This window comes from Dreissena polymorpha, chromosome 15 (assembly GCF_020536995.1).
Source record: "Dreissena polymorpha isolate Duluth1 chromosome 15, UMN_Dpol_1.0, whole genome shotgun sequence".
Taxonomy (NCBI): Eukaryota; Metazoa; Mollusca; class Bivalvia; order Myida; family Dreissenidae; genus Dreissena; species Dreissena polymorpha.
The window spans coordinates 4940789-5062684 of NC_068369.1; the positions used below are offsets into that span (position 1 = coordinate 4940789).

The 121896-nt window shown below is 35.5% G+C and overlaps 6 protein-coding genes across 8 annotated transcripts; 3 read left to right on the top strand and 3 right to left on the bottom strand.

Annotated features, from left to right (window-relative positions):
* The first annotated feature begins 5756 nt into the window (after positions 1-5756).
* On the top strand, positions 5757-21874 carry LOC127861255 (uncharacterized). The gene is made up of 6 exons (XM_052399692.1): positions 5757-6623; positions 9688-9958; positions 13640-13760; positions 14071-14231; positions 14525-14718; positions 19945-21874. The coding sequence occupies exons 1-6, from the start codon at positions 5985-5987 to the stop codon at positions 20179-20181; spliced, it is 1623 nt and encodes a 540-aa protein (XP_052255652.1). The 5' UTR covers positions 5757-5984; the 3' UTR covers positions 20182-21874.
* A 3087-nt stretch (positions 21875-24961) lies between these two features.
* On the top strand, positions 24962-28185 carry LOC127860788 (collagen alpha-3(VI) chain-like). The gene is made up of 4 exons (XM_052399067.1): positions 24962-25018; positions 25419-25493; positions 27281-27416; positions 27577-28185. The coding sequence occupies exons 1-4, from the start codon at positions 24962-24964 to the stop codon at positions 28152-28154; spliced, it is 846 nt and encodes a 281-aa protein (XP_052255027.1). The 3' UTR covers positions 28155-28185.
* An 8189-nt stretch (positions 28186-36374) lies between these two features.
* Positions 36375-43810, bottom strand: LOC127861262 (uncharacterized). Its single transcript, XM_052399698.1, has 6 exons — positions 43654-43810; positions 42626-42781; positions 42239-42318; positions 41655-41729; positions 37165-37300; positions 36375-36987 (listed from the first exon to the last, which is right to left on the bottom strand). The coding sequence occupies exons 1-6, from the start codon at positions 43685-43687 to the stop codon at positions 36407-36409; spliced, it is 1062 nt and encodes a 353-aa protein (XP_052255658.1). The 5' UTR covers positions 43688-43810; the 3' UTR covers positions 36375-36406.
* A 4462-nt stretch (positions 43811-48272) lies between these two features.
* On the bottom strand, positions 48273-65772 carry LOC127861264 (E3 ubiquitin-protein ligase RNF113A-like). The gene is made up of 10 exons (XM_052399700.1): positions 65613-65772; positions 55898-55974; positions 54044-54145; positions 53569-53676; positions 53216-53325; positions 50764-50870; positions 50093-50182; positions 49626-49719; positions 49257-49363; positions 48273-48757 (listed from the first exon to the last, which is right to left on the bottom strand). The coding sequence occupies exons 1-10, from the start codon at positions 65749-65751 to the stop codon at positions 48684-48686; spliced, it is 1008 nt and encodes a 335-aa protein (XP_052255660.1). The 5' UTR covers positions 65752-65772; the 3' UTR covers positions 48273-48683.
* On the top strand, positions 65755-101975 carry LOC127861247 (PHD finger protein 14-like). Of its 3 annotated transcripts, none has more exons than XM_052399667.1 (25): positions 65755-65924; positions 70875-70988; positions 71621-71677; positions 73275-73448; positions 73754-73872; positions 76688-76773; positions 78048-78204; positions 79344-79399; positions 80212-80323; positions 80980-81074; positions 82577-82619; positions 83115-83258; positions 84049-84124; positions 84544-84638; positions 86549-86645; positions 88695-88801; positions 89409-89498; positions 91369-91466; positions 94006-94137; positions 95851-95998; positions 96433-96804; positions 97944-98049; positions 99537-99672; positions 100762-100879; positions 101872-101975. In XM_052399667.1, exons 1-25 carry the CDS (start codon positions 65861-65863, stop codon positions 101890-101892), a joined length of 2817 nt encoding a protein of 938 aa, XP_052255627.1. In that variant the 5' UTR covers positions 65755-65860; the 3' UTR covers positions 101893-101975. The 3 variants fall into 3 exon arrangements, with proteins under 3 accessions (XP_052255627.1, XP_052255625.1, XP_052255626.1); XM_052399665.1 differs by lacking the exon at positions 101872-101975 and adding an exon at positions 101171-101834; XM_052399666.1 differs by lacking the exons at positions 65755-65924; positions 101872-101975 and adding exons at positions 69617-69847; positions 101171-101835.
* Positions 101976-107004: 5029 nt separating this feature from the next.
* Positions 107005-119654, bottom strand: LOC127861272 (uncharacterized). The gene is made up of 3 exons (XM_052399715.1): positions 119361-119654; positions 114361-114510; positions 107005-108508 (listed from the first exon to the last, which is right to left on the bottom strand). The coding sequence occupies exons 1-3, from the start codon at positions 119617-119619 to the stop codon at positions 108342-108344; spliced, it is 576 nt and encodes a 191-aa protein (XP_052255675.1). The 5' UTR covers positions 119620-119654; the 3' UTR covers positions 107005-108341.
* Positions 119655-121896: the final 2242 nt, after the last annotated feature.

Genomic DNA, 121896 nt, shown 5'->3' on the forward strand with positions numbered 1-121896 from the left:
GTGTTCAATGACCCTGCTGCATGAATTATCGCAAATCATCTACGTCAAACTAGTGTTCAATGACCCTGCTGCATGAATTATCGCAAGTCATCTACGTCAAACGCGATGTAAAAGAGATACGCCGAATTTAAGAAACACTTTTTATATGTCTAAATCACTCATCCGGGAATATAGCTATTATTTAACATATATTTATACATTGCAAAGGTATCATGTTATTAAAAGCATTTGAATTAATTAACAGTAGGCAAAAAAGAAAGAAAGACACAGAAAATAAAGTGTTTTTTGCACGTCACAATATTTAGTCTCACATATTGTTATAGACGATTTTATCCTAATCTAATTAGCTGTCTTAAACGTACACTTTGAAATTTTTCTAACGCAACACTTTTCAAACTTGAAAATCTCAGTCATAAGAAAAAAAAATTAAACGCGTACATGTGATCATTTGACTTCATTTGACGAACAGTCGCCTTCCTATGTGGATGGTTCCACTTACAGCATCGTCGTACTTTAAAGTAATAGGCATAAAATCAACCCATTCATAGGGGATTGTACTAGCAGGATTCCATACAAATGTCGGTTGCCTATTCTGGCTTATAGGGACGAAATCTAGAAAGACATAAATTGTTTTTACAAAAACAATAAACTCAACCGTATCCATAATGTTTTGGTTTGATTTAAAGTCTTCAAAGATGCGATCACTTTATATAGAACAAAAGGCGTTATTACGACTTTTTAAAGCGTTTGTACGCCTTTGAAATAGGCGTTATTACGCCTTTTTTAGCGTATGTACGCCTTTTTTCGCGCTACTGCGCCTTTTTTAGCGTTGTACGCCTCTAAGTTTGGCGTTATTACGCCTTTTTAGCGTTCGTTAGCCTTTTAGTTTGCGTTTTAGCACCTGTTTTAGCGTCTGTACGCCTTTAGTTTAGCGTTATAGCACCTGTTTTAAATAGCGTTTGTACGCCTTTTAGTTTGGTGTTTTTACGCCTTTTATAGCGTAATTACGCCTTTTGTAGCGTTATTACACCTTTTAAGCATTTGTACGCCTTTCAGTTTGGCGTTATTACGCCTTTTTTAGCGTTATTACGCGTTTATTAGCGTTATAATGCGTTTATTTGCGTTATTACATGTTTGTTATCGTAGTTACGCCTTTATTTGCGTTAATAAGACTTCGAAATATATTTTTTCAGTGGCACTTATGGGCTTTCGTACTTTTCTGATCTTAGTTCTTTGGACAATATTCTAATTAGGCTAAATTTTCCAGTATGAATGCATATAACTAGTTCCACATTGTTTAGGAAAACGTCCACCTTCAACTTTTGATGCCATGTTTGTGTTAATGTTTAGAAATAATGCATGTATACATTAACTGGATACATATGCACTTTTTCCTGATTAGGAAACTATGTTTCCCAATCAGTAAACCTCTGAAACTGTCAATTCTGATAGTTTCCCGATTAGGAATTTTGGTTTCTAATTCGGGACACCACTGATGTTACCATTTTTTCGTTGATTATTCAATTTGTGCAACCATATTGAAAGAAAACCAGGGCCTTAAAAAAATTTGCACGGTAAAAATTTAGATATGTATTTCCTCTACAGAAAGGTAGTGTTGAAAACAGATTTGTTGTATCTAATAGTTTTCCCCAAGTCCATTTTCTGAACCCACTATAAAATTGCTGTTTTATTTCCCGATCGGGAATAAAATTGCAAATTTTGTCCATGAGTTTCCCGATCAGGAAACCAATATGGGGATTCCCCTAGTTTCCCGAACGGGAAGTTTCTTCCACTAATATTAGTAATAAATTGTATTATATTACACACCACATGTATTAGCAAACTAATTTCACCGAAACCACAAGGTTCGCAGGTTTTATATTTGATATTGTTATTGCATAATGGACCAAATTCTCTACAAAGGTTTGTTTCATAATGCCTCTTTCGTCAAAACTTTCCACGGCCCAAGGGTAACTTTTTTAGCATCCGCTTGAAACATATTACGGTGTGCGGCGTCAGAGGGTATAATTAGTCACTAATTGGTGAAGCTCTGTATTCAAAGTAAAGGAGGGGCAATACCAGTTTTAAAACCATCTATTGTTAAATTAATTGCACACGCACCATATGACACAGAGTTTAATTTGTTTGCTTCATTCAAATCAGTAAATAGTGGTCGAAGTCTGAGATGCAAAATTACCATGAAAAAATTACAGTGCATTATATTGTAATTAAGGCATACTATGCAAATAAACATTCTAAGTTATTAGACCAGAATGGATTGAATCGCACTTGTGCAGACAATTTTTCCAACCGCCCTACGGGCTCGTAAAATACAACGAAACTCAATCAACTCGTGCGATACAACCCATCGAAACACCACAGTCGCATAATATTCCCTTTAACAATTGTCTGAATTCTGTCGTTTTAAATTAACTATTCTTTTAGGCGATAGTGGTGTAACATAATCTTTGACCCTTCTCAATATCCAATGATTTTTTGTCAAACTTTTCCCGACATTTATTTGCTTAATTAAAAATCAAAACTAAAAAGGGTCTTGAACCTTTAACCTGACCTTTTTGGAAGAGGGAGCGATACAAACGCATAAAACATGAAAGTATCAAATGTAAACAGGAAGAAATGTGATTGACTTAATTGGTGTGAGTTCTTTCAATGTTAAATGTAACAGTACTGTATTTCTTCTTTTCTAGCTTAACACTCAATGTTTACTTGTAAACCGGTATGTAAAAAAATCAAACTTGCTGAAAAAATCGTCGTCGTCTTTTTCCTCCTCCGCATAATCAATAGCAAGATCATCGTCATCGTCATTATCACCATAAACACCATCCACAACAATGCCTTATATCGTTTATTACGGGTATAAAGCAACGTGCAGCTTGACATACATGTTACTTACTTCGTCATTGCTCTAGTTTCAACGACTAATGTCGATTGGTTGTTTACATTCGCCCATGCCCACTTTTTTTATGGTAGGAAGGTTCAAATGCATACCTTTTACTCACGTAACTGATGCACTTCCGTTATTTAATCTTCCAGATCATGTGGTATGTTTATTGTAATTGAACGCGTCATAAAGTTGTATTGCGTGTGTTTCGGGAAAGAATTTATTTTATATTTACTTACTGTGTCGCAATTTATAACAAACGCCCTATTTCAATCCCCAATATTGTGTTTGTTCTTTCCTTCACGATATATCAGTCCGCCCGGTCTTTGACTTTTTCATCATCACCTAGGACAATATTTACATATTAACGATATTACGTGATATTGAAAACTGACAAATATATAATCCGGCACGCAATTCGACATGTAATCCACCTCTTTCGAACGCATTTGAATAGCTAGTGTTCACAAACGTATTTAACATTGTGGAGACGGTTTTGTTTGCACTGTATAATAATATTAAGATTGACAACATCTTGATCATTATTATCGGGGAAGCGTAAAACACATAAGACCTTTCTCGTCTATATTCGAACGTTTTTGTTGTTGATTTTTTCGGTGTGTGTGTGGGGGTGGTATTAACTTTGACCCTCATTCAATGCAATGTTGGTAAACTTTTTGTCTCCGTTTTCCAAACGAATGAACTTCAACCAGTTCTTTGATTTCTTAAAATATAAATACCAAACACGGTATTGAACCAAAACTTGACCTATTTGGAAAAGGAATTAATGTTCCACACACATCAGGAAATTATTTCTCAAAATGAATGCAACATTAAGCGCTAATCCTTACTTAGACGTTTTTAGCGTAATATACAATGTGTGTTATGTTACCGGTATGTCAACAGGCTAAACATGCTTAAAACAATGATCACCATCAACAGCAAAATCATCGTCGATGACGATGAGGACGACGGATATGATTTTGATGATGGAACGGACGACATAAGGATGTACTTGGCCCAGCCAATGTGCGTTTTGTTTCACTATACATGTATATTACATATAATATTATATGTTCAACTCCAATTCATTCTGGTTGCTCTTTAATGTTGAAGACCGAAGTTGGGTTTTCCAGATTACTGAAGTACAATACCGCCTGTTTGCACAATAGTGAACAACTGCAGAGCCTTCCGAGCTTTGATTATATTTTCCAGATCATGCGATGTGTCTATTGGTATTGAACGAGTATTGAACGCGACATACATCCTACCTGTTAGTTACTACGTCATTTTGCTGTAGTTTTAACAGGCAATGCCCTTGGGTTGTTAACATTCATCCAAGCCCACTATTTAATGGTAGAGACGCCCCAAATGCGTAAATCAACTCACATTTTCTTACTCACCTCGGTCATTCTATTTTTAGATTGTGTTTATACATCTACATCTACATGGTATTATCAAACTGTCATGGATTGACCTTTCTTTGATGGTGCGCAAGGCAAGAATATATTAAAGTAAAGAGTAAAGCTACAATAGTAAAGGTAGAAAAAAGCTAGATAAAAGTAAGAAAGTATAGAAGTGACCCCAGTTACTTTTCACATCCATCAGGACAAGACCTATTTAGCTTCCGTGACGGTACCAGGGCACAAGGCCCCGCCAACATAGCTCTAGTCCGCCATTTGAATGCTTAATACGTAACTGGGAGGGTGTCCCCTTAGAAGGTAAGGCTGGAAAGCCCACTCTTGAAGGATGCCAGAGAGGGGACTCAGCAACGAATGCTGGTAGATCGTTCCAAAGTGGTATACTACTTGGGAAAAAGCTGTACTTGAAGGTGTCAGATGTAGGAGTGACTGGTAAGAAGCCGGAACCGTGCGGGTGTCTAGGCATCTTCCTTCGTGGTGGCAGGCACTTGTTGGCATCAATGTCAACCAGCTTGTTGACTATGCGGTAGAGCATTGTAAGTTGATGTTTTGTGCGGCGTGTTTCGAGGGTTTCCCAGTTTAGCTCTTCCAGCATACTATCAACACTGCTTGTATTGTGGAATCTGTTTGTAATAAAGCGCGCTGCACGACGTTGTACCATCTCGAGCTGATACTTGTGAGTTCCATGGTGTGGACTCCATACTGTGCAGCAGTACTTTACGCTGGAGCGAACTAGTGCGATGTAGGCATTTGTCTTGGTTTGTTGAGAGGTGTTTCTCAGATTTCGCCGCAGGGAACCGAGCATGTTATTTGCTTTCTTGGTAACTCGGGCATAGTGATGCCTCCGAGACAATTCTGAGTCAAGATCCACACCTAGGTATTTAGTTGTTTTGTCGATCGATAGTTTGATGCCTTTCAGTATGTATTCAGATGGTATGAGGTTGGATGTAGGCCTTGTTACTCGAAGCACACTGCACTTCTGTGGGTGGAAGTCCATACCCCAGGTGGCTTCCCATCTGGCTAGTGCATCCAGGTCCGCTTGGAGAAGCTGACGACCAAGGTCAGTTTTGATCTGGCGGTAAAGAATGCAGTCATCGGCGAAAATGCGAACTCTTGACAGCAGCCCCTCAGGTAGGTCATTGATGAAGATTGGGAACAATAGAGGTCCTAATACCGAACCCTGAGGGACACCACTGACTACTGGGACCTCTTCTGAATGTTGCTCGTTGACCACAACTCTCTGTGTCCTGTCGTGTAAGAAGGACGATATCCAAGCTAAGTTGTTTCCCCTTATACCGTAATGGTTTACTTTCTTGAGAAGACGCTGGTGTGGCACGCGGTCAAACGCCTTGCTAAAGTCAAGTATGATCAGGTCTGTTTGAATCCGCTTGTCAAGTGATTCGCATTGTCAAGTGATTTATTGTTATTTGCATGTCATAAAGACGTAGTTGTACTTCAAGTGTTTAAATAACCATAAAGGATATCACGTGCTATTTGAAACTGAATCATATAAAACCCGACACGCACGACATGTTTGATTTACTTTATTCGAGCGCATAACAGTTTTTCACTGGAAAATCAAATTATAAGTTTGACAACCGCTCGATCTTCGTTATTGGAAAATCATAAAGTAGATATTTATATAAACGTCTTGATTTAACATGTGGAAGCTGGTGTTGTTTTCTTCGTTCCTGGTCGTTGCTGTTGAGGCCGACAAGAACGTAACCATCGGAGGCATAACCACCAAGGTACTGGGCCAGTCGGGCAAGATCAAGGTGTACAAGGCGACGGGAAATGAGTCCGAGGGGGTCACCATCACAATGGACGAAATAAATGAACTAGATAGTGCAAATAATGCGATCTCCAGTCATTCCTTTAACACTTTTGCCACCATGAATTTCATCTTCTCTCAACAAACAGAAACGACGTACAAGGGCACAGACGTCAACGTGACTCAGTTTAGTTTCACGGCAAACATTCCCGTTGGTCAGGGGCAGAAAATTGACGGAACGGCCAAACTGACATCTTACGTCTATATATTTTCGTCGAACGGAAACATAACTGTTGACGGCAAAAACATGACGGTGAGAACGGGAGACATGAAGTTCAACGTGAAGATAGAGTCTTGGCCTTTCTGTGCCGTGGGTAATGTGAGCTGTACGCAGGGTCAGAAATCCTACAAAGGCGAATATCTGGATTTTAACGTCGAGATTAAAGGCAAAGGCAGCATTTCGAATTCTTCTGCAGGCGGAAACAATACCTACGAGCTGGGTGGAGCGAAAGTTATAGTTCCCACCGAGGTTTGTACGATTAATGTAACATATTTGTCAAAGACCATTTGCAGAATATATAAGATTTCACGTTGTTCATGTTTTAGCGCGCAGAAGTTGATTGACATTAATCGTATGCGAAACATGAAAGACATTTTCAGGAAAAGTGTTTTCATATTGTTTTATTTTTTTTTCATGAAAAGTATCAGGTTATCGTTTGCAGTAATATCTCACTGTCGTTAATTGAAAAATCGTTCATAATTATCTGTTAGCTATATTTATTTCATTTTTGGGGAGAAAAAAAGGTTTATAATGGAAAATCACAATTATTATACATTTTTCTATATATTATTTTATGCAGATCGAGGCACTTATGCGATTTTATTTATTTCATTTGAAGGCCAAAATTTGGTTTTAAAAAATCGCTAAAATTGTAGCTGCTGTCATTTAAAGGTGTGGTAGTATTTATAAAATGTTGTCATTTTTAATTTTAAAATATCTGATTATCTTATACACAATTATACCTCTGGATCATGTGCACTTTGACAAAATTATCAACATTATACGAAGACCAAAGTTCTAACAATTAGAAAGCCTTATCGAAAATTGTAGGTACTTTCATAAATGTTTTTGCAAGATTGCATGAAATTTAGTCAATTATTCATGAACTTGTCTGGTTATTTTATTCAAGTATATGCCACCATAAAAAGGCATACTATATACAGATCAAATAAAAAAAGTTTGACACACATAAACAAATTCCTATATAGAGGAAAATGCACGCACAAACTAGCAGCCAACAGGTTGGGAAGACATGTATGATTCATGGCCTCGTACGGCACTAATTATGTCCACCCTCTATTTGTAAACACATTATAGACCCTTCTAAGTCCAGCCAGTTTTTGTTGCACCATAAATTTAGTTTTATGGGCGCTATGCTGATTTTATCTGTGTCGCAGCGTCAGGTAAGATACTTGGCGTTTAGCGGACGAGATTGTCGCTTGTTATACACCTCTATATTATAGATTGAAGATGAATGTATTTCCTAAGAGAGTTGACATTATAGCTGCGTCAGGTAAGACACTTGGCGTATAGCGGACGAAATTGTCGCTTGTTATATACAACTATATTAAAGATTGAAGATGAATATATTTCCAAAGAGAGTTGACATTATAGCTGCGTCAGGTAAGACACTTGGCGTATAGCGGACGAGATTGTCGCTTGTTATATACCTCTATATTATAAATTGAAGATGAATATATTTCCAAAGAGAGTTGACATTATAGCTGCGTCAGGTAAGACACTTGGCGTATAGCGGACGAGATTGTCGCTTGTTATATACAACTGTATTAAAGATTGAAGATGAATATATTTCCAAAGAGAGTTGACATTATAGCTGCGTCAGGTAAGACACTTGGCGTATAGCGGACGAGATTGTCGCTTGTTATATACTTCTATATTATAGATTGAAGATGAATATATTTCCAAAGAGAGTTGACATTATAGCTGCGTCAGGTAAGACACTTGGCGTATAGCGGACGAGATTGTCGCTTGTTATATACAACTATATTAAAGATTGAAGATGAATGTATTTCCAATGAGTTGACATTATAGCAAGTATGTATATACACACAAAGCATCCGTGGAATGGATATAATTCAGTTGAAGCATTGTTATGGCAACTTTGAAATACAACAAAGCAACAAAAACAACAACAAAACATAAAGAAAACTTACGTCACTACCATGCGGAAGACAAATACATGTTCCCTTCTTACATGTATCTTCTACTACGTTACCATGAAATACGATATGAGTTATAAATAGTTTTCGACTAAGGTTTAGTATTCTCAAAAACTGGTAACGCTTGACTATAAAAATGAACCGATCATTATGTTTGTTAAACGCGAGCGTTTTTTCATCGTTTACATGTCTAATGTGTTCAAAATGACATTTGTTTACCAATACTCGTGATTTTAATTGTCATAAAATCTAAAAAGTTAAAAAAAAGTTTACTAAGCTGTAAATATCGCTCATAACATAAATGCAAGGTAAAGCATTGTTAATTATACGCTTTTTTGAAATAGTAACTATTACCACAGTGTGTTCTGTAAAATAAAATAACGTCTCTTCTGCATCACAATGCTAACGCAATGCCCAACCCACCCAACGCCCTGGGTATATTAGCTAGATCGATCTGGTTAATATTGCCCCTATTACAGGACACGCATATTTTTTATAAACAGTGTTCTGGTATAAATAGAGCATTTTATGTCCTCGTTTAATTTGATGTTACATTTGATTAGTTTGTTCCGTTATCGTTGGAGGCTGTCAGAAAACAACAACATGCAACTTGATTTACCATAGCAACAACAAAAAACCCAGACTTTAATATTCAATATTCTTTCTGTATTTAGCAACATAATAACTGTATCCGCACATGACCGACTACTGTATGATTGTTAAATATTTAACGAGATGTTGCTGATTCTCTTAAACTGAAATACTAACTAGTATGTGTTATGTTTGCGAAATGTATTTAAAGCATAAAGAATTATTAAATAATAAATTATTTCCGTATATATAAAAGGCATCTTAGTCATAGGTGCGTCGGCAATTTAATAAACAACGAAGCATTGGCGAAATTAGGAACTTACAACTTGTTGACAGCTTGGAATATTTGCACCCAATATAAATAGAAATTATCAAAAAGTATCCTGCGTTTAATTAAAATGTACTGTACTGAACAAGGATGGTGAAACTTGGCTTGTGGATAATGGACCAATATACATGCCATTCCTTTTTGTTTTCTTCAGACAAAAGTGTGCTTGATTTGGCTACAGAATTGATTAAAAACTCAAATCTGGATTGCGCCATAACTAAAAAGTACCTTAGCTAGGTAAATGAAATCTTCTTCTTCTTCTTCTTCATGGTCATCTTTATAAATATAATAACAGTCATCACCGTCATTATAATAACCATAACCACAACAACCATCAACATTATAAATATCGTCATGGCCATCACCATATACATGATTGGTATAATAACTATGCTAAATCTCCTCAAACTGTTTTCTTCAACGACAATTTTAGGTCATATACACGAGCAGCAGCGATTACAACGAGACCAAGCAGATGCCGGCTGGCTTCCCGAAGGTTGAGATGAAGGGAACCAAGCAGACATTCGTCTTCCGGTTTGAGCCGTTCACAAAGAGCGCCCTCTATGATCCCATTGTGAAGCTGACGGATGAGAATCCCACCACCACGCCCACCTCCGCCCCTTCAATTGACAAGGATATCTCGGATGGCGTGGTGTCCGTGAAGGTGCTAGGGAAGTCCGGGAAAATAGCCTTCACCAATAGCGGTAGGTGTTCGTGTAAATTTATATGAGTCGCTCCATGGGAAAACAGGGTTTAATGCATGTGCATGAAGTGCCATCGCAGATTGGCATGTGCAGTCTGCATATGCTAGTCAGGGACGAAACTTTCCGCCTTTATAATATTTTAGTTTAAAGGTCTGTACTTAGCGAAAATTCAGTTAAGGCAGAAAGTGTCGACCCTGAATAGCCTGTGAGGACTGCAAAGTGTCGTCCTGAATAGCCTGTGCGGACTGCAAAGGCTAATCTAAGAGGGTACTTTACGCACATGCTTTTAGCCCAGTTTCCCCAGAACGAGACTGATATATGTGTTTAATTTCCAATCCGGATATATTTACAAATCATGTTTGTATGGAACAGGTTTCATCATTGATCTTCCACACTTAGATATTGTAATGTGAATTATGCTTTTTACTACGAGTATGACTAGTGTGTGGATGTGAGAATTCGAATCCGTTTTACTAAAGCTGCATATACGACGGGCCTTGTTAATAGATTATCTATTCAACAACAAAAATGTGATATATATCAGTAGTGGTTGCTACATTGGCTTTATTTATTCTGTTTATCCAAGTCACAAATAATTATATACACCATGCATACAACTATACTCCGCGTTCCGAGTCGCATGTATGAATTATTGATTTCGACATGTGTTTGGTCCACCGTCAATATGCTATTCACATATTGGAAACCAGTCAACAGGTGACAGGTGGGTCGATGAGTCATTAAAGGGTGATGGCTTAATATGCGTGATGTTTCGTGTTATTTTCTGTAAATTGTCGTCGTTTTCATCGAACCCAATCACTATTTTTCTCGCTATTGGCGGTACGTCAGAGACAATAGTTAAATGATAATATCATGTACATTCAACATTAAAACATAATTTATGATATTAAATGATGGGCGGCAAGCACTGAAGTAAACCCCACGACTTTTCAATACATAATGCATGATCAAATAAATATTACTACAGTTTAAATGTAAAGTATATAGAAAAATTACATTGTGTTAGAAATGATGTATTTAATGTAAATAGTTGTGGAGGGTTAATTTCACAAAGATTGAACATATAAGTATATACCGGTATTATACTGAAAGCGGTGTATGAAACCGCCTATTTTTACAAACTTTGAACGGTACTTAAAATTATGTTTAGAAGCGTAGTCCAATGTCGATATCTGGTAAAAGCAAAAACCGGATCTGATTTTCAAACAACACTTGATTGTTGACTTTATTGTTTGTGCATTGAGTGGATAAATTGATTCGGGAAACAATAAGGGCAAGCGGAACAGAAAGCTGTGTTGTTTCATGTTGACTTTATTGTTTGTGCATTGAGTGGATACATTGATTCAGGAAACAATTGGGGCAAGCGGAACAGAAAGCTGTGACGTTGTTTCATGTTTCAGTATTTAAAAAAAACATTCTTGACTGAATTAACATTTATGTACATTAAAATTTATAATAAAAAAACGCGTATTTTGGTGCAAACTTAAAATAATCAATGAAATAACATTATTATTTGTATTTTTAACGCGTAAAGTTGAATGCAATTAAAGGATCTGCAACACCTGTACCGCCTTATGTTTTTTTGAAAGCAATCGTTAAATGTCATATTGTTATAATGTTGGTGTATATCTCACCTTCCCAAAGGCAAACTAAATGGTGAAACTGATTAAGGATGAATGAATCCACTCTGAATCCCACTTCATTTTCCGATTCACAACACAATCAAACACACTTTACGACATTCGACAATTTAGAACGATTTTTAGTTGTTCGCGCTAGCTAACTAATGTAGAGTGGGTTTTGCAAGTCAGTATGCTTTTAACTACGCTAGGAACGATAACCACCGCATCTGCCTGTTTATTCTTCACCACTACCAGAACACTGCAGACAGCGAGTGTGTGTATGTAATCAATAGTATTTAACAGCTTGTGCGACGACATTGGCCAGTCTAGTGTTTAACAGCTTGTGCGACGTCATTGGCTAGTTTATCATTGAATTCTGTACATATTGATTGCTTTCAGGAAAAACGGGGCTCAATGCATGTCAAATAAGACTAGCCTGTGCACTCTGATTAGCATGTGCAATGCGAACAAGCTAATCAAGGACGATACTTTCTGATTGTATGGTGTTTTTCGTTTAAAGAGAGTCTCTGATGCTGGGATAACAATTAATTCATATGTATTAAGTACTGTTTTCCCAAAATGAAGCTTAAATAACCTTTTTTATAAATAATTTGAAAAAAAAGATAAAAGTGATAATAACTTCAAAGTAACCTCGCTGACAAGGTAAATACACAAAATCACTTTTAAATCAAATAGACAACCAATGAGTTCTAAATTTTTACATTGTGGCATTTAAGTAAACATCTAAAAGGGACATTTTCACAGTTTGTCATTTAATGCTTAATATCGATAAATGTAAACATTGAGTCATAAAAGCTCCATTAAAAAAAACAAGAATAAAATTAAAGAAACAAAAATAAGTTACCCTCAACTGGGCTCGAACCACTAACCCGTAGAACAAAAGTCTATCGTTTTGACCACTCGGCCATCCTTGCTCATACAATGAGAGATGTATTTTATACTTTATATGTATAAGCAATCATCGTGGTATGAAAAACAACAACAACAGAACTCTCCAAATTAAGTCGTTTATTATTTTTGTCAATTTGCCAAAACGTGAAAAGGTCCCTTTAATGTCGACAGAATGGAAATTGAATGAGTTCAATACAATGTCAGATCTTACATCATGAATAACTTACTGGTTTAGTGGTTGCCTGTAATCTGGGGCCAGTAGATTTAAGCACAGGAAACTCAATTTCAAAAGTTGGTTACGGTAAGGCTAAATAGCAGGGCAACTAGCTTTTTCAAAGCTTTAACAACTTAATCCAATTAAACATAGAATACAAATTGGCGACTGTGGATCAATTAGGCATAGGAAACGATTCAATTTCGGCTGACAGCAAGACATGATGCATTAAAAGTCTGTCATGTCGGCCAAATTGTTGCTCAGTAATTTAAAGCTAATAGATACAGTTTAAGATACGCATAACACAATTATATGATTCTATGCTTGTTTTTCTTTAGCAAGGCAACCAAAATTCTAAAGATGGTTTGTAGTGAAGCAGCCAGTTGCGAAAAAAAGAGACATATTGTTGTTATTTTGTCTAAGTTATCTCTACAACATAAATATGAGGATAAACAGTGCACACACATCTCGACCTGTGCTGTAATACACATTCTTTATACATTTGAATGGGGTGTGTTCATTTTAAACCTGCAATATAAAAGGCTATAACATAATTTTGAAAACATAATTTTGAGTTGCGTCTAAATTTATGCAATAGCGAACAACTTCAGTGCCTTCAGCGCTTTGATTTCTAACATTGTCGTGTGTCGTTGAATTGACATTCAATACGCCACTTATCACATTCCGTAGAATACTTTGCCGATTATAAATCAGCAAACTTTGTTAATATACGGGATTGGAATGAATATTCGAATACTAGAATAAAAATTAATTCGGCAGAATATTCGGATACAAATTTCCGATGCGAAAATTAGAATTTTATTGCAAATAAACGTCACAAAATGTATAGGTGCAAATTTACATGTCAGAATTTTTTGTTTCACTTACTGTCATGTGTCCATGTATATTCAGATGGCAAAAAGACCATGACGGTGGAGTTCGACAATCTCAAGGAGAAGACTTCCGACGGAATTGACATAAAGGATAATAGCCATGGATACAACAACTTCGCAAGCCAGACCTTCACCTTCGGGTAAGCCTTTACATGGTGCTGTAAGACGTGAAAATGTAGCGGATTTCGAAGTGTTGTATTTTTTACGACCGTTTATTATATCATGTTTAGCAAAATTTCCTCCTGTTCCAGCTTTACTCAGATGAAACATTATACAATATTCACAGACAGTATTTCTTTAATAAGATAATAAGATATAAATTAATGTCATAATATGCAAAAAAATGTATAATTTATAAATGATTAAAAGAAATTTCCTGAGTACACCCGAAGTAATATTTTACCTTATACATGATTTACGCTATTTTAAATAAACCATTCTTATCATCAGTGCGCCGATCGACGCCGAGTATCCCGAAACTAATATCTCCACGAAGAAGCTCAACTTTTCGGCGGAAATCAACAATGGGGCCAAGGTCATGGTTGACATGTACATTTTCAAACAGGGCGGCAACATAAGTCTAGATGACGAAGATACTGTTGTAAAGAAAGGTAAAACATCGATACATGATGATACATTTTTAATAATAAAACACGATCGTATAAAATGTGTGTCGAAAGAAAAATGAAAAACACTGCACCCTTTCCAGAATTTAATGTTTCATTTTTTGCACCAACGCCCTAAACTGCTTGTCATATGTTCCCAGGGCTTTTTCATGTGAGATTTATTCAATTTACATACTCCAAAACGCCAGAATATTTCACTGACTTTATACAATTCAATTATTTTGTTGACATCGATTTTGTAACCAGTGCCCCAAACATTTGTAACATCTGGTTCCCAGGCGACCTTAAGTTCAGTGTAACCGTTAGCGGGTGGACGTTCTGCAACGGGACGTGCAAGCCGAACGAGGTTGGGGCGTACCTGGACTTCGACATCGTCATCAAAGGGACTAAGGGTGCCACCAAGTCCACTTCCGTTGGCAAGAAGCCCGACCAGTATGACGTAGGGTCGGGAGTTGTGCTCCTCTCTAAGAAGGTCGGTAGAATAGGAGCGTAGGTTGTGTAAATGTATGCCAGTAGTCGATCACTAAGAAGGTTGGTTTAATAGGAGTGTAGGTTGTGTAAATGTATGCCAGTAGTCGATCACTCTTTATGGTATTTACCTCTGAATAAGTAATGCTCGATTAGTAATTGTCGGATCAGGTACGACTTAAAAGAACCCAGGGTACTCTTAAGTATGCTTTAAAGTACACCGGAGTAAAGCCGGGTACCTGTATGCTTAATTTCCGTACCCGGTATGCTTATTAGTAGTACCTGACCCGAAACATTAAGATTTTTTTTAATTACCAGACAAGTTTTTTTTTTCAACTTACAGGTCATTGTGAGTTTGTGATAATTTTAACATTTTTAGCTCATCTATTTTTTGAAGAAAAAAAAGAGCTATTTTCATCACCTTGGCGTCGGCGTCGGCGTCCGGTTAAGTTTTGCGTTTAGGTACACTTTTCTCATAAAGTATCAATGCTATGGCATTCAAACTTGGTACACTTACTAACTATCATGAGGGGACTGGGTAGGCAAAGTTAGATAATTCTGGCTTGCATTTTGACAGAATTATATGCCCTTTTTATACTTAGAAAATTGAAAATTTTGGTTAAGTTTTGTGTTTAGGTCCATTTTATTCCTTAAGTATCAAAGCTATTGCTTTCATACTTCAACACTTACTAACTATCATAAGGGGACTGTGCAGGCAAAGTTATGTAACTCTGACTGGCATTTTGACCGAATTATGTGCCCATTTTATACTTAGAAAATTGAAAATTTGGTTAAGTTTTGTGTTTAGGTCCACTTTTTCCCTAAATTATCAAAGCCATTGCTTTCATACTTGCAACACTTACTAACTATCGTAAAGGGACTGTGCAGGCAAAGTTATGTAACTCTGACTGGCATTTTGACGGAATTATGGGCCCTTTATACTTGAAAATTTGGTTAAGTTTTCTGTTTTGGTCCACGTTACCCATAAAGTATCATAGATATTGCTTTAATACTTGGAACACTCGCAAACTATCATAAGGGGACAGTAAAGGACAAGTTGCATTACTCTGGTTGTCATTTTTATGGAATTATGGCCCTTTTTTGACTTAGTAACTTTGGATATATGGTTACATTTTGTGTTTAGATCCACTTAACTTCTAAAGTATCAAGGCTATTGCTTTTAAACTTTAAATACTTTCATGCTATCATGAGGGTACTGTACCTGGCAAGTTGAATTTTACCTTGACCTTTGAATTACCTTGACTCTCAAGGTCAAATTATTAAATTTTGCTAAAATTGCCATAACTTCTTTATTTATGATTCGTTTCGATTGATACTGTGACAAAACAACTCTTACCAGACATACCACAATTGACTCCGTCCAAACCATCCCCCACGCCCCCCCCCCCAACCCCCCCCGAATCCCCCCCCCCCTGAACCCCCCCCATTATTTTTTTTAATTAAAGATCATCTTATAAATGACCACCACACACTCACACTATACCCCCCCACCCCAAAAAAATAATGTTTATGCCCCCTGGTAGGGTGGCATATAGCAGTTGAACTGTCCGTCAGTGTCAGTCAGTCTGTCTGTCCGTCCGAAAAAAACTTTAACATTGGCCATAACTTTTTCACTTTTTAAGATAGCAACATGATATTTGGCATGCATGTGTATCTCATAGAGCTGCACATTTTGAGTGGTGAAAGGTCAAGGTCATCCTTCAAGGTCAAATGTCAAATTTATGGTGTCTGCCCGTCCGAAAACTTTAACATTGGCCATAACTTTTTAAATATTGAAGATAGCAACTTAATATTTGGCATGCATGTGTATCTCATGGAGCTGAACATTTTGAGTGGTGAAAGGTGAAGGTGAAGGTCAACTTTCAAGGTCAAATGTCAAATATAGGGCGTCTGTTCGTCCGAAAACTTTAACATTGGCCATTACTTTTTTAATATTGAAGATAGCAACTTGATATTTGGCATGCATGTGTATCTCATAAAGCTGCACATTTTGAGTGTTGGAAGTTCAAGGTCAAGGTCATCCTTCAAGGTCATCCTTCAAGGTAAAAAAAAATCAAAGCGGCGTTCTCATGAGCTGCACATTTTGAGCGGTGGAAGTTCAAGGTCATCCTTCAAGGTCAAGGTCATCCTTCAAGGTCAAAGGTCAAAAAACAAATAAAAAAATTCAAAGCGGCATTATCATGAAGCTGCACATTTTGAGTGGTGGAAGTTCAAGATCAATGTCATTCTTCAAGGTCAAGGTCATCCTTCAAGGTAAAAGGTCCAAAAAAATCAAAGCGGCGTTATCATGAAGCTTCACATTTTGAGTGGTGTAGGTTCAAGGTCATCCTTCAAGGTCAAGGTCATCCTTCGAGGTCAAAGGTCAAACAAAAATTTTAAACAAATTCAAACGGCGTAATCATGAAGCTGCACATTTTGAGTGTTAAGTTCAAGGTCATCCTACAAGGTAAAATAAAAATCAAAGCGGCGTTCTCATGAAGCTGCACATTTTGAGTGGTGGAAATTCACGGTCAAGGTCATCCTTCAAGGTCAAGGTCAGCCTTAAAGGTCAAAGGTCATTTTTTAAATAAAAATTAAAAGCGACGTTCTCATGAAGCTGCACATTTTGAGTGGTGAAAGTTCAAGGTCAAGGTCATTCTTCAAGGTCAAGGTCATCCTTCAAGGTCAAAGGTCCAAAAAAAATCAAAGCGACGTTATCATGAAGCTGCATATTTGAGTGGTGGAAGTTTAAGGTCAAGGTGATCCTTCAAGGTCAAGGTCATCCTTCAAGGTCAAAGGTAAAAAAATCATTGCAAGGCGGCCTTCTCATTAAGCTGCACATTTTGAGTGGTGAAAGTTCAAGGTCAAGGTCATCCTTCAAAATCAAAGGTAAAAAAAAAAACAATAAACATTTTCAAAGCAGCGCAATAGGGGGCATTGTGTTTCTGACAAACACATCTCTTGTTTTTTTTTCAAACATGGTTAAAAAACACAAATATTTTTTTTATTTTTTATTTTATTTTTGAAATACCGTCCAACCATCCCGTCCAAGAATCCCCCCCCCCCCCCAAAATTTTTTTTTTTTTTTTATATATAATTGTTTTTTTTTGCATTTTTGGGGTATTTTTGGAAAATAATGTAATAAATGACCACACTATACACCCCTCTCCACTCCACCCCTCCCTCCTTTGTAATTGAAATTGAGAAAGGTCCCTACATCTTTAAAAAAAAAAAGATGAGCGGTCTGCACCCGCAAGGCGGTGGTTTTGTCTTATCCTTGTGGTCCAAATAATGTTTTGACACCAAACATGTTAAAGGGACCTTTTCACAGATTTTGGCATGTATTAAAGTTTTTCATTAAATGCTTTATATTGATAAATGTAAACATTGGATCTAAAAAGCTATAGTAAAAAACAAGCATACAATTAAAGAAAGAAAAAAAAACTAACCCTTAACTGGACACGAACCACTGACCACTGGACTAAAAGTATAACGCTTAGACCACTCGGCCATCCGTGCTCATGTAAAAAGTGATATATTTTATACTTTATATAAGCAATCCTCGTAGCGTCAAGAACAGAACTCTCCAAATTATTCAATCGTTTCGCGTTGCAACGCGTTATAATTTTCAGTTTTTAAATCGTCAAAAGATGCATATTATGGATATTTGAGAGCATAGTAATTGTTCAGTATTACTGTTTACCTCACAAATATAATAACTACAACGAAAATGTGCAAATCTGAAACTTTTTTTATTTTGTCAATTTACCCACTGACTCTAACGCTCCGGGATTTAAAAAAACGTGAAAAGGTCCCATTAAAAGTGACGAATGAAAAGCGCAGCTGTTGACCTTAATTAAGCGCGGGTGATATTTGCGAATATTTTATCCTCGATTCGATCTAGTGTGTTTGTAAAAAAATATATATTGCCGTACATAGTTAATTTTCATAAAACGTTTAATGTATGGTGCGATAATATGCTGGCCCATTAAACAGTATTATTTATTTCTCCGTTTCAAAACAAAATCTCTAGTTTGTTTAATGAAGAAGCAGCCCTCGTGCTACTTGCGTACTTATTTTTTAGTATTAGTGAAAGTTAGATAATATAAAAAGCGGGAATTCGCATGAATGCTCTCTTGGGCGTTTCCAAATTAAATGGAGTTTTCATGTAATTCAAGCACATATTCATCTTTACGAACATATGGACCACACCGATCATCACTCTATCTGTACCGGACCAATCCTTTTTCAATCATAATATCATCAAACACAGCGTGTAAACTTCTTACATATCAACCGATAAATATTAGAGTGCGTTTTCAGAGTTTTCATAATTTAAAAACGATTTAACCACTGCGAATATGCGGTAAACTCACAAACTTGATGTAGACGGCCGATAATTGCTTTCAAAGTCATAGGCGTTACATTCCTTTGAAAAGAATGTGGTTACAAAATATGTGTTGCACAAAATACATTCGGATTTCACCAAAACCGCGCGATTAGGCAAGGTGTTAAGTCGCTGGCTGTTTGCTTCATTTACCACAAAATGTATTTGTGTCCGCTTTCTGTTAACACCCTCATGTCGCACATATTTCAATGTCAAGTCGACGGCCTTGCTAACGGACTCGCTAAATGTACCGGAAGTACGGGTGTGACGAGAATGAATAGCCTCTTCCGCGGACTGATTTATTATTCACATTATATGGATTTAAATTGCTTGAAGCTGCTATGTAGCAGATGTTTAGGTAAACATAGATATGAAAAAAAAACGTGTTTTTTTTATCTCACATATACATGGCGATCACTCAAGCAGCACTTTAGCTAGGTTGATGAACTTTGGCATCCGGATAAATGGAGAATATACGTTTTTCATTAAAAGAACATTATCATTGCTTTGGTTACAAAATTAGAAAAAAACTAAAATCCGGATCCTGTCCCAACTCAAATAGAATTTAAGCTAGGCTGCTGAAACTCATTATGTGGATAGATGACCATATGAGAGATATTTTCTTTATTTTGGGTTTACCGTCACACCAAAATTATGGTACCTATGGGAAGAAAAATACTTGGAAACTAATATATATAGTTTACTTTTGTTGTTGTGAGATTCACATGTAAGACATGTTCTTACTCCGACAATATTAATCAGACTTTTGTGTTTGGGACTTCTGTATTGTCTATCCGTGTCTAACATCGTGTTAATATAATGTTTTACGGTGGTCATTTACAGTTAAAGAAAGACAACGATAACTACGAAAACATGACGGCTACCTATCCGATGATTATGACCCAGGGATCCAAGCAAATCTTTCGACTCCGGTTTCCCAAATTTACCAAAAAAGTGTTCTACGACCCAACCCTCAGCTTCTTGACCGACTCAGTCACAGTCGGAAGTGCGGGAATGAGCGCCGGAAGTCTCCTTCTGATGGTCGCCTCCCTCCTTGTCATGACCATCAACAGATATTAGATGGCTAAAACTGGTTTAAGACGTTTGCTCAATGGCTCTTACGACGCTCTTACAATCATTTTGAACCATACAAATCCAATTATACGAAACTTTGTGTGAAAGTGTGCTACTGTATAATTTATATGTTTGTTTTTCGCATGAAAACAATATTGTCAGTGTATTTAGTGTCTTGGTCGATCGACATGAATGATTCAGACGGATTCAAAAGGATTCATGTCAATGACACTTTGGGCCAGATACCTGATCTAATCCTTGATTTGAAATCCGTGTACGAGTATATTCTATGAAGCTGAGTACCAAATAAATCAACAAAGCAATTGAAAAAGAAGCAACTACACTTTTATCAAGGTTAAACAGTTCCGTAAAAAATAATCATATATCTACTGTACGCTTGACCGAAGTAACATGAATTGTGTGTGTGCATTGTTATGAATGAGTCATAAATCATAAATCATAGACCTTAATCATAATTAGACGCGGACGTTTTTTTAAAGAAACTCTTTAATCATATTGTATAATTACAGTTACATACATACAAACTTCTTGTAATATTTCTTAAATGTATAAATAAACATTTCTTGACATTTATGTATGACTTAGTAAATATGCATACTGGTCGTGTACGTAATTCCGGCCTGTACGTAAAAAATCGGCCACCTGTGTTTAATCATTTTCATGATCTAAACACACATGTTTTGATTATTTTTAGAACAATCAACTTGAAAACCAACCCTAATCTCAATATTTTGCAAATTAAAGACGCATATCACTGTAAAAGTCTGCATTAAAATGTCTCAAACTTAACACAAGATATTTCTCTCATGGGAAAAGTGACGTCATTATCCATTGCAAAATTATATTCATATAAGAAACAAATATATTTGATAAAATTATTATTATTTCTATCTGATAAACATTAATTAAGGTATTTTTAATTAATTGTATAAAAACATACATTTAAAACAAAAAATCAGGAGCTAAATATAAACTTTTAATATATGAATTACCTCCCTTGATTTGAATATTAATAGTTTACATGTTGTAAAATTAAATATAAGTGATTACTAAAAATCGACACTAAAGTCAACTTTTTAAACAAAATGTTTTTACTTTCTTAGCTATGTTAGTAAAAATTGATTAAAACTATTGAAAATATTTTTTTTTTGAATTTGTATTTCCCCATTAACCGTGCAGGCCTGTTAATATTTATTCAAATGGGTAGGGGGAGTAACTGGTATAATAATGTCGCATATTTTATAAGTTTCAAGTCAAAAATTGTGTTTGTGAAAACCTTTATTAATTCTCTTAAAATGAGGACATTCGTCTAAAGATATTGCTTTGTAATTGTACCTGCATATTAAACTGAAAAGTGGCCGATTTTTTAGGTACAATTGCCGTACGAAAATTGATAGTTTATATGTCATTAATTTCTGTTCATAAAAGTAACATACACTGATCTAATTCTATTGAAATTTTCATGCTAGGTGAGTTTTGAACCCAGGATTATAAATGTGAAGTTTCGTTTAAACCAGTTGCCTAAAACAAAAGATTTTGTTAAAATAGTCCCAAAAGTGGCTGGAATTACGTACACGACCAGTATTATTAATCTTACACATCCATGTATTTGCATTTAATATCTTATCGTTGTTGACAGTTACCTGTATCCGCATTTCCCAATAAATGTTATTGTTGATTTTTTTCATGTTGTTTTCTTCCTGCATACCAGACGATCCAAAAAAAATGCACATGTTGAAAGTCAACGCATTCATGACCATGATTTATTCTTATATAACGACTAACGAGATCAACGAACTAAGGGAGACCACCTAGATCTGTAAACGAGCAATCTCTTGGCAGAGTTGTCGTTTAATTCTCTCGCAAACAATTTGAATTTTGATCCTTTTAGGTTACAGTATACTAAATAATCGTTTCATGTAGTCCGTACTTTCTAAAAAAAAATATCATAGCTGACTCGAAGGCATGTTTTTCACTTTAAACTAATGTTCGGACATTATCTTTTGGAGATAGTGGTAGGGCATTAATAGGTGTTCACTACTGAATCCCTGAAATATGAATGATAAACTTAGAGACTATAGTAAAGCGTTGCACTGAAAAAAGCTACATGCCACTAAAAGATGACCGAAACAAAAAGTTGCGAAAACAGTCGATTTTGATTTATGTCAAGTTTGTTCGTGGTTTGAACATGACATATCTTTGTATGCCCCCGAAGGTGGGCATATAGTGATCGCATTTCCGTCCGTCAGTCTGTCTGTCTGTCAGTCACACTTTGCGTTAAGGCTTCGAAAAATGCTCATACCTTCTATGTCGCTTCAGATGTAACCTTCATATTTGGTATGCATGTGTATATGGAAAAGGCCTTTTCATACGCACACAAATTTTGATCCCTTTGACCTTGACCTTGAACTTAGGGTCCTCGTTTAAGTTTCGAAATTTGCGTTTAGGTTTCGAAAAATACCCATAACTTCTATGTCGCTTCAGATGTAACCTTCATATTTGGTATGCACGTGTATATGGACAAGGCCGTTCCATGCGCACACAAATTTTGACTCTTTTAACATTGACCTTGAACTTAGGGTCCGCGTTTAGGTTTCGAAATCTGCGTTTAGGTTTCGAAAAATGCCCATAACTTCGATGTCGCTTCAGATGTAACATTCATATTTGGTATGCATTGGACAAGACCTTTCCATACGCTCACAAATTTTGACCCCTTTCGCCTAAACCCTTGGGCCTGTGCCTTGGTTTTGAAATATGCGTTTAGGTTTTGAAAAATGCTAATATAACTCTATGTCTCTTAAAGTATAACCTTCACATTTGGTATGCATATGTATATGGAAAAGACTTTTCCAGACACACACAAATCTTGACCCCTGTGGCCATGACCTTGAAGTTAGGGTCGGCATTTAGGTTTCGAAAAATTGTTCTGTTATTCAGCTGTCTTACATAACTATCAAAAGCGTTCTTCGGGGCATATGTCATCCTATGGAGACAGCTCTTGTTTATTGCACAAGTCGATTCCTTTTAGAATTGCATTTAAAAGGGTAGGTTATTGGGGTCTCTATGTGCAAAATGTTGCATTTATTTTCACTTTCAGTTACCGCTTGTACATTGAATTATATAGGGAAACTATTTAGTATATTATGACCTGATATGATGGTTCCAGTAAAATATCTGCGCGGAGGTTGGAGAACGAGTTGTCGGAGTTCACATTTTATATCTACATTTCGCAGTACGTACTTCGAGTCTTGTCAGATAGTATTAGAATCGGCGTTAACTTCGTTTCACATTAATTTTATTTATCCGTCGTAAACTAATACTTTTATTCGAACAACATTGTGTCGTTTTCAATTTAGTGTCGAGTCCTACAAATCAATAAAGTGTAAACATATTGTTGATATCAGGTTATATGAACAAAATTTAAAGAACTATAGGTTATGATTTATTTCTTACATATTTAGTCCACTTGAAAAGTAGAATCGTCCCAATTATATCCGAACCTATTGTTTTGAATGAGATATTTTTGAAAACTAAAAAACCAATATCTTTGAAATCAGTACGTAATACGACAACATTTAATCGACAAAAGTTTTTAAAGTTACAAGCTTAATACCTATTTAAGGTAAGCAGGTAATCTTCCATAGTTATATGTTACTACACGGCTCTGGAGTGCCTTTGACTCGTATTGTCACACCTTCGGCAGATTTAGCCCGATGGCAAATGCCTCAAAAGATGTGCCTAAACGAGCTCTTACACACCATAGCAGTGTTTTTACATATTTGTCAGGGTGGAAAATTTGTGCGGCCATTCCGGGACTCGAACCCAGGACACCTCGCAAACAGAGCGAGTGCTCTTCCGACTGAGCTAACCGGGCAGTCACACAGTTTCTCCCCTAACGTGACCAAGGTCAGACCGTGACGTAAACCCCACTTGAATATGTATTCGTCATCGAAAACAGGGATTCGGGGTGATATATATAATTAACCATGGGCCTCCGTATGAGTATACCCAGGTCACGTCACGGGTGACCCGTTGGGCACCAACTGTTACAGGGTGAGAAAAAATGTGCGGCCAGTCCGAATCACGAATCTGGACCCCTCGCTTACAGGGCGAGTGCTGTCCCGACTAAGCTTACCGGGCCGCCACACAACTTCTCCCCTAACGTAACAAAGTTAAGACCGTGACATATTTATTAATATTTTAAACGCGCAACTTCTCCATAATTTTAACAAGTTATTTTTAAATTCATATTCAGACAAATATCAACGTAACTCTGTCAATATTTATTGGAAGGTAAGTAATAAATGTATGTACAAGTATTGGCAAGAACGAGTTTTATGTGTTTCACCAAACGCCCTTTTTGTGATTAAATAACATCTGGAATGGGTTGTGTTTATTGTTAATGTTCATATTGATTCATTAGTCGTCTTTCTGACTTCAGATGATTTCATCGTAATGATAAAACATATGCGCATGTGCATATATTATTTGTATATGATTAAGAATCGAAATATATTGATCAATCGCATGAACCAGTGCATAAAGTGAATTATAATCTCGCAGTTTGTATTGAAATTACACGAGATTATATTTAAAAAGGATAATGCCATTAATGTCGAGTGAAACTTTTTTCTCTATCTGAATTTATAAGTACTATTCATTCATTTGCTTACATATCGGGAAAGTGTGCATGACGTTTTGCCACTTCGGCAAATTTTCCAACTGTAAACAAACCCCGCCCTATCAATGTAATCACGATGTTATCATGGAAGAAGTGATGTATCGAGCAACATATTTTGAAAGTTTGATCACGTACCTGTTTGTGAGTCCGCCCTGATGAAGATTACATTCAATTGGCGTTAGACTCTCCAACACTGTCATGAACCCAAACACAGTGTAAGCAACATCACGACAGAATCCAAGATTCAACGTTGGTATGAGTGCAAGCAATGACAAGAATTTAAATTCAGTCCGTTTATGTTCAAGTTCGAGACCAACTTAGACAGACAGACAGACACACAGTCGTACACGCATAAATATACGCAGACATACATACGGACAGACGGACAAACAGACAGACAGAAAGACAACGCACAGACTACCACAAGCACAGATAAACACACACAGACAGACGGATTGCAGGCTTGCATGCTCAAGGAACTCAAGTCATGTCTTGTTGCAGGCTTGAATGCTCAAGGAACTCAAGTCATGTCTTGTTGCAGGCTTGCATGCTCAAGGAACTCAGATCGTTCGTTGACGGCCATCACGAGTACGAGATGACGTGCGCTCCATCTGAGGTAACTTGAGTAACTATCGAGGGTAAATATCAAGAGGCACTAGTGCAGCAAGAGAGTTCTTATGTTGCTTTAACCCCAACACTAATAAAAAGACTTGCTGTGAGATTGAGGCATGTGATTGTTAGGGTCGTGGTCATGTTTCTAGATATATTCTTTATTCAAAATGTTGCCTAATTTGTAAACTACACCCGTATCTGTACTTGTTCATATTGAATAATGAAAATGCAAGGTCGCATTTGGTCTTTGTTACAGTCTGGCAAATTTAAGTTTATTCAAATAAGTATGACCATACAACGATAAACATAATATAACGGTCGGAAACCATATGTATATGGAGTCGTTTTAAATAATGTTAAAGTATTTGAACCCAATAGTAAAATGGCAAGCTAAACAAATGTACTCATCCGATATAGTGTAGTGTTAGCTTCAAGCTTAGCCAATAAGAATTATAATGTTAAGACTTATTTTCCGCAAACAAAGGTTCATTGGGTCGACAGGAATAAAATCCGTGCACAGAATTACTATTACATATTGTGTGAATTGTGTGACACAAATTACTCGAGTCTCCAAGACACTGAGAGCTCTTTTTTTCCAACAAAATCAATTTAATTTTGAATATAGTATGCAAACTACAAACAAAACATTAAAAAAAACACATGTTGAACGTTTTATAAAATAATGAGAGTTGCTAGGTCAACAGCAGTTTTTTTCATGAATGCAATGATACATTACACGTATAATGAAATTGCTACGTTTACAACAGTTAGTTTTAATTTTCGCAATTATAAATCGAATTTTAGACTAATAACTGTCAAAACATTATTTTATTTTATTGGCTTATTAAGTTTGAGTAAGTTTATTCAATGTTGTTTGACCATAAAATGAAACGCATAATATTACTGACGGAAACTTATGTATACGTTATCATTTGACAAAAATGAATTGAGTGTATTGAAACCGGAAGTGAAATTGCAAGCTGAACACATTTATTCATCAGAAATATTTTCGCTCTACGTTCAGCAAATTAAAATTTGAATGAAAAGACCACTGACTAATTTTCCGCAAACAAAGGTTCAGTGGTTCCATTAAAAGAGTATCTGTACGCAGAATTACTATTACATATTGCGTGATATATTTGTACTAATTACCCCAAAGGAAAATACTTTTATGGCATCGGACCAGTCAAGATAACTTGATGAATTTACAAACGCATTAGAACTTACAATTAGGAACCTCATGTTCAGTACTTAGCAAATAAATCAATGTAGTCATCTGCATACATTTAATTCACATTAAGTCTCAGAGTCATTTTAAAAGAAATGTAACTTCAATAGTTCGTTCATAAATACAAGCATAATATAAAACCTCAGCCCGTCATACAAAAACATTGTAAGATAAACTTATGTCACGATCCCATCGAACTAAACATCGAACGACAAATGTATGTTGCATAATAGTATATTTGCTAAGCAGCGAAATCTATGATACATGAATCTCACCATTCGTTTCATTTCACTTCAATCGCTCACAAGCCCGTTATTTTATAATATTAAATGTACCTGATTAAATAAGGATTTTTATGAAAAATGTTTTATGTATGAGTGCATTATGGGTAACGTCTAATTGCATAAGAACATTAAACTGATACATAAAAACGATTCACAAATAGTAAATATACGTATCAGTGTACCCGTTTTGACGAACAGTAAACGGCAGTAACATTAAATAAAGTAGACTTCTGTAAGTACAATTGTGAATAGTTGATGTTTTTATGCCAATGCTTCCAGCACTGTGATGGTGGATCCGGATTGTCTATCGCATTTGGGAGACGAGAGTTAGAGTCACGTGATTTATCGGTCTCGTGCTGTACAACCGACAACTGCAATTATCCCGCCGGTGCGGCAACACCTCCAACTGTATCAGGTAACCATGTGGACTATTTAAAACTAACAAAATTAACCGCAAACTGTGTTTGCTAAATTTGTTTATTTCAAACAACACAGTATGTATCTGAATACGTGTAAATGAAAATGAATACAATTTCAAACATATTTTCAGTAATAACTTTGGTAACGTTTTATAGCAGGTACAGTGACCGGCTGCCCCAAGGACATCGTGTTCCTGGTAGACGAAGGTTCCCGTGACCTACATTCACATCACAACGACATCCTGCTGGGGATTGCCACTGTTGTCAGCTCCATACCGGTCGGCGCGAGCCAGAACCATGTAGCTTTGGTTGCGTACAGTAACCAGGTGAGCCCCAAGTTTGACCTGGACGATCACACCAACCAGGCCAGCCTGCTGCAGAGTCTTAAGAGCAGCGACATCCTCGTTGGTAAAAATATGGGGTCCGACGCAACCATGGCCATTGAGTACCTTGTGCACAACACGTTTACCCCATCTCGAGGCGACCGCTCACAGTTTATTAACACCGTTGTTATCATTACCGATTCCGACAGCGCGCCACTTTCCAGGATCATGTTCTTGGACCACGCCGTGTTGGCAAGCAAGAGCAGAGACGTTCTGGTGGTGAGCGTGGGACCTTCAATGGGGTCAAACGCCATCGAGGAGCTCGGGGATTCCGTCGTGCACATCAATAACTCCCCCAACCTCTCATCGGACCTGGCCGCTCAAATCCTCGCCTTCTTGAAACATTGCTGATTTTGTGTTAGCAAATAAAATGCAATGTTGATGTGTTGTTTCAAATTGGCGCTGTCCATTAGACTTTAAGAATAAAATTTGAGCGTTACTTAAAATTATTCAAAGGTGTAAGATTTAAGGTATGTAAATGACTTGAAACGAGTTAAGATAAATTTGACCAGTGTCTAAGGTTGTTCTTTTTTAAAGCTCTGCTAAACTTTATATCGTCAGACTTTGTTTCGAGTTCGAGATAATATCGAGATAATATCAGCTTTATTCTCGCCCTGATACTTGCAAAAATTCGTTTGTACCCCGTCTTATTCGTACCAAAATGAAACCGGTATGAACAGCTTTTGTTAAAAATTTTTTTAACTTTAACGTTATTGGTTATGACAAACTTACGTTGGCAGCTATACAGATAGTATTATATATACACGATCGTTTTCCTTAACACTTTTATAAAGTTCAACTCAATAGTTTGTTAACATTAGAGGCTATACTACCATTGCTTAAATACCATTTTGAACGTTTTTGAACAAATAATCGGAAACATGTGGATACAGAGAGGCCGATTATGGCATTGACGTGGTTATGTTCAGGAAACCAATAGTCGCAGGCTCAACCAGATTATCTTGTTTTTGACCCCGATCGCACCAGACCAATGCATGGCCTTAACATGGAAACAATACAAGATACACATACTGAACTTTTTGTTTTATGTTTACTAAGATTTGACATGGTGACCTAGTTTTTGGACGCAAGTGACACAGATGATAACGTGGCCAAGATTTTGTCAAACAAACATTCTTAGAAAGTTTCATCAAGTAGAGGGTTAACTAAAAATGTTTCTTCAATCAATGCTGAGTAATAAAATATTAACGCACGTGATCAATATCTCTGGTAATGTGTAAGCATGTTAAATATTCGGTCAAAGGTTCATCAAAAATTGAGATATAATTTTGGATTATAGCGTGGAAACATTTGTTTTCTTAGATTTTGCATTAAAGCATCGTCGATATATTGTCATGAAAAACATTCTGATAAGTTTTATCAAGATCGATTGATAAATGTGGTATCCAGTGTTTTTGTTTTTCTAAGAATTTAACTAGCTATCAACCGTAGTTTGTGGATGCACGTGACGCAGTTTTGAATATTTAGATATTAATTATTGATACGGGACGACACTTGTCGTTTTTACGGAATGTTTCGTTTAAATGCAGTTTCTTCTAAAGAAAAATCAAATCAAATCAAATCTAGGCGGAAAGTTTCTTCAATGATGAGACTATGCTAAATGCACATCCTTATATGAGACTATGCTAAATGCACATCCTTATATGAGACTATGCTAAATGCACATCCTAATATGAGACAATACTTTATGCACATCCTTATATGAGACAATACTTTATGCACAGTCTAATATGAGACAATACTTTATACACAGCCTAATATGAGACAATACTTTATACACATCCTAATATGAGACAATACTTTATGCACATCCTAATATGAGACAATACTTTATACACAGCCTAATATGAGACAATACTTTATGCACATCCTAATATGAGACAATACTTTATGCACATCCTAATATGAGACAATACTTTATGCACATCCTAATATGAGACAATACTTTATGCACATCCTAATATGAGACAATACTTTATACACATCCTAATATGAGACAATACTTTATGCACATCCTAATATGAGACAATACTTTATGCACATCCTAATATGAGACAATACTTTATGCACAGCCTAATATGAGACAATACTTTATGCACATCCTAATATGAGACAATACTTTATACACAGCCTAATATGAGACAATACTTTATACACAGCCTAATATGAGACAATACTCTATGCAGAGCCTAATATGAGACAATACTTTATGCACAGCCTAATATGAGACAATACTTTATACACATCCTAATATGAGACAATACTTTATGCACAGCCTAACATGAGACAATACTTTATGCACAGCCTAACATGAGAAAATACTTTATGCACAGCCTTATATGAGACAATACTTTATGCACATCCTAATATGAGACAATACTTTATACACAGCCTAATATGAGACAATACTTTATGCACATCCTAACATGAGACAATACTTTATGCACAGCCTAACATGAGACAATACTTTATGCACAGTCTAATATGAGACAATACTTTATGCACAGCCTTATATGAGACAATACTTTATGCACATCCTTATAAGAGACAATACTTTATGCACATCCTAACATGAGACAATACGTTATGCACAGCCTAATATGATAACAATACTTAAGGCACAGCCTAATATGAGACAATACTTTATGCACAGCCTATTATGAGACAATACTTTATGCACAGCCTAATATGAGACAATACTTTATGCACATCCTAATATGAGACAATACTTTATGCACAGCCTAATATAAGACAATACTTTATGCACATCATAATATGAGACAATACTTTATACACAGACTAATATAAGAGAATACTTTATGCACAGTCTAATATGAGACAATACTTTATGCACAGCCTAATATGAGACAATACTTTATGCACATCCTTATATGAGACAATACTTTATGCACATCCTAATATGACACAAAACTTTATGCACAGCCTAATATGAGCCAATACTTTATACACAGCCTAACATGAGACAATACTTTATGCACATCCTAACATGAGACAATACTTTATGCACAGCCTAATATGAGACAATACTTTATGCACATCTTAACATGAGACAATACTTTATGCACATCCTAACATGAGACAATACTTTATGCACAGTCTAATATGAGACAATACTTTATGCACATCCTAACATGAGACAATACTTTATGCACAGTCTAATATGAGACAATACTTTATGCACAGCCTAACATGAGACAATACTTTATGCACATCCTAACATGAGACAATACTTTATGCACAGTCTAATATGAGACAATACTTTATGCACATCCTAACATGAGACAATACTTTATGCACAGCCTAATATGAGCCAATACTTTATACACAGCCTAACATGAGACAATACTTTATGCACATCCTAATATGAGACAATACTTTATGCACAGCCTAATATGAGACAATACTTTATGCACATCCTAATATGAGACAATACTTTATGCACATCCTAATATGAGACAATACTTTATGCACATCCTAATATGAGACAATACTTTATGCACATCCTAATATGAGACAATACTTTATGCACAGCCTAACATGAGACAATACTTTATGCACAGCCTAATATGAGACAATACTTTATGCGCAGCCTAACATGAGACAATACTTTATGCACAGCCTAATATGAGACAATACTTTATGCACATCCTAATATGAGACAATACTTTATACACATCCTAATATGAGACAATACTTTATACACATCCTAATATGAGACATTACTTTATGCACATCCTAATATGAGACAATACTTTATGCACATCCTAATATGAGACAATACTTTATGCACATCCTAATATGAGACAATACTTTATGCACATCCTAACATGAGACAATACTTTATGCACAGCCTAATATGAGCCAATACTTTATACACAGCCTAACATGAGACAATACTTTATGCACAGCCTAATATGAGACAATACTTTATGCACATCCTAACATGAGACAATACTTTATGCAAATCCTAACATGAGACAATACTTTATGCACAGCCTAACATGAGACAATACTTTATGCACAGCCTAATATGAGACAATACTTTATGCACATCCTAACATGAGACAATACTTTATGCACAGCCTAATATGAGACAATACTTTATGCACAGCCTAATATGAGACAATACTTTAGGCACATCCTAACATGAGACAATACTTCATGCACAGCCTAACATGAGACAATACTTTATGCACATCCTAATATGAGACAATACTTTATGCACAGCCTTATATGAGACAATACTTTATACACAGACTAATATGAGACAATACTTTATGCACAGCCTAATATGAGACAATACTTTATGCACAGCCTTATATGAGACAATACTTTATGCACAGCCTAATATGAGACAATACTTTATGCACAGCCTAACATGAGACAATACTTTATGCACAGCCTTATATGAGACAATACTTTATGCACAGCCTAATATGAGACAATACTTTATGCACATCCTAACATGAGACAATACTTTATGCACATCCTAACATGAGACAATACTTTATGCACAGCCTAACATGAGACAATACTTTATGCACAGCCTTATATGAGACAATACTTTATGCACAGCCTTATATGAGACAATACTTTATACACAGCATAATATGAGACAATACTTTATGCACAGCCTAACATGAGACAATACTTTATGCAGAGCCTAACATGAGACAATACTTTATACACAGACTAATATGAGACAATACTTTATGCACAGCCTAACATGAGACAATACTTTATGCACATCCTAACATGAGACAATACTTTATACACAGCCTAATATGAGACAATACTTTATGCAGAGCCTAACATGAGACAATACTTTATACACAGATTAATATGAGACAATACTTTATGCACAGCCTAACATGAGACAATACTTTATGCACAGCCTAATATGAGACAATACTTTATGCAGAGCCTTATATGAGACAATACTTTATACACAGACTAATATGAGACAATACTTTATGCACAACCTAATATGAGACAATACTCTATGCAGAGCCTTATATGAGAAAATACTTTATGCACAGCCTTATATGAGACAATACTTTATACACAGCCTTATATGAAACAATACTTTATACACAGCCTTATATGAGACAATACTTTATGCACATACATAAAGTGCGGTCTTCTCTTTGCCCGCATAACACAACGATAGTGTGATAATGACTGATACAAGCTGGTTAAGCTTGACGGTCCACTTTGTATATGCAAATAATATTATGTAAAGTGATTGATTACAAATATATTTAATAGCCTATTAAAAAGTATATATCTTTTAAAAAGGAGTTAATTACATCTTAACATTACTTTGTTGAATGATGAGTTAACCATAATTTTTGAAACGCTAATGAAATCTCTCAGTAGTACCACGACTCTTTACTGTCAAATAATAATTAAGAAGTATGTTTACATTTACACTAAACCTATCTAAGCAAAATATTATTATACAAAAGCCGAACTTTTTTACATGCTCGAAATTAAGTACTTAAAGAGTTGTGTCTCTTCATAAAGCGAATTGCTGAAGCTGATGATGTAATATTTGTGAATGCCAATAGAGAACTTACAACGTTCAGATAATGAATTACGATTATCAATTACGGGTTGGTTTATCGTAAAACAATTAACATTTGTTTTAACTGTTTATAGCTTACCTGAGCATGAAGTTCTCAATTTGAGCTATTGTGATCACCCTTCGACCGACGGCGTGCGTCATTATCTTTTAGCTTTTTCCACTTTAGATGCAACATTTTGTATCCAATCTTGATGAAACTTGGCCATAGCGTTTATCTTGACAAACTCAAGCCAGAATTCGAATCTGGTTCTGATTCAGTCTTGATAAAACAAAGTATCTTGACAATATTAAAGCCACACACCTTGAAATGAAAGTAAATTTAAGTATAAAAAAACAACATATTATATCTATGTCAATTAGAATATATCTGGTGGTTACAATGTAGAAATCCGTCTTTGTTCCGCTTTAAAACTAAAAAATAATCGCGTTTGTTGAAATGGACGTATACGTCTAGAAATCCTACTTTCGGTTTTAAAAGCGATACCGTTTGAAAAATAATAAATTACTTGCTAACTAGGCTAAAGATTTAATTTTATCTATACCAATTAGAATATATCTGGTGGTTACAAGGTAGAAATCCGTCTTTTTTTGCGCTTTAAAACTTGAAAATATTCGCGTTTGTCAAAACGGACGTATACGTATAGAAATCCTGCTTTCGGTATTAAAATTTAAAAAAAAATACTTGCTAACTAGGCTATAGATTTAATGACAAGTTTGCACACTTTCAAATTGCATCTTTATGTATTGATTAACATGTATTTCATTTCAAGGTGTGTGGCGTTAAGGCTGAGTACCAATAAGGATCACGCGCGTCGAAAATCTGTATAATCAGGTCAGGTTTAAAAAAAAAAGGTAACAACTCTAGAGGCCACATTTATGCTTCAGTCTTAAAAAAGCTTGATAAAGCTTGGTCATAATATTAGTCGTCACGATACTAATACCGATGTTTGAATCTTTATTTTATTCATCACAACAATTATAGGTAACCAGGGGTTGTAATCCAGATGCATCTTAAGTTAAATTTTATTCTTATCCTTAAATTGGGAAATTTTCTTAAGTGTTTCATTTCCTACTGCAATAGTTTGGCATCAAAAATAACATCAAAATAACATCATTATGTCAATGTTATTTTAAGAATACCAGAATAAACATGTGATTCCTTATCTAGTAAAGAAATACAAAACATTGTAATTTTGAACTTAAGTGAAATTATTTAAGAAATGACTTAAGATGTTTCTGGAATACCACCCATGGTCAGATCTAAGAAAAAACCTTGATACCACCTTAGAGGTCTCGGACTCATCTTGACGGAACTTTTCAACAATCTTTTACTAAACACAATCTAGGTCTAAATTCGAATCTCTGTTAGGTGCGTCCAATAATAAGGTCAATAAATCAAATCTTAGAAAAAACATTATTGCCGCTCTTAATGCAACTTTTTTTACTCGTTGGGGTATAACTTGGTCAGAATGCTTATCTTGAGAATACAAAGGCCGAGTTGGAATCTGGGTCACGTGAAAACAAAACAAGTTCGCCAGTTTTAATCTAAGAAAAAATCTAGATGCCCAATTTATTACTAAATCTTGATGAAATTTGTTCAAAAGTTTTATCTTGATATTATCTAGTCTGAGTTTGAATCTGTGCCATGTGCGTAAAAAAAATAGTTCGCAAGTCAAATATTAGGGAAAACCTCGTAACCAATAAAAAAAAAGTCAGAATTTTAATCATGAATAATTGTAGGCCAAGTTGGAATCTGTGTTTAATGGGTCCAAGACCAAGGTCATCGGTTGTTACTTACACACAAAAATGGTAATCACTGTCAAGGCATCATTAATCACTGAATCTTGATAAAACTTTGTTAGACTGTTAATAATAACGGTATCTAGCTCTAGGTAATGTGCAAATCTGTGTCACATGCATCGAAAACCAAGATAGCTACTTCAAATGTTAGAAAAAATTTGTTCCACTAGATACCACATTTATCACTCAATATTGATGAAACTTGGTTAAACATTTTATCTTGACATACACAGGCTATGTTTGAATCTGGTTCAGGTGGGGAAAAAACAGGTTACATTGTAAAGTATTTGGCTATTGGTATGAGCTCATAGTGAGCTTTTGTGGTCTGTCAAAATAGTATTTTAACATGGAAAACATAACATCAATTGTTTACGAAAGCCGATATTAAACTTCATGATATTGTAAAGTGATACAATCCTGTGTAGATAATACTATCTGTATTGCTGCAAAAATTAGTTTGTGATTAATTTATTTGATACCGTTTAAAGAACTAATTAAAAGAAGCAGTTAAAGTACCTTTTCACAGATTTTGGCTTGTATTGAAGTTTTTCATGCTTTGCTTTATATTGATAAATGTAAACATTGGTTCGAGAAAGCTAAATAAAAGAACACAAATACTGTTAAAGACAGAAAAAAGTAACCCTCAACTGGGCTCGAACCACTGACCCCTGGAGTAAAAACTTTAACGCTTAGACCACTCGGCCATCCGTACTCATTCAATGAGTTATGTATTATTTTTATATAGGCAATCTTTTAAGTGTCACAAAAATTATACAAGCGCTTCGCGTTGTAACGCGTAATAATTTTCAGGTTTTAAAATCGTCAAAAGATGCCTATAATAGATATTTTAGAGCATGGTAAATGTTCAGTATTACTGTTTCCTCGCAAATATCATAACTACAACGAAAATCTGCGAATCTGAAACATTTTTTTGTAATTTTGTCAATTTACCAAAACGTGAAAATGTCCCTTGAAATCCATATTTTCATTTTGGTATGCATAAGAAGAGAAATAGTGTAACCAGACTTATAATAGGATTTTTTAACAAGAAGCAGACCGAGAATAATACAATACAATCTCGAAGAAGCGCGCGAATGTTTATTCTTACCATCGAACGCGCAGCGCCATTTTAAAACAACACAGCCATGTTGAATTTTATTATGAAAGAAACCTATTAACAGCGTTTCAAGAATGCGAGGATTTTAGCGGCCAGGTCCGATGACAAGTTGGTGGAACCACTGATATGCACGACTGTATCTCCGAGCGTCTCGACAGGGTTATTAAGCCCCAGTGGACGCCCTACGCTCACCACCAGAACGTTGTTGCTCTGACTCGCCAACACCGCATGGTCCTGGACGGTGACTCTAGTTCCTTGCCCGCTGTCGGAATCGGTAATGATGACCACGGTGTTGGAAAATTGTGAGCGGTCCCCGTGAGATGGGCTCAGCGCTGTGTGCACAAGGTACTCAATGGCGACACTTGCGTCTGACGCCACAGTTCTGCCAATAAGGATGTTGCTGCTCTGAAGACTCTGCAGCAGGCTGGCCTGGTTGGTGTGATCGTCCAGGTCAAACTTTGGGCTCACCTGGTTACTGTACGCAACCAACGCTACCTGGTTCTGGCTCACGCCGACCGGTATGGAGCTGACCACTGTGGCAAGCCCTAGCAGGATGTCGTTGTGATGTGAATGTAGGTCACGAGAACCTTCGTCTACCAGGAACACGATGTCCTTGGGGCAGCCGGTCACTGTACCTACTATTAAACAAAGTAATTATTGAAAATATGTAAAATTCGCGTTAAGTTTCAAAACTTTTAATAATATTTGTCTTTTTATAAACAAGTATAAAGATGCATAATGTGAAGTTTTGCAAAAAAACAGCAAACACGATATGCGCTAAAATGTGTTTGTTTTCAAATGCTTAACATGTTCACCTGTTACAATGGGTGTTGTTGCCACGCCAGCTGGATAGTTGCAGTGGTCTGTTGAGCAGCATGAGACCGTCAGATCACGTGACTCCAACTCTCGTCTACCGAATGCGATGGACAACCCGGACCCGCCATCACAGTGCTAGAAGAATTGGCAGACAAAACTTCGCTTATTGACAAAGTATACCATAATAGATTAAGGGTACAGAAACGCAATTTATATATAGTTTCACAAACTTGAGCAAACATACTCAAGTAAGTATTGAACAAATTAGTTAACAATGACCAAACTGGTTTCATTAAAGGCAAGGACATGGGGGATAATACGCGATCACTATATCATATTATGAGCTATATTGCATGCAACTAAATAACTGGCCTGATGATGCAAATAGCTTTCGAAAAAGCGTAATATAATGTATCATTTAGTTCTATTACACAAGTGTAAGATTTTAATCTTTGGCCCTTAGTTTAAGAACTGGATGACACTATTTTTAATATTATGGAAAATGTAAACCAGTTGAACGTTTTAGTGTGTCAGACTTCTTTATAAATATTGAGTTATTATAATGTTGTATTCAATGAGATCATATTTCAGCATGCAAGTTTAAACTGCATGCATAAATAATCGAAATTAAAATAAGGACATGTAATCAAATAACCAGAACAAAAATTACAAATAAAGAAGGCAAGATATCAAAATTTGCTATTGATATCTATTTTGAATTAGACGAGTCCGAAGAATCTGTTAATACTGAACTATAACTGTTGCATTCCTATTTACAATATTCAGCCCGGAACGTAAATTTTTGGAGGAAAAACGCATGTTGTCTGTATTGGTTCCAGAAAATTAAGCACGAGACCAATAAAAACAAGGTGGAAACAAGTGTGCGCTGTACCCAATTGAAATTCATAAGTTTGACCTTTTGATGTTGAGATATCTAAAATGATTGAACTAAATCATTATGAAAAAGTAGTTAAATTTGAAATTACCATTGCACATTGGAACATAAGAGATCTAACTTTTTCTGGTAGAATTACTAGTGTTAAGATCTTGCTTCGTTCATTGTGTATTCACCTGTTAATATCTTTGCCACGACCCGGAGAAGCATTTTGTAAGGATTTAAACTTTAAACCATTCAAATGTATGTGAAAAGAACCTTCACAAATTAAAACAAACATCATAACAAAAGATTTTCATGTAGGGGAATTAAATGGCGGACATAAATGCATTCATGAAAAGTGTAAAATTATAATGTATAAGAAAAGCTATTCAGGGCCAGAACAAATTTACATCCTTAGCTAGGAGGAAGATATATTTTAACAAACTATGTTGTGCAGACATTTTTTCGCATATTCAGCTTTGAAAAGAAAAAATCAACAGTTTTTGGATCGATGTTTTAACAATATTTTTCGACTACGTTAAACGTTTTTATATGCCTCCGTTTTTCAACAACTGTTTATTAATCAACAATAAATAGATTTTAATATTGGTATATATTGTTATGATAATGGCATTCAGCATTTTTAAGGTATTGTTAAAGACAGTGGACAGTTTTAGCCACTGCAAGAGCTTCAAATCAAGATGACTAATCCAGTAAACTTTTTACATTGTGAAGGCATACAAAATGTTCTTTCTACATACTTTGCCTATCTGAAAAATGAAAAATTAGAACAGAATAAAGTACATTTTGTACATTCATACCCCATTGTGTCAACCTATATAAAACCCATAATTTTGAAATCATGTAATCAGTTCTTTTACAATATGTTAAAATGGAACTCTGAAATCCCAGCCAAACAAACAAAATGGAATAAAAACTGTATACAAGATTCCATACAATTGAAACAACTACATGGACAAGAGTTTTAAAAAAATCATATATTCAATGGTAACAAGCTAGGATTATCCACAGACTATTGGGAACAAACTCGCTCATTTTTAAAATGGACTTGTCAGATAGTAATATATGCACGTTTGGCAAAATAATCAATTACCGATTTATTCTGGTATTGTAACGCAGTACAAATACTCTTTAAATGTATCTCTGAATACTTACAAATGATTACATACAAGTAGTAATAAACTACACATTAACTCTTTGTGATACAAATGAACCGTTAAATGACAACTGCTTTATTCTTTCCATGGAAGATAAAAAGTACATTTTGGATTTCAAAACGAAGGAAGTTATCCCAAAATGTCAGGGGTTTATTAATAGCCTAAGATGGTCTTTTAATAGTTATGCAAACTTAATAAGTGAATCAAATAAAATAATGTTCTGACAGTTATTAGAATAAAATTCGATTTATAATTGCGAAAATCAAAACTGTTGTTAACTTAGCAATTTAATTAAACGCGTAATGTATCATTGCATTAATGAAAAAACTGCTGTTGACCTAGCAACTCTCATTATTTTATGAAACTTTCAACATGTGTTTTTTTAAGTTTTTTTGGAGTTTGCATATTATATTCAAAATTAAATTAATTTTATTGAAAAAATGAAATCTCAGTGTCAAATCACATTTTGTTCACAATGTCTTTTATCATTGCAACTAGCAACTGCTATAAGGCTTGTATGCAGTTTGTTTAAGTGTAGATGTTTACCTGAAACCCTTTTTGTAAAGAATCACTAAAAATAGTGTTATGCATAAATAAGAATTTATGTGAAGTAAAAAAATGTAAAAAGTATAGCAGCAAATATATAGTAATTCAGTTAATGTAGTGATAGTTATAACACAGTTAAAACACAATTCATATGGTAAAATATGTTCATGCATGCACATCTCTTTGTAAGTGGATTAAGTATAAATATATAACGAAAATAATAAGGTCGTTGAAACAGAGAAAACAATATATTTTAACTAGTTTATTTCACTTACCGAAGTCATTAATATATTTAATATATATACCGTTTAATTTTCGCCAAAACGGGTGCACAAAGCCAATGTCGCGACTTCTCTCTCTCTTTCTCTCGTAAACATTAAGCATAACAAGTTTTGCACGTTTACATTAGACATTTTTCAAAAGTTTCTTGTCTCATGAACTGAAGTTCATGTTTTAAAAGAACGGATTTGCGAACGAGTGAAATTGAATTAAACGAATCAGCAAAATCACTTATCATAAATGTCGATGCTTTGCATATGTACTTTTTCAAAAATGCAACGTTACTTAAATATATCGTTCGATGTTAAGTATGACGGGTCCCGGTTTGATATAATTCATGTGATTATGACCTTTTATTTTATGCTTTCCGGTGGTTTATAGAGAAATATCAGTGAATTAAAACTGATGATTTCACTGTTTCAAACAGTGAAAATTAACAGTGAAAGGATCGATAATTTCCACTGTTTACGGTGAAAAGACGTCATTTTTTTACGAAATGACGTCATTATCCCAGCAAAATTCTTTAGTTGAACTCTTTAACAATGTATATAAAATGTGAAAAAAAGCATAAAATAAAAAGAAAATTTGTTGGATTCGGTGGAATATCGATTTTAATTCACTCGTGATCATAGAAAATATATATTTTCACTCGTGGCTGCGCCACTCGTGAAAATATAATTATCTATGTTCACTCGTGAATTAAAATCGATAATCCACCGAATCCAACAAATATCCTCTATAACATCGCGATTAAACTTATTTATTTTATGCTTTCCGGTGGTTTATAGAGAAATATCAGTGAATTAAAACTGATAATTTCATTGTTTCAAATAGTGAAAATTAACAGTGAAAATTATCGATAATTTTCACTGTTTACTGAGAAATGACGTCATTTTTCGACGAAATGACGCCATTATCCAAGCGAAATTCTTTAGTTAAACTCTTAAAAATGTATATAAACTAGGAAAAAAGCATTAAATAAAAAGAAAATTTGTTGGATTCGATTTGTATTCAGTTTTACGTTCATTTAAGTTATCTTGACTTGTCCGACACCCACGACGTCTTGGACACTCGAGTAATTTGTGTAAATAATTCACACAATATGTAATTCTGTGCACGGATTATATTCCTGTCGACCCAATGAACCTTTATTTGCGGAAAATAAGTCTTAACATTTTAATGCTTCTTGGCTAAACTTGAAGCTACCACTACATTATTTTTATGAGTAATTTGTTTAGCTTGCCATTTCACTGTCGGGTTCAAATACTTTATTTATTTATTTAAAACGACTCCATATACATAAGTTTCCGACCGTTATATTATGTTTATCGTTGTATGGTCATACTTATGTAGATAAACTTAAATTTGTCAGACTGTTACAAAGACCAAATGTGATCCTGCATTGTCATTAATCAATATGAACAAGTAAAGATACGTGTGTAGTGTGTTGAATGAAGAATATATCTAGAAACATGATCACGACCCTAACAACGACATGCCTCAATCTCACAGCACGTCTTGTTATTAGTGTTGGGGGTAGAGCAACATTTGAACTCGCCTGCTGCACTATTGACTCTTGATATTTACTCTCGATAGTTACTCAAGTTACCTCAGAGGGTGCGCACGTCATCTCGTACTCGTGATGGCCGTCAACAAACGACTTGAGTTCCTTGAGCATGCAAGCCTGCAACAAGACATGAGGAGTGTAGGAGTGTTGTTGCATGCAGTTCCACCACTAGGCCTCCCATGTCCGCTAACCTGCTGACTTATATTTAAGTGAATCGCTTCAATGTGAAAACAGATATGCTCAATAGTTTCATATTTTAAGTACCGGTATGTGTTTGTTGCAAATAAGTATGCGAGTATTTCTTAAAATAAACTTCAGTAGCATCATAATTTTTAACAAACACATCTGCGACTGTTTGCATGCGGTGATCTTTTAGCGCGTTTGCAACGTTTGTGTATTTTGATGTCGTGAACTTAGTTTTATGTGTTGCAAAAATACAAAACGAAACATGTATGCACTACTATAAAAATATGAACGCCTTTCGACACTGAAATTTCACAATCTCAAAGTAAATCATTGTGATTCAAAGCATTAATATCCACGTGTTTTATATTAAGGCCGTGTATAGATTAAAGTAATGGCCCCAATCACATACATAACTTAATAAACGAGTCTCGTGTACTGACCTCGCCCGACATGCACTGCTTGGTGGTGTTACACTCGTGAAAATCCAAGACAGTGGCGTTGCAGTGGTAGCATTCCAGCGCTATACGCGTGAACATTCATAGTATAAAAACAAAAATGTACGTAATGTTATTTCGTTGTACGTAATTAAAACGTATATAATAATATTATGTTCAAACAGTCAATCCAATATTAAAACACAATGAATCAAATGTGTTACTAAATTGAAATTATGGCATGGTCTCGACAAACACCGAGCACTGCTTGTCCTAACGACATTGCTTTCTGAACCAATATTTGAATAGATAATGTATTGACACCGTAGTATTCTTATTAAAGTTAATGATATAACATTGTGCCCAGTGTTTTCCTCAATGCGGCATACTCACGGCATAATTTGCAGAACCTCGGACAGGCTGACAGGCTGATGGCCGGGTCCGAACACAGATCCGGACGGCTGGCAGCCATTAGCTGGCACGCGCTCGTGCTGATGTCATTACAAACAGGCTTGGGCGTCTGCGCCAGCACGGACGCACAAGCGCATACTGTTAAAGGGATGTTTTCACGGTTTGGTAAATTGACATAATTGAAAAAAGTTGTTTCAGATTCGCAAATTTTCGTTTTAGTTATGATATTTGTGAGGAAACAGTATTACTGAACATTTACCATAGTCCAATATAGCCATTATATGTATCTTTTCACGATTTGAAAACCTAAAAATTATAAAGCGTTGCAACGCGAAACGATTGAATAATTTGGAGAGTTCTGTTGTTGTTTAAATTTACGAAACTACGAAGATTCCTTATATAATGTATAAAATACTTCAACAGTGTATACCCGGCGGAATAGCCGAGAGGACTAATTCGTTTTTACTTCAGACTAACTCCAGGACTCCGGTGGTCACTGGTTCGAGCCCTGGTACCGGCTACTTTTTTTCCTTTTTTAAATTTTATTCTTTATTTTTTTACTGGAGCTTTTAAGATCCAATGTTTACATTTATCAATATAAAGCATTTTATGACAAACTTCAAAATATGCCAAAATCTGTTAAAAGGCCCCTTTAAGGCGGAGAAGAAATTGATGAGTTAAGTATTAGTATTTATCAATTCAAACATGCAACAAACAACATAATTTATTCGGTATCTAAATATATGTTTATAAAATATTGAATTAGCAGCAACTACATGTTTATTTTAATCAAAAGTACATCACAAACCTACAACAGATAATTAATAAAAACATGTATTAAATCAATATGAAGCTTAATCAAAAGAGCACCATGCACGCAATTAAATTAACCTTAACAACATTGCATACAGTGATTTAAATGAAAATACAATTGAATAATACGCGTTGAATGTTTGTATAAATATAATACAGAAGTGTCGGTGTTTTGATAAAAACACGTATATGTATACCTGCAAAGAAAATAAAAGCTCCCTGCGTGAACATTCTCTTCCACAGTTATAGTTAACCCTAGATTTATTTGTGTCAACGAAGTTTCTCTAAGATAAGGCGACGTATTTGGACATTGTGTCGTGATGACTATATTAAGTATTTCTAATTGTGTGCATAAAACACCAGAGTTCTTCTATAGGGTTGTTTCTTGGTATATAAACGAACAGAAATAATAAAAAAATATTGACGACGATACCGCTGGTTTTGAAAGTTATTGCCTTAAAGGGGCCTTTTCACGTTTTGGTAAATTGACAAAATTGAAAAAAGTTGTTTCATATTCGCAAATTTTCGTTTTAGTTATGATATTTGTGAGGAAACCGTAATACTGAACATTTACCATGCTCTAAAATAGCCATTATATGCATCTTTTGACGATTTTAAAACCTAAAAATTATAAAGCGTTGCAACGCGAAACGATTGAAAAATTTGGAGAGTTCTGCTGTTGTTATATTTTGTGAATCTACGAGGATCGCTTATATCAAGTATAAAATACATCTGTCTGTGTATGAGGAAGGATGGCCGAGAGGTCTAATGCGTAGATTTTTTACTCCAGGACTCCATGGGTCAGTGGTTCGAGTCCTGCTGAGGGTTACCTTTTTTTTTATTCTTGATTTTTTAAGATTTTTTAAAGATCCCTTTAATACAAAAAAGCGAACAGGCAATAATACCTGATGAGGCTCCAATGTTGACAATGCGACAGTAATGGTGTAAGCTATTCCTAGTAAATAGCCGACACCGACCCGTAGACTCGTATATGTGTTGAAGAACCCAAAATTTACAAATTGATCATATGAACAAATATCGAAAAATTGTGTTGATTTACATTAAATCTATTTATTTTAGCTCGATTGCATCGAAAACCTAAGGCTATAAACGCTCTCGAGTCCGTTTCCTGGGCCTAGAACCAGTACTTGGTGTCTATGGGGGAGTCTAAAGAACGCTCCCTCGGTAGGGATCGAAACCGTGACCTCCCGGTCGCTAGGCGGACACCATATCCATTACACCACGGCGACCTACAAACTTGTGTTGATTTCGCAATGGAGTACATTCTTTCCGTTAAACTGCACAGCAAAGATAGTCAACCAGTTTTTCATATTATAATTTAACACTTTTGTTTCAAGTCAACGCAGAACGTTTTCTATTTTGCTTAGTTAAGGTATTCTTAACAAATGCGAAAATTCCTACATGTATTATTCATTCGGGCTTCTTGCGGGAAATGTCTACAATATTTTATATTTTCTTGGCTTTTGATAAGGTCAAAGAATGTGTACACCTGGTTTAGACAGCTACGCCGAAAAATAAAAAGATGAACGCGTGCTAAAGCAGGTTTACGCAATTAAGCGAGAAACCAGAAATAATGTCTTTGTGCCGTTTGTTCGTAAAGAATATGCGTGCGTGCTGGGTTTCTCGGTCTGCTCCAGGCTGTAAAATGAGACTGTGAATTGTGCAGAAAAATATGTTCAATATGTTGAGACAACTGAAACCGTTCTGCTAGGTTGATGTACAGGTTGTTAGCGTGTGGCTATGGTATATTAATTAGTGAAAACATCATTTTGAATGATAAATAATTATAACGAAAAATCAACTTTTCTGAAAAAAAATCACTATCAAATATATATATATATATAACAAGGTATCCAACTCAAAATCTCCCGAAAACAGGGTGCATCGCTTTGAACAGCCATAACTTCATGCAGCGATTTTCACGATCTCGGTCTTATTCAACGCATAAATGATACCTTGTTTTATATATATATATATATATTATTATTTATCATTCAAAATGATGTTTTCACTAATTAATACCATAGCCACACGCTAACCACCTGTGGGTTGATGTGGAAATCTAATCATCGTCATCGTGTGGACTTGACAAGAACGAACTTCTGTATAAGATGCGAGAATATTTGAATACAAGAGGGCCTGATAGGCCCAAAGTCGCTCACCTGAGATAATAAGAAACGACCTGTTCTTTGCAGCCCAAGATATCAATAGAAAAAAATGTTCTAACCAAGTTTCATGAAGAATGAACAACAAATGGCCCCCTGGATGCAATGTTTTTCAACAGACTGGAACCATTTTTGAACTCGTACAAGATATTATTGGGACAAATCTTGTGACAACGTTTCATAAAGATCCAACAATAAATGTGGCCTCTACAGTGTTAACAATGCAAATATTCATGACGCACAACGGAAGACAGACAATTGACAAAAGGTGATCACAAAAGTTCACCATGAGCAAAAAATATTATGCTCATAAAGATTGTCACCATGTGTGAAGATCAGCAAGTGTCATTCAGATTGAACTAAAAATGTGACTAAACGTATTAACAATGTTTCACTATAAACAACTGTGGAAGTGCGGTCTCATTCGCTTACGCAAGTGAACCGGTCACGGGACGGTTACGAGTTATGTTACTTTGTGAGCACTTATGTAATGCGGAAATATTTATCAAATCTAATTAAAGAACGCTTATTTCCGGTCCGGATGACACGACTGACTGGTTTTAATTCCATTAACTAAAGGCGTCCAGTCAGATACGCCTGAATACACTCAAAGAATTAATCTATAAGTGAAAACCAAAGCAGCTTTAATGAAAATAACTGACTTATTCTAAGAACTAGGAAAACGACGAACAATGGCAGGGAATTAAGAACAGGTACAAGCCAAGTCTAAAGAATCTATGCATCGTTAAAAATGAACAAATACAGCAAATACCTTAATAAATGTAACTAGAGCTTTGTCACAGAATACCCCCACATGCCGTATTGACACAGAATATTTTGCAGGTTGTCTTAAAAAAAAACAGCGGACACCATGCTCAATTTTTAAAATGCACTAAGTGACCTCATGACCTAGTTTTTGACCCGGCATCGCCCATGTTCAAACTTGACCTACACATCATCTAGATACAACTTCTGACCAAGTGTGGTGAAGATCGGATTTAAACTACTTGAATTAAAGAACGGACACCATGCGCAATGTTTAAAACGCACTAAGAGACCCCGTGACCTAGTTTTTGACCCAGCATGACCCATATTCGAACTTGGCCTAGACATCATCTAGATACAACTTCTGACAAAGTTTGGTGAAGATCGGTTGAAAACTACTTGCATCAGAGAGCGGACACCATGCTCAATTTTTAAAACGCACTAAGTGACCCTGTGACCTAGTTTTTGACCCGGCATGACCCATATTCAAACTTGAGCTAGACATCATCTAGATACAACATCTGACCAAGTTTGGTGAAGATCGGATGAAAACAACTTGAATTAGAGAGCGGACACCATGCTAATGATTAAAACGCACTAAGTGACCCCATGACCTAGTTTTTGACCCAGCATGACCCATATTCGAACTTGACTTAGACATCATCTAGATACAACATCTGACCAAGTTTGGTGAAGATTGGATGAAAACAACTTGAATTAGAGAGCGGACACTTAATACGGACCGACTGACAGACAGACCGACAGACAAGCTCACTCCTATATACGCCCCTAAACTTCGTTTGTGGGGGTATAATAACGTGTTTTCTTCCTAATGTATGTATTCTAGTTATTTTGTTTTGATTTACGTACGAATTGTTTGTATTATTTTTCTTAAATAGCATACATGAAATATGTAAAGATTGAATAAGGAATATGGAACTGTTCCTTATTCGAATTAGGAACTAGGGAAAAGGAATCAAAGCCTTTTGGTACTGAGCACTGTGGTGTTCATTCATATCAATTGAAATTAGTTCTACCAGTACTGATTATTTGCCAATACTTTGTCACTGGATTCTTCCCATACAAAGCACAAGATGTTACTTTCAGTACTGTTTAATTATTTGTGAAATTACCATTGTTGACCATTTAGGTTTGTGATTTCTCAGTTCATCCATACAAACGTATTGTCAAGATAAGCATTCTTACCAAGTTATATCGACATTGTGACAAATGTGGCTTATAGAGCGGCAACAATTTTTTTTTAAAGATTTTATTAAGTGATCAGACTCACGTAACCTAGATTGAAACTTGGCATAGATTTTGTCAAATGAAACATTCTGACCAAGTTTCGTCAAGATTTAGTCATAAATATGGCCTCTATAGAGTGGTAACAAGCTTTCTCTAAGACCTGGCGTTGTTACCTAGTTTTTGAATGCAATATAGATTCAAATTCGGCCTATGTATGGTCATGAGTTATATCCTAATCAAGCTTCATCAAGATTCTGTCATACATGTGGCCTCTCGAGTTGTAGCAAGGCTTTTTGACGATTTTTCTTGGGACCTGGTTTTTGGACGCACATGATCCATATTCGAACTCAGCCTAAATGCTGCCAATATAAGTATTCGGACCAAGTTTTATCAAGTCTGAGTCGATCTCGATTGTGTATGAACAAAAGTCTTATGGAACTTGATATCTAGAATGTGGACAGGTTCCATTTCTGTTCAATTAAGTATAGCTAAATGACTGCAATAGTGTACATATTGAATAATTCATGCAAACAGACTTTCTCATTATTATTTAGCAACGCCAATTCTTTATCCCTCTGCCTTTGGTGAGGGATTATAAAAGTAACAGCAAAAATAACCATGTTTAAAATATTTATTATAGGCATTTTCCATAATGTTATGAGCCTTGTTCTGGGCTTAATGCATGTGCGTAAAGTGTCATCCCTAATTAGCCTGTGCAGTCCGCACAGGCTTATCAGGGACGACACTTTCTGCCTAAACTTGATTTTCGGTAAGAAGGGACTTCCTTGAAACTCAAAATACCATAAAAGCGGAAAGTGTCGTCCCTGATTAGCCTGTTCAGACTGCACAGGCTAATCTGGGATGACACTTTATGCACATGCAATACGCCAAGTATTCTCAGAACGCGGCTCTTATATACAGTCATCAAGCTTAACCATCTGGAATCAGTCATGATCACGATCACTTTCCTTCATCAGATGAAATAACCCCACCCACGCTCTTAATCTTCACACAATAGGGGTCAGTCGTTATCCATGATCATCATCACTGTCCTCAACTATCTTCCCTTCTTCTGCCCTCTTCTTCAATTTTGCCATCAACTCTAAAACCAACAACTCTTTACAATAAAATGCTGTGCTGACATTTTTAGGTCTTTCTTTTTCTTACCAAGAAATCAAATAAATGTACAATACAAGGATATTTTGTATTCATTATTGTTTTCTTTCAGGTCTGCTTTGTAAGTCTAAGGACAGAGGAAGATCGATATTAAGTCAATACATTTTATTGAAAGTGATACAATAACAACATTTAAATTGTAAAACTTTGTGGAATAAACAAATTTTGCTCGGCATGTTAGGATCAACTTCTATGGTTGTCATCCAGAGGAAGCTTGACCAATATGCAATATTAGCATTAAGTTAACAAGTTAATTAAGGTTTTTATTTGGTATATTAGTGCACATAAGTTGTTTATCATCTGCTACATTTTTTTTCATTTTTAACAATTTGTAAGTAGCTTGAACACGAACAGTAAGAAATATGATTAAATAACTTAAGTTAATTTTGTTAAAAAACTGGGATAAATCCCGGATAGGTTCTAACCTTTTGCAGGGTTGAAGACTCCATTGGTCTGTTCATTGCACACAAAACATCTCTGAGATTTCCTGTATTGTGCCAGAGCACACTTCTCGCAGAAATAGTGTCGACACCTCAAACACATATACAGCATATTAACTGATTTCTGTCTAATATTCTTCTGTTTTTTACAAGTGTTTGTATAACATTACATTTTTACATTCAAAGTATAATTATATATTTTGACTAGATTTGCAATTGCAATAAAAGTTACTTATGGATCTATCAAGCACAGCATCACAAAGCATTTTCTGATTTTGATATGCAACACTGAACATTGAATTCCAATACTAAATTGCATTTTTCAATAATTTATTATTTGGCATAAAAATTTACTTCGTTACTATGGGACTTTCAAATGACTTGCGGCAAATGAAACACTTGAATGGAACATCTTCCTCATCGCTGCTGATTTCGTAATTTGCATCATCTAAAATGAATGTTAAATGAAGCCAGGCATATCATAAACTACATGTAAATGTTACAGAGCATTTAAAACACACAAGGGATTCGCACTTTTCCTGTAAATATTTTTCTTTTTTGAAGAAACACAACAACTGGAACTGAACACTTTTTTTTACAATTTTAAGATCAATTCTTAGGCCATTTTCAAACTTCAATTCCTCAAAATATTTTTTTTTAATCCTATAAAAAAAACTGAAGTCCCATACGACTCCCTATCTTTGTTTAGATATTTTAGGCACAAATATATAACTATTTTATATTGTTTAACATTTTAAAGCATCTTTAACTAAAGAAGCATTCTACATGTGAATCAAGCTGTCCATCACATATTTTCATACCAGACTTTCCATATGTTCCTTGGTCCATTTCCCGCTCCAGCTGCCAGCCATGCTTGTAGTCACTGCGGTCATGCACAAACTTGCAGCTGTCTGAAATATTATTAGGTAAGTTGAGAAAATGTAAATATCTTAATGACCACAAGTCCACACACAAAATAAAAATAAATAAAATCACCATTTGCCAATTTTGCATTAGCAATATGTTTTATGTTCATCCAGTACATCGAATTTCTTGGAAATCTTCCACTCAACAAAAATTTAACAAATTCCAATATGGCTGCCTGTCCCCATTCTTCAGCACACACACGATGTTTCACGCATATAATATTTTGGAGTATTTGAAGCCCCAGGTCAATTCAATAGTATTTTTAAGTTTATTTTAAAAGTAAACATGGTAATAGTCCTTTTGTATAGGTGAGAAGTTTTATTCTAATCCACATAAAATGTATAATGAAGTATTTTCAAAGTACAAGATATGCCAACAGACCTACAGCCAACCAACAAGTTAACCAACATGGCGACTCCAGTATACCCCCTTCAAGATATGTTTTGTGGACATATGAATCCCATCTACTTAAATTTTCTCATCTTCAAAGCCATACATACCAGTATATCTCCTTCAAACTATAGTTTTATGGGTGTAATAATCCCACTAACTATACATATCTCACCTCCAAAGCCACACATGCCAGTCTCCTTGTAGTCTTTGCAGATGTCCGGCTGATAGTCCCATCTGACTGTGGCCCTCAGATGGGCTGGTGCACGTAAAGGGCCCTTTCTATTAGAATGGTAGGAAAAGTATCAATGAAAATATTTAATTCTTTAACATCATTATAATCAAACATGATCAACAATTTGGTTTTGTTTTCAAACAAATTGTCCTAAATTATGACAAGACCAATTATACCATAACAAATATACTGACAGACACTTCTGTCTTAAATCCTTCTAAAGCAATGCCTAACCCAATTATCTTGACAATCAATACAGATCATGATGGCCCTGAATGCTCACCTTAGTACACACATTTTAGAAGTCTTGACCTGGTGACCTTTTTTATCCCTCTTGCTCCAGATTCAAACACAGTCTTGATATTAATTTGTAATGATAAACATTTTTGCTATGTGTCAAATAGATCGAGTAATAAATGCTACATTGAGTGTGGTAACATGGGTTTGTAAGATTAGACCAGGTTTCCATTTTTTCGGACACATGTAGCCCAGATTCGTACTTGGGCTAGATACTGTCAAGAAAAACATTTTAACCAAGTTACATAAAGATTCAGTCACAAATGTAGCCCCAACAACAGGAACAAGGTTTTACTGAAATTTGATCTTGTGACCTAGTTCTTGACACGTTTCACCCAGATTCAAATGAGGCCTTGATGTTAATATATCAACATTCTGACCATACTTTATCAAGAATTTGGCCTTGTGACCATGTTTCTGGGTAGGAATATGACCCAGTTTCAAACACAGCCTAGATGTTGTCAAGATGAAGATTCTACAAGATACACGAACGTCGGATGTGAATAACAATAAACATTAGCTCATGAGCTATTTCCCGACAAAACAATTGTATATATATAACAAGTGCATATTGAGCTGAAAGAAAGAAAGAAATTTTTAAGTTAAGAAGTTTTATAAAGATTGAGTCTCAAATAATGAAAATATAGTGTTAACTGGGCGTTTCTAAGTTTTGGTTTGGCGACCTATATTTTGATTGCACTGACCCAAATTAAAACTCAACCTCGATATTGTCAAGATGAACATACTGAACAAGACTCAACCTTTGCATGGACATTGTTAAGAAAACCAGTCTGTCCAGGTTTCAATAAGATCAAGTCATACATGTGGCCTCTAAAGTGATAACAAGGTTTATTCAAAGATTTGACCGAATTTCATCAACATGGAGTCATAAATGAGTTCTCTAGATTGGAAACAAGGTTTTCTCATATTTGACCTGGTGACCTAGTTTTTTTATGAATGTGACCCAGAATTAAACTTCGCATAGACATAGTTAAGATAAATATACTGACAAAGTTTCATTACAATAAAGCCATAATTGTACCCTCTTTTTCTAAGATTGACCCGATCACTGACCTGATCACCTTGTTCTTGGATGCATGTGGCCCAGATTCTAATATTGTCGAGATAAAAATTGTGTGACCTAATTTTTAGTCCGAGATTCAAAATGAGCACAGACATTCTGAAGTTCCTTTGAAATTTAGTTATTACTGCGACCTCTAAAATAGTAACAGGTTTGTCTAGGATTTACCTTGGCGACCTAGTAATTTGGTTCAATTAACCCAGATTCAAACGAGGCCTACCCGTATATATTTTCAAGAAAAACATTAAGCTTAAGTTTTATCAAGATCAAATTGGCCTCTAGAGTGCAAACGGGCTATAATTTATTTTTATAAGGATTTGACTTGGTGACCTAATATTTAAAAACAAAACACACAACACTTTCAAGATATACATTTTGACATGTTTCATCAGGATTGGAATAAAAAAGTGGCTTCTAAAGTTTGAACAAAGTTTGTTTATTTGAACTGGTTACCAAGATTTTGGTCACATGGGACCCAGGTTGAAACTCAACCTAGACATTTCGAAGAAAAGCATTTTTACCAAGGTTCCACCAAGATTAGATGAAAAATAAGGCCTCTAGAGTTTTAACAAGTCTAAAATATACTACAAACAGCACACCACACATATGCCAAAAGTCGGACATAAGTGACCACAATCGCTGACCTTTCAACTTACATGTAGGTGAGCTAAAAATAACAAAGTATTGTATTCATGTATTGAAAGCTTTTTTCATAAACAATATATTCTTCAGGGACTGTACACATGTCATCCCTTTACCATTGAGATACATATTTTTACGCATTTGTTGTCCCTTAGAATGTCATATTTATTAAAGACCCTTCTTTCTTAGATTCAAGTTTTTAAGGCTTTATTTTCAACCCTTAGATACTGATAAGCATCAAACAGCATAAAACCTGAACAGACTGCGAGTTACTAAGTCGGAAAGGGTTAAGGTCCTCTGTTATTTTTTGCTCTTATAGCAATCATATTTCCTTAAGAGTAAAATAAAATTAAACAAAAAATAAGTCAATACCTGACTGAATTACTGGCTGCATTGCCCTGTGCAGTGTCTTTTTTCTCGTAAAACACTTGGTAGTTATTCATCCCCCTGTACACCTTATCATCTTCCTTACCCTTCAACTCCTAAAAGCAACAAACATAATATTTGTAAACAGATGGACACACCAACAGACAAACCAACCATCCAGTCAAACAACTGACAGTGTGACTCCAATATACCCATTTTCTTTTCAGGTGTATAATAATTGACTAAATTTTAAAAACAACAACTTTATGTCTGAGAGAGAAATCAGACAAAACGGGGAAGAGTCACACCTAAGGTTTCAATTTGTTCACAAACAACCTGGTATTGAATCCATTTGTTACCTTGTTGATTTGCTGCTGTATTTCAAACAAAGTTCTTGCATCTTGAGCAAGGTCTGTGTCTATCTCCACAGTAGATGTGGCCCCCATGTCAACTGGCCCATCTCGTTTCTGCAATTAGTCGGATGATTAAAAGCGTCTGGTTATATACAGCAGTGTAGAGTGTCCTCCCAGATTAGCCTGTGCAGATCAGGGATGACACTCTCCGCTTTATTTGTATTTTTCTTCAAAAGAATGTCTCCTCAATAGCGAGGCTCATTGATGTTTGCAACTCATCATTGGTAAACAATATCAGAAAAAAGCAGTTAACATATAAGTTACCTCAACGTAATTATATGCATATCAGTACATTAAATGATAGTAAAAATTAAAAAAAAAGAGTAAATTTTACTGCAAATTCCATGCTTATATATTGTACTTTACTGCGCTATTTTGCTGAGAATATTTTAACAACATAAACTGAATTTTAATAACATACCCCAGTCTTTGAGGATGTGTATGTGACAATGGCTGATTTTCGAATTTCTTCATCACTCTCACTAGAAGACCCATCATCTTTGACAAACTTCTTTGTATTTGTCTGCAATATCATATTGTAATAAATATCCACTCCAGTTTTCAGAGAGTAAATATAAAAAGTGTGACAATTTCTAACAAATAAAGAGCTTTTTTTTTGTGAAATGTATTGCAACCTACTGCACTTTCAAGTAAAAAAACAGCTTTATCCAGAAGCTAAAATTTCAAAAAAGTGTTATTCAAGAGAAAATTGTGAAGTTAAAAGCCCATAAGTTTGTAAAAAATTAAAGGACAAGAATGACACTCGACACTTTTCTGATAGTCATGTAGGTAACCTCATATACAAACAATCAGGGTGAAATCTGCAAGTGTTTAGGAAAAAAGAATGGAAAACAGTTCTAGAGAAAATATCTTAAGTCTAAAACCCATAATTTCAAAACAAGAGCACCGCATAACGGTTGCCACGCTCGGCTGTGGGTGCAGTTTTTAATAAAAGATTTTTTTTTCTTTTTTTTTCTTTTAGGTCACAGTGACCTTGACCTTTGACCTAGTGACCAAAAAATGGCTGTGGCGTGTAGAACTCATCAAGGCGCAGCTACATGTGAAGTTTCAAAGTTGTAGGTTGAAGCACTTTGATTTAAGAGCCAATGTTCAAAACCTTAATAAAATGTAAAGTTTTTTGTTTTTGTTTTTTTAAGAGGTCACAGTGACCTTGACCTTTGACCTAGTAAACCAAAAATGGGTGTGGCATGTAGAACTGATCAAGGTGCAGCTACATGTAAAGTTTCAAAGTTGTAGGTTGAAGCACTTTGATTTAAGAGCCAATGTTCAAAACCTTAACAAAATGTAAAGGTTTCAGCAAGACGCAGACGGCAGACGTCAGACGTCGAGCTGGCTATGACAATACCTCGGGTTTTCTCCGAAAACAGCCGAGCTAAAAATCAATGGACCAGAAGAAACTTGATTTTCTGTAAGTCATGCTGGTCTACTCACACAACTAAAATAACTTAAATATCTGAAAGAGTTTAGGAAAAAAACAGAAACAGATACCGACAGACAGGCAGATAGTGCGACTGCTTTATGCCAATAAAAAATCTATGCAATCATAAGTACAAATAATGATTTATGCAATACAATAGCTCTATCAATTGCAGATTGCACATAACTTTTATACTTACCGCCCATTCCTTTCATAAACCAAATAATTTTTGTACATGCAGTGTTTCATAATCTAATTCTATGTCTATTTGCATCAGAAGTGTTCAGCGTTTATTATGTTATTTTTTTTAACATTCACCTAATGTTGGTCATTAGATGAATAAAAACTGTTTGGCATAAAACTGACATTACTCTTAATGTTAACTGCAAGTTACATGATTTAACCTTAAAACCTTGTTTCGTTTTTTCATTCGTTTTTTACTTAAGTAGTTATCACCAGTCATGACCTTTGTGAAAATTTAACATACATGTAAATTATCCTCGCATCACTCCTTATGTGTAAACTAAGGTTAATCTTTTAGAGACATTTAAAAAAATGGCCAGACTTACAATCAGAGCTTTGTGGGAAGACAAATGGCAAACCCACAGAAAGATCTGTTGAAAATTAAGGCTGTGAATAATTCTCAAATTACCATTTATAGGTAAAACAAATTTCAAAGTTTCGTCATCAATTTTTAAGGTGCTGACAGTTTAATAGATTGACAGAAAGAAGACAAACTGAAACATATTATCCCATCCAGCTAAATTTATAGGGAGAGAAACAAAAGAATACTTCCCATACATTTAATTCACAAATAATTATTGCTTTCCTACTTACAGACTGAACAAATTTTGATGGGCATTTCATTTTCTTTGCCTTGACAGCAACATTTCCATCATCTTCGTCACTACTCTCTGAAAATAAATGTATAAACAAATTGTTATCAATCAAGCCAATCATGTTTAGTAACATTTTGGTAAATTTACAAAATTAAAAAAAAAAGTTTTAGATTCGCAAATGTTTGTTGTAGTTATGACACTTGTGAGGAAACAGAAATACTTAACAATTACCATGCTCTAAAATATCCATAATACTTGTATGCCTCTTTTGGTGATTTAAAAACCTGAAATTATAAAGCGTTGCAACGCGAAATGATTGAATAATTTGGAGAGTTCTGTTTTTGTCGTTACATTTTGTGATACTACGAGGATTGCGTTATATTTTGTGATACTATGAGGATTGCTTTATTTAAAGTATAAAGTACATCACTTTTTGTATGAGCACAGACGGCTGAGTGGTCTAAGCAAAAAAACTGTTACTCCATGGGTCAGTGGTTTGAGCCCAGTTGAGGGTTTTATTTAACTTTATTGTTTGTTTTTTTTAATGGAACTTTTTAGATCCAATGTTTAAATTTATCAATATAAAGCATTTAATGACAAACTTCAATACATGTCAAAATTTTAGAAAAGGTCCCTTTAATATATATCAAGAGCACTGCCCTGCGGGTGCAGACCGCTCATCTATTTTTCTTTTTAAAGGTGTAGGGACCTATCTCAATTTCAATCACAACAGAGGGAGGGGTGGAGTGGAGAGGGGTGTATAGTGTGGGGGTGTGGTCATTTATTACATTCTTTTCCAAAAATGCACAAAAAAAGAAGACACAAATTTTTAATTTTTTTTGGGGAGGGGGATTCTTGGGTGGGATGGTTGGACGGTATTTCAAAAATAAAATAATAAAAATAAATATTTGTGTTTTTTAACCATGTTTGAAAAAAAAACAAGAGATGTGTTTTTTGGTTTGTTTTTTTTACCTTTGACCTTGAAGGATGACCTTGACCTTGAACTTCCACCACTCAAAATGTGCAGCTTTATGAGAAGGCCGCTTTGAAATATTATTATTTTGACCTTTGACCTTGAAGGATGACTTTGACCTTGAAGGATGACCTTGACCTTGAACTTCCACCACTAAAAATGTGCAGCTTCATGATAACGCCGCTTTGAAATTATTATTGTTTTGACCTTTGACCTTGAAAGATGACCTTGACCTTGAAGAATGACCTTGACCTGGAACTTCCACCACTCAAAATGTGAAGCTTCATGAGAACCCCGCTTTGAATTATTATTTTTTTACCCTTGACCTTGAAGGATGACCTTGACCTTGAAGGATGACCTTGACCTTCCACCACTCAAAATGTGCAGCTTTATGAAAACGCCGCTTTGAAATTGTATGATTTTTTTTGGACCTTGAAGGATGACCTTGACCTTGAACTTCCACCACTCAAAATGTGCAGCTTCATGATAACGCCCCTTTGAATTTTTTTTATTTTGTTTGACCTTGAAGGATGACCTTAACCTTGAAGGATGACCTTGACCTTGAACCTACACCACTCAAAATGTGCAGCTTCATGATAACGCCGCTTTGCTTTTTTTTTTGACCTTTGACCTTGAAGGATGACCGTGACCTTGCAGAATGACCTTGACCTTGAACTTCCACCACTCAAAATGTGCAGCTTCATGATAATGCCGCTTTGAAATTTTTTATTTGTTTTTTGACCTTTGGCCTTGAAGGATGACTTTGACCATGAAGGATGACCTTGAACTTCCACCACTCAAAATGTGCAGCTTCATGAGAACGCCGCTTTGAATTGTTTAATTTTTACCTTGAAGGATGACCTTGACCTTGAACTTCCACCACTCAAAATGTTCAGCTCCATGAGATACACATGTGTGCCAAATATCAAGTTGCTATCTTCAATATTGAAAAAGTTATGGCCAATGTTAAAGTTTTCGGACGGACGGACACCATAAATTTGACATTTGACCTTGAAGGATGACCTTGACCTTTCACCACTCAAAATGTGAAGCTCCATGAGATACACATGCATGCCAAATATCAAGTTGCTATCTTCAATATTTAAAAAGTTATGGCCAATGTTAAAGTTTTTTTCGGACTGACAAGACAGACTGACTGACATACTGACGGACAGTTCAACTGCTATATGCCACCCTACCGGGGGCATAAAAACTATTTTTTTGGGGTGCGGGTGGGGTATAGTGTGAGGGTGTGGTGGTCATTTATTAGAGGATCTTTAATTAAAAAAAAAAATGGGGGGATTGAGGGGGGATTCGGGGGGGGGGGGGGTGATTTGGGGGGGATGGTTTGGACGGAGTCAATTGACCAGTCGCCAAATTATTGATCGCTCCGCCCACATAGTCACGTGGTCTAGTGATTAGAAAACTCCAACAAGCAGATCGCAATTATAGCGGATTACGTGAGGGAAATTCTATACTTGTAATGATGTATTATGCTCTTTTCTATAATATAAATTATTAAAGCCGCACACTAAACTAAAATGCTTTGTAAAACGTTAATACAATCATAAATACTTTAGAGAGAAATGGCGTAATCAAAATAAATGAGTTAACGGCAGACTGACTATCAGAAACGTTTCTTATACATATTATATATGGAGTTGATGAAAAATCCGTTGTAAAAATTAGCATTTATTTCATATTGAATTTGAACTTGTATTCAACCGTCTGACAGTGAACCCGGTGGCTATTCATATATAATTTTGAAAATATTTTTATTAAATGCAAATGATATATCCATATCATGATGGGTTTTTTGTTTGTTAAAAATGTTTAGATCTTTGTTTTATTGTGTTATTTTTAAAGAGACACCGATTTTTTTATTTAGATATAAATTAAATTTTGATTGTAACCATAATTTAATACAGGCCTAAGTTCGTGGTTTCATTAACAGATAGTCTAATATGCATTTTATTTCATTTATGTTTAATGCGAACCTGTTACATTTCACAATCAAAAAATGAAATGCTGGTATTACGGTGCTGTTTACGAACGTTCGAATTGAATACATTTAGCATATTATGCATTTGCTTATTTATAACAAGATGGCCCTTATATGTTAATTGCAATTTTCACATTTCTCCCCGTTGTATTATAAGCCGTACATTTTACACTTGAAGTCGCTCTAAGCTGGCTAAGCCGCGTTGAAATGACCTTTTTTCGTTTTTACTTTAGTTAAAACAATATTTAAGTTAACAATTTATACTGATTTCCCTTGTTTATGATCCACAGAAAATAAATATATAATTGGGAATCATTTAAGTAATTAAATAGTTTTCTTTTCTTGTGTACAGTACCTAACAATGCCTTAATGTTCCTTCATTCTGAGATCCACGCAACATACTGTTATTTATTAATCATTGACAATTACGCTGAGATTAATAAGCACGTGTGGCAATTATTATGTTGCCCAAACTGCTTAATAATATTGTGCATCAAACAGTATAACACAGTTTATAGAACACACACCTGGTGTGGTTAAACTATTTATTGTGTTTGTTTTCTCGTTACTCGTTCATATGTTCAAGAAATAAAGATAAAATAATAACCTTTTATAAAGTATGTGTTGCACCTACAATTTTGAATAATGATCGAACAGTAATGATCATGCATTTGATATAAAATCTGTGTAAACTCTTAAAAATTACGTCCATTCCATATGTACAACACGCTTTGTTTGTCGGACAAAATGGCTGCCAAATAAGCGTTGCTGAGGGGTGTGTGAAAAATCGATATCTGATTGGCTGATCGACAAAATGTGGGCGGAGTTGGCGACTGGTCAATTGTGGTATGTCATGTAAGAGTTGTTTTGTCAAAGTATCAATCGAATCTTATCATAAATAAAGAAGTTATGGCAATTTTTTCAAAATTTAATAATTTGACCTTGAGAGTCAAGGTCATTAAAAGGTCAAGGTAAAGTTCAACTTGCCAGGTACAGTACCCTCATGATAGCATGAAAGTATTTAAAGTTTAAAAGCAATAGCCTTGATACTTTAAAAGTAAAGTGGATCTAAACACAAAATGTAACCATATATTCAAAGTTACTAAGTCAAAAAAGGGCCATAATTCTGTAAAAATGACAACCAGAGTTATGCAACGTGTCCTTTACTGTCCCCTTATGATAGTTTGCCAAGTATGAAAGCAATATCTATGATACTTTAGGGGTAATGTGGACCAAAACACAAAACTTAACAAAATTTTCATGTATAAAGGGCCCATAATTCCATCAAAATACCAGTCAGAGTTACATAACTTTGCCTGCACAGTCCCCTTACGATAGTTAGTAAGTGTTGCAAGTATGAAAGCAATGGCTTTGATACTTTAGGAAAAAAGTGGACCTAAACACAAAACTTAACCAAATTTTCAATTTTCTTAGCATAAAAAGGGCACATAATTCTGTCAAAATGCCAGTCAGAGTTATATAACTTTGCCTGCACAGTCCCCTTATGATAGTTAGTAAGTGTTGCAAGTATGAAAGCAATAGTTTTGATACTTAAGGAATAAAATGGACCTAAACACAAAACTTAACCAAAATTTTCAATTTTCTAAGTATAAAAAGGGCACATAATTCTGTCAAAATGCCAGTCAGAGTTACATAACTTTGCCTGCACAGTCCCCTTATGATAGTTAGTAAGTGTTGCAAGTATGAAAGCAATAGCTTTGATACTTAAGGAATAAAATGGACCTAAACACAAAACTTAACCAAAATTTTCAATTTTCTAAGTATAAAAAGAGCACATAATTCTGTCAAAATGCAAGCCAGAATTATCTAACTTTGCCTGCCCAGTCCCCTCTTGATAGTTAGTAAGTGTACCAAGTTTGAATGCAATAGCATTGATACTTTATGAGAAAAGTGTACCTAAACGCAAAACTTAACCGGACGCCGACGTCGAGGTGATGACAATAGCTCATATTTAAAAAAAAAAAAATAGATGAGCTAAAAATGAAGAAAACTAGTAAGCCCAAGAGCTCGGCTAGCTTGGCCAAGGGGGCTGGATATCACAAACTTTATAAAGGAGACCAGGCAATCAATGTTACACATCAAATACTTTACTTTAAGCCCTGAAACTTGTTGCATCATTCAGAAAGCTATATAGTATATAAGTCTATATAAAAAATGTGACCCCCTGTGCTTGGCCAGTTTTGACCCCATGGGAATAATTTAAACAAACTTAGTAGAGGACCACTAGACACATGGGTGAAATTTGAAAATGTCTGAAAAACTGAATTTTTTACTGGGGGTCCACAGAATACACAATAGGTCAGTAGACATGCAAAGCGTGTTTTTCGTAAGGCCTAAAAAAAAAACGTTGTGGTTCTGGTAACATTGACAAAATTTCAAGTTAGGGTAAGTCGGTTTATTAATTTTTTTAATTAATTTTTTTATTATCTCTAGACAAGGTGCCTGTTTTTAAAAGTCATTCTATGCTGATGGTTTTCACATGAAACCTCTATGTACAGCATAGAAAAGTGTTTTGTGTAGTGTATTAACCGCATAGATACGCATAAGCCCGTCTCGATCGATTGCTTAATACATCCGTATCAACCATACTTTCTATCTACATGTATTTCTGCATATACTTACTACTTTTCCCGTCGCTACTCATTACCCGATAATCCCGTATATTCCAGTTTTAAAGCAAATTCTGGTAAATACGATAAAAGTGCTCAAGAATATCAAGAAACACAAACATTGGCCATTTTTCTTAAGTATCAAATAAAGATGGCATTTGTTTCTATTTAAAGATGAAATAACGTCCAATCGGGGCGGTTTGTTTTTTTCCACTGAACACGCTTAAATCGCCTGACGTGATGTTCATGTTTTCATACAACACAAAATGCACCCACACTTTCCATGCAACATTCTACATGTCTGCATAATTTTCGCGCTTTTTATTGAGATAAAGGATAAAGCATTGTTTATTTGATGCTAGAATTTGTTAATGTCATGTTAGCATTACAATCCGGAAGCGTGTTTCGGATTACCAATTGAATAATGCTCATTTGAGAATCGAACGAAACATTTACAGTTGTGCGTAATGAATTCAACGATAATTTGTTAAAGCGCATTACGTGTCGAATAAATGTTTTGACCATATTATGCATGAAATGCACAATATCCACGAGGATTTCACTGCATCTGTCTTCTCAGTAAGTGGCGGAGATTTCATCGTGGTGGTTTACACCGTAGGGACCGATGAGTGTGTTAAATAACAAAGCCAACAAACTGCCATAAAATCACACACTTATGAAAATTACGTCACTTGTCGTCTGCATGATTTTACTGCAGGTACAAGAATGAGTGCTTACGAGTGTTGTCGCTCATTCAAAGCGTGCGCTCTCATTGGCCAATATCGATTTTCCATTACAACTATGATACGCCTTAAGGAGGGCTTTAGGTAGGTAAAGAAATACATGACGTAATTGACAGAGGATCATAAATTGGCTCTCACAATTTTCGGCTAACCGAACCACAACCTTTTTTTTAGGCCTCACGCCTAATACTAAATCCAGTTTGTCCGGATGTTCTCTATAATCAGTGCAATATCAATAATAACTCAACTAAAAGACCATAACGATAAAGATGCAGCGTGTTTTATTTGAAATTAATTTAGAGGAAATGTTAATGTCAAATTTTGTAAAAAAAACAACAACAAAGCTTTTAACCGAAATCAACAGATCTCAATGTTCTCTGCACTACAAAGTTTTTATCCCAACATCAATACATGCACGCTTTCCATGCGTACGGCATGACGTTGTACATTGTCGCATAAATTTTGGCCGTTTTTTGTCGGAACAAAGAGTCAACAAAAGATATGAGGCGTTTCTATGTATAGTTTTATGGTAATTCCAATTCTGGCAGTGTGGTATCAGAGGAGACTTTCTGCAGAAAGACAGCTGTAAACTTTACAAACCGCAGATCTGGTTTATTATAATATATTGCGGGCGGTTTTTATTAAGTTACTTAAACATGCACCTGCTATTTATAGATTGCCTATCCCCCCCCCTAAAATTTTCTCAATGGATGTACACGATTTTGAAAAATGGCCTTGGTGGTGATCCAAAAAAACGGAATTTCTGTTTAACCCTGAAAACCTTCACCCATGTAGACAATGTAACACATTACATATTAAACCCCTGACAGGCCTACATTATACATATGCAATTGACAGGAACAATTTGACCATTCAAGGATCATCCGGATTCCTGTACAGCTTCAATAAAATTTGCCAAGGCATTCAGGAGGATATGTTGTTAGAAGAAAAAGTTATCTGGGGGATCAATGCAGCACAAACACACTAGAGCTGCAACGATTCACCAATAGCTCGATTCGATTCGATTTCTATTTCAGACACTCCGATACCGATTTTTTCGATTCATCTTCAAACCTAGTTTTATCATATATTCACTCTTCTGCCTCAAAATAAACATTCCTGTTCAAAAGAGTCGCATACTTAGATATCTTGGGCATTTGTCAAATTGTGTGTTTCTTTGATATAGTTTGGTTGGTTCAACAGTGTTTTAAAAACTGTTGAAAGTGTGTTAAATAAACATTTGTAAGAAATACTTTGCAAGAAACTGCCAATTGTCTTTCAAACTATGTCAATATTTCAATAAAACACAAAAAAAGAAAAGCAAATTAGGACTCAATTTTAATATAAAAAACTTCTGACTAGAAGATTGTATTGAAAACACAATAATATATAATTAAATAAATAATCATAAGAACATCTAGAATCAGTGGAGTGATAGTATTATCACTATTATACGTATATCCAAAACCGCTACAAGCAAATCTACCATTGTGCCGTGACAGCGTCACCTGTTACCTGTAGGACAAAGCACATTCTCTAATAAACTTAACAAATTCCCAACAGAAACAGAACTACTTTTCTGGCTGGCGACTTGAGTAGTTGCACTTGTGCTACCTCTTTGTCTTGCTAAATCAACGTTATGTCTGCATCCGTGAAGCACAGTTTACACTTTGCTTTATCGGGAGGGCTACCATCCCGAAACCCATATATTCTGCCACACTTTTGAGTTTAGCTTCTTAGGCTCATCTGATAATTTCAATTTGTCGGCCACAACTTCTTCAGCCATTTTGACGCTTTTTCTGAAAGTAGACCGTAACGCGCTTATTGATTGGAATGACTAAAGTAATAAGCAGCCAATCGCGCGCGTCGTAATTACAGGGAAAGATAAAACCTACACCTTCCCGTATCAAATAGTCAGAATACAGCGAGCTTTACGTATGTATGTAAAATATGTCTATATGTTAAAGAATCGAATCGATTTTGGTATGTTTGGTATCGTAATCGAATCGACGCATTTCAAACCGATTTTCGATGCATCGGATCGAATCGTTGCAGCTCTAAAACACACTGATGGACAACAGACAAAACGGTGTCCTAAAAGCTGACCATGAGCTGGAACTGGAAATCCTTGCAAACTTGATATTACATTCGGTCTGTTTACTAAATATTGATTAAATTTGTATGCCCAAATGCAATATTGTTGATTGATTTGAGTTTCTATATTAACTGAAATGCCTTGATTGTATTTGTGTATGTATCATTCCCTTAAATTTGTTTCAATGTATCTTTTTGTGTATACTATTTTTAGAATAGTACTCAAATAGTAGCAATTTATTATTAATTAGCTTTAAAGTTCGATGATGAAGTATTAAATTTTAATACCTTCTTAAAACCCAGATGTGTAATTTTTCATAAATGATTGATCAAAAGTGGCTGATAAACATGGGCACAATGATTTGTGCCTGAATTAAAAAAAATCTTCAGAGAACACCCATACTTCAACAGGTCGAAGAAAATCCATACCTAGGCGTCACAATATCCTCCAACTTAAACTGGGACACCCACATCAGTAAAATAGTCAAGAAAGCTAACTGTACCCTAGGATTCATATGTAGAAACCTCAAACACTGCCCGATCACCTGTAGAAAAACAGCTTACTTAGCGTTAGTCAGATCAACACTTGAGTACAGCTATGGGATCCACATCTAGCAAAGCATATTGACAAGATCAAGTGCATCCAGAGACAAGCGGCTAGATTCATCACAGGGGATTACCGCTCGCGGGACTAAGGCTGTGTATGGTCAATGTTGAAAACACTGGAACTCCAAAGCCTACAGGACAGACGAAAGACCAATCGACTCACCTTCCTGTACAAAGTTGTCGGGGGAAGGTGCCAGCCTTACCTTGTCATGACATATTAACACCAGCAAGAAATAAATGAAACGTTAAACCTAAACAATTTAATGACTATCAAGCTACAAACATTCTAGAAAACCAAGTGACAAATAATATTAAGTGCTTTAAAACTTTTGTGTGTAAAACCGAACAATTTAAAAACTCCTTCTTTCCCAGAACTGTATTAGACCGGAACAAACTAAGTGACAGTGTTGTGTGCGCGGCTTCCGTCAGCAGTTTTAGGACTGCGCTGCTTAACCCACAGTTGGACTAGTCTCTCTCCCGTTGCGACCTACGCCTTACAAGGCCCTGCAACGTATCCATTCAGATTCAGACTGGCATAGTAAAAGATGTGTGTTCAAAAAGTAGTATCCGACATTGATGTCCGAATTATTGTACAACTCATTATAGCAATCAATCAATCACTCCATAACTAATTCTGTCCTATATCGGAATATAAGATGACTAACCATTGTCATCTGAGCCTTTGCGTCGTCTGTTTTGTTGTCGCTTAACCGCTTTCTTGAAAAATGTGCATTTGTTTTTCTCTGTGGTGGTTTCGTCTGCCATTTTGAAATGTTTTCCTAACGTTGTTTGTAACAATATCATTGATTGGCTAATACAAAATATCATCCCGTATAGTATTATCTATAGGCTTCACATTATTGAATTTATTCCAAAAGTCATGGTTAAAATATAGAGAAAAAACTGAACTAATATGTCGGGTGAAAGCGAATATGACGAAGATGATGTTAACGTTGGATTCCTCTACAAAACGATGAGTATGTCTGTACTTAAAAAAAATAAATGTATAACTGGAATACAATTCGGATAAGCTAGATCGGATTTAATTTTACCTTAAAGATTTACCTCAGTGTCTTTGTTCAAAAATTTCATGCGCATGGAAAGGTGTTGTCCAGATACACATCAGTGTTTTTTTTCATCTATAGGGGAATGGTGGCGGGGCCCTCCAAAGTGGAAAAACGCGTTGTTTTTTAGGAACAGGGGAAAGTAAAAAATTAACTCTTTTATATGTAATGATATTTATTTTAATTGAATACACATGTATGTATGAATGTAATGTTTACAGCTGAATGTCTCTGTCCTTTTTATCCCCATGCTTTTTGAAAAGCTAGGGGATATTGTGGTTATCTCCGCCATCTGTCCGTCCCTCCTGGTCACTATCTCCTTTCTCATTTATAGTATAAGCACTAGAACCTTGAAACTTACACACATGATAGCTATGAGCACTATTTGGAATTTTGATTTGACCCCTGGGTCAAAAGTTATAAGGGTTGGGGCGGGCCGGGTTAGAGATTTTCACTCGTTTTTTTATGCTATGTACTTTAACATTGGCCATAACTTTTGCTCAGGGCTTTTCATCAGGAAATTGGGAAGAGGCCCTAGCCTTTCAAATTGGGAATTTCATGCGCGATAACTGCTCATTTTGGGAAGACCGTGTTTAAAAAAGTTTTTGAAATAGGGTCTTTTTCATTGTGAAGAAGTATTAAAAGACACATTGTGGTGCATTCTTAATCATATTAGAGCTCACTGCTTTCAATTTGGGAGATGCCCAATATGTCTTAGTAAAAAAAATATATATATATTTTTTTTTTTACAATTTGGGAAATTCTTCTATCAATTTTGGGAAAAAATGACCTTATTTTCAATTGGGACCCTATTATATAAGGGTGAAAAGCCCTGTTGCTGCTATGCAATATTGAAGATAGCAACTTGATATTTGGCATGCATGTGTATCTCATGGAGCTGCACATTTTGAGTGGTGAAAGGTCAAGGTCATCCTTTAAGGTCAAAGGTAAAAAAAACAAATCCAAGGGAAGTAATAAGCTTTAAAGCGAGGTAATTAATGAACCTGCCAAATGATTTTTTTTTTTAACTAAATCAAAGCTGCACAGTAGGGGCATTGTGTTTCTGACAAACACATCTCTTGTTTTATGTTATTTTACATTAATTTCTTCATTTCTACACGGATTTACTTCCAATTGATACTGAACATCTCTTATCAGTGCTTTCCACAGGAATTTTTTCAGGCGCCCGGGGTTTATAGGGGTGGCTTCGGGAGGGGTGTCCCCTCGCGATGTTTATTTTTTTAAATTTTATTTGTCAATTGACGTTCTGTGGTGCATTATAACTCTAAGAAAAACAGTGTCAAAAGACGTCATTTGGTGCGCTTTGACTCTTCAAGAAAACCCCCCAGCTATAAAGTCATTTATAAAGACATATTTTAATAATTGTTTTAAAACTTTCCCGCCAAGAACGTAAAATCCTGACTCGAACGATTCTATTACTGCATACTTACTACTTTTCAAGTTTCTATTCATTACCCGATAATCCCATTTTTAAAAGCACTTTCTGGTAAATATTGACGATAAAAGTGCTCAATAATTTCTTTTACAACAAACGTTGCCATTTTCTCAAGTATTAAATAAATTTCGGCATAAGTGACAATTTATGGATTTGCTGAAATATTGCCACTGAACATGCGTAAATCGCTTGAGGTGGTGTGTGCTTGATAATACAACGCTCAATACACCCACGCTTTCTATGCACATGATGCGACGTTGTACATGCTGCATAATTTTCGCGCCCTTTTTATTGAGACAAAGGGTCAACACAAAATAAATTATCACTGTTTATTTGAAGCATGAATCTGTTAACGTATGTTAACATTTACATTCGGAAGTGGGTTTCGGATTACAAATTTAATTATGCTCATTTAAGACTTAAAACATGAACAGTTGCGAAATGAATTCAACGATAATTTTTTTAAATGCTGTACGAGTCAAGTAAATGTTTTGAGAGTAATTCATGAAATGCGCAACTTCCACGAGGATCATAGCCATCATCAGTCTTCTAAGCCAAGATTTCTGTGGCAATTACATGTTCGTCATGAGTCGTCTGCATGATTTAACTGCAGGTAGTGCCTGCCTACGAGTGCTGTCCCTTTTACAAAGCGTATGCTCTCATTGGCCAATATTGATTTTCCAATACAGCGACGCTCCGCCCTTAAGCAGGCTTTAGTTGGGTAAAGTGTTAGATGTAGTTGACAGAGGATCGTAAATTGGCTTTCAAAATTTTCGGCAAAGTCGTGGAAAGCACTGCTTATGACAATACGGTCAATGTCAACTATGCATGGCCCCATTACCAACCCTGGGGCGCCCCCTGGGTCAAACATGCGGCGTGGGGATACGCGTCGGCCTCTGCCATGCCATTTCTAGTTCTAAAATATATATCAATTATTTTTTCAACATTAGTTTCAGACAGTTCAGCCTTCATGCACAGTCTCAGTTTTCCTAGCCATTTTGAGTCTAATTGGGATTTTTTTAATCGATAAAATGGCAAATTTTAGCATTTTTTATCAATAAAATGGACCAAATTGCAATTATTTATCAACAAATATTGACACAATTATGGTCGCTGGGAGTTGCAATGGGAAACAGTATTTTTCATATAAACTCTGGCACCTGGATTCCAGGCAGCTTTATAAACAGTATAATATACTGCCTATACAGAAAGAGCAGTTGGCAGAAGCAGAGATAGATAAATGAGCAACATAAACTATTCTGTCATGAATGAGCACAAAGAAATCATCAATATATCCCTAATGGGTAAATTAAATAAACTTACTTGATTTGGTGTGCTCGCAGAATGATGATATTAATCCAAGTTTCAAACACATCAATGGTTCATGAAAATGTGTAAATTTTTTGCAATGGAAAATGCTGAGTCTTCTGATTTTGAAAATATGCTAATTGTCCCCTACCGGTGAAACCGGAGGGGACTTATGGTTTGCGCTCCGTGTGTCAGTCAGTCTGTCAGTCCATCACACTTTTCTGGATCCTGCGATAACTTTAAAATTTCTTCATATTTTTTCATGAAACTTGAAACTTGGATAGATGGCAATATGGAGAGTATGCACGTCATTTCATTTCGTTCCTACGTCAAGAATTCTGGTTGATATGGCAACAAATATTTTAAAAAATAAATTTTTTTACGGACAATGGTGGAGTTTCACCGGTAGGGGACAATATTGCTTCGCAATCTCTTGTTTATACATTGAATACCTCTGGAATCCTCATCAAGATAGATCTCATGTCTAATCAACCAATCATGCTACATCAACTATCAACGGAACCTCCATTAGAAAGATTGAATAGTCAAAACTTTGGCTTTTGGTTTAATTACATTTTTTATCAACTTTTTGTTTTGAGCATGTATCCATAAAAACACACAATTTTATGTTGATGGTAACAGGTATTGTGTTTGTTACAATGTATAAGGTTGATTGAATTTGATTTTATAGACAAAACTAAATTTATTTTATTTGGAATTTGGTTTTATCAGGAAGAACTTTGAGCTGTACATATGAACTACTTTCACAAAATGATTTTTATAGTTATTCCTTGAAACTCCAAACACCAAAGTGCAAGAAGAACATCAAATTAAATTCCTTCTCAATTATAGCTATAGTGAAGAAACTATTTCTTCAAATAATGTGAAACTTTTCAAAACCCGACTGAACAAGGAAAATTGGAATGCTTAAAAACCATCATGTTATGAGCACAATGAAATTAATTAGTTATACAGTGTATATAAATTGTGAGAAACCTACAAGAAGACATTCAAATGATGGGCCAAGATAGCTTAAACGCTAAAATTATGGCCCTACGATCCAGGCTTCCAGGTATAAGAGCTCAAAGCATTCAAGAAGAACTATTCAAAAGCCCCATTCATAAACATTATTTTGGTTCTTGTAATTTTGTTTTTTAAGAACCCAATTATTTGTGACAGATAACTGTAGGAAGTTTAAATTCAGATAACTGTATGAATTTTAAATTTGTATTCTATTTGCATGCTTTGTTTGTAAATTAACTTTGAGAGACCAAGTTCTTTTAACCAGTATAACCGTTATACTGTACATCCTTCAATCTGGTATAAAGTGCATGTTTGAAACTTTCTGAATATCTTATACGTTTTTCATGTCCTTTTTTTGGATGCAGAAACACAAAATTTAAGTGTTTTGTAAAACACACCATTTAGTGGTTTATTAAGAATCTGTATAGGTGATAAATATTTCTGTATCAGTATTTATGGATAATCTTTGCTATAGATACAGGGGGCTTTACCCCACAACTATCATGACATTTGCACTCATTTGAGCATTGTTGGCTCGGTTACTACTTAAAAGTACCAAAGATACTCTTAAGTATACTACAATGTTACCTGGGTACGGAAAATTTACTCAAACATACCCTGGAATGCTTACGCTTAATATAAATCTAGCTCGTTGTTGGCTTTTTTTTTTCAAATTAGATTATGTTCATTTTTATGTCAATTTTCTGTATAATGGCCTTTTTATTATCAAAATTCATACTTAAAAAGCATGTTGAGGGAGGTTGTGTTCAAAGAGAATTTTGGTAGCACGTTTTACGACATCAGATTTTTTTGGGTAGAAATATTACTTCGGTACAGTATAATATTGGCCGGATGCCATTAAGCATATTTTCCGTACCCAGGGTACATTGCAGTACCAGTATACATAAGAGTATGCTTTTAAGTAGAAACTGACCCGACTAATATTGTTCCTCGCTATATTTGTCATCTTACCCATGCACATTGCAATAATATGGCAAATGGAGAGTAAATTATCCACCACAAAACTTTATGCTCTTGTTGAGTGGCAATAACATTTCATAAGAATATTCTTACAGGGACCAGGGATCCAGGGAAGAGGCGCGTAAAGCCAGTATCAAGACACTTGATGCAAGTGAATCTTGGTGGTGATGACTCTGATAATGACAGTGATTATCAAGTGAATAATTCAGGTATGGCAGCAACTTTGTGACAATTATTTTGTTTGAGATGTATAACTTATAAGCATTAGTGAACAGGAAAATAATTTATATTTAAGTATCAAAGTTTTCACTTGAAATGTTATTTTGCAAGTACAGCAAGTTTAGTGGTTGTTATAAAATATAATGTATGTGCATTTCCTCTGTTTGTATGATGCACCCTACAGATAAATGTAGTATTTCTTGCAAGTAAATGTTTAAAATGTTAATATAAATAGGACTTGTTTCAATGAATGACGCTATTTATAGTTTGAACTGTCAAAACACCCTTTCACATTATAAAGAAAAGGCAGACATCTAAAATTATATGAAATGCATTGACTGTATAATTTATGAAACTAGTTAACTCTTTCAGTGCTGGAACTGAATTTTGAAGGCCTTTGCAAACAGTTTGGGTCCAGATGAGACGCCACAACATGTGGCGTCTCATCAGGATCCAAACTGTTTGCTATTCTGATAGTATTCTTTGAAAAAAATCGAAGAAAATGCTAATTTTAGAAATTCAGCAGACGACATTTTTGCAGACAACAAATTTCCCAGCATGCAAAGGGTTAAAGATGCTGGCTTATGAAGTTAGAGTAAATTCTCATGAATATCTTTTTCAGATATGAGTGAAGATCAGGAAGATGACAAAGATTCGTCAAAACATGATTCAAATAATGGTAATATCCATGCACCAATAGCATGTTAAAATACTGAGTATAATACAGATATTGATGAACAAAGTAACTGCTGAAGTGCTGTTTGACCTATCTTTAATAGTTACATTTTTAATCAAAGTTTTATTTTTATTATAAAAAATCAACTTATCACAATTAACAACTACTTTTCATTAAGTATTACATGTATATTGTAAAGAAAAGAACCAAGCTGCAATTGTATGTCCCACAAATCAAACGGGTGAGATACCTGTACTGTAGGGTATTTATCAAGGCTTGTCATTTACTTAATGAAACCCCTATATCATGTATGTTCATCTTTGTGTTGCATGTTAGTGCAATAGTGATGAAACATTAAGCTTGTGAACTTTTATACCTACCGGGTATGTCAATGTTAAAATAGAAATGGTCATGCCTAACTTAGCTGTATGTGTATCATAAATGATGCAACAAACGTTTGTCATTTTCCACTTTAAGTTTGCTATATATCTGGAACAATTATGTGTATATCTGAAACAATTATGTAGATATTTATGCCCCCCTTCGAAGAAGAGGGGGTATATTGCTTTGCTCATGTCGGTCGGTCGGTCTGTCGGTCCGTCCACCAGGTAGTTGTCAGACGATAACTCAAGAATGCTTGGGCCTAGGATCATAAAACTTCATAGGTACATTGATCATGACTCGCAGATGACCCCTATTGATTTTGAGGTCACTAGGTCAAAGGTCAAGGTCACGGTGACCAGAAATAGTAAAATGGTTTTTGAATGATAACTCAAGAACGCATACGCCTAGGATCATGAAACTTCATGGGTAGATTGATCATGACTTGCAGATGACCCCTATTGATTTTGAGGTCACTAGGTCAAAGGTCAAGGTCACGGTGCCCGAAATAGTAAAATGGTTTCCGGATGATAACTTAAGAACGCATACACCTAGGATCATGAAACTTCATAGGTAGATTGATCATGACTCGCAGATGACCCCTATTGATTTTGAGGTCACTAGGTCAAAGGTCAAGGTCACGGTGACCCAAAATAGTAAAATCGTTTTCGGATGATAACTCAAGAACGCATACGCCTAGGATCATGAAACTTCATAGGTAGATTGATAATGACTTGCAGATGACCCCTATTGATTTTGAGGTCACAAGGTCAAAGGTCAAGGTCACGGTGACCCGAAATAGTAAAATGATTTTCGGATGATAACTCAAGAACGGTTTTGCCTAGGATCATGACACTTCATAGGTACATTGATCGTGACTCGCAAATGACCCCTATTGATTTTCAGGTCACTAGGTCAAAGGTCAAGGTCACAGTGACAAAAATCGTATTCACACAATGGCTGCCACTAAAACGGACAGCCCATATGGGGGGCATGCATGTTTTACAAACAGCCCTTGTTTATTGTTTGTCATTCACAACAATAAATTTCATTAAAAAAACTATGTCATAATTAATCTTTAAAAAATTCAAAGTTTTATGTTACGACGTTCTTCAAAAATATAAGATGTTTGTTACCCAGCTCTTTAATAAAATCTTAGGTAAATTTTCCCATGAAATTACATGTTATTATAGTATCTTATATTATTTTTGCATAAAAGACGGTTCGGATGGTGGTAAAGAGGAAGACAAAGTGAGTGAATCCAGCAATGATGATACAGATGAAGAGGAAGGGGAAGAATCATCTGATGATGATGATGATGGTGATGACAGTGATGATGAAGCCAGTGATGAAAATTTTGGAAAACCCAAAAGAAATTACTTTGATTGCATAAGTAGGTATCTTTTCAAATTAAATGTTTACAGTTATTCGAAGAAATTTGACATAACTTTCTAATTATTTGTCTGTGCTTTTTAAATCCCATTAAACGCAATTCTAAACTGTGTTATTAGATCAACTTACTTGCAAATAAAATTTGTGGCTTATGTTAATCAAAGTCATTTTTCTTGAATGAGAATTTTGAATGTCACAGTTTATTACTTGCATAGATCTGGCTTTAAGTAACATTCAAACAATTTGTAATTAAATCTACCGAGACTTGTACACTCTGGTGTAACAAAAATAAGCGCACCATTGTAGACAGTGATGACGATGATGATGATGAAGACTATGTTCCAAAGAAAAAGCAAAAGCAAAGTTCTAAGGGAATACAGAAACATGCTGAGAAAATGCGCATAAGATCCCCAGAGGTTAAAAAGGTATTTTAGTCTTTCTGTTCTTCCCTTTCTTAATCTAAAATTCAATGTACACTTCAACACCGTTATTTCGAATGCGTCGGGACCATTAAAAAAACTTCGAATTAACGATAATTCGAAATAAACATTTGACAGACGACTTAATTGATTCTGTAATAATAAAACGTTGTGGAATTCGCATGGTTCGGTTACACGCTACTATTAATAATTGGTTTACCTAAAAACGTAAACTAGTCAGATGGCAATAGATTTCTTCTTGTAACAAACGAAGGAATAAAACGATTCTTGTTCTTCTTTTTAGGTTTTCTCTAAGTACAGAACATATTAAATATAATGAATATGCACTTATTATCAGAACATATAAAATATAACGAATAGCACAAATTATCAGACCATATTAAATATAACGAATAGCACAAATTGTCATACATGTAAATACAGATGAATACGTTTTCGGAAATGTATTAACATTTTTTGAAAATAAGACGCGATGTCTCTCTGAACACTGAACACTGAACTCTTTACATTAAACAAAGAAGAACCAAATTCGGGACCGGAAAAATACTTCGAAATAACGGTGACTTCGGATTATCGGTGTTCGAAATAACGGTGTTGAAGTGTATGTAGTTTGTTGAGTGATTACAATTGCATAGTATTAGATATCTCGAATGAATTTCTTAAAACACTTAAATACTAAATATGCAGTGTTGTTTTTTTATGCCCCCGGTAGGGTGGCATATAGCAGTTGAACTGTCCGTCAGTATGTCAGTGTGTCAGTATGTCAGTCAGTCTGTCCGTCCGTCTGAAAAAAACTTTAACATTGACCATAACTATTCACTATTGAGGATAGCAACTTGATACTTGGAATGCATGTGTATCTCATGGAGCTGCACATTTTGAGTGGTGAAAGGTCAAGGTCATCCTTCAAGGTCAAATGTCAAATTTATGGTGTCTGTCCGTCCAAAAACTTTAACATTAGCCATAACTTTTTCAATATTGAAAATAGCAACTTGATATTTGGCATGCATGTGTATCTCACGGAGCTGAACATTTTGAGTGGTAAAAGGTGAAGGTCAAGGTCATCCTTCAAGGTCAAATGTCAAATATATTGCGTCTGTCCGTCCGTCCAAAAACTTTAACATTGGCCATAACTTGTTCACTATTGAAGATAGCAACTTGATATTTGGCATGCATGTGTATCTCATGGAGCTGCACATTTTGAGTGGTGAAAGGTCAAGGTCATCCTTCAAGGTCAATTGTCAAATTTATGGCGTCTGTCCGTCCGAAAACTTTAACATTGGCCATAACTTTTTCAATATTGAAGATAGCAACTCGATATTTGGCATGCATGTGCATCTCATGGAGCTGCACATTTTCAGTGGTGAAAGGTGAAGGTGAAGGTCATCCTTCAAGGTCAAATGTCAAATATATGGCGTCTGTCCGTCCGTAAACTTTAACATTGGCCATAACTTTTTCACTATTGAAGATAGCAACTTGATATTTGGCATGCATATGTATCTCATGGAGCTGAACATTTTAACTGGTGAAAGGTGAAGGTCAAAGTCATCATCCATTTAAGGTCAAACATCAAATATATGGCGTCTGTCCGTCCGAAAACTTTAACATTGGCCATAACTTTGTCAATATTGAAGATAGCAACTTGATATTTGGCATGCATGTGTATCTCATGAAGCTGCACATTTTTAGTGGTTGAAGTTCAAGGTCAAGGTCATCCTTCAAGGTCAAAGGTCAAAAAAAAAAAATTCAAAGCGGCGTTCTCATGAAGCTGCACATTTTTAGTGGTCGAAGTTCAAGGTCAAGGTCATCCTTCAAGGTCAAGGTCATCCTTCAAGGTCAAAGGTACAAAAAAATATAAAAAATTCAAAGCGGCGTTATCATGAAGCTGCACATTTTGAGTGGTGGAATTTCAAGGTCAGGGTCATCCTTCAAGGTCAAGGTCATCCTTCAAGGTCAAAGTTTAAAAAAATAAAAATAAAAATTCAAAGCGGTGTTCTCATTAAGCTGCACATTTTGAGTGGTGGAAGTTCAAGGTCAAGGTCATCCTTCAAGGTCAAAGGTTAAAAATAATAATAATTCAAAGCGGCGCAATAGGGGGCATTGTGTTTCTGACGAACACATCTCTTGTTTTTTAAAGAATTGTCCGTCAAATAAATCAATTTAATTTAAATTTGTTTAATTTAATTTCAAATCGTAGTTAAAGGTTAAAGGCTTGATATGTATAGCTAGGTGGTTTTTTTTACTGAATAAATTAAAAAAAATATGTTGACTGAATATATTGCAATATTATGTTGAATGAATTGAAAGCAAGATTTATGTTGACATAATTATTTGCAAGATTTATGTTGACTGAAAAAATCACAAGATTTATGATGACAGAATAAATTGCACAATTTATGATGACAGAATTAATAATAAGTTTAATGATGACTTTTGTTAATGTTGACCAAATTTATTAAAAGATTTTTGTGAACTGAATTTATCACCAGATTTATGTTGACTGAATACAACACAAGATTAACGTTGACTGAATACAACACAAGATTAATGTAGAGTGTATTATGACAATATTTACGTTGACTGAATTAATCAAAAGATTTATGTTGACTGAATTAAATGACACGATGTATGTGGACTGAATTAATGACACGATGTGTGTAGACTGAATAAATCACCACATTTATGTTGACTGAATTGATCTTAAGATTTATTTTTACTTTATTAATTGTAAGATTTATGTTAACTGAATTAATTTTGAGATTTATGATCACTGAATTAATTTCAACATTTCCCTATACAGGTTCTCAATGAAACAAATGCTGAAGATTCATCCAGTTCTCGACCAATGAAAGTGCTCATCTGCTGTATCTGTCTGGGAGACATCAGGTATAGACATTTATTGAACAAAATAAGACTGTCTGGGAAAATGGGGCGAAATGCATGTAGGTAAAGTAACGTCCCAGATTAGCCTGTACAGTCTGCAACAGAAGCTATATAGTACCAATTTGAAGCTGCTGTATTCAAACACATTTCAGCCAAGCCTGGGAAACAAGACATGCTTCCTTATTTTGGGCCAATATGTGTTTATTAAGGAATGAAAACATGTATGTATTAAAATATTCCCACTGACCTGGTATTTTTAACCAGGTTTTCCGAAGGAAAAAACTGGTTATTAGATTGGCGAATGCGGGCGGGCTGGCGGGCTGGCTGGCGGGCTGGCGGAATAAGCTTGTCCGGGCCATAACTATGTCGTTCATTGTCAGATTTTAAAATCATTTGGCACATTTGTTCACCATCATTGGACGGTGTGTCGCGCGAAATAATTACGTCGATATCTCCAAGGTCAAGGTCACACTTTGAGTTCAAAGGTCAAAAATGGCCATAAATGAGCTTGTCCGAGCCATAACTATGTCGTTCATCGTCAGATTTTAAAATCATTTGGCACATTTGTTCACCATCATTGGACGGTGTGTCGCGCGAAATAATTACGTCGATATCTCCAAGGTCAAGGTCACACTTTGAGTTCAAAGGTCAAAAATGGCCATAAATGAGCTTGTCCTGGCCATAACTATGTCATTCATTGTGAGATTTTAAAATCATTTGGCACATTTGTTCACCATCATGGGACAGTGTGTCCCACGAAAGAATCACGTCAATATCTCCAATGTCAAGGTCGCCACGACTAAAAATAGATTAAAAAAAAAAAAAAAACTTACAAAGGGGGTTAATTTTTTTTGGTCATTTCAAAAGTTCAGTTTGAGTTTTCTCCCTTTATCAGATTTTTTTTTCACAATGAAAACCTGGTTTTGTGACAATTTTGTCCCTTGTCATATGGTGCATCCACATGAAACTGTTATAACTTTTGAATGCATCTACCATTTAGTATTGATAAAAACTTCTAAACTTTGGCCATACCTTGACAAGTTGTTATATATTTATCATTCAAATTTTAATCAATTCCTTTAACAGGGTCAGTCTTATGCTACATTTAGGTTAAACAATTTGTCTTTATCAGAAATACATTTCTTGCGTAAATCATTTACAATACTGCTAAATATTTGCCTATTTATATGTTTAATACATAGAAAGTTACAGCTTATTGTGTAATGCAGTTTTATTCAATATTTTGGCATACGCCATGAAATTGTCATTGATTTTAGTGAGGCAGATGATGAAATCGTGGAGTGTGACAACTGCGGGGTTGCTGTACATGAGGGTTGCTATGGTATCAGTGACAGCCAATCAACAGCCAGCACGGACTCATCTGCCAGCACAGAGCCCTGGTTCTGTGATGCCTGCAAGGCTGGAGTGAAACCAGTGAGTATACAGCATGGTTTATTTTTTCACCATTTTTGGAGTAGGGCCAGGCCCCTTTTATTGGGAATAAGTGTTGTCAATATTATAAAATAAGGTTTGACCATAGAGCTGTATAGGAAAATGAACTAAATGTTGTGTTGTTTTTTTTTAAATGCATTAAAAAAAATAGTAACTTTTAATTTGGAGCCGTTTGGTATATACTTTTTAGCATTAGGAATGTCCACAAATTTTACAAAAAACAATGATGCAGTAATTGTCACATGCAATCAATGGTATTTACACCTTGCAACAAAGCAGAGGGAGTATACTGGATTCATTTCTGTCTCTCGGTCCCTTTGGAGACAAAAATTTGTCTTACAAAGTCTTTCTACACTTTTCAATGTACAACATTAAAAAAATGCATGCATGGTTTCTTAGAATATGATGTTGCGCAAGCACAATTTTTATGACCCTCATTAAGATATTAAAGTGTTCTTTATGTTTTAACTACGAATTTCGATAACTTTTGTTCTTTCTACGTTTTAAAACATTAAGGATTGTGGGTATTCCTCAAAAACTTTGACCAAATCTAGTTTTAGCCAGAAGTCATTATATTGTAAATAAAGTCCTTAGCATTTGCGGGATTTACGAAACAGATCTGAGTATTCCTTTTATCTATGAACTGTCTTGATAAAATTTAAGGAGCGTGTATCTTCTTTATATAAGGTGAACTTTAATTATTTTTTTTATGTCCCCCACCACTATAGTGGGGGACATATTGTTTTTGCCCTGTATGTTGGTTGGTTGGTTGGTTTGTGTGCTCCAACTTTAACATTTTGCCATAACTTTTGCAATATTGAAGAAAGCTACTTCATATTTGGCATGCATGTGTTTCTCATTGAGCTGCACCTTTTGAGTGGTGAATGGTCAAGGCCAAGGTCATCCTTCAAGGTCAAAGGTCAAATATATTGCTTCAAAGCGGCGCAGAAGGGGACATAGTGTTTCTGACAAACACATATCTTGTTTTTATTGTACATATCCACCGGTCAGGCCGTTGAAAAAGTCTGGGTACCTACCATCAACTTGTAATATGAATTACTATTGCTTTTCTATTCGAATAGGGTGATTTTATAAATAATGTACAATAACATGCATTGCAGGACTGTGAACTGTGTCCTAATGAGGGTGGAATATTCAAAGAAACTGATGCTGGAAAGTAAGTACTTAATATATTGTGTGTGTTTGAGGGTATGATGGGTGTAGGAAATTATAGCAACAGTTAAAAGCATAACTCATGCAGGTGCCTGTTTTCGCCATGACCCTAATAAACTTATATCAAGTGGTTCTCAATAATTACATGATTTCTCTGCCCTATATGTTTAATCTTTTCCAATATTAAATTACATGAATTCTCTCCTCTCGTTTGATGGTTACCAATAAAGACATGATTTCTCTCCCCTGTTTCATCTATACCAAAAATGCCATGATTTCTCTCCCCATGGTAGATGGTTCACAATAATGACATCATTTCTTTCCCCTCTGCTGATGGTTCCCAATAATCAATCACATGATTTCTCTCCTGTCTGTAGATGGTTCCAAATAATGACATGATTTCTCTACTCTTTATAGATGGTTCCCAATAATGACATGATTTCTCTCACCTCGGTTGATGGCTCCCAATAATTACATAAATTCTCTCCTCTCTGTAGATGGTTCCCAATTAAGACAGGATTTCTCTTCCCTACATGTCCCATCTTTCCCAATAATGACAATGATATCTCTCTCCTCTGTAGATAGTTCCGAATAATGATATGATTTCTCTCCCCTCTGTATGTTTCCAATTATGACATGATTTCCCTCCCTTCGTAGATGGTTCCCTATAATTATATGATTTTTTAGCCCTTTGTAGATGATTCCCAATAATGACATGATTTCTCTCCCCTTTGTAGATGATTCCCAATAATGACATGATTTCTCTCCCCTCTGTAAATGGTTACCAATAATGACATATTTTTTTGCCCTCTGTAGATGGGTCCACCTAGTGTGTGCCCTTTACACCCCAGGGGTAGCATTTGGAGACGTGGACAAACTGTCACCTGTCACCCTGTTTGAAATGCCATACTCCAAGTGGGGACTTAGAGTAAGGGTTTTGGATTTATGTTCTATTAAAGCCACACTCTGAGAAAACTGAGCATAAATGGTTCCGTATTAGTATTTTGCGGTCTGCACGGACTAATCAGTGACAACACTTTCAACCTGGACTGGATTTACATTTAGAAGAGACTTTCTTTAAATGAATAATTCCACAAAGCGGACATTGTCACCCCTGATTAGCCTGTGCAGATGATACAATATGTACATGCATTAAGTTTTGTTTTCACATAGCATGGCTCATATTTTTCATTCTGTGTGAATGCTAATGTAATTTCTTCATTTAATATATTATAAATTAGTATTAAAATTATTTAAGATTTGTACAAATCAACTGAAATTTATGACTGCCCAGGTACATATGATAATTTAATAAATGCCTTAAATAAAGGAAAGCTAGATTGCTTCTCTTGAGAAAGTTAAGCTAAATTATTACAAAACCCAATTCACAAGCATGTTTTTATTTCCGTCGCCTTCATGAAACCCTTGTCCTGCTAATGGCATCGCATACAAAACTGTTAAAATTCACAGATTTTTCACAGCAAACTTATCAAAAGCTCACTGACTTTCACACAATAAAATTACGTAAAGCTCTTATATTGATCACAACAAAAATTGTTGAAGTCACACTTTTTTTCCCCCTAGGAGTGTTCATTGTGTGAGGACTCCAGGTTCTCTAGAACTGGAGTGTGCATCAGCTGTGACGCTGGCATGTGCCGGAGCTTCTTTCATGTCACATGGTATGTAACTTTTGTAATCTGGGACCCTTGTTGTCCCCTACCGGTGAAACCGAAGGGGACTTATGGTTTGCAATCCATCTGTCTGTCCGTCCATCAGTCAGTCAGTCAGTTCGTCAGTCCGTCCGTCAGTCAGTCAGTCAGTCTGCCACACTTTTCTGGATCCTGCAATAACTTAAAAAGTTCTTCATATTTTTTCATGAAACTTGAAACATGGATAGATGGCAATATGGAGATTATGCATGTCATTTCATTTTGTTCCTATGTCAAAAATTCTGGTTGTCAACAAATATATAAAAAAAAATTACTGACAATGGTGGAGTTTCACCAGTAAGGGACCATATTGCTTGGCAATCTCTTGTTTTAACTCCCTCTATTAGTGTTTTGTGGCCTTGGACAATCTACTTATTTTATTTGGCTCTTTTGATCTTTCCAATTATCAAAGTTTGGAATAGTGATCTTTACCAAAGTGCACTTGATTGTTAGTTCTGTCGTCTTCAAAGTTTAGAATACTGATCTTTACCAAAATCTACTTGTATGTTAGTTCAGACTTCTTCAAAGTTTTGAATACTGATCTTTACCAAAATCTACTTGTTTGTTTGTTCTGACGGCTTCAAAGTTTGGGATACGGATCTTTACCAAATCTACTTGTATGTTAGTGCCGACTTCTTCAAAGTTTGGAATACTGATTTAAAAAAAATCTACTTGTTTGTTAGTTCTGACTTCTTCAAAGTTTGGAATACTGATTTTACCAAAATCTACTCGTCTGTTAGTTCTGACTTCTACAAAGTTTGGGATACTAATCTTTACCAAAATTTACTTGTTTGTTAGTTTTGACTACTTTATAAAGATGTATTGTCTGAAGGTGTAACTAGCTAAAATTCGATTTTATTGAATTTATTTTAAACTGACAAAGCAAATATTCAGACAAAGTAAGCACTGGTCCTTACTTTATTTATGGGTCATTTAACACTAAGAATGTACACAATATTGCATTGCTATTAGAATAGTAATTCAAATAGGTATAGCAATATTTTTAGGATTGTTTAAGTTGGTTCCTGTGGATATGTATGTTCTGAAAAAAAAATCAAAGGGTCCCAAGAATTTTGAGTCAAATTATTTTTTGACTAACAAACATTATAACAGTATATAAACATGTTAAGTTTTAAAAAGATGCAGATTAATAAATTGGGACGAGTTTGGAGTTTGTATCTGTTTTCATGCACGCTATATGCTGCACTTACTTACGCTATGCAGTTGAGTAGATTTGGTACATGTATAGCAGAAATAGGAAGCTGGTTGCATAATAAAAATTTGCCCTGACTTTTTTGCAGATTCATTTGATTAGAAACAGTGTTTTTAAGTGATTTTAGTGCATGAAATACATAGGACACATGAGTAAAAATCACCTGGATTAAACCACATAGGATCTTTGTTTTGCTGTTCTGCACCATCTTGCTGTCGTCCTTTTTCACATGTTTTAAAACATGTATTTGTTCTTTCAGTGCACAGAGGAATGGTTTATTGTCAGAAGCGTCCCCTGATGAGGTAAAGCTGAAGCTATGAATATATTTACTGAATGTGTAATAATAACTATAAATTATGCAAATTTCTATCTGCTAATGTATACCACCAGGCTCTGCAAAAGTCTTATACATTCAGATCAGTTGTCACTTACTGGCATAAGTTACTAATGGTAGTATACATTAGCAGATAAAAATAGTGTAGTATGTGTTTAGTATGTGGACTTTTTAACTGTGAGCCAACTTATCCAGGAAAAGTGTCAGATGGTTAACTTATGGGTGCAAGTTTAAGACACCACCAAGTAAAAAAGGCCCAAAGTTGTAAAGGCCTCGGAAGTGTGAAAAGGACCTAGGGCCAAACAAATGTGTTTAAATCTGCCCATTTTTAAATTATTTTAAAATGTGTTTCAACTACAAAATAATTGTTTTTACTGAAATCCAACTGATTGCTGTGATACAACTGAATGACTGTTAAAGTCAACAACAACAACAAAAAACAATCATCTTGTTGCCTGCCCAGGACATTGCGGACCCATTCTATGCGTACTGCAAGCTGCATGCGGACAAGATGACGAGCCGAGCCAAGCGACGCAACTACCTGGCTATACAGAGCCACATGAAGCATCATGCTGACAATGTGGAGAAACAAGAGGAAAAGGAAAAGGTCAGTGTGCAAGATTAACCCTTTACCACTAAGATACACACTTTGACGCTTTTGTAGTCCAGTACAAAATAAAATTAAATTTCAGACCTTTTTAATAGGTTCAAGTTTTAAAGGCTACATTTCAAAGCCTAGGATCCTGACGAGAAGCAAAGAGCATAAAACATGAACAGACTCTAAGTTACTCTTAGGCTGTTCTCGTTTTGCGCTGGTTGCATATAGCCATTTTCACTTTGCTTGTGAGGCAGAAAGGGTTTAATTAGTAAAAAAACATTGATCTCTTGGCCTTCCTGTACTACCTATGGTTGTTTTGGACAAGATTTTAAACAAATGAGTAAACAATTAAAATGGATTATGCCACCACGTTCTATGTGCTAAAGGGCCCCTTATAGTGTTTGTGGGTGTTCAATAGTAATGTCTAATCACAACTACCACTTTCATAGCATTAAAAAAGGGAAAATGTTTGAATTCTTTGTTGTTTATTTGTTTGTTGTAGAAGAAGCTTTAAATTTTGCACTTTAAATCTTCCACATATTGAGACTATTTTATTCAACAATGTACGAAACATTTATTTCAAAGATATGCCTATGTTTAGTTGAACTTCATGACAGTATTATTTACAAAAAAATCTTTGAACAATTACCCTATTTCCATATAAATTTAATGAAAAAGTATTATTAAATTAAATCTTTTTCTGTTATCGAAAGGCCCTTTTCCATTTAGAATTGATGAAACTGTTGTTAAAACGTATCAATTGATATATAATTATTATATCAAATTATATTCCGTATAGGCCCGATTCCGACGGAAGTTGATGAGGCACAGACAGAAGTACAGCATCTCTAAGGCTGCAAGACCTCCATCTTGGGGTAGGGAAAAAATTGCCCCTCTGCAACTGGTCATCTTGTGTCAACATTACAGGATTAAATATACTTCCCAAGGATAGTACTGTGGGCTTTGTTTCAAAATGTCAATATCAAAATATGGTAGAACTTTGTATTATCACTTATATGATGCCTGTCATGGGGAAAACTAGATACATGTATAATGCATCTCCTCATAAAGTATTTCCCAGGATCTTGTGATTTCCATAGGAAAAGGCACGGGGACGTCACTTTTCTCTTTTATTTTCTGTTTCAGAAAAATGTTTCTTAAACCTAAAGCCGCTGATGCTGGAAAGTGCATTCCCGGTGCAGCCTGTGTTTACTGCAAGGTCTGAAGTCATTAAAGCAGATGCTTTCAGCCAAGTTTTCCACCTCATGCTTGAAAAGTGTTTTGCTATTTTCAGTTCCTCCACAAAAGCTGGTTCGATTTCTGACGTCAAGTCCCTCAGTTGTGAAGAAAATGTTGAGGAAGGCAGAGCTTATGGGTCTTATAACACAGGTAGGATAAACAGGAATGGTTAAGCACAAAACTGTTGCCCCTCTTTGGTCATGGTTGTCTACCACTCCCTACCAGGTGCCATGATTACTGTCTTTGATATTTATATAATGATTGAGCTTAAAGCTATTGTGTCTGCTTTGCATTTCAATATAAAATACAGTAGTTAGCTGATGAACCCTTGTTTTAGGATGTTCACTCTGTAATGGATGGCTGTACTTAAATGTTCTATGCATTGTGTGATGTGTCTGTGGCTAGCTGTAGTTAAATGTTCTATGCATTGTGTGATGTGTCTGTGGCTAGCTGTACTTAAATGTTCTATGCATTGTGTGGTGTGTATGTGGATAGCTGTACTTAAATGTTCTATGCATGTTGTGTTGTGTCTGTGATATGACAGGATGTGGCTTGATACATAATAGCAAGTTTTACTTGTTTTGCTTTAAGGTTATGATAATTCATAAAATGAAAAGATGCACTCTATGAAAATCATGCTTAATGCATATGCATAAATTGTTGTCCCAGATCAGCCAACACATGCTTATCACAAATTCTGCCTAGACTGGATTTTCGTTGAAGAGACCTACTTTAAATGAAACATTTCTTAAAAGTGGATAGTGTCTTCCCTAATAAGCCTTACTTGTCCCACATGCATTAAGCCTGATAGTGTCTTCCCTAATGAGCCTTACTTGTCCCACATGCATTAAGCCTTATAGTGTCTTCCCTAATAAGCCTTACTTGTCCCACATGCATTAAGCCTTATAGTGTCTTCCCTAATAAGCCTTACTTGTCCCACATGCATTAAGCCTGATAGTGTCTTCCCTAATAAGCCTTACTTGTCCCACATGCATTAAGCCTGATAGTGTCTTCCCTAATGAGCCTTACTGGTCCCACATGCATTAAGCCTTATAGTGTCTTCCCTAATAAGCCTTACTTGTCCCACATACATTAAGCCTTATAGTGTCTTCCCTAATAAGCCTTACTTGTCCCACATGCATTAAGCCTAATTGTGTCTTCCCTAATAAGCCTTACTTGTCCCACATGCATAAAGCCTTATAGTGTCTTCCCTAATAAGCCTTACTTGTCCCACATGCATTAAGCCTGATAGTGTCTTCCCTAATGAGCCTTACTTGTCCCACATGCATTAAGCCTTATAGTGTCTTCCCTAATAAGCCTTACTTGTCCCACATGCATTAAGCCTTATAGTGTCTTCCCTAATAAGCCTTACTTGTCCCACATGCATTAAGCCTGATAGTGTCTTCCCTAATAAGCCTTACTTGTCCCACATGCATTAAGCCTGATAGTGTCTTCCCTAATGAGCCTTACTTGTCCCACATGCATTAAGCCTTATAGTGTCTTCCCTAATAAGCCTTACTTGTCCCACATACATTAAGCCTTATAGTGTCTTCCCTAATAAGCCTTACTTGTCCCACATGCATTAAGCCTAATTGTGTCTTCCCTAATAAGCCTTACTTGTCCCACATGCATAAAGCCTTATAGTGTCTTCCCTAATAAGCCTTACTTGTCCCACATGCATTAAGCCTGATAGTGTCTTCCCTAATGAGCCTTACTTGTCCCACATGCATTAAGCCTGATAGTGTCTTCCCTAATAAGCCTTACTTGTCCCACATGCATTAAGCCTTATAGTGTCTTCCCTAATAAGCCTTACTTGTCCCACATGCATTAAGCCTGATAGTGTCTTCCCTAATAAGCCTTACTTGTCCCACATGCATTAAGCCTGATAGTGTCTTCCCTAATAAGCCTTACTTGTCCCACATGCATTAAGCCTGTTTCTCCTAGAGTGAGATTCATATCTTTGCTGCAGCTTACAGTGTACCTGGAATAGACGTTGTTTTATGTGTACACTGTTCTTTCTAACTGTCTGTCTCTGCCTTACAGTTTCTTCTTTATTTCAGTCCACACATGTGGTTCACACTACAGAGAAACAACAAGAAAGGAAGAAATCCCATAATGGTCCAGCCCTGTCTGCAGAATTTGTTACTTATTACCTTGGTATGTCTACTGACTATTGTACTTGGTAAGCCTGTGTATTGATTACCTAGGTAGGCCTATGGACTATGGTATTGTTCACCTTGGTAAGCCTTTGGACTATTGTACTGATTACCTTGGTAGGTCTATGGACTGTTGTACTGAGCATCTTGGTAGGCCTATGGACTCGTGTACAGATAACCTCGGTATGCCTATGGACTTTTGTACTGATTACTTTGGTATGCCTATGGACTATTGTACTGATTACTTTGGTAGGCATATGGACTATTGTACTTATAACCTGGGTAGGTCTATGGACTGTCAAACTGATCACCTTGGTAGGCCTATGGACTTTTGTATTTATTACCTTGGTAGGCCTATAGACTATTGTACTGATCACCTTGGTAGGCCTATGGAATTTTTTATTTTTTACCTTGGTAGGTTTGAACTATTGTACTGATTAATTGGTAGGCCTATGTACTTGTGTACTGATCACCTTGGTAGGCTGATGGACTTTTGTATTTATAACCTTGATAGGTCTATGGACTATTGCACTTATTACCTTGGTAGGCCTATGGGCTATTTTATTTACATGTGTGTATTATCATGGTAGGCCTATGGGCTATTGTATTTATTAACTTGGACTATTGTACTTATTACCTTGGTGGGCTTATGTACTATTGTACTTATTACCTTAGTAAGTGTATGGACTATTGTACTTTACACCTTAGTAGGCCTATGGACTATTGTATTCATTACCTTTGTAGGCCTATTGACTATTGAACATAACATCTTGGTAAGCAAATGGACTATTGCACAGATTACCCTGGTAGGTCTATGGACTTTTGTACTTATCACCTTGGTAGGCCTATGGACTATTTTACTTATTGCCTTGGTAAGCGTATGGGCTATTGTGCTTATGGGTAAGTTCATGGACTGTTGTACTTATCACCTTGGTAGGTCTATGGGCTATTGTACTTATCAACTTGGTTGGCCTATGGACTTTTGTATTTATTACCTTTGTAGGCTAATGGACTATTGTACATATCACCTTGGTAAGCATATGGACTATTGTACAGATTACCTTGGTAGGTCTATAGACTTTTGTACTTGTCACCTTTGTAGGCCTATGGACTATTGTACTTATCAACTTGGTTGGCCTATGGACTATTGTACTTATTGCCTTGGTAAGTGTATGGACTATTGTACTTTTTACCTTGGTAGGCCTGTGGACTCTTGTACTTATTATCTTTGTAAGTGTATGTGCTATTGGACTTATTACCTTGGTAAGCGTATGGACTATTGTACTTATTACCTTGTTAGGCCTATGGACTATTGTACTTATCACCTTGGTAGGCCTATGGACTATTGTACAAATTTCCTTGGTAGGCCTATGGAATTAAGACCCTTTTTTTCTTATTTATATTTCCCTTTTTGAGATGATATATAGTGTAACTTGCCAATTTGTTATTTCAAGTAAGGAATACTGTCTGATAGATAATTAAGTAAATAACATAATTTCCCTCATACTCAATAAATAGTTAAACTTCAAAAAACAAAAGTATTTATTCAAGGTTGTAGAAAGATAAAGTTATAATTTGTTCATTGTATTTTCATTAACTATTGATTACTATTCAGTGACTATTCATTGACCATATTTGTTAAATACTGTACATGGCAATAATTTTAGTGCAAATTTTTTCAAACCACAATATTGTATGAATTGACAAACTAATTAGTCTTGTGACATACTTGGCTTCTTTTTGTGTGTTCATTTAGGTTGTTTACAATGGTGTTTACAAAAAAACAGTGAAAAAATTATAATAGTAATAGCTGTTAAATTTTCAACTTAATATTCTCCTAACAGACAAAGAACCAATTTGCAGGGCTTGTAGTTTAGGCCCCACTATTTACATTTTTAAGCCAAAAGTTGTATATTGAACACCAAATCAATGGGAATCCAGCGCAAATGTTAAAAGCATTCTCATTGATTGACATTTTAGGTAGAAACTTGTTGATCTCGTGACTAGGATTATTATGCAACTCTTGCCTTCTTTTCATTATGTAACACAGATCGCAATGTACGCTTAGACAAGATTAAGGCGGACTTGAAGGAACTTGAAAAACAGAACGAGAAGCTGCGAAAACAGGACAGCGCCCTAAGACAACAGTATGACCAGGTAGTGTGAGCAGTGGGCAAGTTGCTTTTAAATATGGTTATCCTGATACTTTATGAGGCGGGTCATGCAAAAATGGGTGTTAGGCTGTAGCTACGCTGGCTGCATATAGCATAAGACCATGTCACATGACACAGTTTAATTGAGAAGTGTCACTCAAAAACCAGAATGAAGGTGTTGATCATGTGGCGGCCGACACTTGCCACACCTGCATTTACACAAATTGATGAATCTTTGTTTTTTAAAGCATGTTCAGTCTAAACAGCCTGATACAGTATGTCACTCACTTTCATCCTTAGTGGATGTTTGGAAGAACTTTCCTTGTTTGTATGACACTCATCATACATGTAAGTATGTAAGCAATAGTTTAGCAAGTTCTTACATTTATAACAAAAAATGCAGATTGAGACTTATAGATTGATTTAGGAAGAAATGGTCTCTTGGTTGTTGTTGATTTTTGGTGAAACAATAGAGAATTGCAATCAAGTAAAAAATTGTTTGGGAGGTGTTATTATTTATTGCTGGTATAAAATGCTTAATATTTATCTTTATGTATAAACAAAATGTCATGCAAATTAAGATTGTTTATATCAGTGTTGTTATCGTCTAGTTGCTGAAAGGGAAAACTTCAGAGGACGCTCATAGACTGAGAGATGAGGGGCAAAACCTTTGGTCATTATTGTCGGACATGAGCAAGAAGGTTCTCTATTTCATATCTAGTTTATAATTTTAGGCGTTGGTTTATTTCTAACAACATATTATTTCTATTCTTAAGCATAAGTAGGTATTTAAATGAACTAGAAAACAAGTTGTTAGACATTTCTATTAGGAAAATGTTATTATACCCCCACAAACGAAGTTTAGGGGGGTATATAGGAGTGAGCTTGTCGGTCAGTCTGTCGGTTGGTCTGTATTAAGTGTCCACTCTCTAAGTCAAGTTTTCTTCATCCGATCTTCACCAAACTTGGTCAGATGCTGTATCTAGGTGATGTCTAGGTCAAGTTCGAATATGGGTCATGTCGGGTCGAAAACTAGGTCACGGGGTCACTTAATGCGTTTTAAACATTGAGCATGGTGTCCGCTCTCTAATTCAAGTAGTTTTCATCCCATCTTCACCAACCTTGGTCAGATGTTGTATCTAGATGATGTCTAGGTCAAGTTTGAATATGAGTCATGCCGTGTCAAAAACAAGGTCACGGGGTCACTTAAAGGGTTTTAAACATTAAGCATGTTGTCCGCTCTCTAATTCAAGTAGACAAAATGCAAAATATTCTTTGTCAATGCGGCATGTAGGGGTATTTGTCACGTCTGTGACAAAGCTCTAGTTACATTTAAAGTGTATGTTGGTATTTAATGGCCCTATTCCACTACGAAAACAAGCCCACAATTCGCTCCGATTTATCACATTTATTGCATCGGGAAGACTCGTGACAGTCTACGATTCAGTTACTACACTGGTACGATTGAGTTACGATGAATCGTGGGGTTCGGGTGACGTCTTGGGAATACGGTTGCGACTTCATTATGATGTGTAAGAATCTACTGCAACTGTAGTACGAACGATGCAGATCGGTCACGACTAAGCTAGGGCCTCACCTAACATACTAATGAATTAGGTGCCAATATCTATTGATATTGATCTAAATCGGGAGAATCTTAGTGGGCTCGCAACTCACTCGCGTGAACTCGTGAGAGTCTTGATCTAAATCGCGTGATTCTTAGCGGGCTCTCAACTCACTCGGGTGAACTTGTGAGAGTCTTGATCTAAATCGCGTGATTCTTAGCGGGCTCTCAACTCACTCGGGTGAACTTGTGAGAGTCTTGATCTAAATCGCGTGATTCTTAGCGGGCTCTCAACTCACTCGGGTGAACTCGTGAGAGTCTTGATCTAAATCGCGTGATTCTTAGCGGGCTCTCAACACACTCGGGGTGAACTTGTGAGAGTCTTGACAAAGTCGTAACTGATTCATAGACAGATCACGTGATCACTGATTTCCCGATTTAGTCACAAATTACCTAAGATTCCATTATGAAGCCCAAGAACGCACTACGACGCTGTTACGAGTCAACTGCGATTAAATTCAGTCTTGGAGGTCCTGGCAAAATTTTAAACATGTTTAAAATTTGGCCACGATTTTTGGGAGCTCACGAGTTGCAGGAATCACTTACAACCGGCCCACGACTAGCTAGGAATGAGTTAGGACCTTTGCCAATTGAGCTACGGATGTCTCCAACCTCAAAATATTGGAAATCGGGACAAATCGTGGGGAATTGGGTCGTAGTGGAATACCCCTATAAGCAAAGAAATTCAAGTAAGAAGGTCTTCTGAAAAGAAGAGATTTGTACATGTATTTAGCTCCTACAAAGTATGTGGGTGTTAAACTCAAGGTCTGCTCAGATTTTATGCTGTTTGGTGCTCATTAGATCTCAGGGTTTGAAACGAAACCCATTTAACTTGAATCTAGTAAGAAAGGTCTGTAATTTAAATTGTTTTTCTAAGGGACTGCAATTACTTCAAATTGCATATGAGTGTAAAGATGTAATCAAAAACAAATGTCTACTGGTTTCAGCCCCTGCCTCTTCCAGAAGTATTCAAGAAAAAAAAGGAGGTATGCAGACCTGCCACAAACATGGAGGTGCTGAAATCCCCTACAGCTGTTATCAGGCAGTAAGTTGTTGTGTCCTTTAACCCTTTCCCCTATAAGAAGCAAAGTGAAAATGGCTTTAGCAACCAGCATTAAACCAGAACAGCCTGCGAGTACCCCGCAGTCTGTTCAGGTTTTAGGCTGTTTGCTGCTCATCAGTAACTTGCGGTTGGAAATGAAGCCTTTAAAACTTAAATTTAGTAAGGAAGGTATTTAATAAAATGTAACTTTGAAGGAATACAAATGCCTCAAAAAACATATGTAACTGGTAAAGTGTTAAAGGGGCCTTTTCACAGATTTTGGCATATTTTGAAGTTTGTCATTAAATGCTTTATATTGATAAATGTGAACATTGGATCTTAAAAGCTCCAGTTAACAATCAAGAATAAAATTTAAAAAAGGAAAAAGAAGTAGCCGGTGCCAGGGCTCGAACCAGTGACCCCTGGAGTCCTGGAATTAGTCTGAAGTAAAAACGCATTAGCCCTCTCGGCTATTCCGCCGGATATACACAGTTTAAGTATTTTATACCTTATATAAGCAATCTTCGTAGTTTCGTTAATTTAAACGACAACAACAGAACTCTCAAAATTATTCAATCGTTTCGCGTTGCAACGCTTTTTAATTTTTAGGTTTTCAGATCGTCAAAAAATACATAGAATGGCTATATTGGACTATGGTAAATGTTCAGTAATACTGTTTCCTCACAAATATCATAACTAAAACGAAAATTTGCGAATCTGAAACAACTTTTTTCAATTTTGTCAATTTACCAAACCGTGAAAAGATCCCTTTAACAGAGTTTTGACAACACCTACCATAATGTTAATTGTTTATTGAATACCCATCTACATATCACAGGAGAGACAACAACAAAAGCCTACCAGTGATTTATATAAGGTATCATCATAACATTACTTATCATATAACATTGCATGGCAGAAAGTACATTGAGCTTTAAGTCATTAAGTGTTGTGTGTTTGATTGCAGGTGTGTAAAGTGTGGTCTGTCACATGATCAACACCTGCTAGCCAAGTGCGACACCTGTTACCTGTCCTCAGTGACCCAGATAATTATTTGGGAAATGGGGTTTTCACCTATTGATTTTGAAAAATAGGGTGATTTCATTCTTGAAATAGGGTGAAATGAGTTATAAAAATGCATATCTTAAAATCATTGCTGCTTTACTTCTGTTGAAGCTGCACACTTGCATTGATTCAATAAAACTGTAAACTATCATAATTATATTTAATAAACTGATGTTTCTTAACATCTTCAATCCTTGAAACTGTCAATAATATAAACTTTAAACTTTAAATAAATCGAAAACACGAATGATTCAGGACTTATTGGCTCTTGCTCTCTTGGTTTGAAAAAGTTAGCGATCGACTTATATTTTGGCGCAACAATCGCGGACGTCTTTCAACCTCTCTAAGACATTTTTATTTTGCATCGTAATAAAAACTAGAAGTAGAGACGCTTTGCAAATACATGCACTTTGAGTGACGGATAAAGTCAGATTAAAAACGCATGTATGTCGTCGTAAATAATTTGGTTAGACGCTTTATTTAACTATGAAACCTAGTCTGCAGAGGGTTTGAATAACTTTGACTGTTTTCCTGCTCCGTCATCCAGGCTCTTTCTGAATGAAAGCGTCGCCGCATTACGCTAATAATTCCGAAGAGAACATACTTAAAATGAGCAAAGCATTTGCGATCGAAGCTATTGTATCGTACACATAAAATTTGACGAATTTGCGTAAAAGTCAAATTGGTTGCGTTTCAATACGCATGATATTGCATTTCTTTGCATTTGTAAACATTTTAACAGGGTGAAAGACGCAGATACGCAGCTTATCTGGGGCACTGCTGTCCTATCTCTTTTTGATTGCAGGTGTGGCAAGTTTGGTCTGTCACATGATCAGACACTGCTAGCCAAGTGTGACACCTGTCATACTTATTTGTTTGATTGCAGGTGTGGCAAGTGTGGTCTGTCACATGATCAACACTTGCTAGCCAAGTGTGACACCTGTCATACCTGTTTGTTTGATTGCAGTTGTGGCAAGTGTGAGCTGTCATGTGATCAACACCTGCTAGCCAAGTGGGAAACCTGTCCCCTGTCCTATCTCTGTCTGATTGCTGGTGTGGCAAGTGTGGTCTGTCAAATGATCAGCACCTGCTAGCCAAGTGTGACACCTGTCACCTGTCCAATTTCTGTCTGATTGCAGGTGTGGAAAGTGTGGTCTGTCACATGATAAGCACCTGCTAGCCAAGTGTGACACATTTCAGCTGTCCTACCTCTGTGTTTGATTGCTGGTGTGGCACTTGTGGGCTGTCACATGATCAACACCTGCTAGCCCAGTGTGACACCTGTCACCTGTCATACCTCTATGTTTGATTGCAGGTGTGGAAAGTATGGTCTGTCACATGATCAACACCTGCTAGCCAAGTGTGACACATGTCATACCTATTTGTTTGATTGCAGGTGTGGAAAGTGTGGTCTGTCACATGATCAACACCTGCTAGCCAAGTGTGACACATGTCATACCTAATTGTTTGATTGCAGGTGTGGCAAGTGTGGCCTGTCACATGATCAACACCTGCTAGCCAAGTGTGACACATGTCACCTGTCCTACCACCTGGCCTGCCTGGAGCCCCCACTGACTCGTATGCCCAAGAAAACTAGGATATATAGCTGGTAGGTATCAGCAGAATAGTAGTTTAAAGTATGGATGCAACAGGTTACAAAAAACCTGAAGCTCTTGACATTTTACTGTAATCAGTTATTTCTGGTAAACTGAACAACCTTAAAAGTAAACATGATAAAATATAGATTGATTGCGTTGAGTACATAAGCGACGGTATCAGTTTCTAAATAAAAATGTATTATAACATTTATTTTAATCATTTCATAATTGTATGTTAGATTTTGTATTTATTTTCCTGCGTAAAAGCATATGAGCAAAAATTTACAAGAACTGGACATCTTCATGTGTTATAAAATGTATGTTAAATATTTTAAATAATCAGTATATACATTTAATGGTGATGTTACTTAGTATTATGATTACCGCTTATTACTATGTTTTTTAACGTAACGTACCACGCAACTTAAAAGCCATTCATAATTACTAAATGTAATTATTTAATTTATTATTTAAAAAACTGTTTGATGGTTGTTTTGTAATAAATAAAGTTTAATAATTTTCAGCCTTAGTTAAAACTCGCCTCAGAGGATTGTGGAGGCATTATGGATAACGTAAATTACTAATAATATTAAATTCTATTAAAACAAATATGACGTTCCCTGGTCAAGATTTAACATCGAATGCATATCTTGATAAAATTGATACAAATGAACATTTTATTTTTGCCAGCAATCAGTGTTGGATATTGGCTCGCAAAGCATCAAAATTAACCGTTTAATTTCTCAACTGATACTTATCCCGAGTGAGATTAATGTTTCAATTACGTCTATGGTATTAGTCGCTTGTGAAACAGAACAATAGTGCCAATAATCAAAAGCATACTTCCTGTTTGTAACCACAAAGGTACTGATTAATTGCTTTATTACTGTGTTTTTGTACACGTTATTTATTACAGTTGTTGTTGTGACACATGTTGTTCTAACTAGAAGCCAGCATAAGTTATGTTACATTGCAAAAAGTACAATCTTTCGATTTATAACATGAAAAAAGGCATATTTAAAAATCAGGTAAACCTTTACCCAAAAATGTAACTGGTTAACTGATCAATTTGGTAGTTTGCTAGTTTAACTGGTTAACTGCTTGCATCCCTACGTAAAACATATTTTCTTTAGCTCTATTGCATCAAACGCCAAAGGCGTATTGAAACGCGTATATTTCTTGGGTAGAGCTAGTACTTGCTGTCTTTGACAGTAGATGACCTCTATTGAAATAAGGGTCACTAGGTCAAAGTTCACTGTCAGAATAAGTTTGAAAATCATTTCTGATCAATAACTTTTCAACAAATTGACCGATTGGCTTGATACTTCACATGTGCATTTGCCTTGGACAGTAGATGGCCTCTATTGAACTTAGGGTCACTAGGTCACTAGGTCAAAGGCCACTTCCACAATAAGTGTGAAAATCGTTTCTGGTAGTTAACTTGTCAACTTATTGACTGATTGGCTTGATACTTCACATGTGCATTGGCCTTGGACAGAAGTTGACAACTATTGAAATTGGGGTCAATAAGTCAAAGTACAAGGTCACTGTCGCACTAAGTGTGAAAATCGTTTCCGATCAATAACTTATCAACGAATTGACCGTTTGGTTTGGAAGTAGATGACCTCTATTGAAATTGGGGTCACTAGTTCAAAGGTCAAGGTCACTGTGACATCAAGTTTTAAATTGGTTGCCGTTCGATTGGGCTTTGGCTTTTGCTGCAGGCAGTGCTCTGATTGCGCCAAATCCAGCAGTGATGAATGCGAGGACACTTCCACGAGGAACATGAATGCACCGAGACGACTAAGAGACAAGATCAAGGAACCAGCAAAATTTTCCCATGCTCAACAGGAGATGGAGTTTCTGTTTCCTGTAAGTAACACTTTTTCTGTTAACCCTTTCTGGCTGAAGAGCAATGTGAAAATGGCTATATGCAGCCAGCATTAAATCATGACAGCTTGAGATTAACTTGCAGTCTGTTCAATTTATGTTTTTTGCTGCTCATCAGTATCTTAGGGTTGGAAGAGAAGTTTGTAAAACTTTAATCTGGTAAGAAAGGTCTTAAATTGGAGTAGATTTTCTAAGGGACTTAAACATGTCAAAGTGCGTATCTGAGTGGGAAATAGCTTGTATAACTAGAAATCAGATCATCAGAATAATAGCAGCCTGCATGCACATCACAACTTCCCACTTCAGTTATTTGGGCACGCTCGGCCATTTTGCTTAGGATATATGTTATGGTGTTATCGATCCTATTTTGCTGAATATTAATATCATTTAAAAATATACAACTTGAATATTTTCAGTCGAGGACGAAAAAGAAAAGTAAGAGAAAGCTTCCGAAGAAAGATGCAAATAAAAGTTCTACAAATAAAAGAACAGCAAAATCCAAAATTCAGGATCCTGAGAAGGCTGCTGCTGAGAGCGATGAACAGTCGGATGACGAGTCCGTGTATGAACCTGACATGACAAACAGTATGGGGGATTCCCCTATAGATGGCACCACTGGGGATTCCCCTATTCATCACATGATGGGTTATTCCCCAGATGAAGAAGAGCCTGGGAATTCTCCACCCGTTGGAAGCCAGGATGGTGAAGAACTCAGTGACGAAAGCTCGCGAGGGGTTGAGATTCATATAGAAGAAGAGACCACGCCTATATATAAGCAGCGAATCATTGTAAGCTATAGAATTCTATTAATAGTTAGAGATCAGATACATCATTCAAAACTTGTCAATAGCAAATATTAATTAACACATTGTAATGATCATTGGAGTTGTTAGGGACACCGGCTTTTAAGCCATTAGTGATAAGAACATAAAAGAGCAAAAGTGTTTAAGCTGGTCTCTTGCTTATTTTACAACACCTTGCAGAAAAAAATTCATGTTCTACTGAAAAACTATAATTTTACTCCATTACTCCAATACCTTTTAGACAGAATGTTCAATGCCTCTTTTTAAAGGGGTAGAGGTGTTTTCACGTTTTGGTAAATTGACAAAATTAAAAAAAAATTGTTTCAGATTCGCAAATGATCGTTGTAGTTATGATAATTGTGAGGAAACAGTAATACTGAACATTAACCATGCTCTAAAATATCCATTTATGCATCTTTAGACAATTTAAAAACCTGCAAATTATAAAGCGTTGCAACGGGAAACGATTGAATCATTTGGAGAGTTCTGTTGTTGTCGTAATAGTTTGTGTTTCTACGAGGATTGCTTATATAAAGTGTAAAATACATCACGCAGTGTATGAGGACAGATGGCCTAGTGGTCTAAGCGATAGACTTTTATTCCAGGGGTCAGTGGTTCGAGCCCAGTTAAGGGTACCGGTAATTTTTTTCTTTCTTTAATTTTATTCTTGTTTTTTTTACTGGAGCTTTTTAGATCCAATGGATCCAATTTTAACATTTATCAGTATTAAGCATTGAAGGACAAACTTCAATACATACCACAATCTGTGAAAAGGCCTCTTTTATTTGGGTTGAGTGTACACTCTGTCATCTAAACAAATACTTGGTATTTTATACTTTATATAAGCAATCCACATATGGTCACAACATATAAAAATAACAAAAGAACTTTCCAAATTATTATCATTTGGCGTTTGTAACGCTTTATGATTTTGTGAATTTCTAATGTGATTATTAATTCTCAAAAATGTATTTTCAGTATGAGTCTCCGTCATAAGTGTTATTTTGCTCACGAGTGTACACTTTGTTTTTTAATCCATGACAAAACATTATAAGTATCATTTTTGCAAACTGTGAACCAGTCCCTTTAAGTCTTTTGATCTGGCGTTTTCTCTTCCCTTGTAGCATGATATATCAAGCGTATCAAGGACGGGCAGACGAATCATTAGGAAGAAACATTACGATGATGAGAGCGAAATGAGTGATGTCTCACCCACCCAGAACAGCTCTGGTACGTACCTCAATGGTGCATACATGGGTTAATTGTGTTGATTTGCAGTAGTTGAAAGGAAATAATCAATTAATAATTTATATATAATTATGTTTTGTTTGGAAGTTTTGTATTTGCTAAACACTTCTGTATAAGGTATGATTGTTTCACACCTAAATCTCATTTTATTACCCATGTATGACATTGTATACACACCGGTCTTACTGACCTGTGTACTAACGTGAAAGGAATTGTGGGTAGCACTTCTTTTACGAGTGAAAAGTGAAAGCGAAAGTAGTTCAGGTAATCGCGCTTCTGATAATCACTATCAGTCTTAAAGAGATTCAAAATCACATTTAAACATAATTAAATAACATTTTCTTTAAACAACTCTCCGTTTTAAACACACAATAAAAACAAATTTTCTTTCATTACAAACATGTTCATTCCCATGCAGACCTACTTTAGCGGAAGCATAATTCCTCAAAGAGTTTTACCATGTTACAAAAAATACTTAAATTACTCTCCATACAACATTGATAACCATGCCATTTAAAATACATTCAATTAAATATTTAAGTCATAAATCATGTGTTGGTTAGAGTAGCGTTTTAACAAATAGATACATTTTTATAGGATATTTATATTGAACAAAGTTTTCTTTTCATATGTAATTAATATAATTATGCTACATGTATTGTTATGCTTGCTGAAAGGGGGAGAATAAAGTCATTTTTTTGTCTGTAAGTCAGAATTCTTGCATTCTCGACTGGTCATTCCTGTCCAGTTACTTTAAGGGAGTTTTTCCCTTTTGATTATTAATATTGTTTTTTGTTTCCCCATGAGATCTCAGGCTCTAATTATCCGACTTTGATGAAACATGATATGCAAAGTAGACATGCACATTGTTTCCTGGTTGTTCTGGTCCAATCATTTTTACGGGAGTTATTGTCCTTTGATTAAATGTCATTTTCTTTTTTTACTTGCAAGATCTAAGCAACTGATGAACCAAATATAATGATTCAATTATGATTAATGTATATAAATAGTTGCCTTTTAGTGTGGATATGCGCACATTGTGAGTTGCTTATATGCTCATCTCATTTTCACTGAGTTATTGCCTTTTGAATAATATTTCCTTTCCATGTTTGATTTCGGGCACTAATGATCCGAATTTTATGACTCTTCATCTGCAGCCTCTCTGTTGAGTGGACTTGCTACTTTTTACAGGTTGTTCCACACCAATAATTGTTTGTTCAGTAATCGCTCTTCCATTTATATGATAACATTTTCTAATAAAGTTTGCATTTATGTGTTAGAACTAGGAAACTTATGATACGAATTTCATGACATTTTATTCAGGGTTGACATCAGTGTAATGTTGATCTGCTCCATTGAGTTTTCTGGGGAGTTATTGCCCTTTAAATAATCATTTGATCCCAAACAATTGACCCATACACTGACAAAGCGCATCCATCAGTTTAACTGATATCCTTGTTCTATAAAAGGTGGTAAAAGAGCCAGTTCAGAGCAGGTTGTGAGTAGACGTTCAGCGTCGAAAACCCCTCCTGAGAAACATGAGAAACAGCCTGGCAACCAATGTGCCACCTGCTCTAAATTTGGGGATGGCAAGACAATGGTCAGGTAGGTGCTTACAAAGTACATATCATAAGTGTAAACTTGTTTGTTCAGCATGGTCATATGTTATAAGTAGGAAACATTAACCAGCCTGAGAAACTGAACTTAATACATAAATGTATTACAGTAGAATACAAATTAATATATTAGAAAGCGCACAACACCGAGCGAGGCCTGGTATTGTAATGCGCATGTGGGGGTTAGAGGGTTAGGGGTCGGGTTTGGGTTAGGTTTAGCCTTATACCTAACCTTAACCATAACCCGATCCCAAACTATAACCTAACCATAACCTAGGGTTATCTCCCCTATACCAGGCCTCGCTCGTTGGCCGCTTCCCTTATATATTAGTTCTCATACACAAATCAAAAAGAAATAGATTAAAAAGTATGACAAAAAATGGGCTGTTTTAAGAATTGTTTGACATGTGCACGCATGAACCCAAATACATTATAAAAACAATTCAAGGGTATGATTTATACAAATCAGTATGATTATCATTTATTTGGGCAAGCTATGTGTTGTTACTTTTATTAACAATACTGATTTGAATGCTTCTTTTGCAAATGATCAAAGGGATGATTGGATAGCATGTTTGACCTATCATGGTGTATTGAGTGCTTGGTATGACAAAAGTAAGAAGTAGGCAGGTGGTTATTTGTTGAATGACTTCCTGACAAAAGATTAGACATGTAGATTATTAAACCATTTGATCAATATTGTGACAGCTTCATCAATGTGAGGAAACCAAACTTCCATGTGTCCAATTGCAAAAGATATTTTATAACAGGTCATAACGTATCTATTTCCAATTTGCATTTAATACTCCTTTAAATATCACCACCAGCTACAAGAACATTAATAGTACAAATTCTGCATAACTAGGTCTTATTTCAGAATTTTTGCATAAACTTTGTTTTAAAGCATCTGCTGTTAGTTTTGTTTTAAAGTTAATACTGTTTACTCTCCAGCAAAGTCCACAAAATATTCAATAACCAAAAATACCATAATAGCACTGACTGCACAGGCTAATTTGGGACGACACATTACGCCCGATTTTCTCAGGGCGAGGATTATTGATATCTCCATGTGTTTCAGCTGTGACAACTGTGAGCTGTGGTACCACTTCCAGTGCCTGGATCCCCCGGCAAAGAAGACACCCAAGCAGCGGGGATACACCTGGTTTTGTGAGGCCTGTGACATGGATGATGATTCAGTAGGGCACAAAACTTGTTGTTCCACTTTTATGGAATTTTTTGTTAAAGGAAGTCTTTTCTTAACAGAAATCCAGTTTATAAGCCGAAAGTGACCTCCCTATTTAGCCTGTGTGGACTGAACAGGCTAATCTAGGATGACACTTTACGCACATGCATTAAGACAGCAACATGGAGAATGATTCAGTCAGGTTTAAACCTATTTACTGTAGCTAGATTGCATTAAAAGCCTAAGTCTTATTGAACAGCTCTCGAGTCCTTTTCCTGGGTAGATCCACGTCTTTTTCTTCTAGGGAAATCTAGAGAACGCTTCCACAGTGGGGATCAAACCCATGATATCCCGGTCGCTAAGTGGAGACCATACCCACAATGCCATGCTGACCTTTTGATGATTCACAGGGGCAAAGAATTTGTTGTAACAAAAGCACCTCAAAATTAGACTGGCGCTGATCTTAATGCATGAATGTTTGATAGTAGCATTATGATAAATACATTTGTTTTCTTTCCGGCAATTGACTAAATGGATGATAAATAATCCACTAACTTACTGATAGGATGGAACTCATCAAGAATAAAATGAAGTACATGTATCAATATAGAACACAATACGGACTTGTAATTTATGTTTATAGATTAAGGTTAATGTGGTGACCAATGCACAGTAAAACTTTTTTGATTTGCTAATGTTTATTATTTCATTTATTTACAAAATAAGCTGTTGAAAACAACAATACATCTTAAAAGCAGACAGTTTCAAATACAAAAGACCAACATTTCTTCAATATGCATTAAATCAACAAGTAACAAAAAATTTCCATCTGAATTAGGGGTTCCATTATTGGCTGAGTATTTAGAATATCACAATTTAAGTAACCAATTAAAGCTGGTGAGTGAAATGTGCTTTAACAACCCCATTGTATAGGTAAATAAAATAATAAATTAGATGCCAACTTTTTTTCGCACTAGCCAAAAATATTGCATTTGTTTATTTTAGGATGGAGAAGATGGAGACTAGCTGACTTGGACGAAGACTGTTGATTCTTTGTAAATTAACTCCGTTATTATAGAAATAAATCTGACATTATTCTTAAGGATGAACTATGTTTTGTCTTGTGGCTTTCACCCTGCCACCCAACTAATCTTTTTTAGTAAAATCTTGCTTTAACTTTGACTGTGGAAAAATGTTGCCTAGTTGATAAAAAAAAATCAAAGTAATGTTGGCTGTGACAAGCTTTTGCAGATTAATACCACTTTGTTTGATTGTTATGCCCCCGGATCGAATGATCAGGGGCATATTGTTTTTGGCCTGTCTGTCTGTCATTCTGTCCCAAAACTTTAACCTTAGTTAAAGTAAAGTTTTGCGATAACTTTTGCAATATTGAAGATAGCAACTTGATATTTGGCATGCATGTGTATCTCATGAAGCTGCACATTTTGAGTGGTGAAAGGTCAAGGTCATCCTTCAAGATCAAAAGTAAAAAATTACAATCCAAGGGAAGTAATAAGCTTTTAAAGGGAGATAATTTCTAAACCTGCCAAACATTGGTTGGCATATTGACCGGTCAATTTAGTATTGACCGGGCCGGTGGTCAATACCCGGTTTAAACTGGTCAATACTGGTCATTATTTGTCAATACTGGTCGATTGAAAACTGTAGAATTTAACATCACAAAGGAAGACTTTAATTTATTCTATATTAAATCAATCATTATTCTGTAATTGATTGACTTTTTTTTAGTTTTTTTATTGTAAAAAAAATCTTTAAAGCTGTAAAAAATCACTTCTTTATTATTTATGGATACGGGCTCAAATACATAACGACTAAGGCAATATCTTTATCTCAGTGTATCACATCTGTTAATTACTAAATTATTATTACTATTGTAGTTACCATAGTATTTCAATGATCTATTGATATATCTTTTTGATAAGCCAGATGGACAAACAGAACTGTTGTGTTTTCTAGGGTCATAAATCTGGTCCCAAAGCCTTAATTGGTAATAAAATGCATGCAGTGTTATGTCTCTGATATTGACAATGAAGCAAATCTGCCCTTAGGCTATTTCATATCACTCACACAAAAGGAGATAACTTGCTATTAATTTAAAAATTATTTCTAACTTGTCTCCTTTCTGTATTAAGAGGTTGTTTTTTTTTCCTTTCATATTTAAAAGTTTGATTGGTCTTCAAATGAATAAGCAATCAAAGTTATTGATTTTGCCAACAAATAATGTTTTTTAAATGTTGGTCTACTCTAGACTCTTCTTTTCAATTATTTTTTTCTTTTAATTATTATTTCTTATGTTTTTTATTCTATATCAATGGAAAATAAAATATTGTTTCACTATTTTGTTTAAAAAGTACATTAGAAAATCTAGGCAAGAATACATGAGTGATGACGGGTAACGGTTGTGTCAAAAAGGTGGAACAACTAATACACAGTAATTGACAGGTTCTTGTTGAATCAAGCACAGAATTATCTGAACATTCATAATTCATTAGAATTGAAAACAAGAGATGTGTTTGTCAAAAACACAATTCCCCCTATTGCGCCACTTTGAATTTTTTATATATATCTTTTTACCTTTGACCTTGAAGGATGACCTTGACCTTGAACTTCCACCACTCAAAATGTGCAGCTCCGTGAGATGTACATGCATGCCAAATATCAAGTTGCTATATTCAATATTTAAAAGTTATGGCCAATGTTAAAGTTTTCGGACGTAGAGACGCCATATATTTGACATTTGACCTTGAAGGATGATGTTGACCTTCACCTTTCACCACTCAAAATGTTCAGCTCCATGAGATACACATGCATGCCAAATATCAAGTTGCTATCTTCAATAGTGAACAAGTTATGGCCAATGTTAAAGTTTTTGGACGGACGGACAGACGGCATATATTAGACATTTGACCTTGAAGGATGACCTTCACCTTTCACCACTCAAAATGTGCAGCTCCGTGAGATGCACATGCATGCCATTATCAATTTGCTAGCTTCAATATTGAAAAAGTTATGGCCAATGTTAAAGTTTTTTGACCAACAGACGCCATATATTTGACCTTGAAGGATGACCTTGACCTTCACCTTTCACCACTCAAAATGTTCATGAGGTACACACGCATGCCAAATATCAAGTTTCTATCTTCAATAATGCATAAGTTATGACCAATGTTAAAGGTTTTTTTTTCGGACGGACGGACAGACTGACATACACACATACTGACTGACGGACAGTTCAACTGCTATATGCCACCCTACCGTGGGCATAAAAAGTTCAATCGACTAGGAAAATCCAATTAACCAACTTTGACTTATTTGCAAAATTGTGAGAGATTGGCCTACAAATTGCATGAACAGGTATAAAATAGTGGGTATTAATAGCTTAAGACAATATTGGCAACATGTCTGTTTAATTTATATTATCAATATTGTTTAATAAAGGATGGAATATTAATCAAAATAGGGGGTTCAATCGACCAGTATTGACCAGTAATTACCACTTCGGGAGTATTGACCAGGGCGGTTTTAACCGGTAAAAACGGGGGGCGGTTGATTGGTGCCAACCCTGCTGAGTTTGTGCCAAATGATATATTGAAATTATATTTCAAAGCGCACAATATGGGGCATTGTGTTTCTGACAAACACATCTCTTGTTCATGTATGTAATATAGTCCCACAATTGTGTGTGTTCAAATCTCCTTTAATTGCTTTGCAGATTTTGCAGTACCTTTCATAGATAAATGCATGCAGACTCCTATACTTCTATGAATCACCCACATTTTGGATCAAATCCTTTATTTTCAAACACCTATATTTCTGAAAATCGTGCTATAAGTTTGGACAAATTTTGTGATATATGCATAACAAACATATCTGTAAACATCCTTTCCATAATATGTTTAAACATTTTCTTGTTGTTTTTTTCACTAATCAAACTCCGGTTAGTTTTTATGCCCCTGGATCAAAAGATCGGGATATTGTTTTTGGCTTGTCTGTCATTGTATGTGTGTGTGACCCAAAACTTTAACCTTCTTCATAACTTTTGCAATATTGAACATAGCAACTTGATATTTGGCATGCATGTGTATCTCATGGGGCTGAACATTTTGAGTGGTGAAAGGTTAAGGTCATCCTTCAAGGTCAAAGGTAAAAAAATCAAAACGGCAGATTAAGGGGCATTGTGTTTCTGACAAACACATCTCTTGTTTGTCATATAATGTGTGTCTCGGTTTACAATTTACTAATGTGAACATGTTGAGAAAATCTTATGTTTATTAAAATTCATTTTGTATAAAAGTTTCATAAAAAGGATACCATAGAATTCTTATAATAGTATTTGTACAGTAAAATTTCTTTAAATTGCCTACACTACTGCCCTACTTACCGGTATATATCATTTTACAAAATGTATCTGTATTGTCTTTGGATTTGAAAGTTAAATTACTATCCTGTGTGTGAGAATCAGTAAACCCACATATGAGTTAAAACAACACAAAAATAGCTTTTATTCAATTAAATAGTTGAAATGTACTATATAAAGAAAATGAAACATTATGCTTATCAACTTACTATGGGTAATTTGGGAAATGTTTCAACTTTGAACATTAATCATCAGGTAACTCTGAAACTGTGAATTTTGAATCCAACCTTGAATTGACATCAATTTGATGTTTTTTTTGCGAACAAACCTGTTCATTTCAGGGCTCCCTCTGGCTCAAAATTTTCTTGAGCCCGATTTATTTTGTATGTCATTTCTTATTTATTTTTATATGTTATGGGTGATAATGTAAAAACCCTTGTAGCCAAATGGATTTGTTTTGTAGCCAAATGTCCTCATTTGTAGCCATTGGCTAATTTGGCGAATGGATGAGTAAGCCTTGCATTTCATGTTCTGTATGTACCGCTATTTTTGTAATATTCTTTATATACTTTCACACAAAAGTGTGTTCAGTGATCTATGTTAAATTTCTGACAATCAGGTCACCTTATTTTTAACATATATATGAATTTTTGTTTGGCATCTGGTTGAATAAACACTTTTGAAGTGATTGAAGTAATGTTATGTCAAAACTTCAACAAGAGCACCACATAACGGTTGCCAACGCTCGGCTGCGGGTGCAGTTTTGAATAGATGAAAGCTTGTCAGAATTTTTTTTTTTAGGTCAGTGACCTTGACCTTTGACTAGTGACCCAATAAATGGGTGTGGCGTGTAGAAACTCATCAAGGTGCAGCTACAAATGAAGTTTATAAGTTGTACGGTGGACGACACAACAAGCTTGCTATGACAATACTGGTTTTCTCCAAAAACAGCCGAGCTAAAAATCACATTCAAAGGCAAGGGAATTAAATATTCAGTATTCAAAGGTTTATGATAGCCCTGAGCTGTCTACGGCTGAGTTCAAGCTAAATGTCAATGAATGTTTCATTATGTAACAATTTCATCACAAAAAGAATACATATACAGATTTTACTAGGTTTATATTCTTCAGTTCAGTTTAGAAAGACTAGTGTCCCAAAAAAGGAAGTCCCAGTATTAATGAAAACTACACTGTCCAGAAAGTGCTAAAATACCTGTTTTTTGAAGAAAAAAACAAATGTTTTCAACGTTTTTTATCAAAACCTGTTAAGCATTCTGTAAATGACTTTAATGTGAGGATAAAGGAACTTTGGCTGCGAGTAGTTTTGGGTGAATCATGACCATCGGTCTTTTTGTCCACTGTAGAATATATATAGTGGATTTGCCAGAGTCCAAACTTGTCTTGGGTACAGCAGTGTCTCTTACACATTTTTAATTTACTACTGCATTAGTCTCTAGAATGTTGTGTAAGGAGTTCCTCTTCAACTGCATGGTGGTTGTCATTCAAATTTTTAAGAATTATCTAGAATGTTTAGAAAACAATGATCATAAAGTAAAATTTGGTTGAGATCAATATTGGAAGAACAACAGCACATTGTTTTGTTTGCTTACTGTAGAGTATAAAGAGGATTTTTCAAGAGTCCAATTGTTTATGGTCGGAGCATCAGTGTATGTGAAACATTTCTAATTTAATAATTCAAAAATAAGGACTGATATGAGACTTGATATCAATAATTTCAGCTGACAGAAACAACACTAACAATAGCTGCTATATATTTATTATATATATACATAAAATGTTATAAAAATACTTTATAAAGGTTAAAACGAAAAGATGTACAATCAATGTGCAGTTCTCAAATATATTTGACATATGTACACAATGACATTGATCAGCTTATATTAATGTGGCATTATATACAATGTAAGCAAATGAGTGAAGATAGCTAATTTGTAATTGGCTAAGAGGAATAAAAAAATAATTTTCAAGTGTTTTTATTCTTTAATTAATTACTGTTCATAAAATATTAGAATTATAGAGATTTTTCATATCTGTTGTTGTTGTTTTTTTCAAAAAAGATACTTTCCATACATCCTGATTTGTCCCATAATGATTAGCTTTTAAAGAAATAATCAAGAAACTATATTAATCTATAATTTTTCACAATAATGATCACTACTAAAAACATATTTGTGTTATTCTCAAGTAACATTTTAAAATGAAATGACAGTACATTAACATTCATGTGATATACATTTAGAATCCACAGCAATTGATAATACCAAAGTTTTATATGGATGAAATATGTCATATTTTTCCTGCTTCAATTGATAATGTGATATATTTACATTGGTCTCTATATACATTTTACACACGATGCATGGAATGGAATTTTGGTATGGTAAGATCATATGATAAATTGTAAATGAACTTTAAAGTTGCACAAATAATCCAAGCAAAGAACCATTATATACATGTAGGTATACCATTAGATACATGGAATGAAATTTTGGTCAGTACCGGTATATATATATATATATATATATATATATATATATATATATATATATATATATATATATGATATATTCTAAATAGTAACACAAATGCTGTTCAAGAAAACTATAATTATCTGTTGTGAGAAGGTTAAAGAGTGTACTATAAAAATAATTATCAGTTTTATTACATGTGTTTCCAAGAGGATATTAAAGGCTAACTTAAATACTTAAAGGAATGACACAGATATTCACATTTCTGCCAATAGGCAGTCTAGAGTAACTCGCAGTCTGTTCAGGTTTTATGCTGTTTTTGTTTTTTTTTGGGAATGAAGTCTTTAAAACAATTTTGTATTAAAAAAAGTATTTAATTTATTTTGATTTTCTAAGGGACTTTAAATGGGTCAAAATGCATATGTGAGTAGTAAAGGGTTAACACAATCTTGAGAAAATTACTGAGTAACAACAGCAAAAGGTAGCAGATCTGAGGATACTGTCAGAGCACTGGTATAACATACAAGCCGTAAAATAGAGAGCTGCAGATTGTAATAAAGTCAACAAAAGATATTGCTTATGAGTCTCTGATCACAACAACGGGATGCTTCAATTACTTATGACGATGGTCACACAGCCCACAAGGTACACGATGGAAGCCACGATGGCGAATGCAAACCCCCAGGACGGCATAACGTACGTGTCCGGCAAATATATTGCTTTCTGAGCATCCTTCAGAGAGGCCACCACTACGGCTCCACTAAACACCAGCATGACTGAAATGATGATTCAACAAATATAACGTCACAGGTTAGATGAGTAACTTTATTGAATAGTTGACTTTATATTATATAAATAATACTATTAATAAGTATTTACTACGCTTGTTATGACTCGGAAATTTCACTTTGCTTTTATTAAATTAGAAGTCATACCAGATAATCGTAGTTTTAATTATGTTAGATGGCTATTAAATATGAAAGTCATCTTTTGGGAAGATGCTATTTATTCTTTAACCACCAATTGGAACATAAAATTACCTGCGGTGTTCCAGTTAATATGTAAACCTTAAAACAATTAAAAACAAGAGGGCCTGAAAGGCCCAAAATAGCTGAGATAAAAAGAAATGACCTGTTTTTTGCAGCCTATGATATCAATGGAACAAATGTTCTAACAAAGTTTCATGAAGAATGAACAACAAATGGCCGACTGGCTGCCATTTTTGAACTCGTCCAAGATATTATTGGGACAAATCTTCTGACAAAGTTTCATGAAGATCCGACAATAAATGTGGCTGCTACAGTGTTAACAAGGCAAATATTCATGACGCACAATGGAAGACAGACAATTGACAAAAGGTGATCACAAAAGTTCACCATGAGCAAAAAATATGCTCATAAAGATTGTCACCATGTTTGAAGATGATATTATTAAAACTAATTGAGTAAACTAAATCAAGATATGATAACAACATTTGCACTCAGCAAGTGTCATCATAAAACAAGAGCTGTCAGAGGACAGCGCGCTCGACTATTCGAGTGCTTGACAGTATAACGTAAGCAATCATGGAGAAATTGTTCATATTCAATAATTTATAAGACAATCTTTCAAAAATAAAAAAAGGAAAAAAATAAAAAATATTTTATTTTATTTTTTTTTGGGGGGGGGGTTGAGATGGGGTGAGAGGTGGGGTTATAATGTGGGGTGTGGTAATTTATTAGTTGATGTTTAAAAAAAAAATTGGGGGAGGGGTAGGGGGGGGGTGGGGGTGAGAGGGGGGTATAATGTGGTGTGTGGTAATTTATTAGATGATGTTTAAAAAAAAAATTGGGGGGGAGGGGGGAGGCTAAAGGGGGGGGGAGGGATTCTGGGAAGGGGCATGGGGTATTGTTTGGGTGGAATCCATTGTGGTATTCAGGTAAGTGTTGTTTTAATAATAAATAATAATAATAAAATGTGATCATAAATAAAGAAGTTATGGCAATTTAAGCAAAATGTTCAAATATCTAAGTGTAAAAGGGGCCATAATTATGTCAAAATGCTTGATACAGTGGTCTGCTCTTGTTTATAGGTTGGGGTTATGTTGGTAAACAAGTATGCAACATATAAAAGCAATATGTCAAAGGATATAGGAAATATTTGGGGTAGTACGCAAACTTTAACATAGATTTATCAATAATATGCATATTCTAAGTATAAAAGGGGCAATAATTATGACAAAATGCTTGATAGAGTTGTCTGCTCTTGTTTATAGGCTGGGGTGATGTTGGTAAACAAGTATGCAAAATATGAAAGCAATATGTCAAGGGACAATGAAAATATTTGGGGTAGTACGCAAACTTTAAAATTTGCTGCATATTATAAGTGGAAAAGGGGCCATAACTATGACAAAATGCTTGATTGAGTTGTCTGCTCTCGTTTATAGGTTTGGGTCATGATGGTTAACAAGTATGCCAAATTTTAAAGCAATATGTAAAGGGACATTGACAATAGTTGGGGTAGTACGCACACTTTAAAATTTGCTGCATATTCTAAGTGGAAAAGGGGCCATAATTATGACAAAATGCTTGATAGATTTGTCTGCTCTTGTTTATATGTTGGGGTAATGTTGGTAAACAAGTATGCAAAATATGAAAGCAATATGTCAAGGCACAATGAAAATATTTGGGGTAGTACAAAAACTTTAATATTTGCACGCTAATGCAGAAGCTAATGCCGACCCCGGGGTGAGTAGGATAGCTCCACTATACAAATGTATATATTTTATATATAATAGTCGAGCTAAAAATCAATAAATCCGTTTTAAAACACAAATCTTTGATAATGTGGTTTATTGTATTAAACAATATAACCCAGTTTATTTTAGCAGAAATGTGGACCCTTCAAGGGAGAGTATCTTGAGCATACTAGTATGTTGATGAAGAAAGAGTTCTCTCAAATTCCTGAGAACGAGTTACTGCCCATTCTATAAACAGAAAGTTCTGATATCACTTCCTTTCTTGCATTGGCTTCCAATGATTTAACGTACAGAAAAAATTGAAATTAAAAAATCTACATTAATCTGCAGACATATTTCTTAGTTATATGACAAAAGCATCACAAATCGTCTGGAATAGGTAAACCAGCAGGAAGGAAGAGGAAAGCTCAGAAAAAACTGCCAGAAAATCAGGAAACTAGAGTGTAAAACAAGCTTTAGGACTATATAAATATAAGAAAAAAGACCCCCCTGGCGGCCATGTTTTTTTACCGATCCAAACCATTTTCGAACTCAACTGTCGTACCCAAGAAACAAATGTTCTGACCAAATTTCATAAAGATTGGGCAAAAAATGTGTCTTCTAGACTGTTCACATGTTTTCACTATATACATATAGAGAAAACTGCCCCACCCCCTGGCGGCCATGTTTTTCCACCCATCATGACCATTTTTGAACTCGTCAAAGATATCTATAAAATCGATGTTTATACAAAACAAGATGCGTTTGTGAAACACAATGTCCCCCTATATGACGTTTGACTTTGAAGGATGACCTTGAACTTGTGAAGGATGACCTTGACCTTTCACCACTCAAAATGTGCAGCTCCATGAGATACACATGCATGCCAAATATCAAGTTGCTATATTCAATATTGCAAAAGTATTCATAAAATAAGCGATTTGGGCCACATATATTTGACCTCTGACCTTAAAGGATGACCTTGACATTTCACCACTCAAAATGTGCGGCTCCATGAGATGCATGTGCATGCCAAATATCAAGTTGCTATCTTCAATATTGCAAAAGTATTCATAAAAAAAACGATTTGGGCCACATATATTTGAAGGATGACCTTGAAGGATGACCTTGACCTTCACCTTTCACCACTCAAAATGTGCAGCTCCGTGAGATACACATGCATGCCAAATATCAAGTTGCTATCTTCAATATTGCAAAAGTAATCATAAAATGAGCGATTTTGGCCATATATATTTGACCTCTGACCTTGAAGGATGACCTTGACCTTGACCTTTCACCACTCAAAATGTGCAGCTTCATAAGATACACATGCATGCCAAATATGAAGTTGCTATCTTCAATATAGCAAAAAATATTGCAAAATGTTAAAGTTGGCGCAAACAGACAGACCAACAGACAGACCAACAGACCAACAGACAGACCAACAGACAGGGCAAAAACAAAATGTCCCCCACTACTATAGTGGGGGACATAAAAATTATGATGATTAGGCATGAAAATGTAACTTCCAGAGTGTTTACAAGCTTTTTTTACTATATAAATATAAGGAAAACGACCCCCCCCCCTGGCGGCCATGTTTTTTTACCGATCCGAACCATTTTCAAACTCAGCCGTCATATCCAGAAAACACATGTTCTGACAAAATTTCATGAAGATTGGACCAAAAATTTGTCTAGAGTGTTCACATGTTTTCGCTATATACATATAGAGAAAACTGCCCCGCCCCCTGGCGGCCATGTTTTTTCACCCATCTGGACCATTTTCAAACTCGTCCGAGATATCAATGAAACCAATTTTTTGACCAAGTTTCATGATGAATGGGCAAAAATTGTGACTTCTAGAGTTTCACAAGGTTTCTCTATAGCCATATAAGGTATACTGCCCCGCCCCCTGGTGGCCATGTTTTTCAACGGACAGGAACCATTTTTGAACTCAACCAACATATCATTTAGTCAAACATTTTGACAAAGTTACATGAAGATTGGGCATCAAATGTGACTTCTACAGTGTTCACAAGGTTTTTCCTTTTTTTTAACCTAGTGACCTAGTTTTTAACCCAGCATTACCCAGTTTCGAACTCAGTCGAGGTATCAATGGGACAAATGCAGACGTGGCAAAAGCCCGTCGGCCCGTGGGCCATTGCAGACGAACATTTAAAAAGGCCGACGGTGAAATGCAAAATCGTCTGCTTTTCTGGCTGGCGATTTATGCTTTGAAAGAGTAAAACCCTTTTGCAGTTTTCACAACTACATTATTTTGTGATTACCGACTCATGATATTTCCGGACATAATAAGATGAATTTCTTAACAAACTGCATCGATAAATTCCAAAAGTGATTTAAAACGTGTACGGAGCATCTCGCCGAAGGACATCATACTTAACTATTGGTTCGCGAAAGTAGTCGGACATATACGAGTTTATGTTCGTAGCACACATGTTGTTAACGTGATCCAAGATGGCAAACAATAACAAAAAATAAAGATGCTCAGCGAAAAGGCCAAAAATTACAATCCAAATAACGACGGATGTCACATAATAAGTATGGATTAATGAAAAGCGCTTGTCATTCTACAATGGAGCATATCAAATAACAATCTTTATTTTTGGAAATGTATGTACTGAATGTCACAGAACAAGTGTTTGAAAATTGGAATGCTGTCTACTCGCGAATAAAAATACTTAAATATTTACACGATTATTGATCCAAAATGCAAAAAAAGACAAACATGAATTTATATGTAAGTGGATCTGTGTTTAATCAGATTCATGTGCATATTCTGCTTTATTATGTTTGTCACTCTATACAGTTTACTGTAATGGCATGTTAGTGAAAAGGTATTTAAAGGTAAACTTATTTAATATATCAATTACTTTTAGCTAAATACATTGACAACACTCAAGTATATATGTTTAAAGCGTAAATATATCAACAAACTGAAACTAATTAATTAATTATTTTCCCAAATCAGGTTTTCATGCTTATGTTTGCCCTTTTGTGAATTTACTTTGCCATGCCGAGATTTATGGCTCTATGCATTCCCCGTTCAAACGCTTAAAATTGAGGCCTGTGAAAATTTCAACTGGCCTGTGAATTTTTTCTCCTGGTAAGCCAGTTTGGCCTGTAAATTGTGACGGTCTTTCGCCATGGCTGCAAATGTTCAGCTTCTGACCAAGTTTCATGAAGATCCAACAATAAATGTGGCCTCTAGAGTGTTCACAATGCAAAATGTTGACGATGCACGACGGACGATGGACAAAAGGCAATCACAAAAGCTCACCATGGTTTTCAATTTGAAAAAAAAATCTGATAAAGGGAGACAAGTCAAACTGAACTGATTGTTTATAATTAACCCCCTTTGTTTCAAAATAAATTTATTTTTAGTCGTGGCGACCTTGACCTTGGAGATATTGACTTAATTCTTTCGTGCGACACACTGTCCAATGATGGTGAACAAATGTACAGAATGATTTTAAAATCTCACAATGAATGACATAGTAATGGCCCGGACAAGCTCATTTATGGCTATTTTTGACCTTTGAACTCAACGTGTGACCTTGACCATGGAGATATCGACGTAATTCTTTCGCACAACACACCATCTAATGATGGTGAACAAATGTGCCAAATGATTTTAAAATGTCCCAATGAACGACAAAGTTATGGCCCGGACAAGCTTGTTCCGCCAGCCCACCCGCCCGCCGACATTGGCCAATCTAATTACCATTTTTTTCATTCAGAAAACCTGGTTAAAAAGGAGAAGTAGGTATCTGGCACATAAGTATGTATCCAAAAGAAAGTGACATCATTACATTTTGTTATGACCACAGTATAAAACAATAACAAAGCCTTAATATTAATAGAGTATGTGCACTATCACATCTTAACTTACAAGCAACTACAAGCAAAGCCATGGAGCACATTTTCAGTCGTGTATTTTCCATGCAGGTTTCTACCAGGTGATACAAGGCCATCATAAACAGAGCCGAGCATCCGAACAGAAAGCCTACTACTTCAAAGGTCTGTACTGTTCGAAACCAATCTGAAATGAATAAATATTCATTCTCAGTATACAACAAATATCATTTACAGTTGATGTAATTATTTTTGACTGACAAATTCATTGTTCCAAAATGATATGATTCAATAAAAATGTCAATTGGCAATTATTAAATGTCAACAATTAAACATTGCAGCAAATTTAGTCCAAAGTAAAGCAAAGTTTTTTGCATGCTATGCAGTGATTTTTTTTTGCTCAAAATTACAGCAGATTTTCGACTGATTCCCAATCGCAAAATTCCACGTTTTTTCCCAAAAATCTGACCAAAATTTTCAATAAAAAAAGCCCAATTTAAAAAAAAACAAATATATATTTTTTTTTAGAAAGAAGTCTCTTATGACTTAATTATGATTTCTTAACTCTAGATCTCAACTTTTATTTTTTTTAAATCCTACAAAATATTATATATAACTTTAATTTAGTCCTTTTTGTCAATAAATAATTCCCAAATTTTCCACTTATATTGATTAAAATAAAAAAATCCCAATTTAACCAGACTCCTTTTCTCAAAATAGCTAGAAAACCCCCTGAACATGCACTTAAAAACAATTTTAATTCTGTTACTTATAATCATATTTATAATGCTTATTTTTCCCAATACTTGTAACATGATTTATCGCGCTATTTTTCCCAATTTCACTGTTTATCGTGCTAATTTTCCCAATTCAAATGGCACAGGCTGTAACAAATACAATCAAACAAAATCACTGTGATATTTAATTTAAAACAAGAGCACCGCCGTGCGGGTGCAGACCGCTCATCCATTTTCTTTTTAAAGGTGAAGGGACTCTCATTTTCAATCACAAAGGAGGGAGGGGTGGAGTGAAGAGGGGTGTATAGTGTGGGGGCCTTGACATTTATTACATTATCTTCCAAAAATGCGGAAAAAAAAAATCGAGGGGGGGTGGGGGTGGTTGGGGGGGGGGGATTCTTGGTTGCGATGGTTGGAGGGTATTTCAAACATAAAATAATAAAAATTAATATTTGTGTTTTTTAACCGTTTCAAACAAATAAAAATTGGGGGGTGGGGGGGGGGTATAGTGTGAGGGTGTGGTGGTCATTTGTGAGATGATCTTAAAAAAAAAAAAAAAGGGGGGGGGGGTATTCTTGGGTGCGATGGTTGGACTGTATTTCAATTATAAAATAATAAAAATAAATATTTGTGTTTTTTAACATTTTCAAAAAAAAATTGGAGGGGGGAGTCGGGTGGAGGGGGTATAGTGTGAGGGTGTGGTGGTCATTTGTGAGATGATCTTAAAAAAAAAAATATATATAGGGGGGGAGGAATTCAGGGGGGGGGGGAGGGGGGAGGGGGGGGGAGGGGGGGTATTATTGGGTGCGATGGTTGGATGGTATTTTAAACATAAAATAATAAAAATAAATATTTGTGTTTTTTCACCATTTCAAAAAAAAATTGGGGGTGGGGGGGTGGGGGGGGGTATAGTATAATGTGAGGGTGTGGTGGTCATTTGTGAGATGATCTTAAAAAAAAAAAAAAAATTAGGGGGGGGGGGGGAATTCGGGGGGGGGGGGGGGGGGGGTATTCTTGGGTGCGATGGTAGGACGGTATGTCAAACATAAATAATAAAAATAAATATTTGTGTTTCTTAACCGTTTAAAAAAAAAAAATTGGAGGGGGGTGGGGTGGGGGGGGGGTATAGTATAGTGTGAGGGTGTGGTGGTCATTTGTGAGATGATTTAAAAAAAAATAAAATAGGGGGGATTCAGGGGGGGTATAGTATAGTCTGAGGGTGTGGTGGTCATTTGTGAGATGATCTTAAAAAAAAAATTTAGGGTGACGGTGATTCGGGGGGGGGGGGGGGGGGTGGGGGGGGGGGTATCGTATAGTGTGAGGGTGTGGTGGTCATTTGTGAGATGATCTTAAAAAAATATATATATAGGGGGGGGGATTCAGGGGGGGGGGGGGAGGGCACATGGGGATGGTTTGGGTGGAGTCTATTGTGGTATGTCAGGTAAGAGTAGTTCTGTCAAAGTATCAACTAAATCTAATCATAAATAAAGAAGTTATGGCATTTTTAGCAAAATTTAATAATTTGACCTTGAGTCAAGGTCATTCAAAGGTCAAGGTGAAATTCAACTTGCCCTGTACAGAAACCTCATGATAGCATGAAAGTATTTGAAGTTTGAAAGCAATAGCCTTGATACTTTAGAAGTAAAGTGGATCTAAACACAAAATGTAACCTTATATTCAAAGTTACAAAGTCAAAAAAGTGCCATAATTCCGTAAAAATGACAACCAGAGTAATGCAACTTGTCCTTTACTGCCCCTTTATGATAGTTTGCGAGTGTTCCAAGTATGAAAGCAATATCTATGATACTTTAGGGGTAAAGTGGACCAAAACACAAAACTTAACCAATTTTTTGTTCAAGTATAAAGGGCCCATAATTCCGTCAAAATGCCAGTCAGAGTTACATACATGTAACTTTGCCTGCACAGTCCCCTTACGATAGTTAGTAAGTGTTGCAAGTATGAAAGCAATGGCTTTGATACTTTAGGAAAAAAGTGGACCTAAACACAAAACTTAACCAAATTTTCAATTTCCTAAGTATAAAAAGGGCACATAACTCTGTCAAAATGCCAGTCAGAGTTACATTACTTTGCCTGCACAGTCCCCTTATGATAGTTAGTAAGTGTTGCAAGTATGAAAGCAATAGCTTTGATACTTAAGGAATAAAATGGACCTAAACACAAAACTTAACCAAAATTGTCAATTTTCTAAGTATAAAAAGGGCACATAATTCTGTCAAAATGCATGCCAGAGTTATCTAACTTTGCCTGCCCAGTCCCCTCATGATAGTAAGTAAGTGTACCAAGTTTGAATGCAATAGCATTGATACTTTATGAGAAAAGTGGACCTAAACGCAAAACTTAACCGGACGCTGACGCCAACGCCAAGGTGATGACAATAGCTCATAATTTTTTTTCAAAAAATAGATGAGCTAAAAAGTACTGAATTAAATTCTTACTGTTAAAGAGGTTATGATTAAATGGTAAATTTAAGAATCTATATAGATTATTGCAAGTTCAATATGCATGTGGAAGGATATTAACTTAACATTGTCTTCATTGTAAGAACACATTAAATTAGCACTTTATAATATAAAAATGTTGTCAAACATACTTAAATAATTTTAATTCTGTTCTTATAATCATATTTATAATGTTTCCCAATTTCATGGTTTATCGCGCTAATTTTCCCAATCCAAATGGCACAGGCTGTAACATAAAAAAGCAAAGAAAATCACTGACATGTAAGTTTGAAAGTAGAGAACCTTGTCAATATTTTTACTTTTAGAAAAAAATTCAATTAAGTCAATACTGCGCACCATGAATGACAAAAGTACATTCAAGTTACCATTACCGGATCAGTAGCATAATAAAGTTGTTCTGGTAAAAAGCAATAACTGTTTTGAATCTTCTTTTACTGTACCAACAGTTTATTTACATATAACCTTTGCTTACTGATTCAGCACAAAGTCTTATTTTTAAACGCAGGCAAAATGTATTTGTGATACATTTTTTTCGCCGCAGAATTCATGCACTAACGGATCAGTTGTAGCCATAGCGGATCATGTGATCGAAACCACTCAGGGGGCATCTAATGAGCTATTTGAACTGTAGAAACATTAACTGTGTTGTTTACAATGACCATGTTACATTGCCAATTATAAATTTTATTCATTTTTTTGTTATTTTTTCTATATGTGATCTTGTATCTACACTATATGCATTATGTTCTTATGTGAATTATCTGTTGAAAATCCTAAATAGATCGAAAAGATATGGGCATCTTATAAACCATGTAAATTGTTTGAATCATGTCTAATAATCGATATTGAACATTGAAAATAAATACAACAATAAGATTGAGATCATTTATTGTGAGAATCAACAAGATTTGCATATATTTTAATATAATATATTATCAATACGCATATTATCACGCTGATCCGTTATTGCCCTAATTCTTCATTTCATTTAAGGTGTTGCTAAATCTTAAATACGAATCAAAACTGAAATGGACTTTTGAAGACAGAAATACTACTAAATGGACTTTAAATTAATGTGTAAACTTCTTACTTTCCAACAGAGTTTCAGTTATAGCATGTGGCCGCAAATAATGTTCAACCGCGATTTTGAAACGAGACGGAAGTCAACAAAGTTGTATAAACATGTCAGCATAACATACCGAAATGTTTGACAAAGTGTAGCTCCGATTACGACTATATCAATGCGCTTCAAAGAACATGCCTTGAAGATATTGTGTGCAAAATATCATCTAAAAATGTCAACTATTTATCGCGATACGCAGTCTTGAACTTAAATGTGAACCGCTATGGGTAATGATCCGGTAATGGTAACTTGACTGAATGTGTATTTTAACCAGGGGTCGTATTCCAGAAGCATCTTAAGTTAAATTTTATTCTTATCCTTAAATTGGGAAATTTTCTTAAGTGTTTCATTTCCTATTGCAATAGATTGGCATCAAGAATTCGATCAAAATAGCATCATTATGTCAATGTTATTTCCGGAATACCAAAAGAAACATGTGATTCATTATCTTGTAAAGAAATACAAAACATTGTAATTTTAAACTTGAGTGAAATTATTTAAGAAATTACTTAAGATGTTTCTGGAATACCACCCCAGGACAAATGACATTAAATGTAAACAAGCGCATCTCATTTCCGCATTGGAACACACAGGTGACGTGAGGTGTGTAATTTTTTTAAACAAAGTCGCAATTAAAAATGAACATTTAAACGGCACACCAGAAATAGATAAACACTAAGAAGTGCACCAAACATACGTGAAACTTGGTTATCGGTCCACACAAAGGCCCGACAGCTATCAATGCCCGCATAATCGGGACAGATTCTCCACAGACCACTCGAACCCACAGTGCCATCTGCATCCGTCGCTGTGCGAACCCAGCTGTCCGAAATCAACGCCGCTAATTGGAGAATCGTAGCGAATCCCAATACAGCGAACATAACAATAACTTTCACGTCTATTCCCATGCTTTTTCGGCCCCTTTCGGGTTCTCCTCTGCCAAATCCGTTCGCCATTTTGAATTTGAAATCCCACAATGCAACGAACAAAACACAGGTGAGTTACCTGCCAGGAATGTCAGGTATGACACAGGGTGTAAAAGATGAACGCGGAAATTGGCAGATGCGGAACGTGTGCGCGTGATTTTTGTCTGACGCGTCAAATTTTACTGAACTGCTTCTTGTCGAATATTTTGTAAAAACGTAACGATAACAAATAAGATTAAGTTAAACATGATAAAACAGAACAAAATTTCAGTTAGTTTAAATAAATAAATCGTTGATTTATACAATAATAACACAGACAAGTCAATCGATAAGTGTCAAGGGGATAGGTATTGTACTGATGCAATATTAAAAGCGCATTTAATTGCAGCTTTGAATCAGCTGAAGCATCATATTACAGTGCAAAATACAAGTATTAAGATGTAAATGCCCATACGGTCGTATCACCTGCATTTTAATACGACATATATAAGTTTTAAGTTACAGGTTTGTTACTGGCCTATCGATACTCGATGCTTAGTATGGATGCGAAGATTTTAAATTAAAATACTTCAGAAATTACATAAGCCTATTTACTTTTTTTCTGGTCAGTAACACTTACAGACAGTATGCATATCTCAATTACAGATGAAACAGTATGCATATTTTAATTGCAGATTATGATTGTTTGGGGTTCATACGATATTTCAGAGTCAACTAATAACGAGAAATATTTTTTTAAAGAAATTCTGAGTATATCGTAATTTTGAAAACATGAGTTAAAACATTCAACGTTTCTAAATAATTTATTTGAAACAATTTAAGATGAAATTGTTGTTGTTGTGTTGCTTTGTTGTTGTTTTTTTGCTTTCAGTCGTTATAGTCTCTTGACTACATAATATAATGGTTGTCGTGTAGTGTATTACATATGTATGTATACAATTTAACAGTTTATGAATTAATATTAAGGTTTTATTTATATTTGATATCCATTTGTATACATTTATATATGGTGTTATTTGCAGAATAAAGACATATATGCAATATCTAGTCTCCATACATATCTGCACTTATATTTCAACTGCACACTTGTGTACGTAGATATAAATGATAATTCATATGATCATATCATATTTTCATCGCATGGAATATAACATAGGTTGGTCTTTCACGATTGACATATATGCTTTTTTAGTATGTTATTAAGACCCATTTTTTCCCCGCAAACAAATCACACTTTTATATGTCACTGTCTTTTTCTAAATAACACATCAAACCGCGATATGTTCCGATATAAAATTGAAGTAAGACAACATTAGCAACAGGCAGATGTCGGTAGCCTATTCTGGCTTCAAGAAAGATTACCAGACAGACGGGGTGCACGAGTTACTAAGTCGTGGCCACGAGATAGAAAAACGGGGAGTGCAATTTAAAAAAAGAGCAGTGAATGTCACCTCTATGCCACCGTATCTTTTTTTTAATTGCACTCTTCTTTTTTCTATCTCGTGGCCACGACTTAGTAACTCGTGGCCACGAGTTAGCTATGTCGTGGCCACAATATAGACAAAAGAGGAGTGCAAAACTAAATAAAGAGGAGTGCAATTTAAAAAAAAAAGAGCGGTGCAGTAAATAAAGGAAGGGTGCATTAAACAAACGAGGAGAGAATTTCGAGATCTCGAGATCCCGACTTAGCTAACTCGTGGCCACGAGTTAGTCAGCCAATCAAATACTATCTTGTTCTCTCAAATTAATCAGCCAATGAAAACGTCCTAATGGCAAGGCTCTGAATAACATAACATACTACTATTAGTACTACTATTACTACTACTACTACTGCTGCTGTTATTGTTGCTGCTGCTGCTACTACTACTACTACTACTACTACTACTACTACTACTACTACTACTACTACTACTACTACTACTACTACTACTACTACTACTACTTCTACTACTACGACTACTACTACTACGACTACTACTACTACTACTTCTACTACTACTACTACTACTACTACTACTACTGCCACTACTACTACTACTTCTACTACTACTACTACTACTACTACTACTACTTTTACTACTACTACTACGACTACCACTTCGACGACGGACGACCGACCGACGGACGATGGACGACGACCGACGGACGACCGAGGGACGATTGATGGACGACCGATGTTTGGACGAGGGACGACCGACTGAAGACCGAAGGACGACGCCGGATGGACGACCGACGGACCACGACCGGAGGACGGACGAACGACCGACGGATGACCGACGGACGTTTGACGGACGACCGACAGACCAC

Excerpts from the sequence above, each read along its gene's own strand:
- LOC127861255 (XM_052399692.1), top strand. The coding sequence starts at position 5,985 with ATGTGGAAGCTGGTGTTGTTTTCTTCGTTCCTGGTCGTTGCTGTTGAG. Across the intron at positions 6,624-9,687 it reads AAGTTATAGTTCCCACCGAG|GTCATATACACGAGCAGCAG; the intron begins GTTTGTACGATT and ends CGACAATTTTAG. Across the intron at positions 14,232-14,524 it reads AGATACTGTTGTAAAGAAAG|GCGACCTTAAGTTCAGTGTA; the intron begins GTAAAACATCGA and ends TCTGGTTCCCAG.
- LOC127860788 (XM_052399067.1), top strand. The coding sequence starts at position 24,962 with ATGGAAGAAGTGATGTATCGAGCAACATATTTTGAAAGTTTGATCACG. Across the intron at positions 25,019-25,418 it reads GTTTGATCACGTACCTGTTT|GCTTGCATGCTCAAGGAACT; the intron begins GTGAGTCCGCCC and ends GTCTTGTTGCAG. Across the intron at positions 27,417-27,576 it reads AACACCTCCAACTGTATCAG|CAGGTACAGTGACCGGCTGC; the intron begins GTAACCATGTGG and ends AACGTTTTATAG.
- LOC127861262 (XM_052399698.1), bottom strand. The coding sequence starts at position 43,687 with ATGTTCACGCAGGGAGCTTTTATTTTCTTTGCAG. Across the intron at positions 41,730-42,238 it reads AGCAGTGCATGTCGGGCGAG|GCTTGCATGCTCAAGGAACT; the intron begins GTCAGTACACGA and ends GTCTTGTTGCAG. Across the intron at positions 36,988-37,164 it reads AACAACACCCATTGTAACAG|TAGGTACAGTGACCGGCTGC; the intron begins GTGAACATGTTA and ends TTTGTTTAATAG.
- LOC127861264 (XM_052399700.1), bottom strand. The coding sequence starts at position 65,751 with ATGATATTGTTACAAACAACGTTAGGAAAACATTTCAAAATGGCAGAC. Across the intron at positions 53,677-54,043 it reads ACACATCCTCAAAGACTGGG|AAACGAGATGGGCCAGTTGA; the intron begins GTATGTTATTAA and ends GACTAATTGCAG. Across the intron at positions 50,183-50,763 it reads TGGCATGTGTGGCTTTGGAG|ACAGCTGCAAGTTTGTGCAT; the intron begins GTGAGATATGTA and ends ATAATATTTCAG.
- LOC127861247 (XM_052399665.1), top strand. The coding sequence starts at position 65,861 with ATGTCGGGTGAAAGCGAATATGACGAAGATGATGTTAACGTTGGATTC. Across the intron at positions 83,259-84,048 it reads AACAAGAGGAAAAGGAAAAG|GCCCGATTCCGACGGAAGTT; the intron begins GTCAGTGTGCAA and ends TATTCCGTATAG. Across the intron at positions 91,467-94,005 it reads CCTACAGCTGTTATCAGGCA|GTGTGGCAAGTGTGGCCTGT; the intron begins GTAAGTTGTTGT and ends GTTTGATTGCAG.
- LOC127861272 (XM_052399715.1), bottom strand. The coding sequence starts at position 119,619 with ATGGCGAACGGATTTGGCAGAGGAGAACCCGAAAGGGGCCGAAAAAGC. Across the intron at positions 114,511-119,360 it reads GACCGATAACCAAGTTTCAC|ATTGGTTTCGAACAGTACAG; the intron begins GTATGTTTGGTG and ends TATTCATTTCAG. Across the intron at positions 108,509-114,360 it reads GGCTTTGCTTGTAGTTGCTT|TCATGCTGGTGTTTAGTGGA; the intron begins GTAAGTTAAGAT and ends TCATCATTTCAG.